Here is a 144,179-nt window from a genome sequence, read left to right on the forward strand (position 1 = left end):
TAGAGTATATATGATGACATCACAAGAGGACTATGCTTCCTCTGAATCATGGAAGGAGATAACATGAGACCTGAATCTCCACCTCAGTGATATTAGAGGTCTCTCCTTATACTTAGGAATGGTGTGACTACAGAACACGAGCATTTGTGTACTCAACTTCCATTTTCCCTAGCTTTCCCTTCTGCCACAATAAAATGGTTTTGTTCAGCTTTCCCTTTCCACATTGCCATTTTAACATTCTGCAGCTTATATTTTTTTAATCAGGATTTAAATGCTTAAACATTGTCACTTTTTATCAGTGTTAGAGTTACCAGAAACTTAAATCAAACATCCCTTTAGAATAAATGCCTAGATTTCTATGTAATTATGCTTGTTAAAAATAAGAGGGGAAGAAATGGAAGATACAGTTGTGACGATTTGGGTCATCAGACATCACAAGGAGCACTATACAGGTTCCTGTATACTTATTGGAAACTCTCTAGAATAACTTGTTTCATTGAGACTAAAAAGTATATTTTTCACCTTTTAATATCTCTGAATGTTAGGTACATCTTATAATTGAAGACGTGTCATTGGCAGAAAGATTTTTCCTTCTTAGAGATGTACCAAATAGTGCTATGTCTTACAACTGATTGTGTTTTAGATTTGTTGACATATGATGCTTCATAAGAGAAGTACTGCCAGTGTGTTTATTACTTTGTAAGATTTTTCCTACAAGAACATTAACACTAGAAGGTAATGTGTGAAGTAATAGCACTTAAAGTTTTATCTCTAAAATCCATTTCCTCATTCTACTATTGAAAAGGTCTGTTTAAACATGATTGTTTTTAATAATCATCTCTTACATGTCTTAGTTTTTCTAAGATTGTATCATTTTTAAGCTATAAAACCTCCACATATTGTTTCACTAATGAATCCAAATGTCTATCTTCTCTTTTCCTGTTTTCAAACATCCTTTTAGAATAAATGCCTAGATTGCTATGTAATTATGCTTGTTAAGTATAAGAGAGGAAGAAACGGAAGATATAGTTGTGACAATTTAGGTCATCAGACAGGTGTAAAGGAGCACTAGGCAGGAGGTTCCTGCAGACTTATTGGAAACTCTGTAGAATAATTTATTTCACTGAGACTAAAAAGCACATTTTCCACCTTTTAATATCTCTGAAAATTAGAAGCATCTTATAATTGATGACGTGTCATAGTTTCGTTGGCAGAAATATTTTTCTTTCTTAGGGGTGTATAAAATAGTGCTATGTCTTACAATTTATTGTGTTTTAGATTTGATGACATATGATGTTTCATAAGAGAAGTAGTGGCAGGTTTTTTTTAATTACTTTGTGAGGTTTTTCCTATGAGAATATTAACATGAGAAGATAATATGTGTAAAATAATACCACTTGAATTTTAAACTCTAAACTGCATTTCCTAACTCTACTATTAAAAAGGTATATTTAAACTTCAAATATTGTTTTTAATAACCATCTCTTACATATCTTAATTTTCTAAAATTGCGTAGTTGTTTAAGCTACAAAACCTCCACACATTTTTTCAGTAATGAATCTAAATGTCTAATGCCTATCTTCTCTTTTCTTGTTCAAAATTTCTTGGACATGTATGTCCTTTATATCTATGGGAGGAAACCCATAGAAGTTTAATTTCTTCCATTCTCTGTTAAATGAACAGTAATAGATCTGAGAGCCACTTGGTGTTAAAGAATGCTAAAACCAGTAATAATGTATTTTCAATTTCACTGCTCATGAAAACACTTTGGGGAAAAAACCTTGAACTAGACTTCTTTGAAGTCTCTATTCTTTAAAATGGCCTTTGGAGTAAATGCATAGAAATAGGTGCCAGGTAAAGAAACATATCATGAAAGAAAGCATGAAGAGAACTTTTAGATCTCAGTAAGGGCTCTTATTCAAGTATTTATGCTTTGTACAAGTCATTTGTTGGTAAATAGAAGTTTCACAAATGATAGTTCAGTTGGAGTGTTTAAATACATACTGTGGAGAATTATTTGAGAAAGCAAAGAAACTGATATATATGAGTGCTATGTAACTGTTTTTGTGTCTATGTTCATACATGTTGTCCTTCCTTAAAATTACACAGAGGGGCCTGCCCAGTGGCATAATGGTTAAGTTTGGCATGCTCCACTTTGGTGGCCTGCAGTTCACAGATTCAGATCCCAGCACAGACCTACACCATTCATCAAACCAATGCTGTGGCTGCAACCCACATACAAAATACAGGAAGATTGGCACAGATGTTAGCTCAGGGCCAATCTTACTCAAGAAAAAGAGGAGAACTGGCAACAGGTGCTAGTTCAGGGCCAATCATTCTCACCAAAAAAAAAAAAAAGAAAAAGAAAAAATTGCATACAATTTTAAATAAAGGCAACATAACAAGATGAAGGATGAAGATCTTGGATTCTAAAGCCAGATAGCTGGTGTTTCACTTGGACAAGTTGTTTACCCGCTCTGGAGGGTAAATGAGAATTCTTTGTAATGATATTTCAATGATTTCCTAAACTGGAATTATTTCAAAATGAAAGGTTAAGAATTGAAAAAAGAAAGAAAACAAGAAAATAAGAGCTTATTCTAAAAGTGATCTGGAATTAGTAATAATGAAAGCATCTTAATCTCTTCATAAATACAAATATTCTGATCATTTTTTATGTCGAATAGCTTTTGTATGATAGTAAATTGACAAACTCAATGTGCTAAAGTAGATTTCTAAAAGACAAATCACTCCTTGAAGAGCATGTAAAATCATTAGAATTCTACAAAAAGGTAAACTTCTGTTTTAAAAATAATGGCTGCTGTGGAGAATAAATAAGTTGCAGAACAGAGGAGGAAACTCTGTATCCAAACTGTAGAGTACTCATCAGGGTCTACTCAAACTTCCCATTTGTTTATTTGTTTCTTTGTTTTTCTGAGGAAACAGCTTATTCTCAGGTGCTGACCAGAGCTCACTGTGAACACTAAACTGAGCAGCTGCACTACTTTAGTTTCCTCATTAGCATAAAGAAAAACAGAAAACTCGCCCACAATCTAATCTTTTCCAGCTATTGAGAACAATGAAAAGAGGACAGCAGAATTAGGAAAAGCAGCAATGTTTTGTTCTTTCTCCTCAAAAGTGATGGGGTGGAAAATATGAATAATGTGTACAGATGAAATATTTATAGACTTTTTTAAGAGTTAAATTGTCATTGATGTTTTTGGTTCACAAACTTTCATAATTCATATTTCCAAACAAAATCCACAGTTCTCTTACAGACAACATTATAACAAATAGCGCCCATCTGACAAAATTAACATTTGTCAAAAAGTTTAGCTGGAAAAAAAAGTTTAACAGATTGTTGGAAACCTGAAACAAGTGTGCTCATCTAAACAATTACCAATGGTGGTTTGGTCACAATGTACCTGCCCCTTTGTCTTTGTTGATGAGATTCCAGTGCAAGTAGTTCATTTGGATAATGAAGGGAACATTGACAGAGAAAAAAGAAACAAGGAAAGGAAGTCTTTCAACAAGGGGTACATCGTCAAGCCAGCTACCACTATGGGTAACTGGAGCTAATCCCTCTGGAGAACCTCAAGGTAGTCATCCTGCTATAAGGGCAAGGAAGCTGTGATGTTGATTTCTCAATTCCCATCTTTCCATAGGGGAGGGCTTCTGGGGAGCATGAAGGCCATTAATTTCCCAGCACTTCTGGCCTGGAAGAATAAAGGTCTGGCAGGCAAAGCAGATTTCCCAATTACAAAAAATTAACTTAGGGAAATAAATATATATGCTTGCATTTGCCCTGAAGTGGAAAGAAGGAGGAAATTGGAGGGGATATGGACAGGGAACCAATGACCTCTCATGCTGTACTGACAACACCTCCAAGAATTTTGTGAGAACATATCTGGGCTGAGGGGAACAATGAGAGGAGAAACTAAGAAAGAAAAGGAAAACAAAGAGGATGCTTCATAAGTTAGCTCTCTATATCCGCATGAGTAAATTAAGCTTCCACATCCCTCATTCCACAGGGCTTTACTCTCCCACTGACAGTCATCAAGGCAGAGTGTTCTTGACTATTTTTCAGAGGTTAAAGTTATTAACTCAACAGAAATATATGGTCTTCCATTGTGTGTCTAAGTAACATAATGTGGCTGAGATGCAAGGACATCTGCAAGAAATGGTGGGGAAAAAGTAAAACAACAACAACAAAAGTAATGATAATAACAGGTTCGGACTGAATTGCAGGGATCTTTTTTGCCAGTTTTGAATTTTATGTTGTGGAGAGAGGGAAACATCAAAGCTATACAAATAGGGAAGTGAAATGAGCTGATAAGTCTTTGAGATGACACTCCCTCCACACTTGGGGACAGACAGACAGAAAATGAGTTGTGCTAAAGACCTGCACCTCCATCAGGGATGAGGAAGGCTTAGAGACCAACACCCAGATGCAACTGCTGGAGTGGAGTGATGAAATGCTCTGCTCTGGCCTCTCTTGGACCTGGGAAGTGCGGCCTGAGAGGCAGCTGCTTGAGACTCACAGGGCCACCACAAACAAGAAAGGAAAAATCTATAATAAAGCCAGGATTGTCCTGGAAGGATATTGATTCCTGCTGTAACTATACAGCCCTCTATGCCTAAAGTCTCATCAAACCTCCAACGCATCTCTACCTCTGGAAAAATCAGAGAAGGTTCTGTCCCAAAACTTATAATTGACCCCACTCACTAGAGGTCCAGTGAGTAGCTTCCTGTATGGCAACCACCACATCTGTATTACTTTAATAGAATTTCCCTTGGATACCTGGGAGATGCTATGAGTGGGTTTGAGGATTGATTAGATCTCATGCTGCCCCTGAGAAATTTGGGAAAGCAAATATTTTTCTACTCTACTGAAAACAAAGGCAGTAGGCATCAGGGTCTCCAGAAGAGGCAGACCACAGGGAAAAGGAAGAACTAACACACAACAGTCTCCTGACACTGTTCTCCTTCTAGAAGTGGTAAATTGATCCTCACGGAGCAGGGCTCACTCCCTTGGGGCTCTGGTTATAATACCTCCATCCTCCAGCAAACACGGAGAAATCCTCATCCTATATGTACTCTTTCACTCCTTGATGGTTATTGTAAAGGAGACCACCTCTCCTCTCCAGGAAGATCAGACCCTGTCACGGAAACTTCAGGTTTGCATTCCCCTCTTGTCCATGAAAGGAGATGATGTAATGCTTAGAGGAGAAAATAAACATTAAAGAGCTACACAAACTACTACCCTCTAAATAAGGCTCCTTTTTCTTTGCTGCAGCTATATATTGTATGGCTAACAATTCATAAGCATTACTGTGGGCCAGGCCCTACACAAGTACTTCCATATATCATCTCATTCAGAGTCCTCTACCCTTTGGTGAAAGTGTTAATGTGCTCATTTCACAGTTGAAGGAACTGGGAAATAGTTTATATAATTGACTTGACAAATTTTATGCAATTGGTAAGGTATGAGGTATAATTCAAACCTCAGGCTCCTTACTCCAAATCCTTTGCTTTTCTACAAGGCCTCAGCTGCCTACCACTTCTCATAAATGGGAAAGTTGTTCTTATTTTCAAGGGCTTTGCAGAAAAGTGGGAGGCATGACAATTTTCTGTCCAGATCTAATGAAGCAGCTGGTTGTGCTACTGTGAGAACAGGCCAATAATCCTTCCACACCATTGTGCCTTCTTGGACTTGGGAAAAAGTAAATATCAGAGAATTGTTTCTCTTATCTAATATATTATAGCTCAAGACCTGGCTAACCAAGATTCGAGTTTTCCTAACCTTTCCAAGACATAATAGGGGCCAGGAAGTAATTTATTTTGTTTGGCCTTGATAATTAACTCAGTTCAAGCATCCTATAAACGTAACACAGCCTTGACACCATTGTACCCATATTCACACTCCCTCTACCACAGCACTTCCTGCAGCTGATTTAGGAGAATCTTCCTGCTACTTTGGACGGCTCCACTTAGCCTTATGCCAGGTGAACACTGCCGCTGCTCTCTGCACGGTTAAGCCAAGTAATAAAAGGTGAGTAACAATATGGTCTTGTTAGAAATCTCTCTTTACTCACCCATTGTCAGTTTAGTTAGGTCAAGCAAGAAATGCTGATGGCATACCAAGAATAATTTTTCACACCCTTCTTGTTTTCTAAGGCAACTTTGTGACATCTCAAAGTTGGAGAATTGCCTTGAGAGGGAGTTGGCCTGGATCTTTGGGCTTCATGTGTAAGTGACAAACTATCCCACTAGTGTTCTCATCTGAAAGATAAATGTAACTAATATATCATCCTTTGGGGCTGTCCCAGTGGTGCAGCGGTTAAGTTCACATGCTCCACTTTGGCAGCCCAGGGTTCGTCAGTTCTGATCCTGGGTGCGGACCTACGCACCACTGTCAAGCCATGCTGTGGCAGGCATCCACATAAAATAGAGGAAGATGGGTATGGATGTTAGCTCAGGGCCAGTCTTCCTCATCAAAAAGAGGAGTATTGTCAGCAGATGTTAGCTCAGGGGTAATATTCCTCAAAAAATAAAAATTAAAAAAATAAATAAATAAAATATCATCCCTAGATCTATAAAGCCTTGATATCACGTGTACTTGTGGGATAGTTGGAATAAGAGGAAGCATTTGCTACTTAAAGTGATTACAAATCATAAAATCCTACTCCCTTTTCATACAAAGAAAAAGACTATAGAGATTAAAAGTCTCCTCTAGAGTCACTAAGCACCTTTGTTGCAAGGCTGATTCTAGAATTTCCATCCTGCATTCTCTCCTACTTCAACATCCAGAGGTGTGGGACCATAATTATCTTTAGTAGTCAGAGAGGAAGCCATCTTGGGTGGGACATGTTCTGCCACCTACAACTTTCAATCTCTCATCACTTCCTTTGAATGGAATTCCTCTCATGTCTGGGCCAACGCTCTGGTAGCTTCAGGTCACTTGGAGCCTTTCCTGTATATTTCCTTTCCTAAAATTTCATCTTACAGGTTTTTTAAAGTTTAAGTGAAGTAACTGGTAAACATCTATCTAGTATCAATCTATATTATCTCTAACAGTGTAGACAACCATTTCTTTGACAAATATTTACAAAATACCTACAATCTGCATCAGGCTGCACTGGGCACTGGGGATAAAGAGTGAACAGGAAGGACAACAAAACAGACCCTGAACCAGGAAAGTACCTAGCCATTTCTAGAAACTAAGAGAAGTCCAATGTTATATTACTGAACTGTTGTGTGGAGAAGGGAAGGTGTGCATGCATGAGTGTCTGTGTGTGTGTTTGTGTGCGTTAAGACAGAGAGAGAGAGGCAAATCCTGATTGTTTTGGATGCTCATTTTTGTAATTTGGCTGAAAGCTTGTCTAACAAATCAGTTAGCTAAGCAGAAAAACAGGCTGATTCCAGGTGCTGACTTCTGGAGGTCCCCTTCCTTTCTAATAAGGTCACTTGCTGGACCAAGAAGCCCCCATTGTTCCACAGTCAAATGGATGGTCCTTCCTTTCCCTGCCCTATAATTGCATAGAGCTGGGTTCAGCAAAGTATGGCCAATGGGCCAAATCTGGTCTACTAACTGCTTTTGGAGGGCCAGTGAGACAAGAATGTTTACATTTTTAATTTAAATTAAAAATCAATAGAAGAATCACATTCTGTGACACATGAAAGTTACATGAAATTCAAATTTCAGCAGACATAAAGATTTATTGGAATACAGCTATGCACATTCATTTAGGTCTTGCCTTTGCTTTCACAAAACAGCAGAGGTGAGTAGCTGTGACAGAGACTAGATGGCTTGCAAACATAAAATATTTTCAAAAATGTTTGCTGTCCTCTGGTGTAGAGGATTACAGAAGCAGGTCCCTCTCTAATGAAATGCTTGCTAGTGTCGGTATAGTCCAAATACACACACCTCCCAGTGGGATCAGGAGAGCACATGGATGGTGTACACTCTCCTACCCCTCTGCTTCTCAAAATTTATTTTATATTGGCAGTGTTTGAGTTAGTGGAGTATGTGTGCCTCCTTTGCACAACAGTGTGTGTTTGTGTGTGTGTGAGACAGTGAGTGAGAATGTGTATATTTGATTAATAGAATTATGAGATGAGGTTGGAGGTGTTAAGAGGAGTCAAATCAAAGACCCAAGTTTGGAGATTTTATTCTGTTCTCAGTGCATTGGGAAGCTAATTGAAGTCTGTGTGCAAGGGAAGGAACTGATCTGGCTTTCTTTTTCAAACAGTCTCTCTGGCTGTGGCATGCATAACATGCATAACAGGTTGTAGAGAGGCCATGGTGGAAACAGGAACCAGTTAGGACAGCATCACAGTGGTCCGGGGAAGAAAAGATGATGGCTTGAACTAGAGAGAAGTGAGTGGACATGAGACTTATTTTGGAGACAAACTAACAGAAATTTCTGATGAATTAGATGTGAGGGTAAAGAAAAGAGAGAAACTATGACACTGAAATAAGTTTCACCAGAAAAAATAAAGAAAGAAAATTCTTGACGCTTAATCCAAATACTAGATTGTCAAGCAGATTCGCCTTACTCCTAAAAGGAAATTTCAAGAACACCAGCAAAAGAACCCTGGTCAAAAATATCTAATCATTATTAGTAACAATTGTTGTTAATTTACCATCATAAAGTTTCCTTCCTGTGAGTTGGTACTAGATTTATAGTCTTAATCTTTTGTAGAATCCATCAAGGACATTTACATCTAGCAAAATTCTTCTTTTGTGTCCCTATTTTTATACATTAGCAATCAATGGGCTCACATGACTTCAACATAACATTGAAAACACACCACAAAGGCCAGGACATGCTGCAAAAAAGGCTAAACACCTATTGTCTTTGATCATGAGTGAAGCTTCTACACAGGGACCTTAAAAAAATGTTAGACTATTCTGCTGTCTGCTTTCTACTCCTCTTTCTGAAAGATAAATATGTGGTTTCAGAAATTTATTGGGCCCCTTGACAAATGGCTTCTTTAAAAGCAGAAAAGAAAAAGATTTATAGGAAATGGAAGTTCATAGTGCAGGTACCAGAACCCAACCCACCACCACCCCATCAACAGAGGAGTCCATTAAACCCTATTCCAGTTATATACATTAAGAGAGTCTGAGAGATCTGTGAAGTTTGATTGGCCCCAAGAATCCCTCATGCCTTGTGAATCAGGGAATCTTGAATTTAAAATGACCAGAAAGGGTTTGGGGGGAATATGAATTGTGTCATAGTTACTCCCCTAACCTCATCCCCCTGCCACATGAACAAAATTGTATTCCTCCCCCAACACAGCATTCTAAGCACTCTCACCTATACTTGAGAAGTGGTGTCAGCTTACTGCTGCAATCTTTTGGTCTTGCTCCTACAGGTTTCTCAGAACTTGAATATTACTAGTAAGAAATTCTTAGACTCCCTGGGTCCCCACACCAAATTTCAAAGGCAAATACGGGTAACATAGAAGCCAGGGTATGTGTGGGGGGACACAGACTCTCTTTATGTTGCTCATTTTACGGTTATTTACAGAGGGTTCTAATGATTCCAGGGCCTGAGTGCATAGTTTAACAAAAGTAGTCTAACTTATTTAGAACAAAAGAGATGCATCATGCAGATGTTCAATCTTTAAAAGCCACTGGGCCTTATGATTCTCCCAAGTAGTTACTGGGGAATGGAGTAAAGTTTTAGTTTTCTATTCCCTACAAGTCCACTGCTATTTAATAACTCTATGTTGTCAATAATCCCCATGGTCTGTATTATTGGAATAGAATTATATCTATAACTATAGACTGGGCAAATTCATGCCTCTTTTCCAGGTAAGCACAGACTTGTTTTAGCATGGCCTATTAATAATTCTTTCACCTTGGTCTACTGTGGATACCTAGGATTGCTATTTTTAGACAACAGAAACTAAGCCTAACTTCTTCCTGTTGATTTGAGTGTTTTATACATGAAACTGGTATATAATATTATTAAATTGGTAAGTTAATCATTGAGTTTGAAATAAGGCCAGTTTCAAAAGTCATGTAAAAGAAGGAATTCAAAAAGTTCCCTGAGCTCTTGTTACATAGCTACTTAGTTTGACTCAGTTTCTGCCACAACTGCAGTGATGTCACCTCTTCTGAAAATGGTAGAAATACCATTTTTGTGAGAATGGATAGATAGGTACAGAGATAGTTGATAAATAGATACTCTATTAATTGTGAAGTCTAATATAATCTTCAAACACCTCTACAACACTCCTTCAAGAACTTATCACTTCCTGTCAAAAGTTTTTTGAGTCTGTAATGAAACTGTAATTGAGAATAAAGAAGCAATCCAGGTCAATATTTCAGTTTTAAAGAAAAAACTAGCTATTGATATGTCTTTATTTTCTATCTTAAGATGGTTTAAATATAAATCTTGTTCTCCATCTGTTTATACAGAGCCATATGATATTTGCTGGCCCTTACACAGCTCACAGACACATGAAAATCTCCAACAGTCTCAGCAACTCCAGCACTATCACTGGCTTCATCCTTCTGGGGTTCCCTTGCTCCAAGGAGGGGCAGATCCTCCTCTTTGTGCTCTTCTCTATTGTCTACCTCCTGACCCTCATGGGCAATGGTTCCATCATCTGTGCTGTGCGCTGGGATCAGAGACTCCACACCCCCATGTACATCCTGCTCGCCAACTTCTCCTTCCTGGAGATCTGCTACGTCACCTCCACTGTCCCCAACATGTTGGCCAACTTCCTCTCTGATGCCAAGGTCATCTCCTTCTCTGGATGCTTTCTGCAGTTCTACTTTTTCTTCTCCTTGGGTTCTGCAGAATGCTTTTTCTTGGCTATTATGGCATTTGATCGATACCTTGCCATCTGCTGGCCTCTACATTATCCCACTCTGATGACTGGACGTCTCTGCACCAATCTTGTGGTCAGCTGCTGGGTACTTGGTTTCCTCTGGTTCTTGATTCCCATCATCATCACCTCCCAGATGTCCTTCTGTGGATCTAGGATTATTGACCACTTCCTTTGTGACCCAGGTCCTCTTCTGTCACTCACTTGCAGGAAAGCTCCTATGGTAGAGCTTATCTTCTCCATGTTAAGTCCTCTGCCCCTCATCATTCCCTTCCTCTGTATCATGTGTTCCTATGCTCTGGTCCTCCGAGCTGTATTGAAAGTCCCTTCAGCAGCTGGGAGAAGAAAGGCTTTCTCCACCTGTGGGTCTCATCTGGCTGTGGTTTCACTGTTCTATGGCTCAGTACTGGTCATGTATGGGAGCCCAACAACTGAGCATGAAGCTGGAACACAGAAGATTGTGACTCTGTTTTATTCTGTTGTGACCCCACTCCTTAACCCTGTGATATATAGTCTTAGGAACAAAGAGATGAAAAAGGCCCTGGAGAAATTTCTGGGGATGTGAAAAGTGTTCACCAAAAAGGCTCTTCAGGGGCTGGCCTGGTTGCATAGTGGTTAAGTTCAAATGCTCTGCTTCAGTGGCCTGGACTTCATGGGTTCGCATCCTGGGTGCAGACCTACACATGGCTCATCAAGCTATGTTGTGGCAGCGTCCCACATACAAAATAGAGGAAGATTGCCACAGATGTTAGCTCAACAAAAATCTTCCTCAAGCAAAAAGCAGAAGATTGGCAACAGATGTTAGTTGGGAGCCAATCTTCCTCATAAAGAAAAAAAGGCTCTGGGCAATTAGAGCCCACAATTGTATTTAACTTACTTACAAACATTTACAAAAATTGTATTTAATTTTTCTGGTTAGAACAAATTGGTTTTATTAAGATAATTGTTCATCCTAGTATTGACTAAAGTCTCAATCACCTGTGAGTATGTGTCTGTTATTTATTTCTTCTCTTGGTTCTTGATTATCTATCCTTTTTCCCACCATGCCTCAATTTTTTTAATTGAAGGCTGAACATTATATTTAGAATCCTGAAGAAAATGGCTTTAGTAACTCAACAAATGTAAAGTTTTCTTCTAGAAATAGATAGAAGTAGACCACGTTGAACTCATGTGAGGGTTATTTTTAGATGTTGTAAAAATAGTCTACGTCAGTCTTATGCTTATTTCTGGAAGATGCCCCTTACTCCAGTGTAACTATTGACCCTCCAGGACCAGTTCAACTGACCCTATCTTATCAAGAGAGTAATTAGAAATTTTCCTTCAGAAAATTTGCGAAGTTGCCTGCCAGAGCACACACAGAAGAAGAAGTCTTGACCTGAATTGACCACAAAATCAAAGATTCTCCCCCTCACAGAACCAAAGGACTGGGTCATGACCCTAACTTAAAAGTTGGACTCAACAGAAAAGAGCAATCCATTATTCAGGAAGATTTGGTCTTAAAATTCCTTCCCCATCATACCATAAAGTTTTAGAACCTTACCATAAATGCTTCAAGCCCTCCAATCAAAGCCTGTCCATGTGCCAACCTGTTATCCCTAACCTCTTAAATGCCACCCCAAATCTTGAATTGGGGATACAGAGCTGAGGGCACACACCCTGTCTCCCTGCAGATTCATCTCACAGAATAAACCTGGTTACTTTTCCAAAAGCTGATGCCATAATCAATTTTTTTATGTGCATCGAGTAAGAGAATCCCAATTTTGGGTGGTAAAAAATTTTGGTGACCATGAAGGGACAGAGTCCTGTGACCACCTGCCTGAGGATCTGGAACCCCCAGCAAGGTGCAGGGTTTTTTCATAGACCCTAAGTAGGCCGCCTAGACAGTTCTAGCCAGAGGCATAGCTGATTGGATTCCTGTTTCCCTCTGTGGTGCTCCAGGCTGTAAGGTGTTTTATTTTTCTTTTGGGAGAAGAAAAAGCTCCTGGATCAAGATGTCTCTGGGCTCTAGGTGAGTAACTTTAAGAAAGCAACTGTCTTTTACCTTGTCTCTCTGGTTTGATTTCTAGAAATATAAGTTTAGCTTGTATACTGGGAAGTCCTGGTAGGCTAAGTCCTGAACCTCGGGCCTGAACTCTGCAACTTAATTAGAGGCAGGATAAAAGGTTCACTCATGAAGTTGCTTCTGGGATCTAGGTAACTCTTGGCACTGGTTCTGAGCAACTCCTTGGAAACTAGCTAGTATTCAGGTCTGTGTTATGTGTAGAATTGCATTGTGTGTTAATGATTGTCTAAATTGAAATCAGCTGTTTGGGGACAAGTTTCTCAGTGACTATAACTCTCTTTAAAAATTGTCTTGTTTGTTGTGGACACCTTGGAAAGAGCCTCATAAAATAGGAATAACTGTAAACAACTGGAACGATAACCCAGGATATGTTAAAACTATAGTGCCCACTTCAGGCTCCTTTTGAGATGCTGAACTGAGAAACAAAGATTATTTATAGAGTCAAGTACTCCACCTTCTGACCTAAAGTTTCCAGAAGCTATAAATGTTTACAAAGAACTGCAAAATCTTATCAAGCTTGGTTAGTTTCCTGAGGGCTTGGCTTAATAATCGTCAGCTTGGAGGTCCCCAAAATACTGTTGGACAAAAATGCAGTTGCATCCCATTTTGCAGTAAGAGATGGTTGGATGGAAATGCAGTTTGAAATCCTTTTTGCAGCTAAGGGTCACACCGAACTGCCATCAGCCTCAGGGGAATTACTTTGGCCATTAGAAGAACTTCCCAATAAGATAACATCATTTAAAAGTGCACTTAAAAGTAAAGACTTCAAAATCCCAAAGAAACTTTATTGAAAACTTTGTTGGAAAAAGCTAATAGAAAATTAAGTTATAAAAGGTACACAAAAGAAAAACATATTAGACCATGGCTTTACAAACCTATGTACTCTACTTCCAGAGTTAATGAGACTCTGAGAGACTGGGAGACTGCTGTTCAATACTGCCACATATAGTTACTGTTTGTCCCAGCTGAAATATGACAGGACATTTGAAAGGATTTAGCAATTTCTGAACAGAAATTTGGGTAAACTGGAAGCTGATATTCAGAGCCCGATAGGAATTTTCTTTGCAGGTCTTCTTCCCTGAGTTACAATAAAAGTAAGCACCGAGAGAGAAAGAAGCAGATTAGGGATAATGTAGTTGAACAAGTAGATCAACCTATAGTGTCTTTTAAGTTATAACCCAATTTCTGAGAAATTAAGGGCACTTGTCCTTAAAAAAAATCCTTGCAAGACTGGAAAAGCAGCTATAGAGGCAGTTCAGATTCTACTCATTTCCCTTACCTTCCAAAGCTCATGAACTCTCCAGGAACCATCTAGCCCATCACCAATTTCTAAGACTGAAGGGGAAAAAAAAGGAGAAAAGGAAAGAAAAATGACCATAAAAGTGCTTTCACCCAAAACCTATCATCTTGAGTGACTTCTCCACTGACATTAGTAAAACAGTTTAACACATAATTTGGATTCATAAATAGGGAGCCTTGTATTACTGTACCTGATTCATGGCCGTGATTTTAAAACAATAGCTGTGGAGCGTGTGTGTGTGTGTATCTCTAAGTATATGTGTGTGTGATATATTACCTCTGGATGGTACAATTTATAAAGAGGTCTACTCAATTTGCTTAAAATAAGCACTTATGTAAATATTTCTAAGTGTAATAGAAACTAACCCAAAAGTCCTTCTAGTTAACATGACACAAATTAATCTTTGGTAAAGGAAAGCTTATTAAAGATTGCTGATTTGACTAAAATGGACATGTCCTCAAAGACATCAGCACTGGATATGATGCAGACATGCAGCCTTTATTCTATGTTTATTAGCCAAATAAGATGATGTTATCTGTTACAGAACTGATTAACAAAAATAATAACAAAATTATAGCTCATTTTGTCTAATGTCTCACAAAGTTTTATAGGGAATCTAAATAATTATTGGGAACAAGTAACCTAAATTGATGTGAAAAAGATAAAAAATTTGAGTCAACTTAGTAACAATAATTATGTGCTATGGTGTGTGTATTTATAAACTTGCCAAGCCAAAGAATGATAATGTAAAAAAACAGTTAATAATTGCCTCCTTTTAGTTTTCACTAAAAATGATGGACTGTAAGGGTTAAGAGTTTTAATTTATGTATGTAATTAAAGCTACTAAAATTTAATAAGGAAACATCTTTGTATTCAAGGAAAGTAAGATGTATGCTTTCAGTAAGAAGGTATAAAAGATGGAAATATTTTTTGTTTTATTAAAAAAAAATAAAATTTTCCTAATAAGAAGGCATGGGACAAATTCTGAATATAAAAAGAAAATTATAGAAAGTTTGTGGAAGAGGAACCCTGAGGAAAGAATTTCATGCATGGTCAAGTTGGCTAAGTTTACAATGAATTTAAGTAAGTAAATGAATTTTAATAGCAAAAGTAAGCTGAACAATTAAATTAAAAAGGTGCAAAATTAAATTTGATTTTCTCCCTCTTAAAAGGATAATTTCCTTAACCTTTTAGTTTGCTTTTGATTAAGAGATTAAACAAGATTTTTCTTTATTTTTCAATAAGTCTACCTGAAAGAAAGATATCCTGCATTATGTCAAAATCCCTTATGTGCTAAAAGGCTGAAATCTCTCTATTAAGAGAATGAAATTTGTTTGTTTTTTTTCAATTTATTAGCTCTGTAAGTTTGCCTTTAACATCTTCTGTTGTCATTTTGGTTAAATGGATAAACAAGCATTATTTCACAGTAAGCATTGTTTCCTATTTGACCAAATGTTTTAAAACCTTTTGATACTTTTGACAAATTTCCCCAAAAGTCAAACTTTGAGAATTTCCAAAGGGGTCCTGGGACTTCTCAAAGAATTTATTCCCTCTTTCTATAAAGAGAGAGATATTAAACTAATTAGGCACCTTTAATATGTTAAATTATATGAGAAGCACTGTCAAACAAAGATGATAAACCTTCTCTTTTTTTTTTTTTTTGAGGAAGATTAACCCTGAGCTAACTGCCAATCCTCCTCTTTTTGCTGAGGAAGCCTGGCCTTGAGCTAACATCCGTGCCCATCTTCCTCCACTTTATACATGAGACACTTACCATAGCATGGCTTTTGCCAAGTGGTGCCATGTCTGCACCCGGGATCCAAACCAGAAAACCCCAGGCTGCCAAGAAGCGGAATGTGTGAACTTAACCACTGTGCCCCAGGCTGGCCCCCTTAACCTTCTTAAGATATACTATGTGAGCAAATGTTATTGATATAAGTGTTTTAAAATTATATAACATTCTTAAAATTCTGATCTTTCCTTGTTACCAGCCAGAATTCTAGTTATCATTTTGAAGTATTATATGTCACAGAAATAGAAGTTTCTTTGTCAATTGCCTTTTTCAAGTCTTCCGTCATTTGCAGATAACTGTTATTTTACTCTGATGTTTTGAAGATGTATTTTATCTTTAGAGAGATTCATGGAGAGGACTCTAACATTCTAGAATACAGGTTTCTGATAAATTTTCAGATCATAAAACCAAACTGGGTAAGAAGTTAAAGAACAGTAATATAGAAACTGATGACTTCATTAAACTGCTAAGAAAAGATCAAGAGTTGGTTACATGAAACTGAATGAACTTATGAGGATGATCATACTTTTTATGACTTCTCATTTGAAATATTGCTCATTTTTAATATTTTATTTTTCTAGATTTAAGGAAAGGTTTTTCTCTTAAGCTAACCGACTTATAGCAACTTGGTAAATTATACCTTTGAAAGCAGAATTGAAGCATTTATCTTTTTCTTCCTACCTGATACCTCCAGAATTTGGAAATACTTTGTGAGTAAGTCTTATAATTTTCATGACAATATAGTTACTTGTATAAGCTTAATAAGAACCTTATCTCCTTATAGCAGGGCACGATAGGAAATATTGATCATATTACCAAGGCTTTGACAGGAGTGTCATATTTGAGAGAAACATGCGTAGACTCAGATGACCAGACAGCTTTGAGGAACAAACATGGGACTTTATGGAATAAAACTGCTTGGAAATATTGGCCTGGTACCTTGCTTACAGGGCTCCTAGAAACCTTACCAAGTGTGTAAAGAAAGTCACTTCCTGGAAGGTACAAACAACCACAGGATATATTTGGGGAACCTCAAGAGAAGAGAGGAATCCACCCAAATCTATAGGTATTGTAGTCAAAGTCTAATCCTTAGCTGATATTTCCTGGCTTTAGGAGGACTTTAAAGTTCAATCTGAGATTCCTCATAAAAATTTCCAACAAGGCAGATTTGAAAGAGCCTATATGATCAATTACTATTCTTGATGTATTCATATAAGTAATTGAGCCAAGTTTATTGAAACTAGACATTTTGCAAACCAATAAGTCTTAATTTGGCTATCTTTGGTAAAAATGAGGGTGATTTAGGGAGAAAAAATATGTTTCAATTAAAACTATAGTACACATTCATGGATATTAGATTCTAGTTATGCTAATTCTTTAAGGTTTTTGTTTTCTATCTGCAGGCTGAACTGGATCCTGAATTCTTCTATTCTCCTGAAATATCTGTCTACAAATCTCCAAACTAATGTTTTCAATTTTTTCCATCATTTTCATTTGGAATCATTGAGAACGGAAACCAACCTTTTTCCTGAAGCCCTGAAAATTGAAGCTGGAAAGCTTGCTATAAACTTAAGAGAGATTCATGTGTGTTGCTCTATAAACCACTCAGAAAGATACCTGAACACTAGATGATATCATCAGAAACATTTCAAACTGCAAAATATTATTTGACCCTGACATCTAGAAATCTTTTTTAACTGACATCCCCCTGGTCTCAGAAACTAGTTTATAATTTGCTCCAATCATTAACTTTGTTTTTTCTTTCCATTTCTCTAAAAATGCCTCTTATTACATACCTGGTTAGTTGCTTACACAATATAGGCCTAACTTTGGGAGCCCACCTGCATCACTGTCTTACTAAGAGATTGATTCAAAGAGATGGAACAACCTATTCCCTTTATCAGGAAGAAGAAGCTAGAGCAGTCATGGCATTATATCCCTCAAGATTGATGAATGAACAACAAAAATGGGAGATTTGTAAATGCAGGCCCTCCAGGGCAAGTTCAATTGATGCCATCTTATCAATTGAGTAACTAAGATATTGTCTTCAAAAAATTTGAAAGTCACTAGCCAGAGCATGCACAGAAGAAGAAATCTTGACCTGAAACGATCACAGAGCCAAACATTCTCTACCCACAGAACCAAATGACCAGGACACGACCTGAGCTTAAAATATGGATCCTTATCAGAAGTGAGGGGTCTGTTAATCAGGAAGATTTGGTGTTAAAATTCCTTCTCCACCTGACCATAAATGTTTAGAACCTCATCATAAATGTTCAGAACCTTACCATAAATTCTTCAACCTCACCAATCAAAACCTTTTATTCCAGCATTTCCACATGCCAGCTTGTTCTCCCAACCTCTTGAATTTCATCCCAAAGCCTGAATTGAGGTGAGAGGTCTGAAGCCACATGCACCCATCTCCTTGCAGATTAATCTCACAGAGTAAAGCTGATGTCTTTTCCCAAGAGCTGATGCCATAACAAATTGGGGGATTTTTTGTACGTGCATTGGGCAAAAGAACCTCAATTTTGTGTTATAACATCAGGAACATGGCCTTTCAGAGATCCTGTAAGCCCGGACTGCTTCAGGACCCCTCCACCTTAATCAACCTGATTTCCTATTTCTGTACTCCTTGAACCCCATGAATCCTGAAACCTCTGCTCAGCTCTTCAGATGCCCAATTTCTGTATTCTGCTAGATTTCTTGAAATCTCTTCTTGCACATGAATGGCTTAGAAACCCCAAAAATGCCTTGAACAGATATTACCTCATATTTTGAGCCTCATATCTCTGTGGTCCTCCTCTCTGCAAGAATTGGTTCTCAAAATCCAGTAGTTTTGAGAGCCTCAAACACCAAATCCTTTATTTCCACAGTTCAGTGAAAATAGTGGTTTCTGCTAAGACTTTATTTTGCCTTCCCCCATTCTTTTCTGCATGCCTCCATATGCCCATACTCCCTAGACCCAGTGAATTGTCAAATGTCTTCAGGGAAAAACACCCAACATGAATGTGGACTTCATCTCCTTCACTCTCCCTTCTTGGAATTGTAGCCCCTAGAGTCTTGCCTGTGTTAATTAGTCTCTAGTGCCTTCAAATGGTTGCTTTATCTATTTTGTCCAGATTTTACGCTTACTTTTGATGGAAGACTTAGTGTAAGACAAGCTGCTCAGTTATGACCATACCAGAAATTCTTTCCATTATATCTGAATTCCATACATTCTCACTTTTTCCTTCACTTTCAGTAGATTATCTGCTGCCATAACCATGCAAAAACCCGTAAATCAGAGACAAGTGGATACAGGGACTCATATAAACACAAGTCTGAGATGTAGACCTGATTTTCTTTTCATTGCAAACAGCTCCAGATTTCTGAGGATTCCACCATTCCAAGTGAGGTGGGGGTGTGGGGATTGCTTTCAGTAAAATAAGAAGTAAAACCAGGACCACAGAGAATAGATTTAGGCCATATGTATATAATTTTTAATGGGAGACATTCAGAAGTTGTAGATGAGTGAACTTACTCAGGATTTGTTTTAGTGCCTTGGGCTAGTTCTCCTTGAACTCCCTCCTTGGTCCTGAATGAAAGGTCATCCTATTATTGAAGTGTATTTACCATTTCAACTACTGGATTCTGCAGATGAAGAAAATGAGGATTGGGAATCAGGAGTGATTTTCCAAGAATAGTAACTTTAATGGTAAAAAAAAAATTGCTATCTATCACCTTTTTAACTAGCCCACGTTGCTTTTTATTTACTAACTAATCCTATATTTCTATCCTTAAGACTTCTCAATTATTGGCCCATCAGTGATATAGGACTTCTCAAGTATTTACCAGTTAAACAATGCTTGTTTCCCTAATATACATAAAGCTCTGTAAACAGTAAGATAACAAAGCAAGATCTCAGCAGGAAAATAAGTAAAAAAATATAAACGCATAACATAAAGAAACACTCAAACATATGGAAAGAACACTAATTCATTCATTTAAAAAAGGCATGAAAACTATAACGGTGATAACAGGGAGACAATGGGCCAAAAATAGATTCACTTGTTTTAGGCTTTGGGGTAGCAAACCAATCCGTATTACCTAACCTAATTACAGTTTCAACTTCCCTCAGATATGTGGCATTTAACCAGCCAATCTGAAATTTCCTGAGAAAAGAAAGATTGGTTCCTTCTGTAGCTGTACAGCCCTCAGTGCCTGAGGTCTCATCACATCTCCACCCCATCTCTAGTTCTGGAAAATCAGAGAAGGTTCTGTTCCAAAAACCCCTAAGTGGAGCCAGCCACATGGCATAGTGGTTGGGTTTGTGCACTCTGCTTCAGTGGCCCGGGGATCTCGAGTTCAGATCCCAAGCATGGACCTATGCACCACTTAGCAAGCCACGCTATGGCAGGCGTCCCACATATAAAACAGAGGAAGATGGACACAGATGTTAGCTCAGGGCCAATCTTCCTCAGCAAAAAGAGGACGATTGGCAGTGGAGGTTAGCTCAGGGCTAATTTTCCTCAAAAAAAAAGCACAACAGCTCATAATTGACACCACTCACTAGAGGTCCAGTGAGTAGCTTTCTGCATCACAGCCGCCACACCCTGTGTTACTTTAATAAGCTTTTCCTTGGACTCCTGGTAGGCACCCTGAGTGGGCTTGAAGAATGATTAAATCTCGTGCTGCCCCTGAGAAATTTGGGAAAGCTAATATTTTTCTACTCTACTGAAAACAAAGGCAGTAGGCATCTGGGTCTCCAGAATAGGCAAGCCCCAGGGAAACGGAAGAAGTAACACAAAACAGTCTCCTGAAGCTCTTCTTCTAGAGGTGGTAAATCGATCCTCACGGAGCAGAGCTCACTCCCTGGAGACTCTTCTTATAATCCTTCCATCCTCAAGCAAACACCGAGAAATCTTCACTCTGTATCTAGTCCTTCACTCCTCGATGATTATTGTAGAGGAGACCACCTCTCCTCTCCAGGAAGATCAGATTCTGTCACAGAAACTTCAGGTTTGGATTCCCCTCTTGTCCATGAAAGGAGATGATATAATTCTTAGAGGAGAAAATAAACATTAAAGAGCTAGAAAAATGCCTATCCTCTAAATAAGGCTCCCTTTTCTTTGCTGAAACAATATATTATATGGCTAACAATCCTAAGCATTACTGTGTGCCAGGACCTACATAAGCACTTCCACATGTGTTATCTCATTCAGAGTTCTCTATCCTTTGGTAAAAGTATTAAGGTGCCCATTTTGCAGTTGAAGCAACTGGGAAATAGTTTATATAATTGACCTGACAAAGTTTTCACAACTGGTGGTAAGGTATGAGTTAGAATTCAAACCTAGCTTCCTTACTCCAAATCCTTTGTTCTTCTACTATTCCTTAGTTGTCTACAACTTCTCATAAATGGGAAAGTTGTTCTTATTTTCAAGAGCTTTGCAGAAATGGGACAGGTGTGACAATCTAATATTCAGTTAAAATAGATCAGATGGATGTGCTCCAGTGGAACCAGGCCAATAATACTTCCACACCATTGTACCTTCTTGGACTAGCCTTGAGGAAAAAGTAAAATATCAGAGAAATGTCCTTCTCTCATCTTGTGCTTTGTAGCTGGCTAACCTAGATTGGGTCTCTTCCAAAATTTCCAAGATATAATGGAGGTGGGGGTGTAGTTTACTTTGTTTGGGTTTGTTAATTAACCAAGTCTAAGCATCCTGTAAACCTAACACAGCCTTGACACCATTGTATCCGTATTCATACTCTCTCTGCCACAGAGCTTTCTGCGACAGATTCAGGAGAATCTTCCTGCTACTTTGGACAGCTCCAGCTTAGCCTTGTGCCAGGTGAACATCACTGCAGCTTTCGGCACAGAGGAGCCAAGGCATAAAAGGTGAGTAACATGGTCTTGTTAGAAATCTCTTTTTTCTCACCTACTGTTAAAATAGGTCAAACATGAAATGGTGATGCCACACAGAGAATCATTTTTCACACTCATCTTGTTTTCTAGGACAGCCTTGTCAGATCTTGAAGTTGGAGAATTATCCTGAGAGAGAGTTGGCCTGGATCTTTTGGCTTCGTGTATAACTAAGAAACTATCCAACTGCTGTTTCCATCTGAGAGATAGATGTAACTAAAATATCAACCCTATATCTATAAAGTTTTGATATCGTGTGTACTTGGGGTATATGTAGAATAGAAGTAAGCATTTTAAAATGAAAAGTAGTTACAAAACATATAGTCCTACTCTCTTGATATAAAGAAAACAAAGCTAATAGAGGTTAAAAGACTCCGCTAGATCCACTAAGCAACTTTTTCGCAAGGTTGAATCTAGAATTTCCATCCAACTCTCTCTCCTACTTCAACATTCAGATCTTTGGGGCCACATTTATCTTTAATAGACAGAGAGGAAACCAGCTGGGTTGGAAGATGATCTATCACCCAGAACATTCAACCTCTCATTACTTCTTTTGAGTGGAATTCCTCTCAAGTCTGGCCCAACACTCCAGTACCCTCAGGTCATTTGGAGCCTTGTATATTTTATTGCCAAAAATTTCCTCTCATAGGTTTTCTGAAGTTCAAATGAAGTAATTGGTACACATCTATCTGTCTATCATCTCTCTATATTCTTTCACGTTTGTAACAGTATAGACAATCATTTCTTTGACAAATATTTACAAAATGCCTAGTATCTGCCTCACACTGTGCTGGGTACTGGGAATAGAGTGAACATGAGGGACAACAAGAGCATAGACTCTGAATCAGGAAAGTACTTGGCCATTTCTAGAAACTAAAAGAAGGCCAGTGTTATATTACTGAACTGTTGTGTGGAGAAGGAAAGGTGTGCATGCGTGGGTCAGTGGGTGTGTGTTTGTGTGTGTGTGTCTGTGGGAGTAGACAGAGAGAGAGGCAAATCTTGATGGCTTTGAACACTCATTTTGTAATTTATCTGAAAGCTGGCCTAACAAATCAGTTAGTTCAGTAGAAGAACAGGCCGATTCCAGCTGCTAACTTCTAGAGGCCCTCTCCTTTGTAACAAGGTCACTTGCAGGACCAAGAAGCTTCCATCGTTCCACAGTCAAATGGATGGTCCTTGCTTTTCTCTCCCTGTAAACGCATAGAGCTAGATTTAGCAAACTATGGCCAATGGTCCAAATCTGGCCTACTGCCTGGTTTTTATGGCCAGCGAGCCAAGAATTTTTACATTTTAAGTATATGTTAAAAATCCATATAAGAATCATATTCTGTGACACGTGAAAGTTATATGAAATTTAAGTTTCAGTGGACATGAAGTTTTATTGGAATACAGCTATGCACATTCATTTAGGTGTTGTCTATGGCTGCTTTCACACAATAGCAGAGGTGGGTAGTTGTGACAGAGACTATATGCCCTGAAAACATAAAATTATATTTAAGAAGAAGCTTGCCGACCTCTGATACAGAGCATTACAGAAGCAAGTCCCTCTCTACTGAAATATTGGCTAGTGTTGGTATAGTCCAAATACACAAAGCTCCCAGTGGGATCAGGAGAGCACAGGGGGTGGTGTACACCTTGCTACCCATTGCTTGTCAAACTATATTTTATATTTGCAGTGCTTATGTTAGTGGAGTGTATGTGCCTCCTTTGCAACACAGAGTGTATGTTTGTGTGTGTATGTGTGTGTTTGTGACAGAAGGACTGTGTGTATTTGATTAATAGAATCATGAGATGAGGTTGGAGATGTTAAGAAAGGTTAAATCAAAGACCCTAGTTTGGAGATTTTATTCTGTTCTAAGTGTATTGGGAAGCTAATTGAAGTCTGTGTGCAAGGGAAGGAACTGATCTGATTTTCTTTTTTAAAGAGTCTCCCCAGCAGTTGCATGGATAACAGGCTGCAGAGTCCAGGTTGGAAAGAGGAACCAGTTAGGATAGCATCACAGTGGTTCAGGAGAGAAAAGATGACAGCTTGACCTAGAAAATGAGAGGACATGAGACTTATTTTGGAAACAAACTAGCAAATAACTGATGAATTAGATGTGACAGTAAAGGGGAAATATGACACTGAAATAAGTTCCACCGGTAAAAAAAACAAACATTCTTAACATTTAATCCAAGGGTTCAGCTGTTACATTGTCCAGCAGATGCTTGCTCCTAAAAGGAAATTTCAAGGAGATCAGCAAAACAACCCTGGTCAAAAATGCCTAATCATTGTTAGTAACAATTGTTGTTAATTGATCGTGATAAAGTTTCCTTCCTCTGAGTTGCTACTAGATTTATAGACTTAATCGTGTGTAGAATCCATCAAGGACGTTTACATATAGCAAAATTCTTCTTTTGTGCCTGTTTTTATACATTAACAATCAATGGGCTCTCACGACTCCAAGTTAACATTGAAAACGCACTATACAGGCCAGGATATGCTGCAAAAAAGGCTAAATGCCTAATGTCCTTCAACATCAGTGAACCTGCTACACAGGGACTCTAAAAAAATGTTAGGCTCTTCTGTCTGCTTTCAACTCCCCTCTATGAAAGATAGATATGTGGTCTCAGAAGTTTACTGAGTCCCTAGACAAATGACTTTCAAAGCAGAAAAGAGAAAGATTACAGGAAATGGAAATTCTTCATGCAGGTACCAGAACCCAGCCTACCTTCCCCACTAACAGTGGAGTCCACTAAATAGGTTCCAGTTATATGTACATTAAAATAGAGTCTGGCAGATCTGTGAAGATTTTATTGGCTGCAAGCATCCCTCATGCTATGGGAATCACAGAATCTTGAATTGAAAATGACCCAGAAATGATTTTAAAAGAACAATGTATTATGTTATAATTAGTCCCCCAGTCTTCTCGCCCCAAACCACCAAAATTGTATTCCTCCTCCAATTACATGATGAAATGGAACAAATTGACTTGCTCTGTTAAATGGTTACCCTTCCTTTTATCCGATAGAGTCTTTTGTTATTCAATTTCAGTATCCCAGCTCCATCCACTGTTACTCATTTTCCGTACTTCTAAACCCCTTAAGTTGCTTTCCTCCAAATTCACCACAGTTTACCCATGTACATCTTAAATTATGTGATCCAGAACTTTTGAAGAGCTCTATATCTGATCTCTGTGGAATCAAAGAAGATTCTATCATAACCTCCATTTATATATTCATAGCTAGAGAGAAGTCAATGCCTGGCTTCAAAGCTTCAAAGGACAGTCTGACTCTTTTATTGGGGCCTAATGCAACTGGTGACTTTAAGTTGAAGCCAATGCTCATTTACCATTTTGAAAATCCTAGAGCCCTTAAAAATTATGCTAAATCTACTCTGCCTGTGCTCTATAAATGGAACAGCAAAGCCTGGATGACAGCACATCCGTTTACCACATGTTTTACTGAATATTTTCAGCCCACTGTTGAAACTTACTGCCCCCCCAAAAAAGATTCCTTTCAAAGTATTACTGCTCATTGACAATGCCCTTGGTCACCCAAGAACTCTGATGGAGATATATGAGGTTAATCTTTTCATGCCTGCTGACACAACATCCGTTCTGCAGCCCATGGGTCAGGGAGTAATTTTGACTTTCAAGTCTTACCATTTAAGAAATATATTTTGTAAGGCTATGTCTGCCATAGATAGCGATTTCTCTGATGGATCTGGGCAAAGTAAATTGAAAACCTTCTGGAAAGTATTCATCATTCTAGATGCCATTAAGAGCATTAGTGATTCAGGGGCAGAGGTCAAAATATGAACATTAACAGGAGTTTAGAAGAAGTTGATTCCAACCCTCATGGATGACTTTGAGGGGTCAATACTTCAGTGGAGGAAGTAATTACAGATGTGGTAGAAATAGCAAGAGAAGTAGAATTAAAAGTGGAGCCTAAAGATGTGACTGAATTGCTGCAATCTTATGATAAAACTCTAACAGATGAGGGTTGGCTTCTTAAGAATTAGCAAAGAAAGTGGTTTCTTGAGATGGAAACTACTCCCGGTGAAAATGCTGTGAAGACTATGGAGATGACAACAAAGGATTTAGAATATTGCATAAACTTAGTTGATAAAAGAGCAGCAGGAGGGTTTGAGAGGATTGACTCCAATTTTGAAAGAAATTCTGCTGTGGGTAAAACACCATTAAACAGCATCGCATGCCACAGAGAAATCGGTCATGAAAGGAAGAGTCAATAGATGCAGCAAACCTCACTATTGTCTTATTTGAATAAATTGTCACGCCACCCCGATGTTCAGCAACCGCCACTCTGATCAGTCAGCAGCCATCAACATCGAGGCAAGACCCTCCACCAGTCAAAAGATTATGACTTGTTGAAGGCTCAGATGATGGTTAGCATTTTTAGTAATAAAGCATTTTGTAATTAAGGCCTGTGAATTGTTTTTTTAGACATAATGCTGTTGCACACTTAACAGACTACAATGTAGTGTAAACATAACTTACATATGAACTGGGAAACCAAAAAATTTGTGTGACTCGCTTTATTGCAATATTTGCTTTATTGCAGGGGTCTGGAACCAAATCCACAATATCTCCAAGGTATGCCTGTATTTAATATTCTGATCCACAGCTTAAGCCCAACTTATTCTTCAGCTTAGACCCAGGTCCCATCATCTTTCCCTTTTCCCCTAGAGGTTGGACCAATTTAGACCTCAGTTAAAGAAATACTTTCTGAGATCTGGCCAAAGCTTTCTCATTGTTATCCCTAGATGAGGCCACTGGGAAAAGCTGGGTAACATGGGAGGGTCAGAAAGAAACCTTGATACATTTATTAAAAAGTGTACAGGGGACTGTAGCCCAGTGGTAAAGCCCGAGTGCACACATGGAGTGCTCTGGATCACCCGCTGCAAGATGGGCTGTTGAGGACAATGGCCACAGCTCAGAATGTGTTTGCTATATACTCTCCTTTAGAGACAGGAGTATAATTGATCCTTCTCAAATCAGGAAAGACCATAGTGTCCTTTACAACTGCAGGTAACCACCTTTCAAGCTGTTTAAGCAATATACCCATTGTCGGGGCTTCAAATAAAGGCTATACTTGATAAGATTACCTTCCAACTCTCTCCCCCTTTTAGAGGCCTTCTGAGAAACTTGGAGGTGAGCATCACTGTGTTTGGCTTTGCTGCACACTTTCTCCTGCTGAAATGAGAGAACAAAGAGTTGAGGCTGACTGCATACTCCAGGAGAGAGAAACCTAAATTCGGATGTCTGCCCTCCACCAGATTCTGTAATTCTCACACAACAGCTTCAGGTAAAGTTCAGCTCAGATTTCTTGTGATGTCATCTTTACTTCCGTTGCACTCATCTAACCCTATGTTGTATTTTCTCCAAAAGAAAATTTAAATAAGAATAGCTTCCTCATAATGGAAATGGGTCTGATTCTCGACTATATAGCATAGCCTCCAGCATGAGGACTGGTCTAAATAAATGTTAGGTTAAATATATTTTATTTATAAATATGTAAGTAAATTTATTTAATAAAAATAACAATATTTTACTGAAATTGAGGTGTTAGCTGAGCCACAAAGCATATGGGCCAGGAACAAATTGTGAAATGACAACTTTATTCTATACCTTATTACGTATTCAAGTCACATATACGAGATTTCCTCACCCTGAATATGGAGCAGAAGAAAATATTAGGCAGTAAGAGAAGAACATTTTTCAATTAAAGCATACTGACTACCACATAGGGAAAAAATATCAGGTACAGACTATGAACACATTTTCTTTAAGAGGGAGAAATCTAAAACAGTTCACTTACCTCTTTAAAAATAAGATGAAAAGATTGCAAAAGGCATTCAAAAAATCATTTAAGGCTATGGAGAATTAGATACAGAAACAGACTGAGAGAGAAACAGTAAAATCAGTGTGTGTCCACACATACGCACACTTAGAGCATGATTGTAACTTAGGAGCAATAGGAAAGCACAGGGCACAAAGCAGAGTAGACAAAGAGGGCGTAAAGAAAGATGAAGCAATTCAAAGTGAGGCAGCTTTGACGGAGCTGTCTTGGGGAGGCTCCTGTCATGGAGATCCTCCTATTTACTTGCACAGAGAGTGTATCCCCATAACAAATAAATCCTTGTTGTCTTGCTTTTGTTTTTAGCAAACTAGAAATTCCAATCTTTTCATTCTTTTTTCGTTTTTTTCCTTGACTACAAGCAATTGTTTCCTAATCGGTTACTCTTAGGGCATGTCTGTTGATTGAAACAACAAATATTTAATGTGCACCTATAATACACTGGACACCATCCTAGATGGGGGAACACATTCAGTGAGCAAAATAACATCCTCCTCTTGTATTCAGGTGATTTAGACAGAAAATATGTACTAAGTTTATAATTCAATGCCAGGTAGTGACATGTGCTTCAAAGAAAACTGAGGCAGAATTGGGAAACAGAGTCGCAAAGACTGGGTAAATTAAGGAAGGCCTCTCTAAGTCTCTGATTTTTACCAGAAATCTGAATGAAGTGACAAATTAAGGTACGGGAATATTTGCGAGGGAAAGAGACAGACATCCCAGGCTTTGACACGGGTCACATGTGGCATAATCTAGTACAGCAGTTCCCCCATTAGCTTGGGGGAATAACTTCCAAGACCCCCAGTGGATGCCTGAAACTGCAAATAATACTGAACCCTGTGCGTGCTATGGTTTTTTCTATATATATATACCTACTATAAAGTTTAATTTATAGATTAGGCACGGTAAGAGATTAACAACAATAATAATAAAATAGGGCAAATATTAATAATATACTATAATAAAAGTTAATGTATATCTTAGCAACCTCAGCATACAATTTTTTCTTTCTTTATTAAGTCGAGAACTTCCACCTCTTCACTTAAAGGAAGCACTTTATGACTTCTCTTCAGCATATCCAAATTGCCAGCATCACTTCTCTTGTGCTTTGGGGACATTATTAAGTAAAATAAGGGTTTTTTCAACATATGCACCATGATAACCCACGAGTCAATCTGATAACTGAGAGGGCTACTGAGTGACTAAAATGCAAGTAGCATGTACAGCATGGATTTGTTGGACAAAGGGAAGATTCATGTCTCAGGTGGGACAGAGCAGGACAGCGTAAGATTTCATCACACTACTTAGAACAGCATACAATTTAAAATTTATGAATTGTTTATTTCTGGAATTTTCTATTTAATATTTTCAGGTTGCAGTTCACCATGGATAATTGAAATCACAAAGGCGAAATCATGGATAAGGCAGGACTACTCTATCAGCGTGGCTGGTGTGGCATCAGTAGAGCGAAGAGTAGTAGGAAATGAGGGCATGTAAGAAGGCCTCATTGGCCATATAAGTTGTGGTAAGGAATTTGGGGTTTACTCTAAGCGTGTTTAAAAGATTGAGAGTAGGTAGATGATATGATCAGACTTTAGCTACTATGTGGGTAACAAATGTCTCTAACATTTAAAAATGGAAACAGGCAATTTAAGAGCCTTCTGTAGTTAAGTGAGAATTTCACAGTACCATTGACTAGGGTGAAAGCTGATGGGAATACGGAATATTTGGAACATAATGCCTGGAGGCTTTGTTGATGGTTTGGATGTAAAGTATTGAGAGGGGTGGTAAGGTGTGGCCAAAGTTTACGTCCTGAACAACTGAGTAAATGGATGTGTCATTTAGTGATAATGCCGAAAATCTTTAATCTAAAACTATGCTGTTAATTGAATTGTAAGTAAATTCAGAGAATATCTTAATGAGATAACTTCCGTAGAGTCATTTGTAACATGAAAATGTCTTGTTATTGCAGTTTCAGGAAAGAAGAAATGAAAAGCCCAGGAGGGAATAATCACTCTGACCCTGTGACTGAATTCATTCTTCTCGGATTCCCTTGTACCTGGGAGACTCAGATCCTCCCCTTCTCACTCTTCTCTGTGATCTATTTCCTGACGGTAATGGGAAACCTGTGCATTATCTGTACAGTGTGGTGTGTCCACCATCTCTACACCCCCATGTGCATCCTGCTGGCCAATTTTTCATTCCTAGAGATCTGGTATGTCACTTCTACTGTTCCAAACATGCTGCCAATTTTCTCTCTGAGGCCAACTCCATTTCCATCTCTGGCTGCTTCCTCCAGTTTTACTTCTTCTTCTCCATGGGCACCACTGAGACCTTACTCTTGTCTGCCATGGCCTTTGACAGGTACCTCACTATCAGCAGGCCCCTGCACTACCCCACTATGATGACAGTTCAACGCTGCATCAGAATGGGAGTTTGCTGCTTGGTGTGTGGCTTTTCCTGTTTTCTCCTCCCAGTTTATCTCATCTCTCAGCTTCCTTTTCGTGGTCCCAATACTATTAATCAATTTTTATATGACCCAGGATCCCTTATGAAGTTTTCCTGTGTGCCAGCCACTGAGATCATCAGTGCCATCTTTAACTTAGTCCTAATTTCCTCTACTTTCCTCTTCATTACCAGCACCTAAATCTTGGTGATGAGAGACATGTTGAGGTCCCCTCAGCAGAAGGCCAGCAGAAGGCTTTCTCCACATGTGGCACTCACGTGGCCATAATGTCCCTGTTCTTTGGCTCCATCATGCTGATGTATGTGAGACAAACAGCAGGCAATCCAGCAGGAGTTCAGAAAATTGTAACTTTATTTCATTCTGTGATGACTCCACTTTTCAATCCCTTGATCTACAGCCTCCAGAATAAGGAGATGAAAGAGGCCTTGAGAAAGCTGTTTAGGATTAAAAATTGGTCAAAGACAGCCTCTGAAGAACTAGAATCCATAGACATGTAGGACACATAGTGATATAAAATTATAGGAGGTTAATGATCTTAAGTAAGTTTTAGAGACAAATATATATTCTCGAATATTTTTAAGGATGCATTTCAATGAAGCAAATAGCAAATAAGATCTTACAGGAACTTGCATAAATCATTTCTGCTCAGGCTTTATTATATTAATATCCCTGTATATATGCATGGAAACAAGAAAATGCCAGACATTCTCAGGCATTTTTGAAGAAAAAAACATGCAACCCAGATGTCAACTGGTCAGTCTCTATCTTTTTCAGATTTAGGTAAATTTGTCTCTGATCCCCAATTTTGTAGTGATTAGATGTCTGGAGTCCCCACTGTTATCTCCCTATAACGCACAGACCATACAATTATGTTCCTGCATGCCTCTCTCCTCCCACTCCGAATCCACCTGCTGTCTTGTTTTGTTTACATCAACCTGGATGTGAGACTCATCTCCTTCAATATTTTATCCAAAACCAAACTCATTCAAGCTTAGTGTAGGTTTATTAACCTGACTACATGCTGGAGTTAGGGAGAATCAGAGGAAGCGTCACCGTGCTGGACACCCAATCAATCTCTCTTATTATACCTGGTGCTGCATCTTTCTCTTCCTTCTTCATCTTCTTCCCACCACCCACAAGAGTGACCAGAACACCTTTCTCATTCTTATTCAGAATAATTTTGTCCATGTGTAGGCCCTTTGTGCTTTGAGATTCTTCCTCAAGTGGGCTTGCCAAAAAATTTCTTCTCAGAAAACTTAATTCTTGAACAGGATGTTGAGAAAATAGTTTTCTCCAGCTGGTTACTTTTTGAGTTGTTTTAGGTTCTTGCAACTTGATATATTCCTTCTTTATCTTAGTACCACCCAGGAGCACTCAAGGCAAAAGAATAAATGCACTGAAACAGAACAGAGGTGAGACCTGGAAACAAGATTACTCTGGAAAAACTTAATGAAACAACAATAATTCATATTTTAAGTGCTTCATGCTTTTTAAAGTAGTTTTCTCCGTGTATGTGTTACAATGAATCCTAACCATACAGAAAGGATAGTGTGTGTGAGTCTGAGGATGGAAATAAGATAGTATGGCCAACATCTGAAATGAAGTCTATCACTCTCCAGTTAATTTTCAAACTCTCCTGGAATTATCATATTGCATCTTAGTAAACAAATCTTACTCTGAGAGGACACAATCTCATCTATAGGGAAATTGTGCCCAGATCCATAGGAACACAAAAAAAATCAGATTTGCTTGTGTATCTTCATTTTAGTTATGCAAGGGAGGTGAAAACCAGGCTCGATGTTGGGAGACAGTGTGACTTTAGTTTAAAGCTTGCGTGCAGGGCCAAGGCTAGTCTATGAAGCCCTTTGCATAGATCACAAGATCATAAAGCAGCCCCTCAGCTGTGGGTCTTGATCAGAAGTGCTTTTACACACCCCCTTCCTCAGGAAGGACCTGCACACACATCATGGTGCACATTTCTGCTCCATGTCACAAGCTGGTTGACAGTTACCACTCCCTCTCTTGGACAAGCTCTTTTACTCCAGGAACAACCTGCAGAGCCTTATACAATATCCCTTGGTATGGCAGGGAAAAAGGGAGTCACATGCAGCCTTCCTCACATTCTATCATTGGAAGTATTGAATGAAAGAGGAAGGCAAGTGTTTAACCCTCCAATTCTCCTAAAACAAACAGGGAGAATAAGGTAGGGATTAAAAGGTGGCACATCAACACTCATCAATTATCTCTTGAATTGAAACTCACAAATTTGCTCTCACCCTAGTACTTATTTTTCTGCCTATTTTCTTTACCAAAGACTGATAGATATTTGATGTGAATTTTCATAAAAATAATTTCAAAGAGTGATTAAAATCAATAAGAAACTGTAAAATGGTAGGCAGATGCAAAATAAATATATAAAAGATAAAAATAGTGAAGTGCATAGGAAGAAAACTTCAAATACCTAAAAACACTAAAAAAAAATTATGAATAAATGGAGATATCTACCATGTTTCTGGATGTATTTAGCAAATGTTGTAAATTTATCATTTCATCCCAAATTAATTTATAATTTAATGAAAATAAAATAATGATAACACCAAAAATCATACCTATCCAAATATTCAGTAATTGGAGATTAAGATTTATTGAATTATCATACATCCAAATTATACAATATCCTACAGATATTAAAAATCATGTGTTTTTTTGTTTGTTTTTTAAGATTGGCAGCTGAGCTAACATCTGTCGCCAATCTTCTTTTTTTCTTCTTCTTTTCCCAAAAGCCCCCCAGTACATAGTTGTAGATCCTTCTGGTAGTGCTATTTGGGACACCGCCTCAGTATGACTTGATGAGTGGTGCCATGTCCACACCCAGGATCCAAACCGGTGAAACCCTTGGCCACCAAAGCGGAGCATGCAAACTTAACCACTCGGCCATGGGGATGACCTCCAAAATCATGTTTTGAAATACATTTGATGAGTTGGGAAAATCCTAAGAATATACTGCTAAGTTTAATTTCTCTTTTTCCAAGATAGAAAAGACTTACATAATTGTTTCTAAACTTATTTTGTAATTAAGAAAATACAGGAAAGAAATATATTTAAAAATTTGACAGTTGTAATATTTTAATAAAATTATGGTGATTTTGTTCTGATTCTTAATGTGTTTTAGAAATTACTATGATAAGCTTATTTTTTCTTACCAAAATAGAAAAATGTTAAATCCAAAAGCTCAAGTCAACAGTGTTAAAGGGCTTATTTTTTATTTCTAATGCTTCCCTCAGAGTGAAATGGGGGGTGTTGCCTCAGGAACTGAAGCTGAGTGAACGTAGTGGGACTTTGGTCTGGAGTCCACATGCTGCTGGCTGAAGCAGCCGCTGAAGAACCTTCATCAGCAAAATCTGGAAAGAACTTGGGTGATAGATCTTATCCCCAAAACTAAAATTGGTTCAGAATCAATATACTGAATGCATACCTAATACTTCAAGGACAAAATACCACATACATAAAATATACAAATACACAAGTAAAATTGTCATGTCTTGTATTTCCTATAAATGTTCTCGGAAAATTTACTTGTTGCCCTGAGCTCATTTAGGACACAAGGTTCTGTGTTGGTGCAGTGTGTGTTGGTTTGAGGACTTCATCAGTGTCCTCTCAATAACACCAGAAGTATAAATTCATCACATAAGCAGATTAAGTGGGACAGGAATTCTCACTTATTAGTTTTGTGCTCTTTCTTCAAACCAGTTCTCCTTTATATCCTCAGAATTTCCTCTTATCTATCTCAACTCCTCAAGCTTCCTCATAAATAATCTGCCCAGGAGAATAATCTGAAACTGTAAACAAACCCTACATATATCAATCAATAAATTGTTAAGGCCACTGTGGTATGTGTACATGATAGAATGTTTTACCAATATTAAAATAATTTCAAAGATTGTCCCAAAATGTGTGTAAAGACTTAAGATATGCTATTGAGAAAAATAAGATTCAAAATTGTTATAGTATGATTAGAAATAGATTAGGAATGGAAAAAATGAAGCTAGCTATTGATAATTTTATTTAGACAGACTGGTAGTGCCATTAATAATTTCTCTGTTCTTTTTCATATTTGTCAGTTTTTCTTAGTTTTATTTTCTGAAATAGTCTAATTATGTATAATTTTCTGACAGTGTAAAAGCCAAGTGACAAGTCAAAGAGCAAATGTCCTACAGTGATATGATCTTGAAATGATTAAAACCCTTGTATAAGTGCAAAAGGTGTTAATAGTGTTATTTTGGGGATGAAAGTGCACTAGAAGAGGTATTTTGGGGGACATTTAGGCTGGTGGGTCTCAGGCCTTTGAAGTGGTCTCCCTGAGACGGTCTTCTTCTCAGGGCTCTAACTATCAGCACTGTGTGTGGGAAAGTGACCTGATTTGAGCATTTGAACAAGCTTTATTTCCTCAATAGTTGTGTCTTTAGCTTTCTCCATATCCTTCCAGGTCTCCCTATCTGTATATCCAAGAATCTCACCTGATTTTCCTCTCGAATCTCATCTCATTCCATAACACAATGTACCTGAGAGTGTCTATAAGATCTTAGGCACAATGAATTCTACCATTTGCAACATGATAGAACTTGAAGGCATTAGGCTAAGTGAAATAAGTCAGACAAAGAAAGACAAATACTGCATGATCTCACTTATATGTGGAACCTAAAACAAACGAACAAGAAAAACAAACTGAGAGAAAAATAAATCAGATTTGGAGTTATCAGAGGCAGGAGATCAGGGTCAGGGGAATTGGAGGAAGGTGGTCAAAAGGTACAAACTTCCAGTTATAAGATAAACAAACACTGGGGACGTAATGTTCAACATGACGACTATAGTTAACATTGATGTATAATACATAGGAAAGCTGTTAAGAGAGTAGATCCCTAAGAGTTCTAATCACAAGAAGAAGTTTTTTCTTGTTATCGTATGCATATGAGATGATAACTAAACCTATTGTGGTAATTACTTCACAACATATATAAATCAAACCATCAGGCTGTACATCTTAAATGTATACAGTGATGTATATCGATTATTTCTCAATAAAACTAGAAAAAAATTTTAAATGGAGTGAAGGGAACCCAGGCAGACAGTGAGGAACCAGAAGAGTGATTAAAGGACCCAGAAACTCTGAGGACTTAGGATATGGTGATCAGCCGACCAGCCCACCAGCCTTGGAAGAAGCTTAGACCTGCCCACTGTTCTGATTTTACTGCTTCGTCTATTAAAAGGACCCTCAACTGGAATAAAGGAGGAGGTGGAGAGAGATTCAATTCTAACTGGCCACGTTTGTAATAAGGTCGACAAGCCAGTTCACAAACTCTACAAATGTCCTTGCAATTGGCTACAGATTTCCATGTTACTACCCGCTGCCATTGTCCCTCAATACTATAACATTGGCAAACAATGAGGAAGGGCATCAGTGGAAATGAAAAAAAAGAAAAAATTGGCAAACCTTCCATACAGAAAACTATAAAACTTTCTTGAGAGAAATTCAGGAAGACAAATTAATGGAGAGATATGCCAAGTCTGTGGATTGTAAAAGTAATTATTGTGTAGATGACAATAAATTCCCCATTCAAGCCATTCCAATAAAAATTCCAACAGTCATTTTTGTGCAAATTGACAGTTGGATTCTAAATTTACATTGTAATGCAATGGGCCATGACTACCAAAAAAAGTTTGGAGAGAAATAAATTGGGAGGATTTACCTTACTAGATATCAAGACTTATTATAAAGCTATGCTAGTTAAAAGAATGTGCTACTGGTACACTATGTACAGAGAGAGGGAATTAAATAGAGAATCCAGAAACAAATCAATGCATATATGGACACGATTTATGATAAAAGTAGGACTACATAGCAGGGGTTGAATGAAGGATTATTTTACAAAAAAAAAAAAAGGAAAATTAAGCCCAAGATGATTAAAGATCTCAAATGTGAAAGGAAAGATATTAAACCTGCTAAAAATTAAATAGAATGTTTTCATGATTTTGACATAAGAGAAAAAGAACTAACTATAACGAGACTTGATTGATAAATTGAACACATTAAAATTAAGAACTTCTGTTCATTAAAAAATATTGAGACTGGAAAAATAAGCCACATAAATCGAAGAAAATACATATACATATATGAATACATGAAATATATGAATACACATAACTGATAAAAGGCTTACTTTCAGAATATCTTTTGTAAGTCTTTAAAGTAATAAATTCCCATTAGAAAAATGGACAAGATGCTTTAGACATCTTTTCAAAAGAAGAGCATATCCAAATATAACACAGGATATGTTTTCCTAAATATTTGGGGTTTTTTTCAAACTGACATAAACAAGACTAGCAAAAAATACAGAATAATATGGATTATCATATAGTACTCATGAGAATGTACATTTGGGCAACCATTTTGGAATACTCTTTGATGTTATCTGTTAATGTTGAACATATACATTGCCTAGGTTCCAGTAATTTCACACATATACAACATATATTCTTGCAAGCATACACCAAGAGATCTGCAGAATACTATTCACTGCAATATTTTTCATAACAACCCCAAACTTGAAACAACTCCAATGTCCAAACAACAGTAGGGTGGAGACTTATATTCATTCAAAGGTATCTTATATAGCAATGAAAATAAATGAACTACAGTTTATGAAAGACCACAGATAAACCTCACAAATTTAATTATGAACGAAAAATTCCAAACACAAAATAGATGCTGTTATGATTTCATCTATGTATATTTCAGAAACAGGAAAATTGATGGTATTAAAGATAGAGGTAACTTTGGAGAGAGAAGTAGTAAAAGGAAAAGGCACAGTGAACCTTCTGGGATGCTAGGTAATGATCTATTTCTTTTATTCAGGTGATGGTTAAATGTGTGTCTACACTTTAACAATTCAGTGAGCTTTATAATTATAATATGCATACTTTTAGGTACAATGTTTTAAAATTAAAATCAACACAAAACAAAGAACTTTAAGCTAGATCATTCTATTCTCAACTTAAACACCTCCCCTGATCCTTTCTTACAGTGAAAGCCAAAGTCTTTACAAAAGCCTACAAGGCCCTAAATGATCTGCCTTCCCCTGTTCTCTCTCCGCTGTATTGTCCTACTACTTTACCCATTGCTTACACTGTTATAGTCACACTGGCTTCCTTGCTGTTTCTGCAGCATGTTTTGCTTCCTTCTGCCTCTGGTTCCTGACTGGCTATTTTTTTTTTTTTTTGCCTGGGTTCAATTCCCCCAGATATTCATAAATTTTGTTTTCTCCCTTCAAGACATTGTTTAAATGTCATCTTCTCTGTGAAGGTTTCCTTACCACTCTTTTTTAAATCATAGTCCTCCATTCTAATACTCTCTGCCCACTCCCTGATTTATTTTTTCTCCACATTATCATCTAGCATACTATATAATTGTCTTATTTATGTTATTTATGTTCCTCTCCCTGCAACAGAATGTAGATACTGTGAAGACAGGACTTTGGGGTTGTTTTCTACAATATCCATGGGATCAAAAATAGTCATTGGCACATGATAGGTATTCAATAAATATTTGTGCAATAACTGAATGCCAATTAAATTTCTTGAACTGCCAATTATTTTTTCCAGCTTTATTTAGATACAATTGACATAAAACCTTATGTAAGTGTGGGGGACTGGCCTTGGCCACGCCAAGATACATCTCTTTGGCATGAGGATTATTGGGCTGATTGCTTTCGATAAACTGGGACAGGGAAGGAGGCTCTGAGGGGTGGAACTTGCTTGCCCTTTGTTAGGAGACATTTACATTTGTAAGGTAAATCTCTATCTGTAAAGGTGCCTCCCTCTCTGTACCAGGAAGAAGAAAGGCGATGACCATCTCTCTAGAAACTCTTAATCAATGGGGAAGGCAAAGACTTAAATCTGCATAATAATCTTATTCCTATTTCTGGTAACCTCCTATAACTGACTCTCCCCACCCCCAATATCCTCCTTTGTCTTTAGATATTTAAGTGGGGACTTCAGCCATTTTGGCGAGTTGCTCAGCTTGGCTGACCTCTCCCATGTATACATGTTATAAAGCTTTGTTTAATTTTCTCCTGCTATTCTGTCTCATGTGAATTTAATTCGTTCTCTGGCCAGATGAACCCAGAGAAGGTAGAGGAAATGTCTTCCTCCGCTACATAAGGTTAATGTGTATAACATGATGATTTGATACACATATGTATTGTGAAATGATTACCACATTAAGGGTAGTTAACACCTCCATCACCTCACATAATTACTTAATTCTTTTTGTTGTGGGAGCATTTAAGATCTACATCCTTAGCAACTTTAGAGTACGTAATACAGTATTGTCAACTACAGTCACCATGCTATGCATTAATTATCCATCTTATAGCTGAGAGTTTGTACCCTTTGACCAACATCTCCCCATTTACTTCATCCCCCAGATCCTGGCAATCACAATTATACTCTCTATTTCTATGAGTTTGAGCTGCTTTACATAAAATGCAACTCAAATATCTCTAACAAACTATGCGCATATAAATGTTTCATGAGCAAAGAATGATTTCCTGTTCTTCCAAATACACATAGGGAATTCAATGGTAGAATTTCTTATTGTAGCTATTATGGCAATGACTATTATTACTTATTATTCCCCAGGAACCTATGATAATGCATGGGTACTAAAGAAGAAGGAAAAGGTAAAATCAACTTCTACATCTTCACTATTCTTTGGGGAATACTAAGACTTGATGTTTGATTATAAGTGAAAATTCAGAAATTATCTCCTCTTTTGGGCAAATACTATTGTAGGGGAGGAAGACATTTCCTCTACCTTTTCTGGGTTTGTCTGGCTAGAGAATGAATTTAATTCACATGAGACAGAATAGCAGGAGAAAATTAAACAAAGCTTTATGAGGACCATGGCCCGGGGCCTTTCTTCCCGAAGGAAAAAAGGGCACTGAAGAAGTGGGGTGCACAGAGGGGTTATATACCCCAAACAGGATGTTTCACATGTGATTGAAATGTCCCTCCCACAATAGTCACAAGATTGCCCTGTCAGCGCAGCACTTGATGGACACAGCAGGTAGTGGGTCTGCTATCTCGGAGGGCGTAGCAGGAGGCAAGTCTATTGTCTTGAGCTGGGTGGTCACAGGTGAGCGCAGCAATCAGTTTCTAGCCTAAGGAAAGATGCTTAATCCTTAAAGAAATGCCAAGGTTGGGAGGGGGAGAGAAGTTGCACCTTTATCTCAAGGGCCTTTGTTCTTGCCATAGGGAATATCTGAAGAAGATATACAATGCATGCTCAAAGGCCTCAGTCAGGCTGAATTAGGTTTACACCAAATGGCTTCCTCATGTACTCCAACACATCCCATTGCTTGCCATTTCTATTTGTCAATGTATAGATGGGAGAGGCTCAGGCAAGCTGAGCAACTCGCCAAAATGCCCAAAACCACCACCCCAAACATCATATCCAGCTAAGAGACAAAAGAGGATGTTGGAGGTGGGGGGAGTCAGTTACAGGAGGTTATCAGACAAGCACAATAAACAAATGCAGATTTAAGTCCTTGCCTTCCCCATTGATTAAAAGTTTCTAGAGATAAGGTCATCTCCCCTTCTTCCTGGTAGAGAGGGAGATATCTTTACAGATGGAGAGTTCCTTTACAATGTAAATGTCTCTTACAAAGGGTAAGTAAATTCTACTTTTCAGTTGCTTTCTTGTCTGCAAAGTAACTAGCCTCAAATAATCATCATGCCAAAGAGACATATCTTGGGGTGGCCAATTCCAGGCCCCCACACTATCAAATCATCAAGAGAGAAAGCCCCAAATCCCAAATGGTCCTGATGCAAGGAAATAGACCCATATAGTCCTTTCATCTGGCTTTCATTTTGACCATAAACATGTGCTTTGAAGCTGGAGAAAAAAATATCTCGTAGGTTCACTCTTTGCAATCCATGAGAGGTTACAAACTGGATCGCCCTATTTCCTGGAAGTATTTCACATTCCTTTTGCTCCATGGAGTAATATTTTATCTCCCTATCCCTGACCTTCTTCTTAGCATTCATCCAAGGACTGAGTGTAAGCTGTATAACATATGAGCCTCTTGTACTCCCATTTTTTGCAAAAACAATTTAATAGGAAGTGTTTTCTTCTTATCTTTGAGAAAACTGAAAATATTTCATTAGAATGACATGCTGGCTAAAAATAAAGCCTAAAAATATGAATTTCCTTCTTGTTTCCTTGAGTTTTGGAAGATATTTTTTACTTAGTTCATATATCCCTCTAAAAGGATATATATAAAGAGATATATACAAAGAGGTTTAGGATTTCAAGTGAGGATGTCTATTAATTGACAAATTACTGAAGAAGGATTTATTTTGATGATTTTTGTTGCTTTTTGAGTAGATGAAATATGGCAAATCTCTCTTTCCAGAGATATCTTCCTTCCCAAGCCCATATATTGCTTTTCAGTTCCAGTAGATTCATGAGCCCTAGTTTAACTCTTTTTGAAGTAAGAAAAAGATTCAGCATATATGAGATTTTGTTTCTATTTTTGTTGTACATAAAGGGTTTACTCTAAATTCTGGTGTTGCACAATTACTATCCCCAGGTAATATTCCAAAACAAGGAGGGTAAGTATCAATCAATAATGATTTGGAACAAATACTTTGTTGATGACCTTTCCTTAAGTAAAATAAATTAACTGAGATGGCTGAGACTAGGGTCCTGAGTAACTAGGACACAGGAATGTCTAACAGGCAAAGAGACAATCCACTGTAACATAAAAATATGTTTCAAACAAGGTATTAGGGGACACGATCCTTCAAAAGTCCTGTGTGAATGAGTGAATTTTTTCTTTAAAATCATTAACTATTTTAGATAATGCATAGGGCCAAGAGTTTAGATGGCCTAATTTATTACATCCATATTTATAAATTTTCAGAGGCAATGAGAATCTATAAATAGTATTTCTTCCAATTTAGATGTCATCTCAGTCATCACATAAAAGAGTGAGCCATCCATGTGGTCTGACCTAGGACCTGATATTATCTCCCTATCCAAAAATATGTCAAGGTCCACCCCTGGCTCAGAGTCTTGGATTCCCACCTTGAAAATGCTTCCTTAATGATGAGGATTTCAGGCTGGTTAATTTTAAAACTTCAGATGAGAAGCAGGCTCCAAGGAGTGGAATTTGCTTGCCCTTTGATCAGAGACAGTTTCATTTGTGAAGGAAATCTCCATGCCTCCCTCTCTGCCCCAGGAGGAAAGGGGGATGGCCTTATCTCTGGAAACTCTTAATGGGGAAGGCAAGGACTTAACTTGTTTACTGTCTGGCAACCTCATGTAACTGACCCTCCCCCCCCAAATCCTCTTTTGTCTTTAGCTGAGGATAATATTTAAGCGGTGACTTCTGCCATTTACTCAATCCGGTTTGATTCTTATCTAAAAGTTGTGGGACCGCCCAATGGCCGGACCCTACCAGCACTGGTACCATTTTAACTTTCTTTTGTCTTGTAAAGAGATAATTCACATACCTACGCCTTAAATTTAGCCTTACTCTCCACCCAACTTGGCAGCAGAAGCAGCAGCAGCGGCTCCTCCTGCCCGTGGGCCCTGTCCCCACGCAGCAGCCTGACTGCCCATGGGTCCTGTCCCCATGCTATTCTATACTATCCTCTAAATAAAAGAGCACTACTGCCAGATCTTAAGAGTCTAAGAAATCTTTCTTTTGACTCCTCAGCTCACCGACCCAGCATCACTTAATTTACTAAATATTCCTTAAAAATGCAAATTATCTCCAGGAGTGAAAAACAAATCAAAATTCAGCAAAAATGTATTAAAATTTTACTGTTAACCTCTTGATTATAAGCTCCATGAGCACAGGATCTTTCATATCTACAGCTGTTTCTCCAACACGTACAAGGCCACTTGACACAATGAAGAAGTTTAATAAATATTATCAAATCAATTACTCTGTTTAATATAATAGATCAGAGTAAGGTCCTGAGGAAACAGAATAATTGAGGTTTGATCGAATAACAACTATTTGGGATGGAAGTAGCCAGAGAGGGAGAGAAGTGAAAAGTTTCTTGTTTCAGATTTGTTCAAATAGGAAAGGCCTGGATGGAGCTTAGTGAGATGAAAAAATATACCAAAGGTCTATCTAAAATGGGGAAAAAGGAGCATGTGGATAAGGGCTGTGAATAAAGGAGTATGTAAATCCTCACAAAAATATAAAACCTAGCTATCTTCCCATTTTTCTTGCAGCCAACTTGACCATAGGCACGAAGTACGGGTATATCGAACCTGGCCACAGTCATTCAGACCAGCTTCTCTCCCTTAGGTCAGTTGCCATAATGGGCATATCTAGCTCGTATGCACATGGAAGTGCAGCAAAATATTTAGCCAGAGATTTAAAGGCCAAGGAATAGGACTCTTTCTCTCAGTGTGTAGTGCATCTAGTAGCCTAAAAAGGAAAGGAAGCATTTTTTCATACTAATTATTGGTATGGATACATGAAGTAGCATAAAAGACCATATATCCTGGAATCATAGAGGTAATTTTTGTTATCATTTTAAAACACCATGAGCAAGCTGGAGGAACTAAAAGTTAAAATGAACATTAATTTATGTCCTGTCATGGCACTACATTGAGACAGTCTTTTAAAATATCATGATTTAGTTTTTTATTATTGTATCAATTATAAATAATGCAGAATCAGGTATTCATAGTACTGCCGAAATAAGTTCACATGAACAGAAATGTAGTATCAATTTAGTGCAGGTAAACAGGTGAAAGAGTAGACTACATGGGTTTTTATCAGGATCACAAAAGCTTGCATTCTTAGTATCTAGTGTAGTGTTCTTAGAAAGGTAAAAATTTGTCTCTATTTGATATTTTCCCTCTTTTCTATCCTTGTGAGTTTATAAAATACTATATGCTCAGGGGCTGAATTATGAAAGTCACAATGTCTATTTACTACTTTATGAAATAAAAGTTTTTAAACTTTGGTGTTTTCAGGAAGAATCAGCATATTCCATTGAAATGCAATAACTAATGTCATCTCCACGTCTTCCAGACTAACGAATGTGTCTGGCAGAGAAACCACCAGCTCCATTGGCCACTTTATCTACATGGGCTTTCCCTCAAGCCCCAAAATGCAGCTCCTCTACTTCAGGCTCTTCTCAGGAGCCTATATCCTGATCCTGATGCAGAACACAGCCATTGTCTGTGCTGCGAGGTGGGACCTTCACACCCCCATGTACATCCTCTGGTGAATTTCTTTTTCCTGAAAATACGTTATGCTCACAACCACCCCTAACATGTTGGCCCACTTCCTGTCCACCAGCAAGTCCTTGTCCTTTGTGTGTTGTTTTGCACGGTTCTACTTCTTTTTCTCTTTTGGATATGATGAAGGCTTCTTCCTTTGCATCATGGCCTTTGACAGGCAATTTGCCATCTGCCATCCTCTGCATTACCCATGCATCATGACTAAACAGCTGTACACTGGCCTTGTCATCTTTGGATGGTCATGTGGGTTCATCCTCTTCCTAACCCCACTTGTTCTCATTTCACAGTTGCCCTATTGTGGTCCAAATATCATCAAACATTTTGTGTGTGATCCTGTGCCATTGATGATGCTGTCCTGTTCTGAAGACACCATCACTCAGCTCACTTACTCTACTGTCAATGCTATTTTCATGATTGGCACCTTTCTCTTCATCCTCTTCTCCTATGCTCTGGTGATTCTGGCTGTGCTATGGATGCCCTCAGAGGCTGGCAAACACAAAACTTTCTCCACTTGTGCTTCTCATCTGGCATTTGTCACTTTGTTTTATGGCTCTGTTTTGGTAATATATGTTAGTCCTATATCAGGACACCCAGAGAAAATGCAGAAATTCATCACCTTATTTTATTCTGTGAGAACACCTCTATGCAATCCTCTACTATGTAGCCTCAGGAACAAGGAGATGAAGCCTGCTCTGAGGAGAATGTTCAGGAGTGAACAATGTGTTCATAAAATATAAATGAGAGCCAAAGTCCATCTCTCAAATGCAAGTTAGCTTAATAAGACATGAGTTATATATTTGTCTACAGATTCATTGTTATATTAAGAAACTACTATAACGAGGACCCACTATTGTCTTAAACACCACTCAGCACAAGATGCAGTAGTCTTATTTAAGAACAATATGTTTTAACAAGTGAATTAAACTTTATTGTGAAGTTATTATCAAGTGACTGAAATTTTATGTACCTAAGCCCATTAATCCCTCTAAATGTAACTGAATTTCTAACAAGAAGACAGAAGTCTACTTTGTATACTGAGTTGAAGCAATTAGTACACATACGACAGATTATAGATTGTGTTGAGGATTAACACTGTAAGCCAGTAATCTTCTACTGGGACATACTGACTCATAAAGAAGATTCAGGTTTGAAGGAAGTCTCCTTGCCAGAGTGTAGCATCTGTCTTTACTTTAAGAAAACAGACGAATGGCCTTAGCTGGATGTTAGTGATTTTTGCAGAGTTCACAAGACAAGGATTAGGAATTTTAAGAGTATTAGTTCCCTGCAATATAGGAAAGATAAGGGCATAACATAAAGACCAAGGCATTACTCAGGTCATAACTCACTGTAGGGTAAATCCAGTTTACACAACAGCTTCTGATACCATAAGTAGTTTAGTGTTAGTACTGTGCGACTTATTTTAATACTGCCATAAGTATCCTTAAAACTATTTCTATGAAATATTTACTTAACATTGTTGTTTTAATTACGACTTTTATTTTGTTCTCTTGCCATTTTTTCAAACATGAGTTTTGGAAAAGAAGTGGTTGTCTTTATTCTGCTTCACATAAGAAGCAAATTAAATAGTTGAACAATTGCCTGAAAAATGTTTTATATTGGAAGAAAATATAAACAATTTAGAACTTCATCCAAACTAATTCCAAAGGTAGGTTCAAACTGCTGATAATGTTAACACTGATTTTCATCTGTGGAGTTTGAGGGATGTACATGCCAGTTCCATTCATCTTTCTTAACTATATAAGAAAAAGGGGTAAGAACTAGTGATTCTTAATACAATATTGTACTGATTGTTATGAAGGTATACAGTGCCTATATTTGTACTGTCTTTAATTACTAGCCAAATTTTTCTCACTCGTCTTAAATTCTACCTCATGTTAAGTTTGCTGCCACTTGATAGACTTGCAAATTATTTGGTACGTTATGAAGCATTTCTTTAAGACACAGATCTACCTTTATTTGTACCAACATCTATTCCTTAATTCATACCTATGACTTCATTGTGGGAAGTGAGGTTTCATAAACCAGCTGACAAGGGAGGAAAAGAATCTCAGGCTTTGTTCACAGATGGATTATCTGAATATAAACTAGTGCAAGGATAAAATGTCATACTGCTTCACTACATCCTCTCTCAGGGGTGACCACAGAGTGTAGAGGAAACACTTACAAAGCAAAGACCTGGAGGAAATCCACTTAGTTATCCAGTTTTGTATGGTGGGAGAAATGGCTTGCAATACAAGATAAGGATATCCACAGACTAATGATTGTTGCAAAAAGTTTCACTGATTGGCCAAGGGCCCAAGAGGAACCACATAGAAAAATCAGAGCCAAAGAAGTTTGAAGAGGCAGAATATGGATGGACCTATGAGAATGAGCAAAAAGTACGCAGATTTTTGTGTCTCAAATCAATGCCCCTCAGAGAGGATCCTCCACAGTGGAGGCATTCAACAGCCAGGTAGAAGGAATGAGACATCCAGGACATGTCAGGCTGCTCTGACTTCCTTCACACTGTATTATATACATTATGGGCTGAATAATTCTTTATCATGGACAGCTGTCCTGTGCAGTATAGACTATGTAGCAGCATTCCTGGTATCCACCCGCTAGATATCAGTAACAGCCCCTACTGCTACTGGTATGACAAGTGTGACAACCAACAATGTCTCCAGACAGTGTCAAATATCCCATGGTGGGTGGGAGGAACCACCCCATTTGAGAACCACTGGGGTAAGTAAATATATCAGTTTGAGGCTGCACTGCAAGTTTGAGACTCTGTCCTCTAGAAAGTTTTATGCATATATAATCAAAGGCCAAAAAAAGGGGTTTCACCCCCAGCCACTAAAATTACAACAGTCTGTGAACCAAGAAAAGAAAGTTTGACTCATAATTTCCAGTGAGTTGCTTGCAGAATTTCTTCTTGCTGCCTCTGCAAATTTAAGTTCTACCATGTAAATTATGGTTACCAGGATTCAAGGAGGGGAAGCTTCTATGAGGGGACAAAGTAAGAGTTCCAATTAAACCTGAAGTTCTGACTGCTTCTATTTGGATCTCTCTTGTTGGTGTACCAACAGACAAAGAAGGGATTCATTATAGTGGTCAGTTGAATCAATTAGAATTGTCCATAGTTGCTACTACACAATAGATGAGGGAAGTATGTTTGCAATTGAAAGCATTCACTGGAGCTTCTTTTGGTGCTTTCATGCCCAGTGATATCTTTGAACAAGAAAACACAACATATACAGCCTGACAAGGGCAAAACAACCAAGGGCTCAGAATCCTTAGAGATAAAGATCTCAGTGATTGCAGCAGGCAAGCAACTTAGAGCATCTGAATTCTTCGTCAACGATGAAGGACATCTACAATGGGTGGTAAAGGAGGGAGAAGATGAATATCCGTGATGGCTATTCATTAGCCATTCTGCATGAAGTCATTTTTGTAGATTTCAGGCTACCAGTACCTTGAAGACACAGAAATAGAATGGACATAATACAGGAAACAAATGGATCTGAATAGCTTGAGTTGGGGACTATAGCAAAAGCTTTTGGTGTTTCGAATTACATCTATTCAGCCCAACTTTATTTTCAGTTACAGCTGCCTGGTCAATTGCAAGCTTGGACTCATAGTGATAGTGTTAACCTCAAGAGTTCCACATGTATTTTCACTTTCTGACCTGGAGCCTTCTCCAAAGCCTGTGGGGTCCAGTCAGCTAAAGAGGAAATGCAACTATAAGGACAGTAGTACTCCAGAAATGATCATCAACCTAGTGGGCAGAGTGGCCAGTGGATAAATGCCCAGCTTCTTAGACATGCTGTCAGAATCAAGTCCCTGATGCCCCAGTTGCCTACATCAGAGACCTTAAATAATCTTGCATTAGCTCTTCCTGTTTCCAAGTCTCACTCTCACTGCTCTCTGCTCCTCCTTCCTAGGTAACCCCAAATAAACCACACCCTGAGTCTTTATCTGAAGTTCTGATTTGGGAACCTAAACTAAGACAAATATTAACTGTGATTTTTCCCAATTATGCCTCTCACGATCAGAACACATGAATGTTCCTACTGCCACTCTTACACTACTTCCATCTTAGCAAATTATGTATTTGTCTTCCTTTTCATAGGCAGTCTCTCCACTATTCCCTTGAGCCCATTCTCTCATATATCTTTGGACATTCTAATAGTTACTTTATCTTTCTCCAGAATCATGAACCTTAAACCTATACCTTTCCAAAGTCTCCTTATCCAAACAGAAGAGACAGGGAAGGACCCAAGGACTGAGAGAGGGACTGAGAAGGGAAATTATCTCCCTGGAATTGATTCACCTTTAGGTGTCCACATTTTTCCTCCATATCTAGATGACATGAAAAATAAGTCTACAATCAACTTCCACTTCATTTCTCATGCACCCCCAACCCCATGTGATATGATTTCCCACTTCCTCTGCTCTGCTGAAACTGTTTTCCTTCATGTTTCTGCAGAGAAATAACATTAATAATCATACAGATGTTTTCTTTTAGGTATAAAAAATCTAGTAACTCAGGGGCTGGCCCCGTGGCCGAGTGGTTAAGTTCGCGCGCTCCGCTGCAGGCGGCCCAGTGTTTCGTTGGTTCGAATCCTGGGCGCGGACATGGCACTGCTCGTCAGACCACGCTGAGGCAGCGTCCCACATGCCACAACTAGAAGAACCCACAACGAAGAATACACAACTATGTACCGGGGGGCTTTGGGGAGAAAAAGGAAAAAATAAAATCTTTAAAAAAAAAAATCTAGTAACTCAGATTTCCAGATCTTCCATCACCTTCATTAGCCAACCTTATCTTACACCAGAGTAGATATGAATTTTACATTCTTGTGATTCCCCATTAATTGAGTTTGAAAACTTCTGTTACAGCCTGGAAACAAGGTTTCTTAGGATCAGTTGGAGCCATTTATGAGCAAGAGTAAAGGTGTAAAAGTTGAAAAATACATGTTACTCTACAATTGCAACTCAAAATCTAGTTAATTTTTGATTTTTCATCTTGTCCTGGAATTAACAGATGTCTAAACTAATATTTCTCAAACTTTAATATGCATTTCAATCACCTGTGACCCTTTTTAAAAATGCAGATTCTGCATTAGTAGGTATACAGTAGGACACGAGATTCTGCATTTCTGAGAAGTTCCCAGGTGACACTGCTGCTGCTGGTCCATAGATTACACTTCAAGTAGCAAGGGTCTAGTCATGACCTATTTAAAATGTTACAGGACCTCGAGGGTATTATTTTAAGCGAAATAGGCCAGAAAGAGAAATATGTGGAAGGTAAACACATGGATAAGGAGAACAGATTAGAGGTTACCAGAGGGGAAGGGGATGAGGGGGTGGGTGAAAGGGGTAAAAGGGCACATATGTATGATGACAGATAAAAACTAAAAATGTACCCCTGAAATTACACAATGTTGTAAAGCAATATGACCTCAATAAAATAATTTTAAAAAAATGTCAGAGGAGGGCCGGCCCCATGGCCAAGTGGTTAAGTTTGCATGCTCTGCTTCAGAGGCCCAGTGTTTTGTTGGTTCAAATCCTGGGCGCAGACATGGCACTGCTCATCGAGCCACGCTGAGCCGGCGTCCCACATGCCACAACTAGAAGGATCCACAACGAAGAATATACAACTATGTACCTGGGGGCTTTGGGGAGAAAAAGGAAAAAAATAAAATCTTAAAAACAAAACATGTCAGAGGGGACAAGTTCCTGAATATGAAAGCCTTAGTAATATTTCAAATCAACCCACATCAATAGGAAAAAGTCAGAATTGAGAGAAATTATTGTAAATGAATGTTTCTCTCACACAGTCGGGGTAAGAGGTAGACAATGGCTGATTTATGTTCATTTCTACTGAGATTCTGCCAGCTAAATAGTATCTCTATGAAGTTATCTCCTAAAGAGCATTGATTATTATTTTTTATTAATACTGAATGTGTGGATTAAGTTCTATTAGCCACAAAATTGCTACTGCAGTAAAATATGATTTATCAAATCATTATATAAAGAACAAAAAACAGACAAAATAACACTTTCTATGGCTAATTTATGTAGATATGTATTGCAATATTACAAATGAATATAAAAATATCTGTTATATAGTTGATTTTCCTCAACTATTTTTTGAAATATAGCTATGTTTATACATGCAGTCTGTATTCAGTTATTTTAACTACTTTATTTTCATCTTGTGACTATACTACAATTTATTAATCGGTTTCTTCATTGACTCTTCAGACTTTCTTCAGTTACTTTTGTTGTAGTTTTGTTGTTACTGATTTTGTTACTTTTTTTTAGTTTGGGTTTTATTAATGCAGCTACTGTAATTAACATTGCTATACTGTATTTCCATTTACACATATGTGAGTTTTTTTTCTCTGATATATATCAAGAAATGGAATTTCTGGGTCAAAGAGCATGACCATCTTCAAATTCTCTAGATAATGCCAGATTGTTAGGAAATGTGTTTGAAGCAATTTGCTTCTCGCCCTAAGTGCATGGATCCTGATTTCTAAATATTCTCACCAGTACTTGTAGCCGCCCCTGACACAGGAAGGGTTAATAATCACTGGAAAAAGCTTGCCAACAAACTGTGACCCGGAGGTGAGAAGGCCGGTTAGCCAATGACGGGTAAGACCCCCTGGGGGGGCAACCTAAGCCAGGCGGCGGCTTCCCCGGGGGCACAGATGGTGAAACGATATCGATATTGGGAGCAAGAGGGACCGTTGCCTAAGAGACCTTGCCTGCTCTGAGATAAAAGTATAGGAGCACAGCAACAACATGATAATATCAAAACAGAGGCCAAGGGAGGGCTCCTTGAGAAATCACTAAGAATTCTTGGCATTTGCTAATTACTTCATCCAGAACACCTGTGTATGTTTAACAGCTGTAAGCTATGTATATATTGAAACGCTGGTTATAATAAACTCAGAGTGGCCATCAGCCCTCTCCGCATCTATCCTGATGTGTACATTGGATTGCGACACCGACAGTACTCGATACTTGAGACAAAACAGAAAATATCGTAAATGCAAATTGGGAAACTCCTTTATTACTTTTATGTATTCCTTTATTCAACATGCATTTGCTGAGCACGTGCCATGTGCAAGGATATGTGCTATTCATCGAGAATACAGTGGTGAGCTAAACTGGACCTGCATACTCTTGTAGAGGTTACAATCTAGTATGAACCCTAAATCATAATTAAAGTAGCTAGATAAACAAAGATTAAATTAAAAGTTCAATAGATATTGTAAAGGAAAGGTACAAAAAGCTCTAATACCATCCTATAGCAAGGGAGTGGGAAACTCTGTCCCAGTCTTCATAGTACAAGAGGACTCGTGGGAGAACCTGGTTGTGGCTTGAGTTGAAATTTGAAACATGAATAAAATTACCTAGGTAAAGGGAGATGAAGGTGGAAAGAGCATCTTTGGAACAAAGGAATAAAATGTGACATTATTTAATCTTCATTTTTGAAAAATAAAAAAAACACAGATATAAAGTATTCCATTGTATATGTATATATATATATACACACAATGGAATACTTTTCAACCATAAAATAGAAGGAAATCCTACAATGGCAACGATATGGGTGGACCTTGAGGGCATTATGCTAAGCAAAATAAGCCAGACAGAGAAGACAAATACCATACATTTTTCCTTATATGTGGAATCTAAGAAGGCCAAACTCAGAAACAAGGAGTAAACAGATGGATGCCAGGGGCTGGGGGTGGGATAAATTAGGAGATGTTGGTCAAAGAGTACAAACTTCCAGCTATAAGATGAGTAAGTTCTTGGAGAGGATGTGAAGAGTAGGGAATCCTCATACACTGCTGGTTGGAATATAAATTGGTGTAGCCACTCTGGAAAACAGTATGGAGAGTACTCAAAAAATTAAAAATAGAACTACCATATGATCCAGCAATTCCACTTCTGGGTACTTATCCAAAGAACACAAAAAAACTAATTTGAAAAGATATATGCATCCCTATGTTCATTGCAGCGTTATTTACAATAGCCAAGACTTGGAAATTATCTAAGTGCCCATCGTTGGGTGAATGTTAAAGAAGATATGCAATGGAATACTACTCAGTCATAAAAAAAGACAAAATTGTGCCATTTGTGACAGCATGGATGAAACTTATTATACTAAGCAAAATAAGTCAGATGGAGAAAGAAAAATATCATATGATTTCACTCATATGTGGAAGATAAACAAATAAACAGACACATAGATACAGAGAACAGATGAGTGGTTACCAGAGAGGAAGAGGGCTGAGGGGAGGGCAAAAAGGGTAAAAGAGCACATTTATGTGGTGACAGATGGTAACTAGACTTGGTGGTGAACATGATGTAGTCTTTACAGAAGTCAAAATATAATAATGTACTCCTGAAATTTATATAATGTTATAAATCAACATTACGTCTATAAAAAAAAATAAGTTCTGGAGACCTAAGGTACAGCATGGTGACAATGTTAACAGTTCTGTATTATATATGTGAAAGTTATTAAGAGAGTAGATCTTAAAGGTTATCACCACACACACAAAATGGTAATTACTGAGGTTATGGAGATGTTAACTAACCTAATGTAATAATCAATTCACAATGTATATACATATCAAATCATCATGAGAACACTTTAAACTTACGCAGTATTTTATGGCAATGATATCTCAATAAAGCGTGAAAAATGTGGGGTATTTATAGGTACTTTTTCCAAAGAAATTTTAGCATAATTGGTGAATTAGATATTAAACTGGTTAATGTTCAACAGGCCATCAATAGCTGGGTTATCTGTTTCACTGAATAGAAATTATGTACGTCTATTCTGGGAAAAAATCTACGAGCAAAACAAGAAAACTTCAGTATATTCTTTAATAAATATTTAACACTGAGGTGAATTAAATATACTCTCCTTGAGTAGCCTTTGCCTTCCTATAATGTTGAAAGAATATACCCCAAACATTTGCCTCAATTTTGCACTTTTTACATACTTATTGACCTTTTAATCTTCTTCCTTTATGAATTGTCAATTCATTCAACTTTTGGCTTTCTACTGATTCTACTATATTTGAATTACTAGAGTAGAAGAAGGTATATGTCAGTAATTATTAAATTATACTCTATTATTTAAAATGTATTTTATTTTAATGTTCTACCTTTAATATAATTTAAAATCCAGGAAAATTGTATTTGGGGACTTATTTGGAATTAAATTATCTTATTGAGCTTCTTAATTGTGTGTCCTTGTATTAATAGTTTTTTGGTGAATTATGTTTTTCAAATTTGCTATACTCTGACAATTCTTTTGGTTGATTTCCTATTGTTTCTCCAGGAAGCAAAGGGTTTGTGCACACATCGCTCCATCTCCATCTCTGTTTCCACCCTGTCTCTCTTCTCCTAATCTGTTTCTACTCCAGGTGTTCACATCCTTCTTCATTCTTCTATGTCTTTCATATTTACTCGTGCTTGCTAATCTTAATTGTTGTTCGTATCTTTGAATACACAGACTTAGTTGACAAAGTGTGTCAAGATTTCTAAGTTCTACAACTGTTTTTTTCAGGTAGGTTTTGGACTTTTCTCCATTTAAAAATTAGAAAATACATTTTGTCCATTAAATATCCCCTGGATCATATCATAAAATAAAGATTAAAAGTACCTAAGAAATAAAATAATAAATCTTTACTTTTTATAAGAAAATTATATACTTATTTTCTCCCTCCCTTATAACCCTATGAGACAATTCCCTTGGCCTGATGATGTCAGTCTGAGAATCCCAGAACTCTACTGCATTACTTGGCCATCACTTTTATTATAGCTAATTAGTAACCTCTCTCAAAAGGGCAGTGTTTTACACAGATTATTTTCCCAGAGAGGGTGATGGGAGGATGTGGACAAAGTTTATGCACAGGAGAAAATTTAGCTTGTGGAACTTCTCTGACTGTCTGACCATGCTGCCATCTTGATCTTTTGCTAGATTAGGTAGGTGGTGATGGTAAAGAGGGGTAGAGGCGTTGGTGGACTATCCTCTACTACAAGACGAATCTCCTTCTCACGTTCCCATGCTTCTATAGAGGAAGAACGTGACAATGTGGAGCAGAAATTGTGCAGGAAGGAAGGAAGGGGCAATTGTATAGAGAAAAGCACATGAAAGAAAGTGAAGTTGATTTTTAATGGGAATCCAGATTTGAGAATTAATATATGGGAGAACGATAGTTACCATAAGTTTACAATTACTGCCCCTGCTTTTAAGATCTCTCATCCATATTCTATTTTCTCCATATGTCAACTCATCTTTGGTTTCACTTGTTGTATTAGCCAGTATGTAATTTGGTCAGACAATTTCAATGTGACCTTTAGCCCCTATGGATCTCTGTATCTTTCAATAATTCATTCTGCTTACTATGCCAAACAAATATACTACTCTAAAATTCTGAGCATTAAGTTCCTGAGCATTCCTGAATGGCTGTTGCAAAGGTATTTCAGCTAGGTTTTGTCCAAGTTCACAATGCCCATCTTCTCCAAGATTCTCACAGTTGATTGGAAACTGTATAGATTTCTGCCATTCTACAAATTTTCTACACATACCATATTTTCTTATTTTCCCACTTTTTCCCCCGAAACATCTTTCTTTATATCGCTGAAATTGTCATTTGTAATTTTGCTTTCTCAAATTTTGTCATCATTGCTTGCCTCCCTAAGACCTTGATTCTCTGTCTACTGTTTGATTTTACCTGCTCGCTTTAATGGTACCAATGAAATCTCAGCCCTAAATCCATGCCTTTTTCTTAGTCTTTTCCTGTTTGATCATTCTGTAGCATATGAAAGTGGCAGCTATTACTTACTTCTTTGATATTCCTTTCTCCCTTGTTTCTTGTTATTTGCACAAAAACAGGGCTTTTTAAAGGCAGATAATATGTAAAAATATTAGTAATAGTAATATAATAAGGATGATGACAAATACTATGTATTTGCTTTCTTTGGCCGTGTATGGTTCTTCTATTAACTTTCCTTTGTTTTTTATATGTTATCCTTTAAGCAAATATTTCTCATGACTTCAAATTTGGGATGACTTACAAATTTTTGTTTTGTGATCTTTCCTACCTGTCAATTATTACAGCTTTTTATGAATAAATAGCCCCCTGATTTTGCTGAATCTTCTACTGGTATAAAAACCTTGGTGTATTTTGGTTTTTTTCCATTCTAATCAGCAACTTCCTTTCCCGGTCCCCTTAACTTGTAGTAAAAATATGAGGATTTAAGTCTTGTCTCTGCCACTAGTAGCTATGAAATCTTGGGTAAGTTAAATTATGTAGGTGTTAAATGTTTATGTGGACTATTCTTCTGAGTAAAATAGAATTTTTTTAATTTTTTTTATTTTTACAGTTTTGAGATATAATTGATATATAACAGTGTAAGTTGAAGATGTACATTTTTTGGAATTCTTTTTTTAAAGTTTTTATTAGAAATAATTGTTTTAGATCATGAACAAATAACCATATTTGCATGATAGAGTCAAAACAGCACTGTATTTGAAATCCGAAGTCCTGATTTTTGGTTCCAAACTCAGTATTTGTATGTATTTGGGTAACTTTCTAACCTTTCTGAACTTGAGATTACTCATCCATAAATGAAAATAATTCCACTGTTGGACATATTTATCTAACAGGTAACTATAAAGATCAAATATGTGAAAGAACTTAGTAAATATGTACCACACAAATAATGTGTTTTTTCCAGTTCTAAAATTCTATCATTATTTCAGAAGCTTTTAAAATCTGGTGAAAAAATATCTTTATTGTCTACACTGCCTTTAAGAACAGCATGGAAGATGGGTACAAATTGTACCGTGAAGCCTGGAAGATAAAAACTGTCTAAAGTTCATTGCTATGCTGGCCGCTATTGGATCTATTGCTCCTCTCTCTCTTTTTCTCTCTGTCTCTGTCTCTCTTTCCTCTTTCTCTTTTCCTTTTTACACACTTCTTCTTGTTTTCTAAATCTTTATGAAGTTAAACTATGGATCATGATAAGCCTTGAGGTGACATTTTCCTACTTCCCAGTTGGAAATTTATAGCAAGAATATCAGGCATTCTCTTGGGAGTGACTGGGAAATATGTTAATGTTCAGTTTTAAATTTGGAAATTTCCTATGCATGCTGGACATAATGGAAAAAGATGGCAGACTAGAAAAACATGAACTGTGGAAAATTATGGACCTGACGAAATGGTTATATCAGAGAAGTGTTATTAACTAAACGATCAAGAAATCTTTGCTACTTATTTCATTTTGTATTTTAGGAAACACAAGAGCAAGAAGAAATAGTTCTTACCCTCCTTAAACTTACAATATATTTGAGGAGAGAGAATCTATAAAATTAAAACAATTGAAGAATTATGATGAGGAGCAAAGGCTTTGCTCTAAATAAACACCTTCTCAGAATACCTTCCCCTCTCCTCTTCACTTATTAAACTCCTACCAAGTTTTCAAAAGCTCACATCAAGTGCTTTCTCTTTCGTAAAGTCATCTCTGAAGTTCCCAGGGGACTCTTATGTGGCCTTTTGGGCCATAGATCTTCTCCTATGGTGCAATATATTGTGGCTTATTTTTATGTGGGGAATTATTATTTTTCAGTTCAAATTTAAGTTTTCTGACTTCTAGGAATAAGAGAGGGGAGAAATTAATGTAAAATGGTGGAAATGGGATTTTGGTTTGCATTGCAAGGATTACTAGTGATTGGAAATCTTCTGTATTGCACTCTCTAATCTGTAACTACTAGATAATATTGCTATTGACCACTCAAAATGTGGCTAATACCAATGAGAAAACAGATTTTTAATTTCGTTTAACAACCACATGTAACTAGTGGCTACTGTTTTGGACCGAGTAGATTTAGAGTTTGGCTTCTCTCTTCTCACTTTATTATTTTTCTAGTATGTAACATCTGAAGCCATATGTTGGCTAGAAAACCTAGATTATCTGTCTATGACTAGTTGTTTGTCCCTCACTGAACTTCTATTTTCCCATTTGTAAATGATTAACTTGGACTAGATAATCACTAATAAGATTTGTGGGATAGTAGTTTTACGACCAATTTCACTCATCCTGTACAACTGAGATGTGTGTATGTGTGCATTTATAAACACACATAATAAAAGGCAAAGCTTTGGGATTCATTTTTTTCTATTGCTGTGTGTCTCTTGCTCTTTCAATTCCAGGTTTGAGTCTTTTTGTGCATTCATATACCTTTATTTTACAAGCCCGATACTGTTTCTGCTCCAATTGTTCTCTTTTCTCAACTCCAACTTTGGTAACATATCTAAGTATTATGAGAGCAGAAGGCTTTGAGACACAGAATTATTTAACCCACAGGCAAAAAAGTATATCTGCCATGTGGTAATAGTCTATTCCCTGCAAAAATGAGTAAGAAGTAGATAAACTCATGTGGTAGCCCAGATTCAGTCAGACTTGGCATTGGATCTTAGACACTTGGGAGGTTTGAACTAGAAAGATGAGATAAGAGGGATTAAAAAGCTAGGGGAGATGAGGAACAACTATGACATTAATGTGCATTTCTTCATCCCCAGCAAACTCTAAATGATTGGGACTCCAATAGCTATAAGCAGGGTTCAGAAATGTCAGAGTTTGTGAAGAATCTGGACAGATAAATCAAATTGGCTTCCTTAATTTTTTTGATTCCCTATAGCCTCCCATCCCTTGCACATTTTGGCCATGTCCTGGCTGCTAACCTTTCTTCTAGGTACTCTCATAATTCTGGAGGACCATGAAAATACACCGTGCCATTGATATCTGTCTACACTTGCCTTGGCCCTATCATACTCATGAGTCACTTCTATGCCCTTTGCCAGGTTCTTTAATGGTCACAGCTACTCTGTAAAATTTGTGTGAATTGCTAATGTCATTATAGGTAATGGTGTGAAATAATTACAAAAGGTATGTTACGTGCCTGAGGTGAAGTCAGGTTAAGAAATGAGACAGCTTCATTGGCTGAAGAATTGTTCTATGAATAATTTAAAAATAGAATCAGTGAGTTCTGGCAAATGCCATCTCCACCTCTTCTTTCTTTTTTCTTTGTGTTGCACTGTACCATGTTCCCTGCCACTGCCAATGCTTGCCATTCACATCTATGATGTTTTCATATTTGTTCTGTTCTCTTGTTTATAGATGAATAATCCTGGAGGCCATGGTGATAGGAATATTGCATGTGGAAGTGACTCAACTGCTTTAGGTACCACAGGCAAAATGCTTACTCAGTGATGATATGGCTCTGAGAATGAACTGAGAGGATATATAATCTTCACAGTGTGAATGACCTTGAATAATTAATATTTATGATATGAAACATTATTAACATTCCTATTTTAGTTTATTTTTTATTTTTTTTATCTGGAAACATTCCAGCTGATAAATCAATGGATGGAGCGAATCACTCAGTGGTGTCGGAGTTTGTGTTCCTGGGACTCACCAATTCCTGGGAGATCCAACTTCTCCTCTTCGTGTTCTCCTCCACATTTTATGTGGCAAGCATGATGGGAAACTCCCTCATTATGCTCACTGTGACTTCTGACCCTCACTTACACTCCCCTATGTACTTCCTATTGGCCAATCTCTCCTTCATTGACCTGGGAGTTTCTTCTGTCATCACTCCCAAGATGATTTATGACCTTTTCAGGAAGCGTAAGGTCATCTCCTTTGGTGGCTGCATTACTCAGATCTTCTTCCTTCACGTCATTGGTGGTGTGGAAATGGTGCTGCTCACAGCCATGGCCTTTGACAGATATGTTGCCATATGTAAGCCTCTTCACTATTTGACTATTATGAACCAGAAAATGTGTATTTTGCTTCTGGTTGCTGCATGGATAATTGGCTTGATGCATTCTGTGATTCAACTGGTTTTTGTTATAAAATTGCCATTCTGTGGCCCTAATGTGTTAGACAGCTTTTACTGTGACTTTCCTCGGTTCATCAAACTTGCCTGTGCTGATACCTACAGTTTAGAGTTCATGGTCACAGCCAACAGTGGCTTTATATCTCTGGGATCATTCTTCATATTGCTTATCTCCTACATTTTTATCCTGATCAGTATTCGGAAACAGTCTTCAGGTGGCTCATCCAAGGCCCGCTCCACTTTGTCAACTCATGTCATGGTGGTGATTTTGTTCTTTGGTCCTTGCATCTTTGTTTATATCTGGCCTCACGCCACATCACACCTAGACAAATTCCTTGCTGTTTTCGATGCAGTTCTCACTCCCTTTTTGAATTCAGTCATCTACACATTCAGGAACAAAGAAATGAAAGTGGCAATGAAGAAGTATGTAATCAACTTATTATTTACAGAAGGATTTCGTAAATGGCAAAAGTAGTATGAAGTTTCCTTACTGACTTGGAGTAACGTTAAGTTTCTATTATTTCAATATCAGGAGTTTCCAAGCACCTTACTAATATTTAGGTGTCCCACACTAAAACATCGTGGTTCTTTTAAAAATCTTAGCTGAGAAATTGTGTTGCTGCCTATGGTTGCCTATTCTTCTACCCAAAAATAGACTAGATTGTCTAATTGTCTTCAATGACTATTAGATTGTCCTCAATTTTTTACTCCACCTTGAAAATTCTTGCATATACCTCTTTCTACCTTTCAGATTACTTCCCTTATAGATTGGTATATTTGGGATTAATAGGGCATAATAATATTTTAAACCCTTTATTTGTATTGTACTTACTCCCCAAAGTTTTGTACCTGCTGAGAAGCATTCCAATACAGTACCTGTCCCAAAGCACCAAATATGATCACTTATTAAAAATGCTTGTCACTTTAAAAGGAAAAAAAGATAGAATCTTGTTTTAAATTTCTTCAATTTTTGTAGGATTTTACCTCTTCAAATGTTATTAATATGAACTCTTTGAATTATGTATCTCAGGAATCCAATCAAAACAAGCTTAAAATAAATAAAACAAAATAAATGTTTCAGTTTTTCAAGAGCAAAAAGATCTAGAGATCTGTTATATAGTGATATGAATATAATTAACACTACTGAACTGTACACTTAAAAATGGTTAAAGTGGTAAATATTCTTATGTGTTTTTTTACTACAATTAAAAGTTAATATATATATATTTAAAAAGAACCTATTGATCCAGGTTATTGAGATGTCCAATAGTGGAGCCAGCTCATGGACTCCAGCAATGCACTCAATTTCACATTTTTAGATTTTACTCTCTCATTCACTCCTTTTCTCTTGATCTTTTCTCCTTTTCTTTTTCTCCTCCCTCTTTATAATTTAACTCTGGTTACAGTAGTCTGATTTTCTTTTTTTGCACATGGATTTCTTTATGTACAGTATGGGGAGAGGAGAGATGCTTCAAATAACTCCAAGTTTAAATCACTCCAGCAGAGCAATCTCATAGAAAATAGAAAGATTTTCTTTCCCAGCATCTTTTTTAACACAATGAAAGGATCCTAACTGGAATTGCTTTAGCTCCATGACAGGTTTCTCATAAGCCGGGTTTGGATCACATACCCACGCCAATGGGCAGGGACCAAGGTTATCTGTTGACAGCTCCAAAATACTAAATGAATTTGAGAAGGAGCATTTCCCAAATAGGGGAGGTAGTGTACAGCCATCAGTGCAAGGGGACAAATGATTCAAGGCAGGCAAAAAATTTGTCACATATGTTTTTTCTTATTTGAAATAGAAATAAATTTCTTTTGCTGAAGAGTTCTTACTCCCCATCCCCATAAGTAGAATATCAGTTTTGTCATATGAACTTACCAATCCCACATATATGCTCATTGACACTAACTCCTTTATCAACATATTTGTATTCAAATGTTGCCCCCAATTTTTCCTTTTAATTTTAGCTATCATATTCTGCAATACTAAAGCTGTGGTTTTGTGACTCCAAGTCCATGAAGCTGTTTAATCGTGACTTCATAGTTTTATTCTTACGAGGCCTTTTTCCATTGCAATACCTAATGAATATTCATGAACGTGTATTTCTAAAACAGTTTATCTCCCTGAAAATTATTTTCGCTGTAAAAAATAGGAGAGGGTCTAAATTTTTCAAATTTGCTTATTAATTTTCTCTGCACCATTTAGTGAAAAATCATTTACCTTCTGATTTTTAACATGTTTATACTACATGGTTACATAAAATATGGATTTTGTCTCTTCTGAGATCCAGAATCATATGTAATAGATGTTCTGACACCTCCTCTTGGCTGCCTTGTATGCCCGTTGACTGAATAGGTTCAAAACAGTCCTCACGATCATCACTGAAAACTCTGTCCTGTCCAATATCATCTATCCAGTCATGAAAACAAGATACCCAAGAGTGATTCTGTCTCATCAATTCCTCCTCACCCTTTTCCCTCTCTCTCAATTTTTTATTCATGCAGCAAATATCAAGTGCCTAATAAGTGCTAGGCATTGTGTAGGCTTTTGGGATACACCAGTAAACAAAATATAAAAAAGAAATAATTTCTACCATTGTAGAGCTTATATTCTGGTAGAGCTATCCAGATAATAAATTATAAACAAAATAAACAAGCAAGTTTTAAAGTAAGTTAAAAAGAAATGAGTGCAATAACAATGTAATAGAGTAAGTTAAGATGAATCTGAAACTCCAGAGTTGGGGAATAGGTTGCACTTCTAATTAGGGTAGTAAAAGTAGGCACCATTGGCAAAGTGTCATTGAGCAAAGGTTTGATATAGGTGAGTGAGTCAGCAATGCAGAAATCAGGGGAGAAGGCAGAGGATATAGCCAGTGGTGTACTCAAGAAACAGCAAGAAGTCCAGTGTGACTTTGCTACTGTAAAAAAGTGGGAGAACTGTAGGAGAATATTCGAGGAGGTAAAGGGATGCCAGATCATGTAGGATCCTGCAGACCACTGTAAAGAATTTGGCTTTTACTCTGAGGAAGGAAGGACCATTGATGGATTCTGAGCAGTGAGGTGACATGATATCTCTTACATTTAAAATTAAAAAATCTTGAAAACACAACATACCTGAATGGATTTCAGACACCATAAGCATGATGATATCCAATTCAGAGCAGATTATAATAAGGGAAAGCACTGAGTACTTTAAAAGAATGGAGATACCACTGAGCAGAAAAAGGGAGTATGTGAGTGAGGCTGAGGCACTGATGAAGAAAAACTTAGTATTTCAATGTTTCCAAGTGCTGGCCATAGCAACTTAATATGTTCAGACAAGGACAAGCTATTTGCAGGTGTATGTCACATCCTTTGTGGTGATATAGCATATGCTTTAGCAGAAAGTGAGATGAAATCCCAGATATTTGTACATATATTAGGCCTGGATAAAAGTCTTGCAGGCCAAGTGAAGGCTCCAGCGGGAACTTTATTGAATAATGTAGTCAGCAGATATTTCTGTAAAATTTTGATAAAACTCTTAACTAGGAATATTCAGTATATGAACTTTGAGGATATTATGATAAGTGAAATAAGCCAATCACAAAAGAATATATGATTCCACTTATATGAAGTATCTAAAGTAGTCAACCTAATAGAAACAAAAGATATAATAGTGGTTACCAGGGGCTGGGGGGAGGGGGGAAAGAAGTTGTTTAATGGGTATAGAGTTTCAGATCCGCAAGATGAAAAAGTTCTGGAATTCTGTTTCACAACAATCTGAATGTACTTAATAGCACTACTGAACTGCACTCTTCAAAAGGGTTAATATGATAAATTTCACGTTGTGCATTTTTTACCTCAATAAAAAATGGGAAGATTTAGAAGGGCAGTGAATTTGATCTGACATGATGAAAAAGAATGAAATTCTATCCTTGATAAAGCCCATATTCTCCCTCTTTTACTACTCTTGCCTGGTTCTGATGTTTCATAGTCCTCATTTTTATTTATCTTAATGTCACTCTGCATACTATTCTATAGTTTGTTTCTTCTTAATTCAGTTCAATCTCATGTTTCCAAAAACTGTCACTCTTAGATGGTGAGCCATCAAAGTTTTCCCATAACCCTTCTCTCTGAGTGTAAATTGTATGGAGAGAAGAATATGAACATGACCCTAAAAGGGAGATGAAATGTGTTGACATGAGAAATTAGGGTAACATACAATATGTTTACCTGTCTAGTTTCCCTTTAAGGGTAATTAAATAAATGTATTTCCACTTACAGTCTCTCTCCGTTTGCGAGTAAGTGTTCTATCTTGCTGTATATTCTGTTTCTTGCTGCCGATATCTGTGAAGCTTTTCTTCTTGTCTATTTATCCTATTAATTTTAGGATCTTAGGGCCTTTGCTGATAGTTCCAATCATGATTTGATCTCTTAAGTTGTGCCTACATCACCACCGTCATCATCATCATCATTTCGCAAGTGTGAAGAATTGAATAACCAGGTAGTTCCCATTTGTAAAGTCAACAGTGCAACATAAATAATTAATACTACTATCATCCCTAATAATCATAGTTTTTTTTTTTTTTGGATTGACCCTGAGCTAACATCTGTTGCCAATCTTTTCTTCTTCTTCTTCTCCTCAAAGCCCCCTAGTACATAGTTTCATATTCTAGTTTACATCCTTCTGGTTGTGCTATGTGGGACGCTGTCTCAGCATGGCCTGATGAGAGGTGCTAGGTCTGCACCCAGGATCCGAACCAGCGAAACCCTGGGCCCTGGAAGTGGAGCACATGAACTTAACCACTTGGCCATGGGGCCAGCCCTAATAATCTCAATTTCTTTTTCATTTTCTTAGTTCTCATAATTTTAGCCACAGCTCAGTTGGTTGGATCAATGGATGGAGGGAATCACTCTGTTGTGTCTGAGTTTGTGTTTCTGGGACTCACCCACTCATGGGAGATCCAGCTTCGCCTCTTGGTGTTCTTCTCTGTGCTCTATGTGGCAAGCATGACAGGAAACATCCTCATTGAGTTTTCTGTGACCACTGATCCTCATTTACATTCCCCTACGTACTTCCTACTGGCCAGTCTCTCCTTCACTGACGTGGGTGCCTGCTCCACTTCTTCCCCGCAGATAATTTATGACCTTTTCAGAAAGTGCAAAGTCATCTCCTTTGGAGGTTGAATCACTCAGATATTCTTCATCCATGTCATTGGTGGTGTGGAGATGGTGCTGCTCATAGCCATAGCCTTTGACAGATATGTTACATATGTAAGCCTCTCCACTACATGACCATTATGAGCTCACGAATGTGCCTTTTGTTCCCGGCTGCAGACAGGGCCCTTGGCATTAATCATTCACTTTTCCAACTAGCATTTATTGTTAATTTATCCTTCTGTGGTCCTAATGTATTGGACAGCTTTTACTGTAAACTTCCTCAGCTCCTTAGACTGGCCTGTACAGATACCTACAGATTGCAGTTCATGGTCACTCTCAACAGTGGGTTCCTTTGTGTTAGCTCTTTCTTAATACTCCTCATCTCCTACATCTTTATCCTGTTTTCTCTTTGGAGGCATTCCTCAGGTGGTTCACCCAAGGCCCTCTCCACTTTAACAGTTCACATCACTGTAGTATTATTTTTTTTTTGGTCTAACCATGTTTATCTTTACATGGCCACATCCAAGTTCTCAAATGGACAAATTTCTTGCTCTTTCTGATACCGTTCTCACTCCTTTTCTGAATCCAGTTATCTACACATTCAGGAATAAAGAGATGAAGGCAGCAATGAAGAGATTTTTTCAGACCATTAATGATTTTTAGAAAGATTTCATAAATAATGTTATGAGGTCTTCATCCTGATCATTATGTAACCTGTATCCAGAATTTTAGAACTGGCTTCTTTAGTGCATCAGCAATTGATTTGGTGTTACCACACTCCTAAAGGATGCTCATCTTCCCTAAGAACAGTGAAGATTTGGACAAAATCTTAATTCAAAACTTATGTTGATTCATATGATGTGGCATATATATATATATGTGCTAATTATAGTTATTCCTTTATAGCTGGTTTCATTGCTTTTTTTTCTCTCAAGATTATCAGCTTATTATTTTCTTTAATTTATGCATGTATTTTCTTACAATCTACCTCTTAAGGTAACCAAGGTGCTAATTATTCACTTTGCCGTTGATAATCTCCACTTTTACCTATAATGGCTCTTTTTCTTATTCCTTTAAAGAGTTGCAAAACATTGATAGCTCGTCCAAGTTCTTCAGGCTTATTTTAAAGCCATCAATTTTCTTTTTATGATTTGGAGAACATAGTCAGCAGAGAAGTTTTCTGTTTGGATTTTTCTTCCAATAGTTAAAAACAGTCTGACTTCAGACCAGAGAAGTACTAATCTCTCATGCTTCATTGTGTTCAGACTTCCTGCCCTTTTTCTCACTATTCTTTCTCTAATTTCATCATGGTCACTCAATATTTTTTCTATTGGTAATAATAACCCTTATGGGGAGAATTTTGAAAAGGTTAAACTAATGACACCCAGTGGTTTCCTTTCATTCACAGGCATATGCATGTTCACGAACCAGTAATTTATTCATTCATTCTTCTGCCCCTTAAAATTATTTTTTTGTTTATCATATGTATAGAGTTGTGCTTACGGTTTATCTGGAATTGTTTCTAGGAAAACATGGAAACACCTTACAGAGTATGGCCTAGAAGAGTAATAATTGGAGAGAGATATGAATCTAATAAATATAACATAACTTATAGAAGATTTTGTAGCACTTTGTAAAAATCTAGTGTGAGATTTCCAGTGCTGGCCAAATATCATAAACTCAGGATAGCCTATTTTTCCCATTAATTACATCTAAACAATCCAGAAAAAATACAAAAAAAAAAAAAAAACAGCCAGAGGCAAGAAAAACAAAAGTAAGGAAAAGCTGAAATATTGCAGAGAAGAATCAAAACTTGAAGAAGCAACCCACAAGTGGGTGAGTTTTTTTTTTAAAAAACCTTTTCTCTCATTGCTTTTACCTGAGAACAGACCCCAAAAGAACAATGCAGGGCTATTGTTGCCATGATACGGGCAGAAAAAACTCTAAGAGAAAACCAAGCCATCTGGCCAGGGAACCAGGAAAGGTGGTCTCTGCAAGCTGGAGAGGGTGGGGGAAATATTTTTTGTCCTCTCTTTTCTCTCTTTGACCTATCCTAGAGCAGCCTTTGTTTCAGAGCTATGGCAGTGGAGCAGGAAGCTAAAACTCTGCGAGATACCCCATCCTTTTGGACAAAGGAACTGAGAGAAGGCCCCTCTGGTATGAAAAATGTGAAGGAAATTCTCATAATTTTTTTCTGCCTCTTTTTTCTTGCCACATAATCCTAAAGACAGAACCTAGTTATGGAGCTGCGGCTCAGCAGAATTCAGCCAGTTAAAACTTCAAGACAAATTCCATGTTTCTGGTCAGATGGTGATCAAAAAGAGTCTCACAAATCAAAGAGTGTGTGAAAATTCTTTGAGATGAGACATCTGGAGAAAGAGATCACCTAAATCAGTGTATGCACCTGCAGACATCCAAGGCTGGTTCTTGAGCTGCGCATGCATGAGAAAGACCAAAAGCAGCATAACAAGATCTTTGTGAACTTATCTATGGTATAATTTTTTACCAAAATATCAGGCTAACCCATGAGTGTGACATGAGTGTGGCAGGCTCAAAGCAGCATAGCAAAATCTTTGAAAGCAGAACTGACATTGGAATGACCACCAGCAGAAGGTTCAATAAAAAATTCTCCAGAGGATTTCAACCAGAGTCTCACAACATAATATTCAAAATATCTGAGATAAAATCTAAAATTATTTGACATACAAGAATCAGGAAAATATGATCAATTCCCAAGGGAAATGATAATCAACAGACACCAAGCACAAGATTATTGAGATGCTGGAATTTTCAGACAAGTACTTTCAATCAACTATTATTACTACGATTTATGAGGAAAGGTAAAGATGTCTTAAACAAAGAGAAATATAAACATTCTCAGCATAAATATAGAAACTATAAATAAGAATAATATGGAAATTTTAGGACTTTAAAATATAATATTTGAAATGAAAATTTATAGGATGAGATCAATAGCAGATAGAGATGATGAAAGAAAGAGACAGTGAACTTGAAGATAATCAATAGAAATGGTCCATTCTGAAGAACATAGCTTAAACATATCCATTCTCAAAGCACTGGCCCAGTGGCATAATGATTAAATGTGTGCATTCCACTTCAGCAGCCTGGGGTTCACAGGTTCAGATCCTGGGTACAGACCTATAAACTACTCATCAAGCCATGCTGTGGTGGCATCCCACATACAAAATAGAGGAAGATTGAAACAAATGATAGCTCAGGAACAATCTTCCTCAAGTAAAAAGAGGAAAATTGGCAATGGATGTTAGCTGAGGGCTAATCTTCCTCACACACACACACACACACACACAAATCCACTTTCAAGAACAGAGATTAAAAATATTTTAAAAGAAATGAACAGATTCTCAGAGACCCAGAGATAATATGAAAAGATCTAATATTCCTTTCATGGAGTCCTAGAAAGAGAAGAGACAGAGATTAGTATTGAAAAAAAAAATGCTTGAAGAAATAATGGTTGCAAACTTTCCAAATGAATTGAAAGACATAAATTTACTGACTCAAAAAGCTCAGCAAAATCAAGCAGGATATACTCAAAGAAAACCATGCCCAGAATCACTGTAATAAAACTTTATAAAACTACAGACAAATAAAAATTCTAAAAGCAGTCTGGAAAAAAAGACATTACATAGAAGGTAATGATATAAATATTGGCAGTTTACTCAGAAAAAAACATAAAGGTCAGAAAGCAATGGAACTTCAGGAAGAACAGGAATTGTACCTCTCCTGGTAAATAGAGATTATTTTTCTCCTCTTAAGGACTCTAAAATATGTATGAATGTTAAAGGTGAACATTATAACATTGAATCGTGAGATTTTCAGATATGGGATACTCACATCACAGAATTTGTAGATGTAACTCATGTGACAGCCATAATATAAAAGAGGAAGGGTCTTGAGAATGATGGTAGGTCCTTTACATTTTGCTTGAACTGGTAAAATATCAAGATTAAGTAGACTATGAAAGGTTAGATATGTGTATTGTAATCTCTAGAGAACCACTAAACAGCTACACCACCCACACCAACAAAGAGATATAGCCAAAAAGTCAGTATAAAAATTTAAGTCAAATGATAAAAAATATTGAAATAATCCAAAAAGAGACAGAAACACTAAAGAGAAGAACAGAAAAAGAGGGGACAAACAGAAAATAAATGATAAAACAGTAGATCGAAATGATCATATTAATAATTTCATTAAATATAGAGGCCTATATAGTAACTAAAGACAAGCATTATCAGATTAGGAAAAAAATAAATATATCTACGAGAAACCCACTTTAAATATAAAGACACGTATATGTTAAAAGTAAAAGGATAGGAAATACGCCATGTAAATAGTAATCAAAAGAAAATGGGAATAGTTAAATTAATAACTAACAAATTAGACTTCAGAACAAAGAAAGTTACTAGGGATTAATATAGACATTAAATAACTATAAAATGATCAACTCACCAAGAAGGCATAAAAATCATAAATATACATGCCCTTAATTACAGAGTTGCAAAATAGATGAGATAAAAACTGATAGAATTGAAAAGAGAAGTAGATAAATCCACAGTTATTCTTGGAGACTTAGAGAATTCTCCGTAATTGATAAAGGTATACAGAAAAATCAGGACACAGAAGACCTATATAACCGTATCAAACAATTTGATCCAATCATCATTTGTAGCACCATCTACCAAACAACAGCAGAATATATACTTTTTTCAAATGAACCAGAATATTCACAAAGAAAGATCATATTCTGGACCACAAGGCAAACCTTACCAAAGTTAAAATAATTGAAATCATACAAAATAATTCTCTAACAATAACATAATTAACAATTTATTTTTACATGTTAAAAATAAATAAAATGGCATCTGGAAAATCTCTAAATATTTGGAAATTGAACAACACACTTAAAATAATACATGGGTCGGAAAAGGAAATCATAAGGGAAATTAGAGAATATTCTAACTGAATGAAAAAGAAAATAAAATATCAAAATTAATGGAATGCAACTAGAGCAATGCTTAGAGAAAAGTTTACACCATTAAATGCTAATATTAGAAAATAAGGAAGTTATTAAACCAATATTCTACCTTAAGAAATTAAGAAAAATGAGCAAATTAAATACAGATAAACAGAGAAAAGGAAACAATAATAATAGTAATAGAAAAAAACTTGAAAATAGAATAATCTATAAAGTAATAACATGGAAACCAAAAGAAGACTTTTGGAAAATATCGATAAATTGAAAAACTTCTGACCAGACTAACAAAGAGAAAAAACAGAAGACTAAATATTCATTATCAGAAATGAAAGATGTGACCTCACTATATACTTTGCGCATATCAAGAAGATAATAATGAGATACTACAAGTAACTTATACCCACAACTTTAACAATTAAAATGAAATGCTCTAATTCTTGAAAGACAGAAAACACCTGGCCTGACTCAAGAAGAAATAAATAACTTGAATGATCTTATTTTAGTTAAGAAAAGTGAATTCTTCGTTAAGAAACCTTCCAACAAAGAAAACTCTAGGTCCAGATGATTTAACTGGCATATTCTATCAAACATTTAGAGAAGAAATAATATCAATTTTTCACAATATTTTTTGGAAAATAGTAAAGAAAGGAACACGTTCCAACTCAATATATGAGTTCATCATTACTCTGATATCAAAACCGTACAAAGATCTTACAAGAAAAGAAACTACAGACTAATATCTACGATAAACATGGATACAAAAATGCTTAATAAAATAGAAAATCAAAATCAGACATGTATATAAAGGATAGATATATCATAACTAAGTGGATTTATCCTAGGAATAAGAGGCTAGCTCAACGCTTATATCTCACTTGAAAGACTAAAGAAGTAATCATATGATTGTCTTAATAGATGCAGAAAAAACATTTGACAAAATCAAACATGATTCATGATAAAAAAAAAAAAACCTCAGCAAAAAAGGACTAGAAGGGAATTTCCTTAATCTGATCAAAGCATCAACAAAAACCTACAGCTAACATCATACTCAACCGTGAAAGACAATGCTTTCATTCTAAGATTGGAAGAAGACAAAGATGTGCATCCTTACCACTCCTATTTACCATCACACTAAAAGCCCCATCCAGTGCAAAACGGCAAGAGAAAGAAGAGAAATACAGTTTCCAAAGGAAAAAATAAAACTGTCTCCATATGCCAAAGACATGACTTTCTGTATAGAAAATACTAAGGAATCTCTAAGAAAAGGTCCAAAAACTAATAACTGAGTTCAGCAAGGTCACAGGCTTCAAGTCAATAGACAAAATTCGACTTTATTTCTGTATACTGGAAATGAACAGTTGGAGACCAAAAATAAATTTTTAAAGATCCCATTTATGATAGCATTTATAAACATGAAACCTAAGTAAAAATATAACAGAATATGTATAGTAGTAATTACAAAACATGATGCAATAAATCAAAGATATAAATAAATCATACATTGGAGCACTCACTATTGTTAAAATGTCAATTCTCGCCAAATTGATCCATAGATTCAACAAAATCACATTAGAAATACCATCAAAATTTTAAAGATATCAACAAACTTATTCTAAAATTTGTACGGAAATGCAAAAGAGCTAGAATAGCCAAAAACAATTTTAAAAATAAGAACAAAGTTGAATTTCAAGATGTACACATAGATCAATGTAACATAAAAAAGAATCAAGAAATAGACCCATACAAATATGTGCAAACACAATTCAATGTCTTTTCACAAATCGTGCTGAAACAAACATTTATATGCAAAAATTGAACCTCAACCTATATCTCACGTCTTACACAAAAATTAACTTAAAATGGTTCATTGAACTAAATGTAAAATCTAAAACTATGAGGATTCCAGAATAAAATATTGGAGAACATTTTGTGATCTTAGGTTAGTAAAGATTTCTAAGATATGACACCAAAAACATTAAACATAAAAATTTCATAAATGGCACTTCAGCAAAATTAAAAATTTCTCCTCTGATAATGAAGTGGCAAGCCACATAATGGGAGAAAAATATTTGTCCATCATATATTTGAGAAATGACTTGTATTTTGAACCCATAAAGAACTCTCAAAAATAAGAAAAAGGACTGAATTTACATTAGCAAAAGATTTGAACAGATACTTTAACAAAAAAGATATATGGATAACAAACACATGGAAAGATTCTTAGCACTGTTAGTTATTAATGCAATAAATGAATAAATAAGAAAAAAAGAAAACCAGGTAATTTCAAGGGCTCTTGAGATTGAGAGCATCTAGAACTGTCATACATTATCAATGGTAATGCAAAATAGTACAGCCACTTTGCAAAACCAATTGGCAGTTTCTTTCTTTTTTTTTAAATTATTTAATTGAGATCATATTGGTTTATAACATTGTGTAAGTTCCAGGTATACATTATTATATTTCAGTATAGACTGCATCATGCTCACTACCAAAACTCTAATTTCCATCTGTCATCATACATATACGGCCCTTTATTCTTTTTGCCCTCCCCTACCCACTTTCCGGTTGGTAACTACCAATCTGTTCTCCTTAACTATGTGTTTGTTTGTTTGTTTATCATGCACATATGAGTGAAATCATATGGTACTTGCTTTTCTCTGTCTAACTTATTTCATTTAGCATAACATTCTCAAGGTCCATCCATGTTATTGCAAACGGGATGATTTTATTTTACGGCTGTGTAGTATTCCATGGTGTGTATATATACATAGATATGTGTATGTATATGTATGTATATCTATCTATCTATCTCACATCTTCTTTATCCATTCATCAGTTGATGGGCACTTGGGTTGCTTCCACTTCTTGGCTATCATGAACAATGCTGTGATGAAAATAGTGGTGCATACACCTTTTTGAATTAGTGTTTTTATGTTCCTTGGATAAATACTCAGCAGTGGAATGGCTGGCTGTATCATATGGTATTTCTATTTTTAATTTTTTGAGAAATCGCCATACTGTTTTCCGTAGTGGCTGCACCAATTTACATTCCCACAGCAGCATATGAGAGTTTCCTTTTCTCCATATCCTCTCCAACAGTTGCTATTTCTTGTCTTTTTAATAATAGCATTTCTGACAGGTGTGAGGTGACATCTCATTGTAGTTTTCATTTTCATTTCTCTAATAAGTAGTAATGTTGAACAACTTTTCATGAGCCTATTGGCCTTCTGTGTATCTTCTTTGGACAAATGTCTATTCACATATCCTGCCCATCTTTTGATTGGGCTATTTGTTTTTTTGTTGTTGAGTTGTATGAGTTCTTTTTTTATATTTTGGATAAAACCCCTTTGATTTTCAAATATTTTCTCCCAGTGAGTGGATGTCTTTTCATTTCATTGATGGTTTTTTTTTTACCATGCAGAAGCTTTTTAGTTGGACACAGTCCCATTTATTTTTTCTTTTGTTTCTCTTGCCTTAGGAGACATTGTATTCAAAAAGATACTGCTAAGACCAATGGCAAAAAGCAAATAATAAAAATCAGAGCAGAAATAAAGGAAATAGAGACAAAAAAATAATAGAAAGAATTAATGAAATTAGGAGCTGATTCTTTGAAAAAGTAAACAAAATTAACAAACCTTTAGCCAGACTCACTAAGAAACAAAAAGAGAAAGCTCAAATAAATAAAATCAAAAATGAAAGGATAAATAACAACAGATATCACAGAAATATAAAGGATTATAAGAGAATACTATGAAAAACTATACATCAACACATTGGATAACCTAGAAAAATTAGATAAATTCTCAGAATCATTCAACTTTCCAAAACTGAATCAAGAAGAAATAGAGAATGTGAATAGACCAATCACAAGTAAAGACATTGAAACAGGAACAAAACCGCTCCCAAAAAACAAAAGTCTAGGACCAGACAGATTCTCTGGTGAATTCTACCAAACATTCAAAGAAAATTTAATATCTATCCTTCTCAAACTATTCTGAAAAATTAAACAGCACAAGAGCCTTCTTAACTTATTTTATGAGGCCAACATTACCCTGATACTGAAACCAGATAAAGACAATACAAAAAGGGAAAATTACAGGCAAATATTACTGATGAACATAGATGCAAAAATCCTCAACAAAATATTAACAAATCAAATACAACAATACATTAAAAGGATGGTGTACCACGATCAAGTGGGAATGATTTCAAGGATGCAGGGATGGTTCAATGTCTGCAAACCAATCAATGCGATATACTATGTTAACAAAATAAAGAATGAAAATGATATGGCCATCTCAATAGGTGCAAAGGAAGCATTTGACAAGATCCAATATCTATTTATGATAAAAATTCTTAATAAAAATGCATATAGAATGAAAGTACGTCAACATAATAAAGGCCATATATATGAGAAACCCACGTCATACTCAATGGCGAAAAACTGAAAGTCATTCCTCTGTAAACAGGAACAAGACAAGGATGCCCACTCTCACCACTCTTATTCAACATAGTACCAGAAGTTTTAGCCTGAGCAATTAGTCAAGAAAAAGAAATAAAAGGCACCCAAATTGGAAAGGGAGAAGTAAAACTGTCACTATTCTTGGATGACATAATTCTATACATAAAAATCCTAAAGAATCTACAAAAAAAACTATTAGAAATAATTACCAATACAGTAAAGGTTCAGGATACAAAATCAACATACCCAAATCATTTGCATTTCTATACACTAACAATGAAGTGACAGAAAAAGAAACCAAGAAAAAAATCTGACATACAATCACAACAAAAAGAATAAAATACCTAGGAATAAATTTCACCGAGCAGGTGAAAGATCTACACACTGAAAACTATAAGACATTGAAAGAAATTGAAAAAGACATGAAGAAATGGAAAGATATTCTGTGCTCCTGGATTGGAAGAATAAACATAGTTAAATGTCCCTATTACCTGAAGTAATCTACAAATCCAGTGCAATCCCCATCAGAATCCCAATGATATTCTTCACAGAAATAGAAAAAAGAATTCTAAAATTTAGATGGAACAATAGAAGACCCTGAGTAGCCTGAGAAAAAAGAAAAAAAGCTGGAGGTATCACACTCTCTGAATTCAAAATATACTGCAAAGCCATAGTGCTCAAAACAGCATGGTACTGGCAGAAAAACAGACACACAATGAAACAGATGAATGAAATAGAATTGAGAGCCCAGAGATAAAACCACACATTTATGGACTACTAAACTTTGACAAAGGAGCCAAGGACATACAATGGAGAATGTAACAGCACTCCTGTCATAGAAAAGCTGCCACAATCTGCTCCCTGGCTCCAATTTAAGCTCTTCCCATGTACAAAATACATTCACCTATTCTCCAAATCCCCCAAATCTCATCTCCTTATAGTATCAGCTCAAAATCCAAGATCTTGCTGTTTAAATTAAGTTTGGATGATGTTTCCAGGTATGGTTCCTTAGACACTGTTGTTTGAGTATGATTCTTCTTGATTTTAAGATAAGTTATTAGCTCCCTGTCCCCACACATTACAAACAATGTCAAGATATGTATAGGGTAACAATTATAGAGAATTTTTTTCAGAAAGAAGGAAATAGTAGAAACATAGCAGTCACTGTTGTGTTTTACCTGGTTTGTTGTTTGTCTAAATGGGTACAACAAATTAAAAGGGGCAGGGTAATTAACCATGGAATTTAAGCTAGGAAAGGAAGGAAGAGAGGAAGGACATCGGGAGGGAGGGACAGGAAAAATATGGTAGGATCATTGCATTGAAGGTCTTACTGGAGCTGACTAATTCTTAGATTTGAAACATTAGATGGAGTGACTGGAACAGTAATTCAATCCTTAAATCCATCATCGAGTACTGTTGATTGTCTCTCCTAAATATATTGCAAATCTATTTACTTCCTAAACTCTCATACCTAGTTTGGCATCCAAATTTCCTACCTTAACAAGTATGTTGCTTTCTAACTGGCTCACTTGCATCCAGTCTGAACTCCTTCAAATCCGCTCCGTACACTGTAGCCAGACTGATATTCATAAATGTCATCTGGTCAAATCATCTTTCTGCTTAAAAATCTTCCTTGACTTTTCATTCTCAGAAACAGTCTCCCACTACTTATTTCAGCCTTATTTTGTATAATATTCCCCTCATTTTCTCACAATGTGGTCTAAGGCTCAATGCCCATGCTCCTCCAGTCTCAAGGGAGAGCACCATTGTTCCCTTTGCAGGCACTCCTTTGTCCTCCACTCTTAATTAACTTCTATCTATCCTTTAGATCTTAGATCCTGTGTCACTTCTTCAGGGAAACTTCCCCTGATTTCCCTGCTTACATCATATTCTTCTATTATAATAATTTTCACTTTATTGCAGAGTGTTGCAATTTTACATTTGTTTGTATGATTGTTTAATTAATATCTGCCTTCTCCCACTTGTCTGTAAAACTCCAGGATTCAGGAACAATACATCGCTGGCATGAATTCAGCACAATCCTGGCATAGGGAGGGGTGCTCAATAAATATTAGTAGACTGAATGAATTAATTAGTTTATGCATCCACTTTAATCCTTTTATTGTATTAAGATTTCTCTCTTATGATGTTTTACTTTTGTGTATGTATATTTTCTTTTAACACTTTTGAAGACTTATAGTTGATTTTAGTTATTCATTGTATACAATGTAGTTAATTCTTTAAATTTGTGTTACCATCAATGACAGTATCCGTTGACTCGATATGAAATAGAAAGAAATTAGTATACTTCCCTTTCCCCCTTTCATCACTGAATTTTATTTGATTTTACTATTCCTAGTTCTTCTAATGATTACCCTTGTACTTTAAAATACTACTTAGTTAATCACTCTTAAAATGATCTGTCAATTCTCTCCCACCTTGAAAGATGAGGAAACAAGAATTTTTCAGTGGAACTATTTCTTTTCCTTTTCCTTTTTTTAACTAAGATAATTGGTTTTTTTATACTGTCACGGTTTCTAACATTTGTATTCTGCTCTTTAACCACAATCCCCAGAATTATTTAATACTAAGCCTCGTAATTCACTATTACTATGTTCTCTCTATTCACTTTTTGACTAGTATAGTTTATTTTCTAATAGTTTGTTTCAGTAAGCCCTCATGGGAACTATATTTCCTAAGCTTATTTATTTTGGGGAGGATAGACTGTTTATTTTGTGCATGCAGAGTCTGGTAACTTCAGTTGGATCTGCCCTGATGTGGCCTATGCTATAACGTTTTTACCCCCCTAGGTCAGGATAAGCCCTTTAGTCTGTGGGTTCAATTCTTCTTTAATTTTAGAAAAGTTTTCTTTTATTTTATCTTGAATTATTCTCCTTACAAATATTGTGAAATCTTCTTAAGGAACACTAATTTTTCATTTGTTGGATCTTATTTTAGTCTATATTTTTTCTCCAAATTTTTTAAACTCTTTAGTTTGCTATTTCATTTTGTTCAGGATATTTAAGTCCCCACTTTTTTCCTGATTTTAGTAATCTTCACTTCTATCATGCTTTTTTTAATTTACCTCTTGAATTTCTCCAATTTACTTTTCATCACTTTATCTTTTCTTATTATTTATTCCTTTCACTCATTTCTTCTAAGTGTCATTTTAGAAAGAAGGTATATATTTAAAAATTTGTAGCAAATTTGCTTATACTTTTCACTATTTCATGGCATTGCTTGCTGTTATGTGTAGCTATATATGTTATTTCCTTTTCTCTTTTCATTCTTCTTGAAGTATTTTCGTGTAGGTCATCACCTGCTTTATTAATAGCAAAAATTATTTGAATATATAATATTATTAATCTTTGAATATACTAGGTATTTGAAAGGATATCACGGAGGAGGAGCTAGAGGTGACAGTGAGGTATGATAGAAGGCAGCTGGGTTTTGGAATGTTGTGTCTAAAGCACCTCTCTTGTTGGGGTGACTCTCTCCTGGGCTTCTCCGCTAACCACTGGCTCAGAGCACAGTCATATTTGTTAAGTTTTGTCATGCGTCTTGTGATTTATCCTTTTCCTCTCACTATATAATGGGAATTGTCAGTTGTCTGGCTGCTTTCCCCCTCTTCTTGCCTTGATTTTTTTCTTCCATTACACCACACACATGCCCTAATTATTCCAAAGCCGTTATACCAAACTCTTTCTAAGCACCTTTCCCCTGTCACTCTGTGGAGTGAGGTTCACAGACTCTGATATTCCTGCTCCAGGTCAAGATCACTGGTTTTACTCTTAGCTTCTCCACCTCTTTTTGAGACTGCTGTGCTTCCTGACTAGCTTGAGATCTTTAGAGGCATTTATTTTATCTTGGTGTTCACTCTTGTCCTGTTTCAATGTTTATTGCACGTAACTTTTTCTTCATGTGTTGTGGTTTGGAATTGTAGATGTATTTCCTGCTCTTTTGAAGGATGGAAATCACATTTATATTTCCTCTCCTGGTTTAAAGAAGAGAGAGGAAGGGTCCGGCCGGGTGGCGCAGTGCTTAAGTGCGCACGTTCTGCTTTGGCGGCCCAGGATTCGCTGGTTCGCATCCCGGGTGCAGACATGGCACTGCTTGTCAAGCCTTACTGTGGTAGACATGCCACATATAAAGTACATGGAGATGGGCACAGATGTTAGCTCAGGGCCAGGCTTCCTCAGCAAAAGGAGGAGGACTGGCAGTAGTTAGCTCAGTGCTAATCTTCCTCAAAAAAAAAAAAATGTTGGGTAATATTGATTTTTCTGTAATTTAAGCAAGTTAACTGTAGGAGAAAGAGAAGAAAATTTTCAGAAAGTTCTAAATTCATATACAGTCCAACATTTTAATATCTGTGTAGTTTTAGTTGAAAAATAATTTGTCTGAGATTATGTGGCAATAACACTACCTACTTCACAGTGTGGTTGCAAGAATTCAATAGAATATGTATAAAAGTGTTATATTTTTAAAGTCAATTTAAATATTATTTCCTTATACATTCTCTCTACTTTTTTCATGGAATGTTGTGTGGTTTTATCTCCATGTATTATTCTTCACACTTTTTAATATATTCTGTGTTTAAATTGAATATTATTGTGGTAATCAGTATAGAAATGATTAAATGACTAAAAATTTTAAAGGAAAATTTTTTAATATTGCTCTGGAATTCACCTTTAATCATCATAAAGTGAAGATTTAATGTAGCTCTAAAAAATGGCAAAAGGCCTCTTTGTCATAAGAAAACAAAATGTCTCTCATTTCTCCTTATTAACAGCTTCTCAGCTTGGCTACACTGGAAAGACTGAAGACTAAAACAACCACAGGTGATAATTCCCCAGGTCAAGTGATTTATTTGGCAATCCCACATCTCCGCAGCATCACTTGGTCACTACCCCCAGGGGCTGTAATTAGCTGCCACTCTGACTGTTTTATACAGCTATTTGTGTAACTATAATGATCCTCCATAGGATACAGCTGATTTGGGGGGAACTATATCTACCTGAATCTTTAATGATGCTGTTCTATTAGTTCCCTTGGCAAAACAGGTTGGTGGTAGGGACAGAAATAAAATCTATAGTGAGCAAATCAGCAAACCAAGGTTTCTATGTTCTAGGAATGCAAAAATTAAGTTTTCCATAACTCCCTGTGATGTCAGCCTTCTCTATGGCAAGTTGTGCTAGCAGTAGAGACGGAGGATAGAACAGAAATCAGGCCCATGCAGGAGAGTCCTTGTGTATGGACAGTTGAGGGTCTGAGTAGGGGAAAGTGCACGTGTAACCCTCAAAGAATGAAAATAAAGCTGTAGAAGAATATCAGAGAAGACTCAGAGTTTATTTTATGACTACTCATCTTCATTCTCAACTTTCCCAATTGTTGGCCTCATTTTTTTATTTTTATTTTTTTGATCTCATGTGCTTTTCTTTCTGGCCTGTTATTGATGGTCAGCTTGGCCACCTGTTCGGTATATCCGATGCCTAGAAACCTTTTATCCCTTTGTACTCTTCTGTTTCACCTGCGATTCCACTTCTCAGTGGTCATTATCCTAATGGTTACAGCTCTTTTCAATTGATTTCAATCTGCCAAGCATTACTGGTGCGTGTCACAGCAGAGAGGCATGTAGGTTCTATGAAAACTTAGTCATCTAGCTCCTAATGGGGACTTTTCATTAATTCATTCTTTGACAACTCTATCACATTCATTATTTTATCTGCTAATTAATGAACCCAACTGATATTTATAAATTCTAAATATTTAATGTACAGCAGTGTGACTATGGTTAATAATGTTATACTGTACACCTGAAATTTTCTAAGAGAATACATCTTAATTGTTTTAACCATTAAAAAAAGAAGATAACTATGTGAGATGATGGAAATGTTGATTAGCTTGATTGTGATAATCATTTCACAATGAATATATACAGAAAAACATTATGTTGTACACTGTAGATATATACAATTTTTATTTGTAAATTATACCTCAATAAAGCTGGAGGGGCCAGCCCTGTGGCTGAGTGGTTAAGTTCAGGCACTCTGCTGCAGGCTGCCCAGTGTTTCATTGATTCAAATCCTGGGCGCAGACATGGCACTGCTCATCAAGCCATGCTGAGGCAGCGTCCCACATGCCACAACTAGAAGGATCCACAACTAAGAATATACAACTATGTACTGGGGGGCTTTGGGGAGAAAAAGGAAAAATAAAATCTTTAAAAAAATAATAATAAATAAAGCTGGAAAAAATTAATTAATGGTAGCAAATAGTGGGAGTCAATTAGGTAAATTACAGATAAACAAGAAAGGAAGGAAGGCTAGAGTGAAACTTGTGGTACTAAATTAGAGTCAGAGACATTAACACGAATTAATGTTTATCTTAATATACATACAGGTTGATACAGAAACAATGATAGATAAGTGTGTATACATGGATTAGTATACATACATATACCTAGTTCTGTCTGCTTAGAGGGTATAGAAGCAAAGACATCCCAGTCGCCAGGAGCACATACAGTGCCCAGATCTTGGTTTCTAAATACCATTCTTCAGTAAAAGGAGCCAGAGCTGCTCCTTGGAGAAATGTCTGATTCTCGAACTGGGACAGGAAATACAAGATGAGCCTAGAGCATTTTGTCGTTCCAGAAAATAAAAAAATAATCAAAGAACGTTGTTCTGTGACCACAATACATTTACACTAAAAGTAAAAAAGTAATATAACTGGAAAATGCTTATACATAAGGAAAAATAAGAAGTACACGTTAAAGGCCAAAGGAAAAAAAACTTACAAGTGGAAATTAGGAAACATTTTAATATAAATAATAAAAATATCACCCATCAAAATTGTGATAAATAGCAAAAACAAATTAATATTCAGGCTTATATTAGAAAATACACACCTTAGATTGTGTTTCTCCAAAAGCAGAATCACCTACGACATAGTCTTGGGCAAAGGTAATATATTTGGGATGTCATCCCTCTAAGGAGGAGTGAGGGAGCTGTAAAAGTAAAACATGAATGAAGAAAACCTATAAGAAGTTTATTAATGAACTAGTTACCATTAGAGGAACTGAGCTTCAATGTTTCTAGAAGCCTCAGATGAACCACATTCAATGTGCCTCATAGTAGCCTAGATATTTACCCACTGACTCCCGATCCCACAGGTTGAGGGTTGCCTCCAGCGTGTTAACTGCCTCCCAGTTCTGGCTATGCCTATGCAGGTGAGCATACATCCCTAGCTTTAGAGTTATCCCAGACACAGCAAAGCAGAGCTATTCTGCATGATATACTTGATGTGGAACACTGGTTATATGAGTAAAACTCTCCACTGTGTTGGAATCATGTGGAGCAAAAGGTTGTGATTCTGCATGTGAAAACTCTTTGCTACTTCTTGCATTGCTAAGATCTGCTTGTGCCTCACAATAAATTCACTCTGTCACCGACTCTTTAAGGAGATGATCGATAATACATTAAGAAAAAAAAAAAAGACCACAGGTGGGTTGCTGGAATAAATTAGGGTACAATACTGTAACTGTAATGAGTTACATAATTTAAATCCATCCCTTCCTTCCTTTACTGTCCATGCTAGATTACTTTCACCCTTGATCGTTACTTCAGCTGGTCCTGGTTAAATGCCTGATCGGATGATTTAAATCTTTGTCATTGAGGCACGGTCAGTAAGCTTCTTGAAACTGATTGTTTACTGTTTCACTGGACAGAGAAGCACCAAGAGACACCCCAGTGAATCCTTAAATTTTGGTTATATTCTTTGCAGACTGTGTTACATAGCATCAACTTTAGCTGTTCATATTAATCATGTCTTCAGTCTTGCCAATAAAGTGACTCTTTTTTTTGGTTTCTAGTCAATCAGCATGGAGATTCCAGTGTGACCAGGTGGTGGTCAAAGACTTTGTTCAGCGGAAATCATATTGTATTTCCTAATGAAAATGTTATTCCTCCAGCAATGGATCTTGAATCAAGGAAAGCCTGTAATTGCAGTGACAGGAAGCAAAAACATCACAAGCAGATCACCAAGAAGGATGGAAAGGAAGGACAATCTTAAGTCTACTGTTTATTTCCTAGAATGCATATTTTAGATACTGATAACACACCAAAACGTATTAACTGTACAATAAATACGAAACATCTTGGAGTTCATTATCTCCAAGCAATGTGTAATCATAATGCTAGCCTCTTTCGTGAGCCTTTAATTAGGCATTCAATTGTTCTTTGAGGCTGGAATCATTCAGTAAAATTGGATCTCATGGTCCTGTGCCTACTGCCACAATCTTTTCACTGTAAAATGTCTTCCATGCCAGAGGCAATCTTTGTGGAATCCTATATCCATAAACTGTACACTTTCTAAGTCCTAGGATAGTGACCCTGGCAGAAAGATGGAAGCAGAGAAGGAAAACTCATATCTAGAATAGAAGTCAATTCAATAAAGACAAATCACTGCCACTTCTGTGAAGGAATTTATCTGATGTAATTACTTACCCCTGAATGGCAAGTTTTCAACATCAATCTCTTCTGCTCACAGGTAAAGTTTTAAAAGTAATTGTGGCAGTAGTGAGAAAAACCTAATGAAAGGGAGTCCAATGCTTGGGCACATGCATAGTCTAAATTCCAGTTCCGTAACTGTTTCATGCATGTGTCCATTACATAAGCATGGCATTGATACAGAGCAAAAATTGGCTGGCCTTTCCCCAGATCTTGATTGCCTTCTCTGTGGAGGATGGTGCTCGGTGGGCATTGATGTAAGAACTAAGATCCATAAATTTTGTGCTCATTCACCTAGGTCTGTTCTCATTTTTTTTCCTTGATACCTCCTTTCTCTGTTTTTCCAATGTTGTTCTGCTATGGCCCCTAATAAGCCAATCAAACCATTTTCCACCATCCAGGAATTCATGTTTATTTTTACCTAAGGCCAATTCCCCATCCAAAGTTGATAATCAAGTAAATGTTCAAGGCTATTCCCACTAAAAGGATCTCTCCTCACCAGTGTTATATTTGGTCACCTTGAATGGGTCTATAATGTAGCAGTAGCCCATTTGTTGGCATACATCAAAATGTAGTAAGGTACAATCTGCGAGCCAAAACTGAACTTTCTTCTTCTGTCAACTGGTCACAGCAAACCTAGTTGGAGCCCCTAAACTTGAGCTGTAGGAAAATTGTGTATGTGGCAGAAGTAGATGATGTGGGAGCCAGGAATAATTGCTCATACAGATTTCTGGTGCCTTTAGACCTGCTTCAGCCTAATCTCAGATGCACCAGTTACAACTTATGATGGTTTGGTGCCCTGATTGATAAAAATTGTGATTTGTTAAATTATGGGAAGTCTTAGTAACATAGTCATTTGTTAACCCATGGTCAGGAACTCAGTTCTGAATAAGGGGGCCCAAGAGCATCCTAGGAACTGCTTTTCAGGCAGTCGGGAATGCTCTGCTGGAGAATGCAGCATTTTTCTTCAGAACCCTAAGAGTTAGCATTGCACTCATCTATTTGGCCTTGCTAGAGAATCCACGTAATGTAACTTGCTTCTCATGAATACCTCCATTTAATTGGATTTCCTTGTTCATAAAACCCTAGTGGCAGGGAAGTTTGCACTGAAGAATGGACTTGGTTCAGGAAAACTAGCAATCCTGGGAGTCACCGAACAACTAGTCAGAATAAAATTCACAGTATTCTCTTGTGATAGAAGGGAAGTGAACATAAAACTGGGCCAAACAGTAAGTACAACTTACTATTCTTCCAATTTAAAATTTTTTTAAAAAATTGTATTGTCTTTTACACATACAGTAAAAAGCATTCTATTGGTTGAAGTGTGAACAATACATTTTTCCACCCACAGAAGGTCTAATGTATTTATATTTTATGAGTAAATCACATTGTGCTACTGGCTTCAAAGCCAATAACCCTTTATCCTAAAATAAGTTTAAATTTTAAGAATTAAGGAGGAAAGGAAGTCAAAAGGACAACTAAAACACAATGGAAGGAAGAGAAGATTAAAATTGCTAAAATTCATTATGCTTTTCATTATCACCATTAACCCTTAATTCATGTTACTCAATCCTTCCCACTGGTTAAAATGATTCGCTTTAACATCACAGAGATTCCATAGATAAATATCTAGAAACAAAGCTTCAGTGTTAACAATACTGTAAGTTTAGCTTGTTTCCAGAAAAAGTACATTTCTTATGACTGCAGAAATGTGGCCAGGCTTCAGAGATTGACACTTCAGTTTTGACATGGCTGCCTTCACTTCTTTGTTCCTTAGGGTATAGATAACTGGGTTTAAAATGTGAGTAAAGATGGTGTAGAACACAGCAAGGACTTTGTCAATTGAATAACTGCTGGAGGGCCACACATAGATGAAGATGCATGGTCCAAAGAATAGTGTGACCACTGTGATGTGAGCAGTCAATGTGGAGCGGGCCTTTGCCATGCTAGCAGATGAGCGATTCTTAACTGTGATAAGTATAACGGTAGAGGAGAGAACCAAGAGGAGGAAGGAACTCATAGAAAGAAAGCCACTGTCTGCAACTATTTGTAGGCTGAAAACATAAATGTCTATTCAGGCCAACTTGGTCACTAGAGGGATATCACAGAAAAAACTGTCTACCTAATTCAGACCACATAAGGGCAAGCTAACAGTAAATGCCAACTGGCTAGTACTGTGAACGTAGCCTACTAACCAGGAAATGAGGATGAGAACAATACATACACGGCAGCTCATGATTGTCATATAGCGGAGCTGTTTGCATATAGCAACATAAAGGTCATAAGACATGGAACACAAGGGACACCATTTCACTGACAGTGAAAAGGTGAACAAAGAAGATATGGGCCAGGAAGGCACCAAAAGAAATTGCCTTGCACCCAACCAGAAAGTCTGCAATCATCTTTGGAGTAGCAAAAGGGGCAACACACATATCCATAAAAGAGAGTTTTGTGAGCAGAAAGTACATGGGAGCGTGAAGGCGGGAATCTGAAGTCACAGTGAGGATGATGAGAAAGTTGCCCAGCAGTATTGCTAGGTAAAGTAGTGAAAATATGACAAATAAGAAAGATTAGAGTTCCTGGGAATTAGGGAGTCACAGCAACAACAATTTGGCCACTCAAGAATGATTTGTTTGATTCATTGATTTTGGAAGTGACTTATCTTCAGTTGATAGCTGAAGTTATCAGATGTTAGCTCAAGGCTAATCTTCCTCAAGCCAAAAAAAAAGAAAAGAAAAAAGAGGAAGATTTGCAATGGTTGTTAGCTCAGGGCAAATCTTCCTCACACACACAAAAATATAGATAATTTAAGTTTCCACTGGCTTGCTAATCCATCTCTCCAAATGTCTCATTTGTATGAGACAACAGTTGAACTTTCCTGGAAATCAATGCTTGGGGTATTATATCATCGTTATGGTACTTAGCAAGTACTTACTATGGCGGTAAGCACTTACTGCACGTGCCTACAAGTTAAATTTTTGTTACGTTGACAAATATGGTCAGAGATAGAACAATAATTGCCTTAAGGACTTGTGGTCTATTCGAAGTAATAAAAACAAAAACACAATTACGTCTTCAGTTTAAAGACCACAAGTTTGAATTGAAAGCTAGAACAAACAGAATATACTCTTCCTGGCATGAATTCAGAGATGCAGTGATGACAGTGACAGATCTGTGACTGATAAGGGACTGAATCAATTGTGTTCACTTTCCTTCTCCTATTTGTTCCATGATTTGGTAGAATGCTTCTGGAATTTCACTTAAATTTTGAGAAAAATAAGTATGGAGTATATTTTCCAATTACAAATATCTGTACTTTCTGTGACCACTTTGAAATTTAAACGCTCAAATGAAATTAAACAAAATCACTGACTATTCAGATATTCTGCATCATTTTCAACTGATGGTAGGTTTATTATCAGAAGTGTAAAGACAGTCTATATGTAAGCGCTATGATATTTCTCCCAGAGGGTAGAAGAATACTCTCGTAATTTGAACTATGGACTTGGTGATATTTATTGATGTGTTATTTGTTTCAAAGCCAGTTCAGCAAAACTCAGTGCTATAATTTATACTACACAATTCTAGGTATTCAAAATTTAGGATAAAATATAAATGTAATAAAAATAGATTTTGTAAACATTAATGCCTTATTTATGAAGGTGGAATTTTTACAGCCTATTTATAGGAAATAAGCTATTAGTTGAAATAATTATGAACTATAACTCATCAACGTAGTCTTCATTCAGCCTGTCATGTCAAAGCAGATTCTCTTTTTAACTCAGAGAATGCTAAATTGTTCTCTATGCTACCCCAATCAAGACAGACATGTTAGCCAATCTTCTTCAATATGGAGCTGATTTTAAAATGCTACAAGATACTTTTTTTTTTTTTTTTTTTGCTGAGGAAGATTCACCGTGAGCTAACATCTCTGCCAATCTTCCTCTATTTTGTATGTAGGTTGCCACCACAGCATGACTACTGATGAGTAGTGTAGGTATACTCCCCGGAACTGAAGTCAGGCCACTGAAGTGGAGTGTGCCAAACTTAACTACTAGGCCACAGGGCCAGCCCCCAAGATACTTTTTTTTTAACAATGCCTATATAAGGGAAAAACACTACTTAGGAATTTTAATGTATGTAATTTCTATTTCAGGGAAGGTGAAGTGAGACAGCATATTGGAACTGGTATCATAATCTGAGAATCTACATTGCATTTACCAACTTTAGATCACCAGATTCAGGTGTTCTAATAGTGAAAGAAATTGTGATAGAAACACACTAGTACCTATCATACATCTGAATTTCAAAGAACAAGAAGTAAGGATTTGTGCTACTTCCTCACATTGTCTAAAAGACTTGCTTGGAACCCACATGTCGATTCCTTAGTTTCTTCATGGCTTCCTTTACATCTTTATTCCTCAGTGTGTAAATCATGGGATTGAGGAAAGGAGTGAAGACAGTAAAACACACAGAGATAAATTTATCAATTGGGAAGCTTTCAAAGGGCCAAATATAGATGAAGATTAATGGACCAAAGAAGAGAACCACAACAGTGATATGGGCAGACAGGGTGGAAAGTGCCTTGGACATCCCACCAGAAGCTTGGTGATGGACAGTAACAAGGATGATGGTGTAAGAAATAAGCAAAAAGAGGAAACAGATGAGTGAGAGCAGACCACTGTTGACGAGCACCAGGATCTCTAAAACATATGTGTCTAAACAGGCAAGTTTGAGCACAAGAGGAAGGTCATAGAAAAAGTTGTCTACCTTGTTGGGTCCACAGAAAGGAAGATTGACTGTGAACACCAGGTGGCTGGCTGAGTGCAGGATGCCAATGGTCCAGGAGACCCCCACCAGAACAGTGCACACTCTTCGGCTCATGATGGTCATGTAGTGCAAAGGTTTGCATATAGCAATGTATCTATCATAGGCCATGGCAACAAGAAGCACCATCTCACTACCCCCAAAAACATGCAAGCAAAATACTTGTGACATGCATCCCTGAAAGGTGATGGTCTTGTGTTCACTGAGGAAGTCTGCAATCATCTTGGGAGTGGCAAATGTAGCCTGACACATGTCAATGAAGGAGAGATTGCTAAGAAGAAAGTACATTGGAGAATGCAAGCGAGAGTCTGTAATTACTACGAGGATGATAAAGATGTTTCCCAACATTGCAGCTCCATAAAACACAGAGAAGATAAAGAAAAGGGAGAGTTGGAGTTCTCGAGAGCTAGAGAGACCCAATAAAATGAAGTCAGTAACGACTGACATATTGCTCCATCCATTAACTAAATCTGGGCTGCTAAAGTTATCTAGAGGGAAGAAAAATAATGAAAATAGATAAGGAAAAGTCCTTTACCATTTTGATAATGAAATAAATGCTTGAGTTCTGATAACTATAAAAATAATGTGACAAGGCTACAAGACACTGATTATTTACATTATTATTAGGAACTGATATTTTCCTTGCAATTACTTACATAATTATATAAATTGTTCTTTACTTTTGCATTTGGCTTGGCATGGTCGATAATAGATCGATAGAAAGCTAGATTTATCTAACTAACAGATGTCAATACGGAAAGAAGGAAGAAGTTGAGTGTTTGCCATTGTAGTCTATCATGTTTGTGTAGAAGTGTGCAAGATCTTGGGCTGGCCCAGTAGTGCAGCGGTTAAGTTCACACATTCCGCTTTTCAGCAGCCCGGGGGTTCACCAGTTCGGATCCCTGGTGCAGACATGGCACCACTTGGCACGCCATGCTGTGGTAGGCATCCCACATATAAAGTAGAAGAAGAGGGGCATGGATGTTAGCTCAGGGCCAGGCTTCCTCAGCAAAAAGAGGAGGACTGGCGGTAGTTAGCTCAGGGGTAATCTTCCTCAAAAAAAAAAAAAAGAAGTGTGCAAGATCTCAATAGTACTTTGAAAGTCATATATACTGTACTGACACATTCGAATTACAGATAGCAGAAAATGAGCCTGGTGCCTTTTACAGAATCTTGAAGGGAGAAGAAATTTAGGACAAGTGTAAAGAGATGGAAATCAGCCCAGTCATGTTGGTAAAAGACATCAGAGAAATGAGTGAGATGTGGCCATGTAGTTATCTGCAGTAATAAAAAGAGAGAATTTAATTTTCAACAAGTTAAACTAGTGTGAACAACAGATTGCATTCACTTTTCTATATTAAAACAATCAAGTTGTATAGCAGTGAGTTACATGATGTAGCAATGAAAAAGTGTCTTCCTAAAAACTCAGAAGCATACATTCTTTTTAGTCAAAAATGATTCTCTTCCTCTCTTTACTCTTCCCAATATGGTTTGCCATTTACAGCAGTTGACTTAGATGTTATTTAATATGACCAGCTACCTGTTCTTCAAAAATAGGGACTGAACACAATTTCAATTAGCATGATATATTTCTAAATTAAATTTATATTTGCACTACTTATTTTTGATGATGATTTCTTAACCTCTTCTTTCTCTAATGAGGCTAATATCACAATAACAGAAGTGTTTTTCAAAAGCCCATTGAATAGGGCTCTTGAATATTTGATGTAATTGATTCATTCAACAAGTAAGATAGATTGTTTACTCTACACCATGAACTTTTATGGGCTCTGGAGACAAAGCAATGATTAAAAAAAAAAAAGGAAAAAAATCCCACCTTTGTGTAGCTTACATCCTAAGAGGGTGGAGGGGCTGGCAGAGGAAATTAAAAATATATAAGTAAACATATATATTATGCCAGCTAGTTATAAGTGCTATGGAGGAAATAAAGCAGAGCAAAAGGATACAGACTAAACAGATGGTCAGAAAAGGCCACACTAGACATGTGACATTTCAGCAAAGACTGAGGGAAATTAAGAGCAAGCCTTGAGGAAATCTTCTTCAAATAAAGGGAATAGAAAGTACGTAAAATAACTTATTTAGGTGAGATAAGCATTATCTTGGGAAATATCAGTATAGTTTTAGCAGGTTTATTATAATTAAATGAATGGAATGTTAGCTTTTAACCTTATGAAATTAACACATGCACAGTTGGCTCTTCTGAACAGTATTCTACTTCACAGGCTTAAACACGTCAACAGTTTTAGGGAACTATAAATTCAGTCTTAAAATAAGGGTACATATTAAAAACTAGCTTTTTTATTTTCTAGAATGAAATGTGGATATAAACTTATTTCTAAATTCTGTATTTCCCTATATATCTGTATATATAGAATTTGAAAAGCAATTTTATATATTTTCATATAAATGCATGGTGCTAATTTTGTCATTTAAAATAAAACTGAAATGATCTGTGATTTCCAGGAAGAATCCTTTAAAATGAACATCATGGGCAGATCTCAGACGCTGGGAAGAGCTCCCTGTGTGTCTGTAGTCACATTTGTGAGAGTTGAGATATACTATTTATTTGTGGCAAGATTCTCCCTTATTGAGACCATTTAAAAAACATAAAAATTGCTGATTACTTTTTTTGTATTATTCCACAGAATTTTATGCTTGTTAAAACATCATCTTCCCATACTGTAGATATGCATGTGTAAGGCTTGACAAGAGTTTACACAATGATAAATATATTAAAGTTTCTAATCTTAAAACATTCCACTTTGTCTAAAATTAGTTTTATTGAATTGACTTAGTTTTATTCTATAAGCACAGGCAGAATTTCTCTAAAACCATGTTAAAAGTATTTTTTCCATATTAAGAGGTAATCATATTCCTCAGTCACAGCTGTGTCACCAGCCAGTCTTCACAGAAAGGCAAAGAGCAAAAATTTCCAGAAGAAGCCATAATATAAAGAACACATAATTTGAGAACAGATCTGGGTTTCACTCCTGGCTTTACTACTTACTCTTTGGGATAACATTTGTTCATTTATTCCAAATTATTGAGCATCTACTATGATTATGTGCCCAGCATTCTGTAGACCTGGAAATACAATGATTAAAACAGGTAGAATTCTGGGCTGGCCCAGTGGTGTAGTGGTTAACTTTGCATGCTCTGCTTCAGGGGTCGGGGGTTCAGAGGCTCAGATCCTGGATGTGAACCTACCGATGCTCATCGAGCCATGCTGTGGTGGCATCCCACATAGACTAGAAAAAGACTGTCACAGATGTTATCTCAACACACAGATTCTAGCTCAGCGACAATCTTCTTCAAGCAAAAGCAGGAAGATTGCCAATGGATGTCAGCTTAAGGCCAATTTTCCTCACACACACACAAAAAAGGAGAATTCGTGTCCTCATGCAACTCACCATGACCCTCTGAACTTTTGATTCCTTGTTTGATATAGCATACATTTGAAACAGCTGTGTAAACTATGAAATTATAAATAAATATCAGTTGTGTTAGCATATCATTATAATTAAAAATCACATAGTAAAGTTTTACTTCCATTCAGATAAAGCCAATCTGAATGGGAAAATATCTGCTTCTGACAAAATTAGCAATCTGTGAAACTTTAAAACACCAAAAATAAGATTAAAATAAAATATGTTTGAAATATTTTTTCTATAATTTATTGAAACAAGGAAATGGAAATATGACAAAAAGTAAAGCAGATACCAAAAAGAAGTCAGATAGGATTCTTTCAGTTCTCTGTGTTTTCACCTGTAGCTATTTCTGGTCTTTGGAGTTCTTTATCTCTAACCTGTTAAGGGAAGAAAGTATGGTAAACCAGAGCTAGATTTATGTTCCCAATGGTTATCACTATGAAAGAGAAGAGAACATTCTTTGATATTTCATTATGAAATCTACTTCAGATTTAGAATATAGACTTAAGCAGTGCCCTGTCTTGGACATCAGGGTATCCCAGGCATAATCTTTCCTTGGTCACAGACTTTGAAAAGCAAGCAACTGTTGGTCTCTACCTAAAATAGAGATAAACTGAATGTGAAACCAGCCTTCCACTTAAACAGAAAAGGGAAATTCATATGTAATACTTTCTTGATTCAGAAATTGATTTTTCTGAGCCAGGTGGGTCAACTAAAAGCATTCCAGTCAAGATTAAAGAGAGAAGTAAACTTTACAAGGCAAGAGGTCAAATTGTAGAAGCCTCTCCTTTAGGTCAAACTCTAGATTACTCAGATCAGATTCAGAAACATAATAGTTTAAAGGTTTTTGTGATGGTAACGGAGATGTGAGACATGAAAAGTATCAATCAAAAACATGAAAGAGAAAGAAGATATCTTGTCAATAAAGATAACTATATTTATATGAGTAAATTGGTTTCTTGCCTCTGTGTACATAATTAAACTGGATAAAAGGTTTTTGTCATGAATGACTTGATTTATCTGCCTTGTGTTGATATGTGACTACTGATTACATAAATATATATGTAACTCTGATGCAAGAGAGTGTAAAAGAAGAGAAGCTAGAAAAGGTCTTCAATAAGAAAAAAGATTAAATTATAGCATTCTATGTTTGTAAAATGCTGGGAAGAAAGAGCTTCTGCCAATCATAACAGTCGGTGTTTTGTTAGTCAGCTTCATACAAAGCACTGTGCTGAACACTTCATCCATTAACTCATTTATGCCTACAACAGTGCTGCAAAGGAATACTATTATTAGTAGTAGAAGAAGTCAAATCTTAGTAGTAAAGTCAGTGTCACAGGACACACTGTTATTCAACAGGGTTTTGCATATTCAAAAAACATGTACTTAACCACCATATACCGCTTAATTAAAGACCCGATCACTGTGAACCTGTATCTGAGGAAGTCTATCTAGTCATTAAAATGACAATTTTGCCCCATTCTATTCTCTACCATCATCTCTGTTTTTTCAAAACTATACATCAATATGCTCACCTTTACTTGGGTTTCTCACTCTATCACCTGTGTTAGCAGTGACAATAATCAGACACGGCGTGATATTTTGTCAGACTTTAGAATCTCATGTATGAAATCCAAGTTCTCATGCCCGAGAACCCAAGTCACCTTAATTCTAGTAATACTTTTAGCCCAGAATCCCTTTAACTCTCTGAATGATAACATCTATATTTAATTTTTTGCATAATGTGATTATATTCTGCATACCACTTTTGAGAGAAATTCCAGAGGAGCAATAACAGGCTGAAGAAGAGAAACCCCTAAAATCCATTGTTTGTTTTTATTTTTAAAAGAGTGAGTCACAAGAGCTCGTAAAACAAATATTTAAATACCAAACCACAAGCCCAAAAATCTCAGATAACCAATCCTGTGGATTGCAACAGCCAATTAAAGAACTTCCTTTGTGAGGTGAGATAATCTTGCTGTGGGAGTTATTAATGCAATTTTGGTTGCTTTTCCCAAAAACAAGATGGTAAGAACTTTTAAATCATTTTCCTTTAATTGCAAGTGAGGCATACATGACAAGGGGTGAATGTAGATGCAGAAGCTTGCAGCTACATTTACTCTTATTTAATGATTTGTTTCCATACATGTGCCTTCCTTTCCATTACTTAAGGTGACTATGCCCATAAGCATATGCCCAGATGCTCAAAGCCTGAAGGAAATCATATCAGAAGAAATGTAAATCTGGCAGCAGGCCTAAGAGAATTATAATTTTGCTTTCTCTAATCCTTCTTCCTTTTCATGAAAATATTTATGATTAAGTTTTTCAAACTCCATACCACATAATATGCTACTAAAAAATCCAGTATTCTAATTGTCATGCTTGGTACCTGACCATAAATTAGAATCAGAAAAAAAGCTTAGCTGGAGTTAAGTGGGTAACACCGCTTAGATATACACATAGCTTTCTTTTGGCTGTTGTGAAAAGACATCTCAGAGTAGCAGAAGGAGTAAGGTCTACGGAGAAGAGCAGGTGACAGAGGGAAAGCAGTTAATGTTGAGACACAGAGAGAGCACCCAGAACGTTTGGGGAGCCTAATCAAAGAGACCAGGCTTCTCTGCATTCTCTTCTAATAGACAAAAGAGAGATAGACATCTTTAACATTTCACAGACATTTCAATTCTTCTGTTTCCAAACCGGTGTTTACTTTACTCTGCCTCACTCCAGCTAATGGCTTTTCCATTGACCCAGCATTTTCAGCCAGAAACTTAGCTCCTTCCTTTTCCCCACTCCCTTTCCAAATCCTGCTTTGTTTTCCTCCAAATATTCCCAATTTATCAAGTTATATCCATTTAACTCTCCTAAGTGTTCATTATCTTTCTTCTTAAGTGTTTCAAAGGTCCCTCCTTGAACCATTGAATTTTTCCAATCTATTCCTCCAGAGTGATCTTTAAAAGTAAAATAAAATCACTGTGAATCAAACAACTTTAAAATGGTGAACATGTTCCATTGCTCTAGAAGTAAAATCCAGTCACCTTGCTGAGTCCTTGTCAGGTTACATTTTACCCACTAACCTTCAACTTCATCTCTTCTTACTGTTTTCTCAGGGACTGAACTCCCGCTTTCTTTTCCTGGAACACTCCACTGCTTTCCACTTCAGGGAGTTTTTCCTTCTCTTTATTCTATCAAATATTTTTTACTTTGGTTCTTCACATGCCATACCCTTCTCATTTCTCAGATATCAGATGCAAGGTCATTACACAGAGAAGCTTTTTCTGGGCAACTTACCCTTTCCCTGTACTCCCAATTTTTATTTTTTTCATCTCATGACATTATTTGCTCCATAAGACTTATTACGTTTTAAATTTTTTATTTATTTGTTTGTTTACATATTGGTGCTTGTTTCTTCTTTCCTCCTCTCCATCCCAAGACTGTAGGCTCCATCGGTGCAATGATTGAGTCTCTCAGCATCATTATTGTATCCTCAGTAATTGGTACAGAATCTAGCAAATGGTATGTACTCAAATGATAGTATTGATTCAGTCAATAGTTGATTGTATAAGTGACCACGAAGGGGTTATTTTCTACTTTAAGAAATGTTATAAAGCTTTGTCTTTTTGAGAATGTTATATAAATTGGATTATACAATATGTTTTTACTTTACATTGTCTTTTTTTACCCAACATAATTATGAGATTCATCTCAAGTTACTGCATAAATCAATAGTTGGTTCCTTTTTATTGCTGAGTCGTATTCTACACTGCCTCTGGACTTAGCCATGCATCTTGTTTTGTCCAACTGGATAACAGCACAAAAGTGTTTCACATTGGAGATACCCTTTCTTGCCACTATTGAAATCCTGAGGCCGCCATGTGAATGAGCCCACGCTAGTTTGCTGGGAATAAGAAGCAATAGTGTGCTGCAAATATTAAAGAACTGATTCTGGGTAGGGGTAGGGAGGCACAGAGAAAGCTTGACTTACAGTTTTTCCCAGTGTCTGTGGTGTAAGTGCTCCTACTGTGGTTGGTTTTAAGCCACCAACAGTCTAGCAACCACCTTACGAACTCCCTAATAATTTAATATTTGGCTCCTAAGGGCTGGAATAAGCCAGCTCTAGCCATACGTCTAGAACCTCATGGCAAAATAGGAGCTAACTTCCTTTACAGAACATTTTTATTTTAGAGTTGCCTTTTTATAAGATGATTTTATTGAGGTCATACTGGTTTATAACATGTGTAAATTTCAGGTGTACATTATTATACTTCAGATTCTTTACAGACTGCATTGTGTTCACTACCAAAAATCTAGTTTCCATCTGTTCACCGTGTATATGTGCCCATTTTTCCCTTTCGCCCAACCCCTACCTGTTTCTCCTCCGGTAACCACCAATCTATTCTTCTTATTTCTGTGTTTGTTTGTTCATCCTCACATATGAAGCTATTATATGGTATTTGTCTTTCTCTGTCTGACTTATTTTCCTTAGCACAATACCCTCCAGGTCCGTACCTATTTTCACAAATGGCATGATTTTGTCTTTTTTACGGCTGAGTAGTTTTCCATTGCATATATGTACCATATCTTCTTTATCCATTAATCTGTTGATGGGCACTTAGATTGCTTTCAAGTCTTGGCTATTGTGAACAATGCTGCAGTGAACATAGGGATGCATGTATCTTTTCAAATTAGTGTTTTTATGTTCTTGGAGAAATACTGAGAAGTATGGTATTTCTGTTTTTAATTTTTTGAGAAATCTCTATACTCTTTACCAAAGTGGCCGTATCAGCTGCCATTTACACCAGCAGGGTATAAGGGTCCCCTTTTCTCTACATCATATTTCTTGTCTTCTTAATGATAGTCGTTCTGATGGGTGTGAGGTGATATCTCATTGTATTTTTTTTTCTATTAAGTAGTTTTTTTATTGAGGTTATGATAGTTAACAACATTGTGAAATTTCAGTGGCACATTATTATTAGTCAGTCATCTTATAGGTGTGCCCCTTCACCCTTTGTGTCCACCCCCTACCCTTTTCCCCCTGATAACAACTAAATACTTCTCTTTGTCCATGTGTTTATTTATCTTCCACATATGAGGGGAATCAAACAGTGTTTGTCTTTCTCTACCTGGCTTATTTAGCTTAATATAATACCCACAAGGTCCATCCATGTTGTTGTGAATGGGACGATTTTGTCATTTTTTATGGCTGAGTAGTATTCCATTGTGTGTGTGTGTGTGTGTGTGTGTGTGTGTGTGTAGAGATAGAATTTAGTTACCACTTCTACTTGCTGCCACTGGTGGGAGGGAGAAGGAGCTGTGTAATCTGTGCCCACCAGAATCCCTGCCATTGGCTCTTCCTGACTGAGCCTGGGCCACTCCTTGGGATCACAGTTGTCCTGTTGGGACTCCCATCAATTGTGGGAACAATCACATAGGGGCTCTGGGTTGCTGCTGCCTGCTCCCACAGACCCACCAAGACATGATTAGGTGTCTTAGCAGTGTTACGGGCTTTTGAGGCAGCCAGGAGCTTGTTTGCCCAGACTCACAGCTCTGCTGCCATCTGGTACTAGGTTGTACCAGATGTTGTGCTTGTTGATTGTGGTCTCTCCAATGAGTCTGAGCCTGTACCACTCCCTGGGACTGTGGTGGGGTTGTGGGCTCTCCCACTGGTGAAGAGAGAGATCACCCAAGGGCTCAGGGCTGCTGTCACTTGTTTCCACAGTCCCACCAGTTGTATTGCCCCTTTGGGGCTGCTTTGCTATGGTGGACATTTGCGGTAGCCAGGGGCACGTTCACCCGGCCTGGAGATACACCACCATCTGTTCCTAGGTTGCACCAGCCTTTGAGCTTGGTGGACATGGCCTCCCCAATGGGATGGAGCCCACTTCTCTCCCTGAGGCCATGGTGGGACTGTAGAGTTTCCCACTGGACCTAGGACTGATCAAGCTAGGGCTCAAGGTTGTCTCCACCCACTCCCATGGTCCCACTGGATCTCACTTTCCCCATCAGGGCTGCAGCAGAGCTATGGGCATTTAAAGCAGCTGGCAATTTGCTCAGCCAGCTGTGCCACATCAGCTCTCAAGTCACACCAGCCTTTGTGCTTGGCGGATGGGGCCTTCCTACCAGGTCTGAGCGCAAGTCATGTCCTGGGGCTGCAGAAGGACTGTGGATTTTCCCACTGGTCCAAAGAGCAATCATGGGGGGCTCACAGCTATTTCCATAGTCACACCGAGGCACTTGCCCACCCTTGGGGCCACAGTGGTACTATGAGAGCTTCAGCCAGGAGAGAGTCACTCATGGCTACTGGGCTGCCTGGGTGCTGGAGAGTTCTCACCTACCTTCACTTCCTCCCCGGTGGTAGTTCATTCACATTCCGATGTATAGCAGCACGAGTCTCTCAGGTGTCCTGAGGTGCTGTGGAGTATCCTCCATTGATCAGTCAATGTCCATTTAGTTCTAGTTTGAAGGGGGAGAGACAAAGAAAACTTCTCACTCTGCCATGTAGCTGACATCACCTCTCTCTCATTGTAGTTTTGATTTGCATTCCCCTAATAATTAGTGATTTTGAACACTTTTTCACGTTCCTGTTGGCTGTCTGTATACCTTCTTTAGAAAATATCTATTCATATCCCCTTCCCATTCTTTGATTGGGTTGTTTGGCTTTTTGTTGTTGAGTTGTATGAGTTCTTTACATATTTTGGAAATTAACTCCTTGTCAGATATATGATTTGCAAATATTTTATCCCAGTTGTTACGTTGTCTTTTCATTTTGTGGATGGTTTCCTTTGCCATGCAGAATCTTTTTAGTTTGATGCAGTCACATTTGTTTGTTTTTTGTTTTCCTTGCCTGATGAGACATGGTATTCAAACACATATTTCTAAGACCTAAGTCAAGAGCATACTGCCTATGTTTTCTTCAAGGAGTTTTATGATTTCAGATCTTACATTTAAGTCTTCAATCCATTTTTATTTAATTCTGTGTATGGTATAAGATAATGGTCTACTTTCATTCTTTTGCATATGGCTGTCCAGGTTTCCCAACACTATGTATTGAAAATACTTTCCTTCCTCCATTGTACATTCTTGTCTCCTTTGTTGTAGATTAGCTGTCCACAGACATGTATTTTTACTTTCAGGCTTTCATTTCTGTTCCATGAATCTGCATGTCTATTTCTTGTGCCAGTACCATGCTGTTTTGATTCCTATAGCTTTGTAGTATCCTTTGAATTCAGGGAGTGTGATACCTCCAGCTTTGTTTTTTTTTCTCAGAATTGCTTTGGGTATTCAGGATCTTTTCTTGATCCATATAAATTTTTGGATTCTTTGTTTTATTTCTGTGAAGAGTTTCCTTGGGATTCTGATTGGGATTGCATTGAATATGTAGTTTGCTGTGGCTAATATGGACATTTTAACTATGCTTATTCTTCTAACCCAGGAGCATGAACTATCTTTCCATTTCTTTATGTCTTTTTCAATTTACTTCAATAATGTCTTATAGTTTTCAGTGTACAGGTCTTTCACCTCCTTGGTTAAATTTATTCCTACATATTTTTTTTCTTTGAGGAAGATTAGCGCTGAGCTAACATCTGCCACCAATCCTCCTCTTTTTTGCTGAGGATGACTGGCCCTGAGCTAACATCTTTGCCCATTTTCCTCTACTTTAATGTGGGATGCCTACCACAGCATGGCTTGACAAGCAGTGCATAGGTCAGCACCCAGGATCTGAACCAGTGAACCCTGGGCCGCCAAAGTGGAATGTGCGAACTTAACCACTATGCCACTGGGCCAGCCCCTTCATTCCTACGTATTTTATGCTGCTTGTTGCACTTGTAAATGAGATTGTCCTTTTGATTTCTCTTTCTGCTAGTTCATTATTAGTGTATAGAAATGCACCTGATTTTTTTATGCTGATTTTGTATCCTGCAACTTTACTGTATTCATTATTTGTAATAGTTTTTGGTGGATTTCTTAGGTTTTTCTACATATAGAATCATGTCATCCACAAATTGTAACAATTTTACTTCTTCTTTTCCAATTTGGATGGCTTTTACTTCTTTTTCTTGGTTAATTTCTCTGGCTAAAACTTCCAGTAGTATGTTGAATAAGAGTGATGGGAGTGGGCCTTGTCTTGTTCCTGTTCTTAGAGAAATGACTTTCAGTTTTTCACCATTGAGTATAATGTTGGCTGTGGGTTTGTCACATATGGCCTTTATTATGTTGAGATACTTTCCTTCTATACCAGTTTTATTCAGAGTTTTTATCATAGCTGGATGTTGGATCATGTAAAATGCTTTCCCTACATCTATTGAGGTGATCATGTGACTTTTAGTCTTCATTTTGTTAATGTGGTTTATCACATTGATTAATTTGTGGATGTTGAATCATGCCTGCATCTTTGGAATAAATCCCACTTGCTTGTGGTATATGATCCTATTAATGTATAGCTGTATTTAATTTGCTAACATTTTGTTGAGGAATTTTACATCCATTTTCATCAGCAACATTGGTCTGTGTTTTTCATTTTTTGTGTTGTCCTGGTTTTTCTATAAGGGCAATTTTGGCCTCATAAAATGAGGCAGAAAGCATCCCAACTTCTTCAGTTTTTTGGAAGTGTTTGATAAGGATAGGTATTAAATCTTCTTTGAATGTTTGGTAGAATTCACTAGAGAAGGGGTCTGGCCTTGATGAGGAGTCTGGATTAGATTCTAACAATCCTTCCATGATAAAGTGCTCTCTAGCCCTCCCTTCATCTGGGATGCTTCTCTTCCTTGTAAATTTATCAAAGCATCAAATGATCCCTAGTTGTTTTTTTATAGCTGTATAGCATTCTTTGTTATGTATGTAATAATAGTTATTATATTATATATTATATATAACATATAATATATTATGTTATATAAAATATATATTATAAATATTTCAGGAGTCTATATTGATGGACACTTCCTATATTTAGATTTTTGGTCAGTATTTTGTTCTTCAAATCAATGCTTGCAATAAATATTATGTACATATGTTGTTTTACATGTGTGAGGGTTTCTCTGTAAGATAAAATACTGGAAGCACAATTATCAATTCAAAGTTTAAAATTTTAACAGATATTGAAAATTCGCCTCCTTATAGTCTACCAAATTAGAGATTTAATAACAATGTTTGGGGTTTTCTGTTTTCTCAAAGTCTTATTTGATAAACACATTTACTATCAAACTTTTAGATCCTTGTCAATCATGTAGGTGAGCAAAGGAAATTCACTTATACTTGTGTTTTCTTATATGATCGTTTTAGCATTTATTCATATATTCAAGGGTGACTTGCATTACATTAATAATAAACTGCCTGTTCATATACTTTGCTAATTTTTCTACCAACTTGTTTGGCATATACTTATTGACTTGTAAGAGCTCTTTACAAATGTAAGATATTACCCCTACAGATAATACTAATTTTCATCTAATTTTTCTTTTGTCTTTATTTGTGATTGGCTTATAAAAAAAAAAAACAAGAACTCTGTGGAAAATTATGTGGTCAGATTTTTTACCTTTTTTTTTAATTTTGTGACTTTTGGATTTTTTTTGTCAAACTTAATGTGATAGGTTATGGCCATGCCTGGTCACTAAAAACCCAAATAGACACAATGGTGAAGTATGAATTAAAAAGTGGAAAAATGTATCACTGGCACTATAAAGAATTGACCAAATCAAACAGTCACTTTTAAATTCTAATTTGCCTCCTCCTCCTTCCGCTACTTTCCCTACCTCTCCCTCCATTTCCCCCTTCCTCCTTTTACCCCGCCTATCTCTCAGTGTGAAACTACTGAGGATTAAGGCAGCAAAATGACTTGGGTTTTCAAGGGTACTTTCAACACCTCTCTATTTTCACCAGCAAGGCAGAGTTAAAAGGAAAAAATACTACCAACAATATCATGACTGCATTAATGTTTGTGGTATATTTAAAATATTTTTGGCAACATATGAAAATATATAATACATAGTCAAGTTTAAAAGATCATTATCACATTTGACATTGTACAAATGAAATTGACTAAAAGTTTGAAGTTTCAAGAAACTTTAGTTGAGTAGTATCATGCTGCAAAAAGACTATGTGTCTATATCCAAAACTTAACTTACATTAAGACTTAGCATGCAGAATTAATATCTATGCAAATAGCCACGAACTTATGTCTTACAGTATAATTAAAATGCTGAATCCAAAGTGATGACAGTTGCAGGCTTTCTGTTTTCTGTTAAACAATTCTTTTTCTCATTTTGGCTAGCAAATGAAACAGTAGTTAATAGATTTTTTAATTTTATTGTTAGAGTACTTGAATTTTACTTTGCCTCTTCTGTTTTCCAAAAAGTATGAAGGCATTGGTCTCAGATTTGGTCCTCAGCTGCACATAATTTTTGTTACATTGTGCATTTGTATGCTTTAGGTACACACGGAATTAAATTTTCTCTGAATTTAAATATTTATCACCTGCCATATTTGCAAACAATTTCAGAGACATTTGCAATTTTCTATGGATAAGGTAGAATTCATTATAACCAATTCATCTTACTTAAAAATAAGTAGACCTGGAATATTGATATTTATGCTGCTGATAGCACTAAATATCTAGAAAAAGTTTTGTAATTTGTGATTGCACATCAAATAATCTAAAAGAAAACATAAAAAACTATTGTAACATAGAAGTAGACAGAGAAAAATCATAAATAATCAAATATATAACAACCAAATTGTGAATAATCAAAATATGCAATACACAAGGAAAAGATAAGAATCTCTAAATTCTTTATAAAATATTTGAGGAGTACTAAATATTTTCAAAAGAACTTGTATTTTAGAATTGTAAACAATGAAAAATTAGTTAACGTTATATTTAAATACTAAACCAGGAACTAATTTTATGCAATTCCCTTGCACTTAGGACAAAAATCCAGTTCGATAACTCAATAAACCATATCATTACCAAAAATAATTGGCATGATGCTATGATCCAGTGAAGACTCTTCATTCCCATTCAGGATTATGTTCCCTCAAGGTGATCCCTAGATTTTCCAGGAGTTCACATGACGGTTTCTCAACTTTTGCATGGCTGATTTAACATCTTCATTCCTCAGAGAGTAGATGATGGGGTTCAACAGGGGTGTACAAACAGTGTAGAACACAGAAAGGAACTTATCCACAGAAAGTCTGCTAAAAGGCCATATATAGAAATAAATGCAAGGCCCAAAGAAAAGAATCACCACCGTGATGTGGGCAGTTAATGTAGAAAGTGCCTTAACCGACCCACTGGAAGACCGGCGTCGCACAGTGATCAAAATGATGGCGTAGGAAATAATTAAAGCCAGAAAACAGCTCAATGATATCAAGCCACTGTTAGTTAGGGTCATGATTTCCATTTCATAAGTATCCATGCAAGCCAGCTCTATCACCAGGGGAAGGTCACAAAAGAAGCTGTCTACCTCATTGGGGCCACAGAAAGGCAGGTCCACTGTAAAAGCCAAGTGACTCACAGAATGAAGAATACCCACAGCCCAGGAAATCAACACAAAAATTATGCACAGTCTCTGATTCATAATTGTGCTGTAATGCAGGGGCTTACAGATGGCTATAAACCTGTCATATGCCATAGCTACGAGCAATATCATCTCACTCCCAACAAAACTATGAAGAAGGAATATCTGGGCCATGCAACCATCAAAAGAGATAGTCTTGTGCTCAATAAAGAAGTCCACAAGCATCTTGGGCGTGGCAAAGTTAGATTGGCAGATATCAATGAAAGAAAGGTTGCTGAGCAGGAAGTACATGGGAGAGTTCAAATGGGAATCGGAGGAAATGATCACAATAATCATAATGTTGCCCAACACTGATGTCACATACACTATAGAGAAGAGGGCAAAAAAGAAAAGCTGAAGTTCCCTAGAATTAGAGAGTCCCAGAAGCACAAACTCAGATACCACCGATTCATTTGTGTGAGCCATGTATCCAACCTACTGCCACCTAAGTAAAAGAAAATCAGGACAATATCACAAGGATTGGCACCATATCTAGTATATTTACAAAAGAAATACAATAAGCTTTCAATTAAAAGTCCATTTAATCTAATGAAACTACATAAATAACCAATTGACTAATATTTAACTCCCATGACTGCTGCAAAAAGTGGGAGAAGTATGAAATAAGAGAATTAGATATGAATCCTGTCATAATTAGGAACATAGGACACACATGTTAAAAATAAATTATAAAGTCAGAAACAAACAAATATATGTGATACACTAACATAATAAATATTACCAAGATGAAAGAAATTATGCCAAAGTGGTAAGGTTAAATGTCATGGAGTAAGTGTTATTTAAACTAAAATTTTTTAAAAGCTTGGAATTTGCTAGCCAAAACTGAAGGAAAAGACTATTTCAGAGAGGGAGAATAACAGGAATACAGATACAAAGGTGAAAATATGAAAGACATATTCAGGAAGCTGTTAGTTGAGTGGCCTGACTGGAGGAGGGCGTGCTAAGGAACAATGAAAATGAAGTTGGGAACGGTAGATTAGGAGCAAATTGTGGATGCCATTAGCCTTAAATGCAAGACTAAGCGAACTAGATCAATGTTCTTGAAACTGAGAATCATAAAGTGCTTGACAGTGTTTAAGAAGCTTGATAGAAGCAATTTGCTATAATATGGAAAGAGGAGGCAATGGTAGAACTGTGAAAGTGTCTATGAAAATCAAGAATGAATGTTTCTTTCATCCTTTTAATAACAGTTAATCAGAATTCCCTTTCTGTCACATAAAGACCAATTATGAATGAGCTACCACTGTGTTTTCAGTCTCTTCTGATTCTGCCTTTTTTTCTTTTCCTAAACACGCCTGACATACCTGGACTTATCATAATCTGTAACACCTTTCAGAAACCATCCTTTCAGAAATTTTCTATATGACAATATGTGGGGCATTTTGGACACACAATATATTTTCAAAAAGGAAAAGTTAAGTAGTGTATAAATCCCCTCTTGAATGTTTTTTGACTTTTTGCTTTACACATTGGGCACTATGTGGCCACTTCATCCCAGAGGAAAATCCCACATAACCTCCAGCAGTTCAAGAAACATTTTTGGCTGCGGTCCTGTGTAGCCAACAATACTCAATAAGTATTTATTTATAATTATACTAATTAAAGTTCTGTGCCTTGTAGTCTTCAGTGGTAGATATAACTAATATAATAAATATTTAAAACTGTAATGTAAAATTGTAGAGGTAACCATAAATTAACCAATTAAAAAATGTTTAAATTGTTACAGGCTTTCATTATATAATTTTAACCCAGTTGTTGAAGCACTAAATCATACCCTTTCAAGGGCTTCCATCTTTGCATTTGAGTTATGATATCTAGATTTATGAAGAAAGCAGAAACTTAAGTTACTCAAGAATATAAACAGATCAGTGAGGTCTGAACTGACCTCAGTAGGAACTTCCATCATGGGATTCTCATCTCCATGCGGAAGATTTGGGTCAATGCTGGCATGTCTGTCTGATCATGTATTCACATGGGCAGGGGAGAGAAGCAGGCAAACAAACATTGAAAAAGAAAGAGATTCTGACTTCTCAGACTAAAAAAGATGCTAAAGAGCTAGACCTATTAATTTTAAAAAGATAAAATTTGATGCCACGAGAGACTTCTTATAGCATTCACTCCATTGTGTAAGTTTGTCAAACATTATGGTAATTTAGTAGGATAGCATTAAAGATAGAAGGAGAGAGAGAGAAGAGAAAGGAGGAGGAGGCGGAGAGGGGAAAAGCACAATGGTTAACATGTTAAATAAAGTTAGTGGTATTAACACAATTTTTAAAGATCATCTTATGTTTGAAAACAAATCCAAATTTCCTATAAATTCCATCTTTCCAATATCTAATAAATAAGTTTAGTCAGTCTTCACTTTTCAAAATATAGGACACAACCAAAAAATCCTCTCCACACAGATTTTTTATGCTTTCTTAACTTAAGTAGAACACACAAGGTTCAACATTATATCTCATTTTCTTCTTAATAATTAAGATAGGTAGTCCTCAATACAGATAAATAACATTTGCCGTTAACTAGCTGTGGGACTGACCTTAGAAGACAGAACTAGATTATGTCCAAGGCTATTTTCATCTCTAAAGTTCTAAGTGCAGAGGCAATTACATTATGGAAACGTGGAGTTTATAAAAGTCACTCAGAATTCCTTGGACTATGCACAGAGCATTCAGAAGCTTCTTCATTAATGAATCACTCAGTTTTTCATCTCGAATGTACTTCAGAGATAGAAATATTTTCAGATCACAAAATACTTTTTAAAGGAATTGTCCAATCCCAGAGTAAGACTAAGTTTGATACAGAAAAGTTGATCTTACAGTAATATCCGTCTCTAAAAGGTCAATAAAACTCCAAAGCCATAAACATGCTTAATTTTTCTTTTCATAATTTTGTCTTATAATAGTTGATTACCTTTAAGCTCAGCAGCAAAAAGAATAAAAGATACCCTTATTGACCATTACTCCATTTTGTGTAGCTACTGCTTCATTCCAGGCAAATTTTGAGAGTCAGTAAATATTTGTTTAACAAATGGCTAAATATTCTCTGAATGGAAAGCATAAAAAGGGTCAGAGAAGGGACAAATAACGGTTAGATTGGACTTCCTTTTGTTCATCAGATATTGATCCTAATATTATCAGGGCTGCCTTAAACCAATGCAGTGGGAGAGTCAAGTCTAAAGAAGAGTGGAGAGCAGGAATTTGCCTCTTCCAGATGGAGTTTCCAATTTGACTGAGGTAACAGTAACGTCCCTTTTGCTATCTTCTAGTTGCTGATTTTGCATCTACAAGACAGTTTACTAAGTATTTGTATAGTCCAAACAATATGTTCAAATGCATGTATAATACTTACACTTTTAATAATATCTGCCAGTCTTTGAGTTCTTCCTTATTTTCTCCAAATTTGGTGCCTCACAGTTTGTTTCTAAGCTTCCTACCCTCTGCTATGAGTCTTCATGCCAAAAAATTTGCAATATACTCTTGAATTGATGCATTTTTGACTTGTTCCCTGCATTAAGTTGTGCAAAAGTGAGCCCCTCAGGTCTTGCCTTGAGGTAGTGAGGGCTCTGCTCCTCTTGCCCTCAACCATATTACTATATCCTCAGGTGAGGCAATATAAAGCCTTTCATCCTCATTCCAGGACACTGATTTCACTGGGGAAGTGAGAAATCACCCTTTAGAGATCTGATGTCACCCTCAGTAAAATAATTATGTTTTACAAAGTAATATTTCCAGGAATGGAAAAGAAAAGAAAAAAGTTTTTTTTTCCCAACTGGTTGATATGTAGGAAAACAAAAGATTATTTGATTTTCACTGATTTCCAGTCAACAAAGTGATTTTTCAACCCCTAAATTTCTTCCAAAAGAACAGTCACACAAACTCACAAATGATGTAATTGGTTTCCTCCCATCACAAGTTGCCCACTACTGCCCAAGACAGTTTAATCTATGGTTAGAGTGCTCAAATGGTTCTACCACCTGTAGTTTTATAGAAAAAATCTATTGCAACTTCAGCATGATGGTTCTTCAAATATTTGAAGGTGTTCTTACTTCTTCTCCACGACAAATCTATTTCTCCCTGAAAATATATCAACAGTATTTTAAACTATATTTTCTGTAAGTTTTCTAGATTTACAAAAGTTGTGATGTAGATGTAAGTTTCAAATGGTCACCTTGAAAGAAGGAAATTGAAAATATGATTACCTGTCACATGTTAACTCTGTGTGTGTGTGTGTGTGTGTGTGTGTGTAAAATGTTCACATATTTAAGGATGTATGTACAATGGCACATATTGCAGTATTGACTGAAAGAGACAGATACTGGATAACACCTAAGTATCTATAAAGCTGAGAGTTAAGAAATATAGTATTTTGGTGCAACAGAATACATTCAATGATTAAAATTATTAAATTATTTTTGTAGATGAATATGTATAAAATTTAATAACATAATGTTGAAAAGAGTAATCTTGGTGAAATTAATATGTGCACGCTTTTACATACCAACAAAATATGGACATATTTATGAAAGGAAAGTTTAAAAATATCCATAGGAGTAATACAAATTCTAAACTGTGAGAAGGAAATATAAGGAAAGGGATCAAGAGCTGTATAAAAGACACTTAAACAGAATCAATAATATTGCAAATATTTTTAAAAGTCTAAAGGGCCAAATATAAATATTTACTATATACATAATGATACAGTTAGGAAAATTATTTTAAAATTTTATTCTCTATGCTTTTATATCTTGAATATTTGGTGTTAAAAGTAATTTTCAGAAAATTAGAAACAATACATTTTAATGATAAAAACTTCATAAAATTACAAAGAAAATATAATGAAATGGTTCCATCCACAATAAAAACAACAAAAAGATAAAACATAAAGTTTCTTTCTATTTCAAAATTTAAAAAGTCAATTAATTTTGATTAAATTAAAATTATATAAGAGAACTAGAAAAAAAATGGGGGAAATATTTTTTATAATCTTCGAGTTTGCAAGTCTTTTCTAAGCATGACATTTAAGCCATATTGGAAAAAGGATTTGTTGCTTTATAGCATAATCCTTTTTAGCTTTGGTATATCAAAGAAAAAGCACAATAAACATTAAATAAAAACGGCAAACTAAAAAATATATGCAACAAATCTGATCAACAATAGACTAATTCCTTATAAATCAAAATACTGTTAGAAATGAAAATAAATATCAGTAACCAAGTAAAAAAATAAGCAAAGGTACACACAAGCAGTTCAAAAGAGCAGAAATACTCTATAACAACTCTGCAACAAAAATGAGACCTTTTTCCCTTACAGATTGGAAAAGCTTCAAAATAATTAGAGGGAATTTGGAGGGAAATGTACTTTTATTCATTGTCAATGAGAGTCTAATTAGAAACATAATTTCATATTTTGCTGAATATATTTAAAGCAAAAAACCCACGATATTCTTAGCTCAAAAGAGAAGACATAAAATGCTCGGTCAAAAAAAACTTTTCATTATTATTTAAAGAAATAAAAAATAAACAAAAAAGATAAAATTGAAAAACAAGGTTTTTATTGTCAGTTAAATTAGCAAAGATGGTAACGAAAAGTCATGCATATTCAGACATTGAAAAGGATTAGTAAATGTATAATTGAAGTCACAGAAAAACACAGAAGAAAGCTAAAGCAATAGTTGAAGAGATACTGGCAGAGAGTTTTCCAAAACTGAAGTAGATGTCAAGGGATAGATCAAAAAGCTCTATACACCACTAGCAAAATAAATGCAGGATCATGGTACAGCCTAGAACTGCTGGAGCAGGAAGCACAAAATCCAAAAGTAGGTCAATGGGAATTACGCAGAGAGGTGTTAATCTTCTATTCTTTCTTTCCTGGATATGAGTATTTGTAACACAGAATTACAAATTAACTCTTGGTTCAATGTGTATTTTACATCTTGGAGTTCTCCATCTCAACCAGGTTGCATGTAATCCCAATGCTAGTCTCTTATCTGAGCCTTTAAGAGGCCATTTCATTGTTCTTTGTGACTGGAAGCTTCTCAGAAAAGTGGATCTCATGATGGTGTTCCTGTTGTGACACCTTTTCACTGTAAATCCAATAAATTATCCTTTTTTCACTAAATATGTTTATCTGTAATTCCAGAGGTAATCTTTGTGGAATCCTATATCCGTAAATCAAATACTCCGTAAGCCCTAGGATAGTGTCTTGGAAGAGGGACTGCAGGTCAGGAAGGAAAACCCATATCCGGAGTAGGAGCCAATTCCAATAGAGACAAATATCTACCCACTGCATGGAGGAGGGGGTGAGATGTAACTGACTTGCCATTGAATGGATGTGGCCTCTCTGGGGAATGGCGCCGTATCAAGTTCTCAGCATCAGTCCCTTCTGCTGATCAAGCATCAAGGAGCTGTAACAGCAGTTATGAGACTAACCTTGATAAAAAGGAGTCCATGCTTTTGTTATCAGATGGGCAATGATGTGAGATACAAAAGTCTACATACTTTGTGCCCACTTACGTAGGTCCATCCTTATTCTTCTCTACCAGACTACTTTTCTCTGATTTTCCAATTTTGATCTTTCAAGACCCCTAACACACCAACAAAGCCTTTTTTCACTATCCAGGAATTCATATTTATTTTTACTTATGATCAAGTCTCCATCCAAATTTTATAACTAAGTGAAATGTTTATGGTTCTTCTCAATAATATAATTTTCCCTCACCAGTGGCCATTAGGGTCATCTGAATGGGCTGTAATGCAGCAATAGTCCATTTTTTTGGCTTGCACCAAGACCTAGAATCGAGCTTTCCATAGAAACCCTTCTATGAGGCCACAAAATTGAACTGAAATAAAGGTATTGATGCAACAGAAGTAAGTAATATGGGGTTCTGGTCAACCCGTTTGAGCTCATTTCCTGTGCCTTTAAATCTGCTTCAGCTTGCTCCCAAATGTACCAATTCCAATATATGATGGCTTGTTGCTGTGCAATCTAGAAATCATGACTTGTTAAATAATACTTAGTTCATGGTGAGCAGTGCTAGTCACATTGTTACTTGGTAACCCATGGTCAGGAACTCAGTCTCTGATAAAGCCCCATAACATCCTAGGATTTGCTTTTCAATCAGCAGGTGGTTCTCTGCTGCAGAATGAAGAGCTTTTTTTCCAAAATCCTAGGAGTTAGCATTGCTACTTGGCTAATTGACTTTGCCAGAAATATCTACACAATGTCCTTATTTATCATTGATATCTTGGTTTCATTCATTTTCCTGGTTCATATAGACTGAGTGGCAGGGCAGCTTACACTGAAGACTGGAATTTGTACAATGACTCACTAAAAACTGGAAATTCTGTGAGTCAACCTAAAATTGAGCCAAAGCAGTGTTTACGAGACAGCTTTATGCTGCCTCCAAAATTGGAAGAGTCTGCAAGCACTGTGTGTCTTTCTTAGCAGTAAGAAGTATGAAACAAAGTCACATGTGTTTTATGTTATGAGGGGATTATGTAGCACATCCCAGAGTATTATACCCTTTAAAACCTGAATGATTTTGCAGATCCCTCAAAAGTTTACAGGGATATCAGTTACCCTCTTTTATGTCATTTTCAGCTCACAGGTCCAATCCCTGTATGCTTTCAATGTAGTGGACTAGCATGATAGACTATCAATTATCGTTAACGTTAAATTCCTCACAGACTATATTGTGACAGAGAGCAGGAGAGTTAACATAGAAATGGGCAAATTCTAAATGTTTCAGGAGGTTAGGGAATGACTGAAGTAATTTTTTTAATTGTGAAAATTCTATCACAAGATAGAGTTGAGAGGTTTTCTTAAACTATTTGTTGGCACTTCAGTTCCTTTGTGGTATCTTTCATGTATTTGATCCCAAGATAAAATATATCAGAATTTCAAGATATTGACAATACAGCATATTATGTGGCAAAGACATTCTCCAAAGAAAATAGTGACGAAACATAAATTTTGTAAAAAAAGCGAAACACCCTTGGTGAAATACTGGATCTTGACTCTGCTCTGAGATTCTACCACTGCCTCCTTTTGATCCTCTAAAGACAATCTTGAAGTGCCTTTGCAATCACCTACTCTGTTTCTCCTGCATGTCTCTGCTACTCTGCATTCCCGGAAATTGTACCCCTGATGCTTTCCTCTTCATCCTGTGACTAACTTGAATCATATTATTGCCAGTTGTTTAAACTTAGTGGAAGTAAGCCTTCTTCACTTTTTATCCTAAGCTAGTGTCTTGAGGTACACTTTCCACTGGCCATGTCATCTTCTCTCCAGAGTCTGTTACATGACATCAGCTCCTCTAAATAGCCTCTGAGTTATGCATTGTTTCTGTTCCTTGTCTGAAGTACTCTTCATCCACTTACTAAGTTTTTTGACAAGCAGTTCAAGATACTTTCCTTTACATAGTTTTCAATTAACTAAAGTTATTTCACATTTACTAAAATGTTCACTTATTTCACCATTTTTATACAATTAATTTTTCTGTCAGTTTCTCAGTGATACAGGAAAAACCTGTAGAAATCTGTGAAACAGAGAGAAGAAAAGAGGAATTTTCGTATTATCCTATCACTTTGCAGTGTGCGTATAAAAAAATGTTTATTACCAAATTATATATATATTTTTTATTTTAGACAAATTATAGCATGGGATTCTACCTTGCATCATGTTTCAGTTCTAACTGAAATACAATGTTATTCGCCTTGAATAGTTTCCCTTAGAGAGAAATTAATTTAAAAATGCATTGGTGTTTTGGCTCCCCTGGTGGTGTAGTTGTTAAGTTCACATGCTCCACTTTGGCAGCCTGAGGTTCACGGGTTTGGATCCCAGGTGCAGACCTAGACACCGTTCATCAAGCCATGCTGAGGCAGCATCCCACATACAAAATAGAGGAAGACTGGCACAGATGTTAGCTCAAGGACATTCTTTCTCAAGCAAAAAGAGGAAGATTGGAAACAGGGCTAATCTTCCTCACCATAAAAAAAAAGAAAATGCGTTGGTATTAGTATTATGAATGTCTTTCTTTGTTTTTATTAGAACTAGAGGAATTTGAAATATTTCATAGGAGAACAAACTTTGTTAAAGTCTATGAACTCTTGGCTTTATTTTTTTGTTTGTTTGAATGTTAGGAGTCCCTAAGTAGCTCATAATGAGTACAGTTACCAGATTACATAATTTCTGAATTTTTTAGCACATTGATTTTCATTGTTTGCTAGTTTTGATGTAACCTTTTTATAAAATGCCTAGACAGAAGGCTCAATCTCAAATTAGAGCAATTAATTAACCCAGCATTGAAAAAGGGGAGACATTCACAAGCTTTTTAATGAATCGTACTTCCCTAATGCTTTGGTACTCTAGGCTGATTAGAAGAAAATCATACAGTACAGACCCTTATTCAATAAAAAGAACAATTGTATGACCAGGTCTCATTCCATGAATGGAATACGAGCAGTGTGCATGGTATAAAGTCAGGGACATTGGTAAGGTCTCTGATTCCTGCCCTGTTCTAGATCTCATCTGCCAAGTCTCCTCTCTCTATTGATGGAATTGTTTTCTAAAATTAGAAAGAAATGAACATGTACACGTTTCTGGGAGAGCTAACTAATGAATTTAAATTTATGCTAAGATGTAAATTACTGTTCTGCTAACCTTACTGGAAGGTATATTTTGAGAGAGTAGAAAAGAGCAAAACAGACCAGGTCTGAGAAGAACTAGAATGCTATGGAGAGAAGCAAAATTTGGGTGGTCTGGGGTGGAAAAAGAGGAAATTCCCAAGGTTTCTAAAATATGTTCTTTAACATATGGTTTTGATGGTTCTACTAGGGATGGATTCAGAAAAGATTTCCTGGACTTGGGAAAATAAGAAGACAAACAACAAAGTGCAAAACCGGTGTTTCCATTCTTGTCATAAAGGAGAGACCAATGTTTATGTATTTGCCTTTTAATAATTGAGGGATTTGGGAAAGCAAACTTAAAAACTTTAATTAACATGAATACATCCCCTAATGGTCCCTGGAGTCCAGAGTAGAGTTCCAGCTGCGGGGTCCTGGTTGCCAACTGGACATGCCTTTAACGTTGATTCATCATAACTAAGAACTTCACGTTTGGTTCAAATGCAGAGTGTTGCACAGCTACTTGGAGCACAGACTAAAAAGTTGGTGTTGAAATAATTCAGTTTTAAAGATTTCCCTCTCTCTTTTATGACTCATAATTTCAGAGGAAACTGGAATTATCTTAACTGATCAAAGAAAGGCCATTAAATGAAAAATTTGAAATGCAAGCTCTTAATTACATATCATTTCACACTTTAAAGCACTGTTAGATTTTGGAAAATAATATGGCATAGATGTAATTGATGTTGAGGGAGGGATCCCATAACATAAGAATCTCCACTTAGGTCTATACACTTATCTTAAGTTAGTGGAGTGGCTATCCCCTGGTTGGGAAAATTCAGTTTCAGATTCTTAAATAATATTCACCTATACAGATTTTTCAGCCATGAAATCTCCTGCTTGAAAAATTAGGAAACTCATAAGATAAAATGTCTAAATTTATGCCCAACAAAGAATCAGGTGCCCGTCCTGTTTTTCCATCATATTCATGTTTACCTGCCTTAGCTATTGCTTTAGCAGCAGTGGATGCATCAATACTATCCACATTTTATTTCCAGAACCAGTAATCATATGATTTTTATATTTTTTGATATTTAGTTTTTGCTTAGGTGATATCTGGAAAAAGACTTTGTTATTTGGAAAAAGATTTAATATTCATTAAATACTCTCTATATCAGCTTCTTCATTATTTTTATCACAGTTTAATATGCCACAAGAACACATTGAAATTATTTATAGAGTATTGATTTGAGGAATTTGAAGGAATTACGTCTTAATAAAAAGAACTCCTCACTGCTAGTGGCGTTTCAGAAATTTTCTTGGGCCTCAGGTAATGGGTCACAATTTTCCTCATGGCAGCCTTCATATCTCTGTTCCTTAGTGTGTAAATAATAGGGTTTAGAATGGGGGTGAAAATGGTGTAAAATATGGCAAGAACTTTATCCACAGGGTAGATGGTAAAAGGCCACACATAGATGAAGATGCAAGGTCCAAAGAATAATATCACTACGGTAATATGGGCTGCCAGTGTAGAAAATGCCTTGGCCATTGTAGCAGAAGACTTAAACCAGACAGTGACAAAAATAATGATGTAAGAGCTGACCAAAAGAGAGAACGTGCTTAGGGAAAGAATCCCACTATTGACTACAATTAGTATCTCAATGGTGTAAGAGTCCAGGCAAGCAAGTTTGGTCACTCGAGGAAGGTCACAAAAAAAGCTGTCTACTATATTGGGGCCACACAAAGGCAGGTTCACAGTAAACGATAACTGACTTACTGTGTGTATCAAGCCCACAGTCCAGGAGATCATTACCAGGACAGTGCACGTCCTTTGGTTCACGATGACTACATAGTGTAGGGGTTTGCATATGGCTACATATCTGTCATAGGCCATGGAGACAAGTAGCACCATCTCCCCTCCAGTGAAAAGGTGAATGAAGAAAATCTGGGCTATGCAGCCACTGAAGGAGATAGTCTTGTGTTCACTCAGAAAATCTGCAATCATCTTGGGGGTAGCAAAGGAAGCCTGACAGGTGTCCACAAAGGAAAGGTTTCCCAGGAGGAAGTACATTGGGGAGCGCAGGCTGTTATCAGAAGTGACGGTGATAATAATGAGAAGGTTTCCCAGCACAATGACCACATACAACGTAGAGAAGAAAACAAAGAAGAAAAGCTGGAGTTCCTGAGAACTAGAGAGTCCCAGCAACACAAATTCAGACACCACTGAAGAATTGGCCTTACCCATGGATGCAGGCTGAAGATTTGCTCTGAAACAATCCTAAAGGAAGGGAAATAGGGAGGGATCAGAATTACCAACTAAGAATAATTTTAACATGAAGGATTCTGAGATCTCAGATGTGATATGTATTTTCTGAGTATAAAAATTTTGAAGTTATCATGAGAGTATATCTGGAAAGTAGGAAAGAGCTTATGAGAATGTCTAATGAATTCGATCATTCTCATTATAACCTCTTGAGTTTGTGGATAGTCTTAATAACCTGTTACACAGTAGTAAATAGCTCACCCATGAGCTGACTTGTGATCACAAGACTAGAGGGGTGACTTAAAGCCACCTCCAGAGGCCTCCTAGATTGGCAAAAATAATTTAGATCTGTTGGTCTTGTGGTCATTTTATCAGTCTTAATTTTAATGAATCTTTAAATATAACATTGTCTTTTACTCTACAGGAGAGGTCACGGCTTGATGCTTACTGTGTGATGTAAAGGCATACTGATTCTCTGACTTCAGGCTAATTATTTTTTCTGAGCTTTAATTCCACATCTAAAAAAGATGAGAGGTGTTAAAAATACCTACTTTACAGAAAGTTTTACAGCTTCAATATGATAACTGGTGGCATTCTTCTATCAAAGTAATTGTAATACAATAGGTGTTCTTAATGTGTTAAATATCCCCATAGAAACAAAAATTTACCTTACTGCTATTGCAGGAATCATACACAATTTAGGCAATCTTACTAAGGAGATACTGTTGAATATACATTATTTAGATCTATAGTTGCAAACTAGGTTGTCAATTATTCTTCTGTATAATTCCTTAAAATTCATATTATAACTTTATCTTAATTATCTCGAACTCATCTTCTTTGATTATTTGAGAGCAGTACCTAAGTTCTCCATTTTATTTGTCTAACAATATTAGATTTAGGCTAAATTATATTTCTTGTGTTTAGTGTTCTCCATGACCTTATTAATATGTCTTTATAATTAATAAAATAGTAGTTATTTTAGAAATTTATTTTTGTTGGCACAGAGATAAAAAATGATTGAACTATAAATGCCCCATGCTCCTAAAAATATATTTTGCTTGGAATCAGAATAACCCTAATATTTAGTTCAAATTTACAATCTCAATTTTTTTTCCTATAAAGATACACCCCTGTTATATAAATCTAATTTCCGAAAACTTCGAAGAAGTTCTGTTTTAGAAAAGTTATTAGTTCTGACAATTAACTGTTGGTCACAGTCATAGAATCTAAGATTGCAATGGAATCCTAGCTCCATATAAGAACACAAACCTCTTCCAGTGCAGATTTATTTCATTCAAGAAGCCAAAGTATTTCTATGTGCCTAGAATACAACTCTAGCCCATCATTTTTTTCTGCAGCTTTAATGAGTTGTAATTGACAAATAAAAGTTGTAAATATTTAAGATGTACAAATTGATGTTTTCATACACGTATACATTGTGAAATGATTACCACAATCAAGCTAATTAAAACATACATCACCTCACATAGTTACCTTTTTGCGGAGGGTGAAAATAATTAAGATCTACTCTCTTAGCAAATTCCAAGTGTATAATACATTATTATTAACTGTAGTCACCCTGCTATACATTAGATCTCCAGAACTTATTCACCCTGCATATCTGAAAATTTGTACCCTTTGATTAATCCTGTTTTCAAACCTCTCATTTAGATGGATGCAATTGCCGTCCACACAGGTAAGTTCTCAAGTGGAGAATCATTTAGTACTCTTATCGAAAGAATGTTCAGAGAAGCATTTGACTGATATACATTTTGGATATACATTATTGAGAACTCTAAAGTCAGAGCAAAAAATTAAGATGATCCATAAAAATTAAACAAATACATTAGTAACAATGTTTATAATAATTTCTAAGAGAAATAATTGAGAAGATTCTTAAATATATTGTAAATTATTGATTTAAATATTTTTAATTTTTATTTTTCTTGTTTATTGCCCTATCCCACGTGTGACTCACCTTCTTTCTGTTTCCTCATTTCTAAAATAAAGTTGTTCTTAATCAAGTTTATGGATTGTTATGTAAAATGATGAATTCTAACTAATGAAATGTTTAGTATATGAATGTAATGTGTATAAACTAAAAAGATGAGGTAGATTTCTAGTGAATGATGAATAATAATTTTAAAATCTGGAAAAGAATAGAAAAGAAAGCTTTGATTTGATGGGATCTTGCTAGATAGTACCTATCATGTTAGATGTTTGTGTATATGTTGTGTCAAATGATCTTTACAACAGATCTCTGGGGGAGGCATTATGATTTCTGAGCTGCAGAGGAGAAAACCAAGGATCAGACAGTTTATTAATCTCCAGACGGTCAGACAGCTAGTAACAGTTGTAAAATCTTAGTGGGGATTTGAAATCAGATAATAAAAATCATATTTAACATTTACTAAGCACCAGCAAAGTGCCAGGCACTGTTCTAAGCACTTCATGTATACTAATTGAAACTTCCCATAATATTACATGGTAAACATACTTATAAATTCCATTTTACAAGAAGAAATCAGAGTCACAGAGATGCTAAGTAACTTTCTTAGAGTTACATAACTAGCAAGTCAATAGAAAGTCAATATGCTAGAATTGTACCCAGACCTTTGCTTCCAGAGCTCTCTCTCAAACACTACATTATACAGTTTTACATCTGAATGATCTGAAACCCATACCATTTGCATGATGCTACAATTGGAAAGCTCCTCAATATATGTCCTTGATTCTATTCTTTCCACCTACTGGGAAAGATGGGTGATTCAGTTAAGCCACGGTTTCTCAACCTTGGCACTATTGAACCTTGGCATTGGATAATTCCTTGTTCGGGAGGACTGTCCTGGGTACTGTAAGATGTTTAGTAGCATCCCTGGCCTTACCCACTAGAAGCCAGTAGCACTTTCCAATTGTGTCCCAATTGGGACAACTGAAATGTTTCTAGACATTGCCAAATGTCCAGTGGAGTCGGGGGCAGAATCACCTAAGGTTGAGAAACACTGAGTAAAGCCCTCTTTAGCTGGCATTTTCAGTCTCTCCCTCTTTCATGTTACCGTTTCATCTATTGACAAAGTACTCACTCTCACTCATCAGAAAAATAAGAAAGATAAAACAAATAAATGAAACTCTCCAAATTTTTTCTACCCTCTTTAGTTGTGCTTTTTTCTTAAATTCTCCTTTCTCTTACAGGAAACTTCCTGAAGGATACCTATATGTTTCCCCTTTTCTTTTTTCTTCCACCTATTCGGACCTTAACACACTCGAATATGCCTTTTGCTCCCACGGTCAGGGAAAGTTTTTTAGCAAATTTCCTCAAAGATCTGCTTCTGATAGCTAATTTTGTTATACTCTTAAGTGAAACAATTCCTGGTTTTCCTCTCGGATTTTTTAATATTGTCTCTCTTCATCCATACACTGCCCCTCACAAGTAGATTTCCACTTAGGACCTAGCCTCTAGATTTGCAAATTTGTTTCATCTCCTTCTGCACATATTGTACTTTTTTTTTTTATCTCCTACTCTACACCCTTATTAGTCTCTCTTCTTCTCTCCTCCTTATTCTCCCTCTTCCTTCGGCATGCCATTCACCTCTCTGGCATTATTATCACCTATGTCTGATCATCTCTAATTTTCCAACAGCATTTCTCACCACACTCCAGTATTCCAGAAACTGTCATGTTTCTGACAGTTTTATGGATGTGAATATTGCATAGCTGTTCCAGACCTCAGTTCACAATTTTTCTCCTCAATTCTGCTCTTTTTTCCTTTCAACTTTATTATATAACTGTCACTATTATTCTTCCAGGTTGTAAACCTTACTTTTTCCTGGACCTCACTCTCCCACTTGTAACACCCCATCACTCCTTGAAGTAAAAATTAGGTATTAAATTTAAAGTCCTCAGCATGACAGCCAAGAATATATGTTCTGGTTTTACCTATACCATACACTATTCTCTGGCCCAAACCAGACTATTCAAAATTTATTAAGCTGGTAAACACTTCCTATTCATTTTCTCATGCTCTTCACAGATGATCTATTCCACGGCAATTGCCATCTCCTCCAAAAGCCTTCTCAGAGGCTTAAGTTGAAATTTCTCTTTTTCCGAATGTTGCTGTAGCTCTTTGCTTACACAAGTATTATATGCTCTCCCAAGGCAAGAGTTTTTGTGCGCATATTATTTCCTTACCGCATTGAGAGCTCCTTGAATTCTTGTGTTTCTCATGTATCATTCCTGGGATTTGGTATGGAGATGTGCATGCAATAGATTCTCCACAAATGTGCTTTAGTGCAAATTAGATACATTTCACCTTATATCTGTCATTTACTCAATATTTCTGCCTTCTAATCTTCTTGTGCAGAGGGCTTACCAGCGAATGGCCTTGAGCTCTGCAAACCATAAACCACTACATAAACTTCATTTCTACATGGAATAGAATATTTCTTCTCATTGGTAGTACAAGCTCATACTTAAGTCATTAAAACTGGTACCAATAATCAAACCAGCAAATGGAAAGTGAATAAAATAACCCTTTTGAATTGAGCATAGAAAAAATTGTTTTTATGTTATATTGGAAATAAATTATATTGTGTTTGCTAAGTTTTAAAAAAGTGATATAAATAATGAGAGTCTTAAAAAAGAAATTTACACTCTGTACTTCTATAGAATTAAATAAATCCTGTCTGATCCGCTTTAAAAACAGAGTAAGTAAAATAAATCATTAATGCAAAGATATACAACTACAAACTTATAACCTGAGTTTTGTATTAAACATTCCTAGGATTTTCTTTATATATTTACTACATAGGCATGCATCCACAAAGAAATATATATCCTTGATTTGCATGTTTATTTAATTTCTTTAGAGGATATGTAAGAGTGTCACATAGATTTTTCTAAGTACAATTAGTTTGTCATAATCTCCCCAACAATACTTCATCTTCTTACATAATTTCTCACAAATTCTCCCAATCATGCTAAGACACATGAACATCCTCATCTTGACTCACTTTCATTTACTTCTAATACATTCTCCCCGTTTGTGGATTCTCTTTAAGGCACAAGATAGTAATTGAATACATAACTGGATACAATATATTTTTAATGTACATCTTTTTCAGATATAACCTACCTGATATAATGCATATCAGAGACATAAACTGAATTCTTCAAATTTCTATTGTGGGGTTATTCTCTTCCAAATAGTGATATTTATAGATGCCCTTTTCTTTTGTCAAATTGGAGTAGTAGCATTGTTTTATCTAAGTGACCAATTGAAGCTTTGGAGATTTAGTAATAGATAGCCAAAGTTCATCTTCCAATGGGGATTATTAATACCTTTCACTACATAATCCCATTGGAAAAAAGTAAATAACATCCCATATTGTTGACAATTACACTGAGGACCATGGGACCATAGGAGAAAGAGGGAGGGTTATTCAGCTCTTGGGCAGTAGATGAAGTAAAGTATCTTCTGTGAGTTCTACACAACTGAACCTGCTACTCCAGGGAAAATGTGTGGAAAAGTACATTCTCTGACTTAAATGCGAAATGCTTTCACTTGGGAATGGAAGGACATGCTGTGTCCTTGCTACTTGAGCACCTGGTGATTTGGAGGAACTTAGAGGACATGGATTCTTGTTCTCAGTTCCATCAATAACTAATACATTATTGGATAAATCACTTAAATCTCTGAGCCTCAGTTTACCCTTGTGTAAAATAATTTTTAATACATCAAGTACACTGAAAACAAAAACTGTTAAATCAATATCTTTGTATACTATATTCAACTTTGCCAAATTTGTAATTTTTTTATTTTTAATTTTTATTTTTATTAAGAATAAAACATTGTGAAGGGTAGCAGAATATGCCACCCCCAAATAAGCCACTTTGGCATAAGGATCATTTTGAACTGAAGGCAATTGAGACGTGGATCCAAGAAGAGCTGTCTACTCTCCCTCGATCTGTCTAAAAGAAGACACAAATTTTTGTAAAGGTGTCACCTCACCCATTCCCTCTCTACCACAAAGGACAGAAGTTAATTACCTGAGACAACTCTAGATCCTTATCAGGCCAGAGATGGCACCAAGGAATCCATATAACCAACTTTTCTAACTAACCTTTATCTTCTGTTAGGTCTCCCCTATATCTACCTTCACACAGCTTGCAGTCCTGGAAACTCCGTCATTTTCCTTTGTCTTGTCACTTCTCTAAAAATGTATTGTTCTTTTGCTAAGATTCAATATAAGCCCAAATTCTAATCACTCCTTTGAGTTACTCATCTCTGGAGGCTCCCTTGTGTATGAGTGATGCACATCATCATAAACTTCTGTTTGTTTTTCTCTTGTTAATCTGTCTCGTTAGTTTAATTCACAGGAAACCAGCCAATAGGTCTAAGATGGGTAAAGGTAAAAAAGATTTTTTCCTCTCCTACAATTGTTAGTTGAAGCATCTTATATAACAGCACAAACCAGTTTTTCAGATTTAACTCAATAATCTGAGTTTGGTATTTAACATTCCCATGATTTTTTTAAATAGCATTACTATATAGGGATATATCCACAGAGCAATATACAGTCTGAATTTGCAAGTTTATTTAATTCTTTTGCAAGTTGTTGTTTTCCACTCAATAATTTGGGACAGTTATAGATAGTGACATACATAGTGTTAGTTCTTTCATTTTAATGCTGTAGTTCTTTCATTGTATGAATGTATTGCTTATTTGTCCATTTTTCATGAATAGACACACAGGTTGTTTCCTATTCTTGCTATTATAAACAATGTTAAAATGAACATCTGTGTGAATAAATATGTGCTAGACAAAAATTAACTCAAAATGGATTAAAGACTTGAATGTAAGACCTGAAACCATGAAACTTCTACAAGAAAACATAGGCAGCATGCTCTTTGACATCTGTCTCAACAGCATATTTTTAAGTACCATGTCTGACTGGGCAAAGGAAACAAAAGAAAAAATAAACAAATGAGACTACATCAAACTAAAAAGCTTCTGCATAGCAAAGGAAATCAACAACAAAATGAAAAGACAACCTAACAATTAAGAGAATATATTTGCAAACCATATATCAGATAAGAGGTTAATATCCAAAATATACAAAGAACTCATATGTCTCAACAACAAAAAAACCAACAACCCAATTAAAAAATAAGTTCTCCAAAGAAGATACATGGATGGCCAACAGGTACATAAAAACATGTTCAACGTCATTAATTATCAAGGAAATGCAAATCAAAACTACAATGAGATGTCACCTCACTCTGGTCAGAATGGCTATAATTAACAAGACAGGAAACAACAAGTGTTGGAGAGGATGTGGGGAGAAGGGAACCCTCGTACACTGCCGGTGGGAATGTAAACTTGTGCAGCCACTATGGAAAACAGTATGGAGTTTCCTCAGAAAATTAAGAATAGATCTACCATATGATCCAGCTATTCCACTGCTGGGTATTTATCCAAAGAAGTAGAAAACACAAATGCATAAAGATACATGCACCGCTATGTTCTTCGCAGCCTTATTCACAATAGCCAAGACTTGGAAGCAACCTAGGAGCCCATCAAGGGATGAATGGATAAAGAAGATGTGAGATATATGCACAATGGAATACTGCTCAGCCATAAGAAATGATGAAATTCAGACATTTGTGACAACGTGATGGACCTTGAGGGGATTATGCTAAATGAGATAAGTCAGAGGAAGTCAAATACCATATGACCTCATTCATAAGTAGAAGACAAAAACAACAACAAACAAACACACAGCAAGAGAGATTGGATTGGTGGTTGCCAGAGGGGAAGGGGGGAGGGAAGAGGGCAAAAGGGGTGATTAGGCACACATGTGTGGTGATGGATTATAATTAGCCTTTGGGTGGTGAACATGATGTAATCTACACAGGATTTGAAATATATTATGATATGCATATGAAAGTTATATACCGTTATAATCCAATGTTACTGCTATAAAAACAAAAATTAAACAACAATAAAGTAAGTACTAAAAGTTCTCCAGAATGTATTCCTAGGAGAGTAATTGCTTAGTCATAAGGAACACAAATCTTCAACACTACTAGATATTTCTAAATTATTCCACAAAATGGTTTAACAAGTTTGCACTTAGTTTCGGTTATCAATTTATTGCTTCTCAGCTTTAAGTGCAGCCTTCATTGTGTTCAGCAATGAACAATGAAATTCCTTTAAGGATATCTCCTTTAAGGTGAACACAACGTTAAGTTTTCACTAGAGGCACACAGCGGGAGGGAGAGACTCTCCTAGTGGTTCAGGCGTGGGCTGGCGTCAGCAGTGTGGATGTGAGGACATCCAATGGAACCTGCCCCAGACAGGGACCCAAAACATGGTCCAACATGAGACCTTGTAGCCACAGGTGGTGATAACGTTCCACAGTCCTCTCCCCACAGAAACCAGGGACCCTACATTCTGAAGCATTTCTGCCCATGCCAGCACCTAAACTCCCTTTGCACACTTATTCCATCAGTTGCTGATCACCTGCTCCCTGGCCAACACAAAGGGTGGCCTATTGCTTGTCCAGCAATTTAAGACCAGTTCCAGCCTGGCCAAATCATTCACCTGTGAGGTGAACCGAACTCCTCTAGTGAATTTGAATCCATTTCAAGATTGTCCTTCCTTGGGTATTCTCCCTCTGCCATAGGGCATCATATAGAGTTTCCTTATATCTTAGTTACTCTTTTATTTTAGTTAATATGTCTTTATACTAAACTTTTAAACCTGTTTTGTGGGGTCTGTCTTACAACTGAACTCAGATGGCTACGCACTTCTACCAACTGTGTATAAAAGCTCCAGTTGCTCTACACGCTTGTCAACACTTGATGACATAAAATACACTGACTTCTACCAACTAAGCACATGCTCAAAGGTATAGTCTTGTAACTCCTCTCATAAGTTATTACACACTTAAATTTCTTCTGTGGAATACCTGTTTTTAACAGTGTCATAAACTGTTAATAATGGTCTTCCTTGTTCTCAGAATGCAGGTCAACTCTGTTCAGTCAGGAGTATACCCATCTACAGGAAATAAATTGTAACGTGTCTAAATTGATTATGCAACATCTTTCTCCACATGTTCATTAGATCCACTTTATTGTGTTTCAATTGTTCCATAGATTTAGCAAATTTTGCTGCTTGACATTATTTTTTAAATCTCTGATGATGATTGTGGGATTTCCCACTTTTTCCTTGTAATTCACTTTATACATTTTGAGGCTATGTCATTGAGTTTATACAAGTTTGGGAGGGTAATATAATCCTGGAGCACATTTCCTTTAGCAATATATTCTCATTAAATTTTTTCCTAATAATATATTCTGCACTAAAATACCTTTGGTTGATATTAGTAAGCCTGATGTGCCTACATCAGCTGTCTTTTGTTAGTGATTTTCTGGTATATTTTTCTCTTTTTTTTCAACTTTCTATTACCAGATGATTTAGTATGATTAAAAAATAAAAGTTTATCTTCAAAAATAAAAGCTGGTGAATTAAATCTCACTCTTCAATTCTCCCCTCCTCACTGTCTCTTTCTCTCTCTCTTACTTGTATTTATTTTTACTATCTTATGCTTTGCTTTTACTATGTTTCTTTTCTTCCTCATTCTCGTCTTCTATTAAATGGACTGAGTTTTGTCTCACTTTTATTTTCTTTTCTAGTTTGGAAATCATATATTCTATTTTTATTTTAAAATGTGGCTGCCCTCACAGTTTTAAAATGCATACATAACATAAGGCAAAATTAATCAATATCTTTATCCCCCCGCCAAAAAAATACAAGGCCTTAGGGCTCTTTAACACCATCCCTCCCCTCGCAGCTGAGCTAACACAAAAGACTGTGTTGTCAAGTCTAACTACCATGAATCCAAGAACTTACCCAGTATCATTCTTTACCAATACTTTCAAAAACATGGGCCATCGAGAGGCACAGACAAAGCAGGGAGAGGCCTAGAACGTCACAAACAGATTCTTAGGTCTTTCCTTCCACATCTCACAGCCTCTCTTTGGCCTAGGATAACAAATGAGGTCACCAAATGAAGTTTTGCAAAATTACCTGACACAGCAGCGGGGTATTTATTTTATGAAATAGCTCTATTTTATACCCCATGCTTAGGGAGCTGTGCCTCATAAACACATAGTTACTCGATTTACAAACTATAAGCAATGGTTTATCAGAAGCATCCTTTTTTTTTTTTTTTTTTTTTTGGTGAGAAAGATTGTCACTGAACTAACATCTGTGCCAATCTTCCTCTATTTGGTATGTGGGATGCTGCCACAACATGGCTTGATGAGTGGTGTGTAGGTTCACGTCCCAGATCTGAAATTGTAAACCCAGGGTTGCCAAAACAAAGTGCGTAAAGTTAACCACTACGCTACCAGGCCAGCCTGAGGCATCCTATTTTAAGACTGAATCTTATTTAAACTTTCTATTTAGCTGGCTTTTTTTTCACATTGTTCTGACAAATGAAGACAGAGGAAACACTGCCTTGTCACTGCCAGGCAGAAGTAGAAGTCCAGTTTCCCAACTCTGCTTCTGTCAACACCCAACAATAGGTAAGGAGGCTTTTAGTACTGTTGGGTGGGAGTGAGAGGTCTGGCTGCTCACTAGGCCTCTGTTGATACTTCCCTGACTGGATGGGTAGGAGAACCTTGTTACTGCTACCCACTTACACCATGGGAGGAGGTGCTGATTATGGTCTCACAAACATGGAAGCTCTGGCTCCCTACTTGGCCTTCTCTGACACTAACTCAGGAGTGTCGGGGCAGTGGGGTACTAGTTACAACTTGTCTGGAGATAGATGTCTCAGCTATCCACTTGGCCTTTGTTGGTATTAGTGAGGTGGGACCAAAGAATTTTTTTGTGGTGTTTGGTTGAAGTAGAGACATTTTCTAAAAGTTTTCTGTCTTGCCAGACTTCCCTTTTCCTGTTCCTTTGGCTAGAAAGAACAGGTCTTTGTTGGGGCTTTTTCTTGTCTGCTCTCATTACTGTTTCTGAGTTGTTGGCTTCTTCAGTCAGTCATGTTGTGTCATTCCTTGGGTCCCCATCCAGTCTACCTTCTTCTCTCCAACTCTCAGAGTGTTATAATGTTTTTTTCTATATACATATAATGTACAATGGTTGTAATTATATGTGGCAGGAAGAATACAGAAAATTAGTCTACTCTTCTCAAGAGCAGAAGTCACTTGCTTTTCTTTTACGATAGTAATATTTTATCCATTTTTATTTGCTTAGTATATTTAGTTATTTGGAACATATTTGATCTACAATACATTTCCAATAGATTTCTTGCTGATTCAAGAGGGGAGAGGGAAGTTAGCCTACTGTTTATTTTGTCTGCTGACTCTCATTCATTTTGGATAAGCTCCTCATGTGTTTCACGAGTTTGTTTGTGAACTCAGGTTCAACAGAACTTCACGTGTCTAAATCCTGTGTAGCCAGATTAAGGATGTGACCCTTCAGACAGGTTCTGTTCTTGCTTTTCCAAATTTCAATAGCTTGGGTTCCTGATAGCTTATGTTGATTTTTTCAGGTTAAAACTCTTCTGACCATGCAGAGAGTATAAAGTCAAACTCCAAACCCACATGTGGGCAATCCCATGATTTTAATTTCCAAGATGAAGCAATTTTTCTATTCATATGCTAGGCCAGTGAGGATATTTTGGCCTCTTTCTTATGCTCTTCAGTACCCTCTTCTAGTCCATGTCTTTACTTAGAGTCCCAGATCCAAGAGATCCAACCCTGCCTCATACTTTTTCACAGATTCCCCAATGACCAAGCTCTTCCCATCATTTTCATTCATGACTTGCAATCACTTCCCATAGACTTTCCTCTCCCAAGAGTTCCACTACTTCAGACACCATGAGGTCATTTGTTTATTTCAGAGAACATATCCAGAATTCATAAGTAGTTTTATACAAAAGGTTTTAGATTACGTAAATTTCAGTATTTTCAGCAATAGAGGTATAATCTTATTTTTCTAGTCCACAGATATTTTGCAGGGATCAAATGAGATGATATATAATGATACAATTTATGTTACAGTATGATTATTGAATATCTGTTTGGCTTTATCATCACCATCATCATATAACACAGTCCTGTAATAGTTTTCTTTTAATTCTATATTTTAGAAAAGAATCAACAGAGTCTTGCAAAATGGTAATGAAAGAAAAATTGACTCAAAAATTGTTGGAAACATAATTGATATTAAATTTCTATTCCATACTACCATTTCTTCCACACTATTTCAAAAACATAACTTGCTTTCGATGAGTGGTTTTTCTTTCCAACACTAGAAGTCAGAAGTTGAAGTTAGTTGTATTATTTCTTCTACTTCCTGATTATGAATGTGCTCAACTCACTAAGTTCTACGACATGGCTCTCAGTTTTCTAATTGGTGAAAGAGGAGTTAGACTATGAGTAAGAATTAAATATTAAACTTAAGTGTGAAAATGTAGCCTTCTTCTTCTGAAAGTCAAAACAATAATTTTATACTTTTAGAAAGCTTTGAAAAAATGTGTTCTGAATTATGTTTTTATTGGTTGGTGTAGATTAGAGAGCATGACCTGGCGGTTGGCAAGATAATAAATACATAGGGAAAAAACACATGTTTAGTGCTGTTGGTGAAAACCATCTACATATATAATGGAGAGATATCCACTTTTGTATGTAGTCATTGAACCACTAACTTTGAGTGTCAGTTCTGAACTTTAATACACAGATATAAAGAAACCTTAATTGTGGGCTCAAGTTTTAGCATTTGCTGTATGGTTAATGTAAATATATTAATCTATGTGGTTTCTGAGTTCAGATAATGAGTTCAGCAACATAATCTATTTGCTTCTTGGTCCCTACTTTTGTATAGTTTGTAGCAAGAGTTTAACTTGGAAGAAATATCATCCCTATAATCTAAAAAAATCTCAATTTACTTAGTTCCTTAGTTCAGAGAGAAATAATTTGAATAGCAAGGAATATAAGTGTGTATTTGTATATATTTAGAGAGTGTGAGAGACAGAGAGAATGAGGTCTATAATCAGAAGACTTATTCTGTTAACTAAAACTGGTAATAAAATGGTAAAATTTATGACAATATCCACCTCTAATTTGTGATACCAGATAAGATGATGACTGGAAAATAACTGCAAATTAATCACTATTCTAAAATTTAAAATATTTAAATATCTCACATTACTTTTGTATTTTGTACATTTATGAAGTTGATTGGAATAAGTATGAATTTGATAGACATATTTTATAGGAAAAGAAAAGATTTGTATTACTATAAATAACTTTAGTCTGAATCAAATAAGAATTATTTCACAAGCAAATGACAAAGAGGACAATTCTCCTGTTATCTAAGTTGGGTTGCTTGCTGTTATAAAAGCAAATACTATAAAAAGGAAGAGCTGTTATTTATCATAAGGGAGATCTGGGAGACTGTCAGGAACTCACTTGTCGACTCCTTAGTTTTTGCATTGCTGATATTACCTCCTTATTTCTTAAGGTATAGATCAAGGGGTTTAAGCAAGGTGTGAAAAGAGTATAAAATATTGAAAGAACATTATCCACTAGGAGGTCACTAAAAGTCCAGGCATAAATGAAGAAGCAGGGCCCAAAGAAGAGGGTCGCCACAGTGATGTGGGCAGTCAATGTGGCCCTTGGTTTGGCCATACTCCCTGAGGAATGCTGTTGCACAGTGACCCAGATGACCATGTAGGAGGTCAGCAAGAGCACAAAGGAGCTCATGGCCAATAGACCGCTTTGAAAGCATCAGTACCTCAAGAGTAACGGTATCCATGCAGGCAAGTTTGATAACCAGGGGAGGGTCACAGAAAAAACTTTCAATTTTATTGGGACCACAGAATGGAAGGCTTACTGTGAAGACCAACTGAATTAATGAATGCACAACTCCAATGAGCCAGGAGCCCACCACGAGGCTTGTGCACTTGCTCACACTCATGATCGTTGTATAATGCAAAGGTCTACATATGGCTACATATCTATCATATGCCAGAGCCACAAGGAGCATCATTTCATCACCAGCAAAGACATGCAGAAAGAATATCTGGGCCATGCGGCCCTCAAAAGAGATGATTTTATTGTCCCTAAGGAAGTCAACAATCATTTTGGGTGTGGCAAAGGTGGATAGACACACATCAATGCAGGAGAGGTTACTGAGGAGGAGTACATGGGTGTATGTAGAGCAAGCTCAGAGATGACCATAAGCACAATGAGGAGGTTCCCCAGGACAACGGATAAATAGAAAAATGTAAAAAATGCAAACTAGTAAAGTGGTAGTGTGAGAACTTGAGAGATTGTGCAATACAAATTCAGTCACTCTTGAATTATTTCCTTGGTCCATGATTTCAAATTTCTGAAATGAGATCAGCAATGTTCCTGTAAAGTGATGTGGAAATAACATCATAGGATTGTGAGAGTAAATGAGCAAAGCCAAGCCTAGTATCAAATTCCACTCAACATACTTATGTACATTAGATCCTCATTAGCATACAAAATACACATTGCACGCAGTCATTTATTTTGCAATGACTCTATAACCTTGACTTTCATCTCTGCATCCCAGCATGATAGCTATATTCCAAAAATACAAGTTTCCGCATCATTCCCACAACTTTAAATTTCCTGATAAATAGGAAATTTGAGCTCTAGAGTCATACTGACAGGTTTCAAATGCTATCTCTCGTAATTCTTAGTGATATGACCTTGAGCAAGTTAATTAGACTCTCTGTGCTTTCATTTTTACATCCGTGAATTGGGGGAAATAATAGTATGTGGCCCACAGGATTTTTGTAAGGATTAAAAGAGTTATAATAGGTGAAATATTTGGAACAGTACCTGGCCCATAATAGATAGTCAATGGATGTTAGGTACTATGCCTTTGTTCCACCTACGATGAAAATATTTGCATGTGTAAATTAACATAGTATTTAAAATATCAAAATATATACTTATCCTACTTAAGAGAATGGCTATTTCATGTGCTTTAATGGCATCTGTAATATTTGAGTTAACAATTAATATCACATTTTCATCTTTCTAATTTGACAGTTCCTAATTTAGACTCTTTATAAATGCATAATGGCTTTTCTTCACCAGTGACTCTGAATTTGTCTGAATTTAATAAATTTAATTTTTGTGCTTTTCATTAATTATCAAGTACAAAAAAGGATACCATATTTGCTAATATTATCAATCTATCTTCCCTATCAATGTATGTAAACACATTTTAAGATTCTGAAGGAAGAAACCATAGTCATTCTATGATTTTTTTCATAGTGCATTACTCATAGGTAGTGTCTAAGATTTGTTGATCCAAATATACAAAAAATACAATTTTCAGTTTTATGTCAGCTAAAAGAGAATTGTTTTTATTTTACAGGCTAATTACCCCTGTGTATTTTGCTGAGAACTCTAAAAAAAAAACCCTGCTTCTTAAGAGTCTCTGATTATTTTCTCTGAGAAATAGACAGTTCTATTTTGAAAAATTGTAAAGTTTGAATTTAGTATGAAAATTCATTTATTAAAGATAATTATGAAGAAAGTAAACAGGATGTGTAATAAAGAATGCCTAACTGCAACCACATAAGGAACCATACCTTTAGAAAGGTGATGTCCAAATATTTTTCATTGTACTCTTCTAACAACAGAAAGATTTTACCTGTAAATTATGCACATATGTCACTACACTAATATGTTACATGCAATATAAAGTAAAATTGAAATTTAAGAAAGAATCATATCTCATAAATGGAAAGAGAACTCTAAATATTTTTCTCACACTCAAGCAGCTTATCTGCTTGGGTGTGTATGCCCTACTTTGGATTCTACTGATTAAGAAAAATAGGTATCAACTGGAAGAAAATATTTGCAAATCATGTATTCAATAAGGGGTTAATATCTAAAATATATGAAGAACTCATATGCCTCAAAAGAAAAAAACAAATACCCTGATCAAAAAATGAGCAGAGGATATAAATAGACATTTTTCCAAATAAGATATACAGATGGCCAATAGGCACATGAAAAGATGTTCAACATCACTAGTTATTAGGAAAATGCAAATTAAAAATACAATGAGATATCACCTCACACTCGTCAGAATGGCTCTTATGGAAAGAAATAAATGTTGGAGAGGATGTGTAGAAAAGGGAAGACTCATACACTGCTGGTGGGAATGCAAACTGGTGCAGCCACTATGGAAAACAGTATGGAGATTTCTCAAAAAACTAAAAATAGAGATATCATATGATCCAGCTATTCCATTTCTGGGTATTTATCCAAAGAACATAAAAACATTATATCATAAAGATATGCTCATCCCTATGTTCACCATAGCAATATTCACAATAGCCAAGACTTAGAAGCAATCTGTGTCCATCAATGGGTGAATGGATAAAGATGTGGTATATATACACCGTGGAATACTATTCAGTCACAAAAAGATGAAATTGTGCCATTCACGACAACATGGGTGGACGTAGTGGGTATTACACTAAGTGAAATAAGTCAAACAGAGAAAGGCAAATACCATATGATTCCATGCATCTATAGACAATGAAACAAGAAAACAAACACATATAATATGCAGAAAGATTGGTAGTTACCAGAGGGGCAGGGATGGGGATAGAGTAAAAGGGGTAAAGGTGCACATGACGATGACGGAAACTAGACTTTTAGTGATGAACACGATGCAGTGTATACAGAAGCTGAAATGTACTGAAGTCACCTGAAATTTATATAATGTTATAAACCAATGTGACCTCAATAAAAAAACCAAAATGAAAAAAAATAAAAACAAAACAAAATGACAAAAAAAAATGAATGGCTCTTTTCCTAAAGAGAAATTTCCAAAAAAGCCTGTCTTGGGGAATGTAGGGAGCTAACTCATAGCATGTAGCACTCCATTTCCGGAAGAGAAGCCAAAAAGTCTTTGTAGGGCAGAAAGGTGTTTTCCCACCTTGGACAAAATAATCAACTATAGTTCTTCTGTCTCTATTTTCCTTTGTTCACCAGTTCAGTGGCTCTCTCCCCTTTTAACTCTTCCGTCTTAAGAACCCGAGGTAATCATGTTCCTTTCTGCAGACACCTAGTGAAACCTGTAGTCAGACGAAGTAATATTCTTAACTGTCCAAATCTCTGTTACTTTATCTAGAATTAAGGAAAAGTACTAGAAGGGTCCACAACTCATTTGCTAAAATCACCTGTATGAGAATCTCCTATTATTGTTATATACATAGAAAAGCTTACGAAGACCTACCCCAAAGTGTTAACAGTGGTTATCGGTGGGTAAGAGAATGCAATACATTTATTTATTACACAGTTCTGTATTCACTGGGTTTTTTGCTCTGCAATGAGTGTACATTATCTTTTTAATGAGAAAAACAGTAAAGCTCTTTTTTTTTTGAGGAAGATTAGCCCTGAGCTAACATCTGCTGCCAATCCTCCTCTTTTTGCTGAGAAAGACTGGCCCTGAGCTAACATCCGTGCCCATCTTCCTCTACTTTGTATTTGGGATGGCCTGACAAGCAGTGCGTAGGTCTGCACCTGGGATCTGGACCAGAGAACCTCGGGCTGCTGAAGTGGAATGTGTGAACTTAACTGCTGCACCACTGAGCCAGCCCAGTAAAGCTCTTTTTAATTGATGTTTCTATTTTCTAATTTAGAAAAACCAAATAAGTAATGAGATGAAATAAAAATTATCTTTAATGATAACACAAACATAATAACAAAAAATATATATCACTTTAAACACAGCGCATATTATTTTATAACCTACCACTCAACAACATATAAAAAATATTTCCTATGTCACTACAGTAATTTTATACCAGCTTTTTATGTATTTGTGGTATTTTATTATATGAATGTTCTCAATTTTCACTATTATTAACATATAATAACCTTGCTTTTGTTTAGTTAAAACTTTATGGTTAGACATAATTATTTATTTGGGGTATGTCAGAAATGTTTAATTAATGACACCAAAACTTATCTCACTAAAATGATACATGAGAATGTCCATTCTTCACCTCTCCCTTTCTCGATAAGACTGTTTATTATAGTTTTTATTTTTACTCATTTGCTACATGAAAATGCATCTTATTGATTTTTAACACATTTAATGTTTATTAGTGAAGTTGACTACTTATTCATGAATTAGTCATTTGTATTTTTTTACTTCACAATTGCCTGTCCATGTCTTTTGCTCATTTTTCTATTGAGTTCTTCATCTTTTTAATGCATACATATGAAGACACTTTTCGCAGTAAGATATCTTTGTTGTGAATATACCACAAAAATTTAGTTTGCTCTTTTCTTTTAATTTTGTTTATATTTTCAATAAAATTGTTAAAAATGTTTAAATTAATTAAGACCTATAATTTTTCTCAAATGGTTTCTGCCTTTGTACTTTTGCTTAAAAAAATTTTGTACAGGTATATTCATTATTTCAAAAATGTAGCAAAAAGTGCTATCAATTAATAAATTCAATATTTAAAGAAAACTTTTTAAACATTGATGGCTGTGGAAAAGGTATATTAAGTGAGTACTTAGGAGTGAAAGTTTGAGAGGTCTCATCTTCAAGTGCCACCTTTATTGGGCAAAGGAGGGTGCCAGTGTTGTGTGGGAGCGGTTGTGAAAGTTTGCATTTCTATGTAAATCAAAGCTTTATACTAAAGAAAATGAAATTTCTCATGAAATTTACAACTATCACTAAAAGGTCGAAAGCAGATAAGGGATGAGGTTTTTCAGCATGCTTCTGAAATAACTCCACAACATTTTTATCTCATATAGCTGATGTCTTTTCCTAATACCAGTCTAAAGAATCTTATAAATAAGCTAATCTCTTTTGCAAGTTGTTTATAATTGGAAATATATTATACCTAGTTTTAATCTCTTAAAATAAGCCTAGCCTTACTATTGAGAGAAAGATAAAATTCCCATAGTTTCCATTGATCAGAGGGCAATCTAAGACATTCTTATTTATTAGCCAAGGGACGACCAAATCCCAACTAATTCAAAATAAATATTAGCTTAATTTACTAAAAATTTGTTTTACTCTTCATTTAGCTGCTATTTATTTTAAGATAAGAAAATTAGAATTACAATCTTTCAAGTGATTGAATTTGATTGTAAACTCCGTGAGAGAGGGAATCAAGCCTTTTTTCCTCATCACAGTTAAGTTTGTTTATAAAAGGTACAAAAATATTTGCCAAATTAGTAAACGTATTGAAGAATGATCACGTGAATAACTATATGCATGAATGAATGAGCACAGTAAAGTTTTAGAAGGCAGAATAATTACTGATTATAAACTATTATATTGTCATTCTGTCCTCATTTATAGAAAAACAAACCCACAGAGGTAATTCAGTCATATGTAATTAATTAGAATTTTTGAATATCAAAAAATGAAAAAACATTTTAAGTACAATCCACATTCTATCATCTTGAAACCATGACTTCACTGAAGGATGAAAGAGAGAAAGAAAGAAAAGAGGGAGCAAGAGCATTTTCAGACTGATTCTATTTCTTGTATAATTCTGATAATTTGCAGAACATTAATGAACACATCCAAGCTCTAAAATAAAACTCAGTTTGATTCGTTTATCTTAGCCTTCATCAGAATAGTCTTACTATTTTGCTGCTGGCAAATAACGTAAAAATAAATGCAAAAATGGAGATACTAAAAATCTCTAGAGCTAGGCCCAGAGCTGTTTATTTAAGAATCCATTTTACTTATTTATTTTAATTCAATTTATTTAAACTTAAAAAAAGCAAAAACAAAAACAATTCACTGATTTGAAATAGAGAGCTTTGAATACCACAAAAACTATTGCATATTACTGAGTGAAATTTCATAAATGTAAAGGAACAAATAATCTTTCAGTACAAACAGACTTCTTGGACCACTCAGTCCTATTATTCCTAAAAAGAAACCCCACACAATGCTTAGGGTGTAGAACTAGGAACCAGACCTAATCTGAATCTAAATCTCTGCCTTTGGCTATTTAATGTTGAGTAATTCTGTAAACTCTGCACCCTATAAACCTAATAGGAATCTTAAGGGAAAACATATGGATGTGCCCTTCTGTCCCAAAGTTATTATAAGGTAAATTAAAGGTAAAAGAAACAAACAAACAGAACAGAAGAAAACTTCATAAGATGCACGCTGAATGGCGTGTACAAAAGAAGATGGATTTTCAAACTTTTCCTGATGAAAATGAGTTAGATTGAAATTTTTATGTATGTGACTCTTTCTGAGCACTAAATTATAAATACTTTACTCACCAATAAGCTGAGTCACTGAAGCCTGTACACAAATAACATAAGATCTCTGAAAGTATAGAGCCTGAAATAATCTCTATAGTTCCCTCTAAATAACAATGGCACAGTGCACAATGTTTGTAAATTACTCATCAATAATTTTTCAATTAGAATATCCAAAAATGCCAAACAATTGAAATAATTTAATATAATCATTTTCCTTCTTTCACTAATTTGTCCACTTGGAAAACCTTTTTTGGTTTCCTCCAGTTACTTAGAAATGATGCTATGAGTCTAACAAATGCTGTTTTTGTCTAGATGTGGACTGGGCTGGGAAGAACTGCAATAAATATGAAATGATGTCTGTATGCTTTTGTAGAGTCTCCTCTACTCAGTATTTCAGAAGAAAAACTTTAGAACCAAAAAATTTCAGCTCAAATATTATAGAAATTGATTCTTAAACCATTTTATGTCATACCCAAAGTCAAATTTTATGCACCAGACTAACACATGCAAATATTTTGTGGTTGAGGCAAAGGAACCTCAACAAAACTGTAAGTTAAAACATCATGAGTCATTGCTCCAAGTTTCTTTCTCTAAAGGTCCCTTAACATTTTCCAGAGAAAAAAATCCAAAGCAAATGGATCAAGTGGTTGACATAAAATAAACATAACTGATTCAATTATTTACAGAGCTGAAAAAAGTTGAAACAAGTTTTGGCTTCTCCCAAATCAAATGTTCCTTTAAGAGAGCTGCATCTGATGTGTACATGTTTTTGAGCTGAGATATCGTAACTATAATAAATATTGACTTAGGCCAATTGCCTCCTCTTCTCAGCTCTCTATTTCACCTGTTTCCCTTTGATCATTTTTCCATTTCATTCAGGACTGAGGATGGAACTGGGACTATGGGAAGATAAATGTGTCCCACAGTGATTCTTTGTCATTAGATGTTTGCTGGCTTGTTGAATAGGGAAAATAGCTGAAGTCCAGAGATCCAAACCACTTTCAACTTCCTCTCAACTTCCTCTCAACTTCCAGAGTTCCTTCCCTGTGTCTCAACTACTACTGCTTATTGCTTACTTGTGCTATGTTTCTAATAGATTTAGGGAAATTTTGACATGTACTGATTTCTGAAATACTTCAAGAACAATTGAATTGAATCTTTAGTGGTATTTCCCACCTTAGCAGAGAACATCTGATTCCCCCACAATGGGAATGTATAATAAATTCCTCTTTTAATCTTTACTGTTAAATATCACTAATAGAGCATCCAATGTGAATATATTTGCATTCTTAGCATAAATCTTACTTAATTATGATGTGATATATGAGAATATCATAAACTGGGCCATGTGCTAATTTTTTATGTAATATTTTTGCATATAGGTTTACAAGTGAAGTTGGCTTACGAGTATTTTGCAAGTATTTTGAAGTTGTGTTATCCACATACAATTTTGGTATTGAGACAATGATAGACTAGTAAAATGAGTTGGAGTATTCATAAAAGTATTTTTCTACTCTAATATCTGTTCTTTGAAGGTCTGAAAAACTTTGTACATAAACTTGAATACATCTTGTGTCTTCTAAGGGTTACATCTTTAACATCTTTTTCAATGTATTCCATAGTTATTGGCAAACATCAGTTTTCTTCCTCTCCTTAAGTAAATTTGGCAACTTATGCTTTCTTAGGGAATTAACAAATTCATCTGGATGAATCTTTTGCTTTCTGATTTTACATAACATTCTTTAATTGTTCAATCTCTTCAATATATAAATTTAGGACCATTTTTCTAATCTCCAAAGATTACTTGTATAGTCTCTCTTTAATTTTAATCAATGCTGGTCCTTTCTTCTTTCCTTTTTCTTTTTTTTGCCTCTCTAAGAACTATATTTTGATTTCAGTGATAACTGCACTAGATTATTTGTTTTTTTTTTTCAAGAACTCCTGTTTTAAAAGTAGAACTTCACTGAAATATCATCTCTCATTTATCATATTGGTAAAAAATCAAAAAATTAACAACATACTCTCTTTACAAGACCATGAGTCCCTCTCACATACAGCAAGCAGGAATGAAAATGCAGCAACCATTATAGAAGTGCATTTAGCAGTGTCTAGAAAATTGTATATACAATTGAAAATTATATATACAATATATATACAATATATACAAGTTGTACTTGGCAATTTTACTTAGAAGAATAGGGAAAAATGCCCATGATTAGGCATATGTTGATAAGTGTTGAAGTTGGGCAATAACTGCAAAGAGGGGAGCATATGGACATTTTCTCATCTTTTGTATTTTTTTTAAATATCCAAACATTAAGAAGTTAAAAAATGACTTCTGTCTTTAACTATATACTTTCTCCATATTATATAGCTTATTGTTTCATCCTATCACATGCTTCTCTAATCAAATGGCTGGTTAGCTTGAAATAATTTCATAGCAACATATTACTGTATTCCTTCATCAAATGGTCATTGAATACTAATTTTTCCCAGTTACTAAACTAGGAGTTGGGAATACGTTGCGGTATATGATAATATAACTGACTTCACAGATTTTATATTTTAAGCCAGAAAGTAGATCACCTGACAAGTAATCAAAGTAAACTTGTGCCTGTTTTACCATAGGAGAAGTAGAGAGTGGTATGAGTACATTATGGAAGCTGTTAATCTTATCTAAAAAAATTTGTGGAAGGTTTCAGTTGGTACATAAAGGATGAGTCAGAGTTGGCCAGGTTATGGATCCTTATGTTTCTAGATGGGGATGTTTTTAAGCAGAAAAAACAGCCAGTGTCTGTATGTCAAGAGGTAAACTTTTGGTGAAGGTGTAAAATTGAAGAACTAAAAGACATGTAATATTGCCGAAATCTAGAGTATATATGATTTATCTAAATAAGAAATATTACATAGTTCTAAATTTCTCTAAGAACAATAAAAAGCAGTTGCATTATTAAAGGGAGTAACATGATCAGTTTTGTATTTTAGAAGCTTTTCTCCATGTGGAATATACAAAATCAATTACAGAAAGGCAATTCCTACTTATCAAATGGATGAATAAAGAACTCAACAAATTCCCCAAAAGTAGCAATAAAACTGAACAAAATTGTCAGAAACAACTATTTCAGACTTGTGGATAGTGAATCAAATCAGGCAAGAAACTGAGAAGCATTTATTTGTGAAAGACTCTGAACATTAGATAAGAACACTAGAAATCTGTGATATTTTAGCCTTAGACTTCTTACATTATCACAACCCCCACCAGCTCCTTCAGCATATAATTCTATGAGACTGGGGCACATTGTGAAAATGACCAGCTTTATTGTCCAAGGTTGTTGGCTTAACTTGGAGCTGAAAACAGAAAATCCAGTGCTCAGAATGTTGCCTAAAATAGTAATGATCTTGCTGATAAAATATCAGGAAAGTCCAATATTGTAGGTAGTCTATGTTGATATATTGGAAAGTACAAGCAAGAAACTGGCAGACTGGCCAGAAATTTAAGAGTGAAATCTGATAAATCAAAGAGTTACATGGGGCCTTGATAAGCTATCACATATCCCTAGATATTAGAACCACTATTCATGTGCACAAGACTGCATGCATGCTCCAGAAAGGCCAGAGAGTGCCATAAGTATCTACTTGCCCCTAGATGAATGCGAGCTCTAGCACACAGGCAGAGGTGACATGAGGAGACTTGGCAGGAAGTAAATCCAGGACGACTTGTAAACTGTCTGCCATTAACAAAAGATGAAAGACTTACTGGCTCAAGATGATGAACCACAAACTCTGATCAAGAAGTGACCTTTATTACATCAGGATTAAAAATAAAAACAAGAATTAACAACAACAAACCTGATCAGAGATATCAGTAGCAATATACTTCAGGAAAACAGACTATACAGAACTAGTCCAGGTAAGTTGCTAAACAAATAAAAATAACAAAAATGATGTAATAACAACAATAATAATTCCTTGGAGGGAGGGGATAAGAGCCAAAAGTTGCTACAATATATTATCTAAATGTCCACTTTCAAACACACAAAAAAGAGACATACAAAAAAATGAAAAGAAAAGAAAGTGTGACTCAGACATACGAGAAAAAATAGGAAGAAACAAACAAAGCTTTCAAAGCAGACACTAAAATATTTTGAAAGAACTAAAGAAAACCATGTTTAAAAATTAAAGGGAATCATAATGACAATGGTTCACCAAATAGAGAACAACAGTGAAGAGACGGAAATTATAAATAAGAAACAATGGAAATCTTAGAGTTGAAAAATATAGTAAGTAAAATGAGAAATTCACTAGAGGAATTCAATAGCAAATTAGAAGGGGCTGAAGAAAGAATCAGCAAAGTTGAAGATAGGTGAATAGAAATTATCCAATCTGAAGAACAGGAGAAAAAAAAAAGGAATGAAGAAAAAGGAACAGAGCTTCAGACCTGTGGGACACAGTCAAAGTATACCAACATGCCAAATGTAAGGGGAGTCCCAGAAAGGGAAGCTACAAAGAAAGGGACAGAAAAACATGTGATGATATAATACATGAAAATTTTCCAAAATTGATGAAAAACTTTAATCTACAAATCCAAAAAGCTAGTATCCTCATTGAGTTTGAGTATTAACCTTAAGGTAGAATCATGGAGAGAGCTGGAGAAAATTTCATTATTTTCTGCTCCTATAATTATAATTTTTATCCTTCTACCCCTTTATCTTTCAATTTTTGTCTAGTTTCTTATATAGAACATCAAGCTTACTGTTTCTTTCTTGTATTTCAACGTTATGACTTGAAATGTTCTTAAGTTTTGATATGTAGTCTCTTTGTGTTACTCAGTTCCACATGCTTTTGTCATTGCCATTACAAATTTTCTTTTTTTTTTTTTTTAACTCATCACTTACTTATAAAGCTCTTTTTCTTATTTCAAAAGGTTCAGGGTTCAATTTTTTTTGGAGGGGGCTTGGGTAAGGAAGGACTATTTATCATTTCATATTTGTATTGCATTGTAATTAGATAATGCATTGTGTAATTATTTAGCATTTATGGAGACTTTATGGCCTAAAGATTAATCATGTTTTTGTAAATGTTACATGAGTTCCTGGAAACAGCACACACCCTTTAAGTTTGGGGTGCAGTGTTCCTCAGATGAATCCTAGCAAATCTGTAAGTAACTGAGAAAGTGTGTTAAATAGCTACTTGGACTGGGAGAATCTACATAGTCATCAGAAATTAAGAAAAAGGGAAAAAGTAGGCACTTTTATTAATGTTTATGTTACCATCATTGTATTGGGGTTGTTGGCAGGTGTTAGCAGGAATAAATTTATAGAAAAGGTGGAGGTATTGTTGTGTGAACTGAAAGTGTTGACTAGAAAAGGAAGAAGGTAATCTTTTTTCTCTTAAAGCAGGTATGGTTAGGAAAGAGGATCAATCAGGTTAGAACATTAACCTGATTCAATGTTTGAAAGTTTATCTCATTGTGAAATATTTTCACTGCAAATAAACTAGGAAATGAACCAATAGCCCAAAAGGCAAAGTATGTGATGTAAGCATATTTCCTTATCTCATTAGTCAGAAAGAGCCATCCCCTAGATGACAGACAAAGGGCGACTGATCTGGTTCAGGGAAAGCCCTGAGTCTCTGTAAATGGGTTTTTCTCCCTTTCTTCTTGGGTGTGTGCTTTACTAATGAGATTCAGGCAATACAGACACACAGAAAAGCTAGCCTCTATCTGCCTTATTTGAGCTAGTTCACAATATATTAGCATATTTCCTTTCTGTTCCTTTAAAGTAAGAAAAAGTTAGGTAATCTCTTTGCACCATAATTATTTTGATTGTTTCGGTACAGACTCCTTTTTCTCCATGTGTGAAACTCTGTGTGAAATGAGAGCTGGGGATCATGCACCAATAGGACTCCAGAATCCAAATATGGACTCTATTTGATAAGAAAGCAGTACAGTTACAAGAGCTATAGCTTTCTTGAAAAAATTTTAAAAACTTAAATAGGTATATTGATGATAATCGAAATAATTATATGTTACTCCTGAGGGACATTTTAATTTAGGTAGATTTAAGAATTTTAAAGAAAATTTGGAAATGTAAATGTCTCAGAAATCTCTCAGATTTAATGGAATCCCATTTAACTGGTTGAGAGACGACTATTATAAATACCAGGACAGGGTCTTCATGTCTCCCTTCCAAAATTGAAAGATCAGTCCCAAACTCCTAATTTGTAATGCTCTAGGCAGAATAAAGATAAGTACAGGGGCTGGCCTGGTGGCATAGACATTAAGTTCGTGCACTCTGCTTCTGTGGCCTGGGGTTCACGGGTTCAGGTCTGTGCTGGTTTGGATCCCAAGAGTGGACCTATGCACTGCTTATCAAGCCATGCTGTGGCAGGTGTCCCACATATAAAATAGGGGAAGATGGGCACAGATGCTAGCTCAGGCCTAATATCCTCAAAAGTAAAAGAAAGAAAGAAAAGTACAGGATTTTGAAGCTTCAGATAGAGTGCTTACAAAAAGAGCCACAACTTAAATTTAAGATACTCAAAGAAATAAAAAGATAGCCAAAGAATTTCCAGCAAAACTGACTTTCAGGTTTAAAGAACCAGAAAACCTGTTGTCAACATGCCAGAATTCAGGGAATGTGGTCCTCAAGAAGACTTCCTGAGGACTACAGCAGAAAACAAGTTTCAGACAACAAAAATGACTAAAGACATTGACTACAGGCTGTGATATTGAACGACAATAGTTACTACCATTCCAAAAAGAAAGACAGCAAGATATCAAATTCCTCTAGATGAAAGAACATAACACCATCTATAGCCTAACCTGCAAAAAGTATTAAACCGAATATGATCAAGTCTCTGGATCACTTATTTGAAGAAAACATAGAGGAAAGATGTACATGTTGAATTATATTGTATGCATGCAATCAGCATATTCCAAACTGTGGGAGATCCTGCAGGATAAACAGCTCAAGTTCCTCAAAACATAAATTGTACAGAAATGGAAGGGATGGTGAGAGGGAGACTTGTAGGTAAAAGAAAAGGGAATAAAGTGGACAAGATGAAATTTGAGTGTCTCAGGATGTATACTTGGGTATACATGCATATATAAAATTGTAAAAAAGTGCAAAGAATTTCTTACTATAAAGTCAGGGTAGTAGTTAATTTTGGAAAGAGAGTTGTGATTGAGACGGACAAATGCAAGGGCTTCAAAGATGACTCGCAAAGTTCTATTTCGTAACCTGAGATATGGTTATAATGCTGTTTGCTTTATGATATTTCATTAAGCTGTACAGTTTGTGCATTTTTTATCTTAGTTTGACTCTACAATAAAAGGGTTATGGTTATTAAAAATGAATAGTAATATGATGGATATTATTGATCAATTCGGCCTCCAATCCACCCTCCTTTAGGATGCTTTCCATTGCAGAAAAAAACTCGAAATCTGTGAATTGCTTCTTTTTAGCCAAGGTTCCCTATGCAAATTAGGTTCCACCAATTAGGTGCACCAACATGAGCTTTAGAAGACAGGGCAGTGGCAGAGGGCATGTACTGATGTAATCACTGCTAATGAGCAAGAGGATGAGATGTGAGGGAGAAGTGATTGTGGCAGCCAGATCTGTACTCCAGTGAGTATGCACCAGCTACAAGGGTGTTGAAGGTAGCGAGGCAGTGTCAGTATCATGGAGGTTCTTTAACTTTAAGATCTCACTATTGGAGTCTATTCTGGAACCCAACAACTCCAGTAGCAGCCTCCTCCTACTCCTCCTGCTTTTCCAGTGATTTTGTAAACATCTAATTTTCTTCACTGAAGGCCAACCAATATACTTATACTCTGACAAGAGAAAAATTATTAGAGATAGATACATAATTAAGTAAAAAATTCTGAATTTAAGTGCTATTTCTAGTCTCAGTCTAAAATATACTTTCTCCTTTAAATTTCCTTTGGGGGGCGGTGAGTGATAAAAAAGGAGGAAATCTAGGTTTTATTGCTGGTTTCAGAGTTCCAGCAGAGTTACAAGACAAAAAAATAAAGTTAGGCAAATTAACAACAGGCTTGCAATTAGTAGTCATAACAAGGCTACTGAGGAAAAAACCTGGAGCCTCCTGGCCTAGATGCTTTCTTTAATAAAAAAGTAAATTTTAGAAAGAGAGTTAGATGTAAATCGGTATACATCTTCTCCTTATATCAGCAGGGTAAATTATCAAAGTAAAAAGTAAAAGTGCAGCCATGATATTTTAGCACCTGCTAGATGTTGGGATTTATTTGTTTATTCATTTATTTAACAAAAAAATCAGAAAAAAAGATAAAATGGAGCCAGCCCTGATGGCCTAGTGGTTAAAGTTCAGCCCTCACCACTTCGGCCACCTGAGGTCACTTCCTGGTCAAGGAACCACATTATCTGTCTGTCAGTTGCTATGCTGTGGCAGCAGCTCACAGAAGAACTAGAACAACTTACAACTAGGGTATACAGCCATGCACTAGGGCTCTGGGGAGGAAACATAAAGAGGAAGGCTGGCAACAGGTGTTAGCTCAGGGCAAATTTTTTTAAAAAAGATAAAAATGTCACTTAAATTATATGAGCAACCTTACAGAAATATTATGTTAACCCATGATTCAAGTCACAAATTCAATCTCATTTGGATGTTTGTCCTTTTAACTCCAGCGTAAGTTGTACCTATTTACCTCACAGGTATGACCAATAGGACTAAAAATAATTCACAACAAAAAAGTCCTGTGACCTTTACAAATTGCTCATCATAACAGAAGCATATAAACTGAAAGACTATCAGATTGCTTAGTGGATTTCACTGGAGTCTGAGAGTACATGCAAAGAAGTTCACGTGAATTAGACTTCCATGGCTGTTTTTCCTCTATTTTTCAATCTGAGTACATGTATCCAAAAATCACCAAGCAAAATAATGACAGGGAATACACAGGGAGAGAAGAAGCCTATTCCAGCCTCTTGTCAATTTTGCTTTGACTGTTTTGTCCAAATGTTTATTTGAAAAGCAGGGTTTTGTTGGTAATTTTTAAAGCTTGAAGAGTCTGAATAGGTTCAAATGATGGCATCTACCAAGAACTTCTTCCATTTGGCAGCAGAGTCCAGTGATCACATTATACCAGGTCCTTATCAATGTAGAAAAATATTTCACATAAGAAAGTTCCTATCATATGAAATTTTACTCATCTATCTAAGTAACTAGTTACGAGTATAGGCATCTATGTCTTCACCTTAATAACATGGAAGGTCAAACATCATCCTCATATTGTGACCAAAACTCTAGTGAAAATCCATTCTAAAATCAATAAATCAATTTAAAAATTACTCATTGTAAAAAGCAATCACATACTGACTAAACAACAATTTGGAATTTCTCTTGATCTACAAAAATTATGAGCAGTGAGAAAAACAAGTTTCTAGAAGCTTGGATTAATATAAGAACCAAAGTAGTTTTCTACTCGAACTTACTTTTAATTTTCCAAATTAATCCTGATACACATTAATTTTATGCACACTATGACGACACGAATATTCAAAATTTATAAAATAAAAATTTACCTTTCAAATTAAACATGTCAATCAGCTCAGGAGAATACCAAACCCCTTACACAAAGATATCCAGAGTTGATCAGATAATAATAAAATAACTAGCGCTTATTGAACATATATTATGTACTTCATATGAATAACTATTTTATTCCTCAAACAACACTGCCATGTAGATACCATTATTATCTCCTTTCATAGGTGTAGAAACTGAGGTTAAGAGATAATAAGTTTCTTATCCAAGTTTACACCACTAACAAATGGTAGAACTGACATTAAACACTAGTGAAAAGATGCATGAACCTAAGACTTTTGCTCCTGCCCTCAGGGTGGGTTCAGCTTGTGCAGAGCCTAAAGTTATACAATCTGAGGGAAGTTTCTTAAGAAAAAAAAGTAAACATAATAAATAAATGTTAGTAGTGTCCATTCCAAGGTTTTGGAGGAAAACCCTGCAAGGAAGCGGTATGAAACTTAGGCTTCAATATAAATCCACCATTGTCACTCCATATAGCATTCTGAAGTCTTCTTCAAATATTTTTGGAAGTATACATAATTCACAGTTTTTATTGCCTTTACACATATCCAATTGGTTCACGTATTACAATTTACATTTTATCTGTTTTTATCTATACCTGATTTTTAATATTTTTTTCATCTGCAATCACTGTGATTAATTTTACAAGACAACTTTTACAATTTTTGAAAGCTCATAGGTTTGGCATTGCCAAACTTCATGGGTCTTCAAACACCTGAAGGAAGATGAAGTTGCTTGTCAACATAGTCATCTTGTAAATTCTCCATATCTCAATACTCCTACAATTGTCTTAATGGAAATTTAGACCATTTAAAGCTATCCCTGACCTGGTACATTTGTATTAGCTGGTTTTTGTCCATCTTGCATGCCTTTCAAAACATTATTCTCCCTTTAGCTGCC

At 36.2% G+C, this 144,179-nt stretch overlaps 4 protein-coding genes and 5 pseudogenes across 4 annotated transcripts; 4 read left to right on the top strand and 5 right to left on the bottom strand.

Annotated features, from left to right (window-relative positions):
• Positions 1-10,471: 10,471 nt before the first annotated feature.
• Positions 10,472-11,407, top strand: LOC106833405 (olfactory receptor 11G2-like). Its single transcript, XM_014844597.3, has one exon. The coding sequence runs from the start codon at positions 10,472-10,474 to the stop codon at positions 11,405-11,407; it is 936 nt and encodes a 311-aa protein (XP_014700083.3).
• A 9,524-nt stretch (positions 11,408-20,931) lies between these two features.
• LOC123283022 (olfactory receptor 11H6-like) lies at positions 20,932-30,407 on the top strand (annotated as a pseudogene).
• A 27,618-nt stretch (positions 30,408-58,025) lies between these two features.
• LOC106833404 (olfactory receptor 4F3/4F16/4F29-like) lies at positions 58,026-58,963 on the top strand (annotated as a pseudogene).
• A 4,416-nt stretch (positions 58,964-63,379) lies between these two features.
• LOC106833403 (olfactory receptor 4F3/4F16/4F29-like) lies at positions 63,380-64,319 on the top strand (annotated as a pseudogene).
• An 18,973-nt stretch (positions 64,320-83,292) lies between these two features.
• LOC106833331 (olfactory receptor 4K15-like) lies at positions 83,293-84,277 on the bottom strand (annotated as a pseudogene).
• A 1,194-nt stretch (positions 84,278-85,471) lies between these two features.
• LOC106833330 (olfactory receptor 4K1-like) lies at positions 85,472-86,900 on the bottom strand. Its single transcript, XM_014844530.3, has 2 exons — positions 85,997-86,900; positions 85,472-85,482 (listed from the first exon to the last, which is right to left on the bottom strand). The coding sequence occupies exons 1-2, from the start codon at positions 86,898-86,900 to the stop codon at positions 85,472-85,474; spliced, it is 915 nt and encodes a 304-aa protein (XP_014700016.3).
• Positions 86,901-100,524: 13,624 nt separating this feature from the next.
• On the bottom strand, positions 100,525-101,880 carry LOC106833327 (olfactory receptor 4K1). The gene has a single exon (XM_014844529.3). The coding sequence runs from the start codon at positions 101,878-101,880 to the stop codon at positions 100,945-100,947; it is 936 nt and encodes a 311-aa protein (XP_014700015.2). The 3' UTR covers positions 100,525-100,944.
• A 10,493-nt stretch (positions 101,881-112,373) lies between these two features.
• On the bottom strand, positions 112,374-113,345 carry LOC106833402 (olfactory receptor 4K5). Its single transcript, XM_014844594.3, has one exon. The coding sequence runs from the start codon at positions 113,343-113,345 to the stop codon at positions 112,374-112,376; it is 972 nt and encodes a 323-aa protein (XP_014700080.3).
• Positions 113,346-126,842: 13,497 nt separating this feature from the next.
• On the bottom strand, positions 126,843-127,625 carry LOC106833326 (olfactory receptor 4K15-like; annotated as a pseudogene).
• Between the last annotated feature and the right edge of the window lie 16,554 nt (positions 127,626-144,179).

This window comes from Equus asinus, chromosome 2, assembly GCF_041296235.1.
Source record: "Equus asinus isolate D_3611 breed Donkey chromosome 2, EquAss-T2T_v2, whole genome shotgun sequence".
NCBI lineage: Eukaryota > Metazoa > Chordata > Mammalia > Perissodactyla > Equidae > Equus > Equus asinus.

What these genes read in the sequence shown, in the direction of transcription:
- LOC106833327 (XM_014844529.3), bottom strand. Translation starts at nt 101,880, where the DNA reads ATGGCTCACACAAATGAATCGGTGGTATCTGAGTTTGTGCTTCTGGGA.
- LOC106833405 (XM_014844597.3), top strand. Translation starts at nt 10,472, where the DNA reads ATGAAAATCTCCAACAGTCTCAGCAACTCCAGCACTATCACTGGCTTC.
- LOC106833402 (XM_014844594.3), bottom strand. Translation starts at nt 113,345, where the DNA reads ATGGGTAAGGCCAATTCTTCAGTGGTGTCTGAATTTGTGTTGCTGGGA.
- LOC106833330 (XM_014844530.3), bottom strand. Translation starts at nt 86,900, where the DNA reads ATGTCAGTCGTTACTGACTTCATTTTATTGGGTCTCTCTAGCTCTCGA.